This window comes from Myotis nattereri (assembly GCF_964212035.1).
Source record: "Myotis nattereri genome assembly, chromosome: 3".
NCBI classification, from domain to species: domain Eukaryota; kingdom Metazoa; phylum Chordata; class Mammalia; order Chiroptera; family Vespertilionidae; genus Myotis; species Myotis nattereri.
In genome coordinates this window covers 54,184,224-54,306,119 of record NC_138077.1, presented here as the reverse complement: position 1 = coordinate 54,306,119, position 121,896 = coordinate 54,184,224, and the positions used below count along the sequence as shown (strand labels likewise).

General features: G+C 47.8%; 2 protein-coding genes and 1 pseudogene across 9 annotated transcripts; all 3 read right to left on the bottom strand.

The window, feature by feature from the left end:
* Positions 1–17,337: 17,337 nt before the first annotated feature.
* Positions 17,338–65,260, bottom strand: TNK2 (tyrosine kinase non receptor 2; the record flags this gene model as incomplete). 7 transcript variants are annotated; one of them, XM_081085369.1, is made up of 16 exons in its annotated part: positions 17,338–18,101; positions 19,564–19,691; positions 19,847–19,942; positions 20,042–21,396; positions 22,100–22,144; positions 22,711–22,802; positions 23,851–24,045; positions 29,211–29,305; positions 29,390–29,536; positions 29,925–30,051; positions 31,471–31,748; positions 32,212–32,364; positions 33,388–33,558; positions 35,511–35,581; positions 36,599–36,779; positions 64,988–65,260. In XM_081085369.1, the coding sequence occupies 15 exons, from the start codon at positions 36,759–36,761 to the stop codon at positions 18,095–18,097; spliced, it is 3,123 nt and encodes a 1,040-aa protein (XP_080941495.1). The 7 variants fall into 7 exon arrangements, with proteins under 7 accessions (XP_080941495.1, XP_080941494.1, XP_080941496.1 ...); XM_081085368.1 differs by having other exon boundaries at positions 33,388–33,609; positions 64,988–65,113; XM_081085370.1 differs by lacking the exon at positions 19,847–19,942 and having other exon boundaries at positions 33,388–33,609; positions 64,988–65,131.
* LOC308517318 (ubiquitin-ribosomal protein eS31 fusion protein-like) lies at positions 52,728–53,200 on the bottom strand (annotated as a pseudogene). Its single transcript has one exon. The product of its transcript is annotated as a ubiquitin-ribosomal protein eS31 fusion protein-like (transcript).
* A 13,244-nt stretch (positions 65,261–78,504) lies between the features above and the next one.
* TFRC (transferrin receptor) lies at positions 78,505–107,761 on the bottom strand. The gene is made up of 19 exons (XM_081085367.1): positions 107,712–107,761; positions 101,473–101,531; positions 100,471–100,675; positions 99,767–99,965; positions 98,560–98,709; positions 98,313–98,415; positions 96,139–96,252; positions 94,131–94,229; positions 93,122–93,261; positions 91,244–91,407; positions 89,872–89,991; positions 87,928–88,013; positions 87,685–87,748; positions 86,075–86,142; positions 84,908–84,966; positions 84,613–84,694; positions 83,751–83,972; positions 82,306–82,446; positions 78,505–81,498 (listed from the first exon to the last, which is right to left on the bottom strand). The coding sequence occupies exons 2-19, from the start codon at positions 101,506–101,508 to the stop codon at positions 81,256–81,258; spliced, it is 2,295 nt and encodes a 764-aa protein (XP_080941493.1). The 5' UTR covers positions 101,509–101,531; positions 107,712–107,761; the 3' UTR covers positions 78,505–81,255.
* Between the last annotated feature and the right edge of the window lie 14,135 nt (positions 107,762–121,896).

The window sequence follows — 121,896 nt, the reverse complement described above, 5'->3', positions numbered from 1 at the left end:
CCTGCTGAACAAGCCTGCACAACACTTTGCCTTGGCCTCTGGGGTTGCCTGAGACCATGCCATCGCGGGTGTTTCTCCTACTAATCTGTGGACGATGTAGCTGGCCACCACATTCACCCCACCCCACACTCTTCCCGGGGTGGCTTCTTTAGGAAAGTGGAGGGGAAATAGAGATGCTCTTCGCATAATAGTGCACCGAGTTGTGAAGCTGTCAGTGTTGACAAAAGAAAGGTTTGTTGGCCCTCCCCGGTTTGGCTCAGTGGATAGAGCATTGGCCCTCAGACTGAAAGGTTTCGGGTTCAATTCAGGTCAAGGCATGTATCTGGGTTGCAGGCTGGATCCCTGGCCCTGGTCTGGGCATGTGCAGGAGGCAACCAATCTATGTGTCTCTCTCACATCGATGTCTATCTCTCTCTCTTCCCTTCCACTTTCTCTAAAAATCAATGGAAAAATATCCTCAGGTGAGGAGTAACAGGAAGGAAGGAAGGAAGGAAGGAAGGAAGGAAGGAAGGAAGGAAGGAAGGGAAGGAAGGAAGGAAGGAAGGAAGGAAGGAAGGAAGGAAGGAAGGGAGGGAAGGAGGGAGGAAAGGAGGGAGGGAGGGAGGGAGGAAGGAAGGAAGGAAGGAAGGAAGGAAGGAAGGAAGGAAAGAAGGAAGGAAGGGAAGGAGGGAGGAAAGGAGGGAGGGAGGGAGGGAGGGAGGGAGGAAGGAAGGAAGGAAGGAAGGAAGGAAGGAAGGAAGGAAGGAAAGAAGGGAGGGAGAAAAGAAAGGAAGAAAGGAAGGAAGAAAGAAAGAAAGAAAGAAAGAAAGAAAGAAAGAAAGAAAGAAAGGAAGAAAGGAAGGAAGGAAGGAAGGGAAGGAGGGAGGAAAGGAGGGAGGGAGGGAGGAAGGAAGGAAGGAAGGAAGGAAGGAAGGAAGGAAGGAAAGAAGGAAGGAAGGAAGGGAAGGAGGGAGAAAAGGAGGGGGGGAGGAAGGAAGGAAGGAAGGAAGGAAGGAAGGAAGGAAGGAAGGAAAGAAGGGAGGGAGAAAAGAAAGGAAGAAAGGAAGAAAGAAAGAAAGAAAGAAAGAAAGAAAGAAAGGAAGGAAGGAAGGAAGGAAGGAAGGAAGGGAAGGAGGGAGGAAAGGAGGGAGGGAGGGAGGGAGGGAGGGAGGAAGGAAGGAAGGAAGGAAGGAAGGAAGGAAGGAAGGAAGAGAGGAAAAGAAAGGTTTGTTGGTTTTGTGGCTGTGCCTCTCTGCGGCTCAACATGGAGGGCCATCTTCCTACATCCTTTCCCCTCCCAAAGTTTCCTCACCAACTCCAGGACTTGTAAAGGTTGACAGAGCCAAGATCCTGGGCTGATGGAAGGGCCTACAAAACCCAATGTGTGTGTGTGTGTGTGTGTGTGTGTGTGTGTGTGTGTGTCTGTATCTGTGTGTGTCTGTGTATATGTCTGTGTGTGTGTGACTGTGTGTCTGTGTGTGTGCCTGTGTGTATCTGTGTGTACCTGTGTGTGTCTATGTGTCTGTGTCTGTGTGTGTCTATGTGTGTGTGTCTGTGTCTATCTGCGTGTGTCTGCATGTGTCTGTGTGTGTGTGTGCCTCTGTGTGTGTGTCTGTGTGTCTGTGTGTGTATGTCTGTCTGTGTGTGCATATGCCTCTGTCTGTGTCTGCGTGTGTCTGTGTGTGTGTGCATGCCTCTGTGTGTGTGTGTCTGTGTGTATCTGTGTGTCTGTGTGTCTGCGTGTGCATATGCCTTTTGTGTGTGTCTGCGTGTGTCTGTGTGTGTGTGCATGCCTCTGTGTGTGTCTGCGTGTGTCTGTGTGTGTGTGCACGCCTCTGTGCGTGTCTGTGTGTGTGTGTGTAGGGGATCTTTGGGGTCAGTGCAGAAGACCCCCAGTGCCCCCAGCTCCCAAGCAATGACTGAGTGTGGCAGGGATATTGCCCGTTCCTGAGAGACACAGGCTCCAGGATGGCCTTGCTGAACCTCCTGTGACGACCTAGGGGTCCATCACACTCCCTCCCTCCCTCCCTCTCTCCTTCACTGGCTCAGGCTTGTATGGCAGCGAAGGCTCTCCCAGTGTCTCTGGACCCTTCCTTATTTTCTCTCACACAGTCACTTCTCCAAATAAAATCCTTGATGTTTGGTTGCAAGTTGGTGACTGCTTCTTGGAGGGTGTGGACTAACACAATTGGTCTGTGTGTATTCTCTCCACACACCCTCAGCCCCAACCAAACGCAGCTCTCTGAAGAAGGTGCCGAGGCAGGGGGCGAAGGAACATGAAGGGGGTGCCCTCAGTGCTCCTCCTGCCGGCCAGTGATGGGGGATGGGGAGTGGGGAGAACGTGCGCCCCTCCCTCCCATCTTGGCCCCTACCTCCATGTCTTTGTTGGCTCCCACTTACACCTGCCAAACTCAGGTGTCCTTCTAACCCTCACTCAAGGTCAAGTCAGTTCGCGGTGAAGCCGCATGGCACCTGAGCTGGAAATTCGAACACTCTTCCCTCCATCTGCGGCCCAGGTGTGGAGGGTGGGCAGGGCCTGCAGGGACTGACTGGTGCCTCCTGGGCCCTGGCCTGCGGGTCTCCCTGGGGCCTGTTTGTGAGGTGTGGGGTGGACAGCTACTTGGGTGTCACCAGAGGAAGGAGGCCTGGGCTGTGGTTCCATCTGCCCACCAGGCTCTCGGGGCACAGGCAGCTAAGGTGGGCGTTCTCCAGGGAGGCCCAGCAGCCTCAGCCTCAGGTTCCTACAGTCGCCCTGTTGTCCACAAACGGAGTGGGTTTTAAAGGCTTATTCTTTTCTGTATAAACAAACCTGACCACACCCTGGTGACCATAAAACTCGTGATAAGCTACAAACACTCGCGAAACACCTAACTCCTAAATTCCTGGGAGGATTAGATGAATAACTTGCCAAAGTTCCAGGCACAGGGTTTTCTGTGGGGATCGGTGGTTTTCAGCAAGGACGGTAGCGACCTCTAGTGGAAAGTGCGGGGTGTTTTTTTAGTGGTCACTGGCAGGCCACTGCTGTCAGAGGCAGGAACCAGGGATCGCCTACACTGGACAGAGCAATGAAGTACCATGAGGACATGCCCTCTCTTCTACACGGCAAAGTAGGTGTTGGGTTTTTGTTGTTGTTGTTGTTGTTGTTGTTGTTGTTGTTGTTGTTTTTCACAAGTTTAAGACACTGACTTTTCCAGGAACACAGCTACGGGGCAGATTGAGGGAATTTCACAATGTCTTCTGTTTGGCACTTTCCCAAGAGTTGTTCACTGATTTGGAAATCTTATCACGGACAGTACTTCCACTTAGTGGCCAGGTGGTACCCGTGCGTCAGTCCGCATTCGTAACGTCACCTCTGACCCGTGCGTGTCTCTCAGTGAGGCTCTTCTCACGCGCTCAGCGCACACATCCCCTGGGGACCTTCCTAAGGGACGGATTCAAATTCCTGCAGGTCAGAGGTGGGGCCTGAAATCCGCATTTCTCACCAGCCCAGCAGAGGCCGAAGCTGTCAGGTCCTCGTGCACACAGCTGAGCAGCGACATGTACAGAACATGTGTTACTGTGAGTTACACCTCTTATACCCGTCCTTGTATGACAGTTAGGACGAGTTCTCCAGGAACCGGGCTCAGAGGGAGATTTCTGTGCAGGCGGTGAGCTGGGTGTGCTCTTGAAAACACCCTGAGGGGTGGCAAAGGCAGCTCGGAGCAGAGGAAGAGGTTGGGCTGCGAAGCAATCACAGCAGAGGCCTCAGCTTACCCCTTGGGGAGCTCAAGACCTGGGGTGGCCCTAAGGAGATGTCTCCAATTTAAGCAGGGGACCGGCTTCTGCTCTGACCCTAGAGGATTCTGGTCGGGTTTTTTCCCCCGCCCATCCTTTAATTCATTCATTCACTCATTCATTCATTGATTGAATTCTTACTGAGTGCCTGAACCCACTCTGGTCTCTTTCCCTCTGTGGCTGCCCCTCCACCATGTCAGCTTGTACCCGCCCTCCCTGACTCATGTCTGGGAGAGATGTGTGGAGGCTGGGCTCAGCCAGGAGAGCAGGGGTGGGTCCTGAGCAGGAGGCCCTGGTGGTCCTTTCACAGCAGCTGTGTCCTCCCTGGTTGCACTGGCCCCTTCCTGGGGCAGTTCCACCTCTGCCCGGAGTCTGGTCCTCATGCCTCAGATCCAGCCCCAGGGCCCCAAGGAGAGCCAGGCAAGGGCCCAGGTGGGGAAACAGAGTGGCCATTTTCTGTGCAAATGAACACACACGCGTTTTTCTGCACGTTCCTGATGTCCATCCCGGCGCCTGCATTGACCCCTGGGGAGTCAAGACCCAGTAACCCAGGGTAACTCTCTAACGCACCGAAAGCCACAGTTCTTACAATGGTCTGTTTCTACACTGTTTGATTTCCTCTCAGTACAGGACACCCACACACACAGACAGAATTTAGAAAGTTGAAAAACGTTTATAAAAATAAAAGAACTAAAAATCACCCACCACTTCACCACCCACAGTCAAGCACAGCTAACATCAAGATGAGTGAGGTCTGGGTTCTTTTCTCTGCAGATTTTTCCGAGAGAGTGGGAGGGGAGACAGACACATCAACAGGACAGAGACACAGTGATTGGTTTCTCTTACACACACACACACACACACACACACACACACACACACACACACGTCCCGACTGGGGGCAGGGATCCGACCTGCAACCCAGAAACATGCCCTTGACCGGGAATCCAAATGCATTTTCATTAAGACCTTAGCATGTGATCAAGGAACACGTGTTCTAGTAACATTGCTGTCCACCAACCAGGGCTCCACCCCTCCCAGCACCTTCTCCTGCGTCCCTAGCCTCTAGCTTGTCCCCCTTCAAAAGGAGAAATTGCCATTTGTGCCGAGCGCTTTACATTCTTTCCCTCATCGAACCTTTCAACCGCCTTAAAATGTGTTTATCACACCCATTTCACGGAGGAAGGAACGCAGGCTCACACAGTCTAAATAGTTCGCTGGAAGTGGCCAGCGGAGCACCTAGTTCTCTGGGTTCCGAAGCAGTGGGCATTTTCCCTCGGAGATGTTCCAGGCTGGAGAAGAAACTGGAGGAGGATTCAGGACATATCTCCTGGTCCATGTGGAGCAGCGGTTCTCAACCTGTGGGTCGCAACCCCTTTGGGGGTTGAATGACCCTTTCACAGGGGTCGCCTAAGACCATCGGAAAACACATATATCATTACATATTGTTTTTGTGATTAATCACTATGCTTTAATTATGTTCAATTTGTAACAATAAAAATACATCCTGCACATCAGATATTTACGTTACGATTCATAACAGCAGCAAAATTACAGTTATGAAGTAGCAACGAAAATAATTTTATGGTTGGGGGTCACTACAGCATGAGGCACTGTATTAAAGGGTCGCGGCATTACGAAGGTTGAGAACCACTGAGTGGAGGTTGCTGGGCTGGTGTCTGTCTTGTCCTGAGAACAGGCCGAGCCTGAGGCCAGAGGCGTGGCTAAGCATCCCCCAGGCGTAGGTGACTCTGGGGGGCCTGTGCTGGGACACTTCTGAGAGTGCAACCCCCAGTGAACTGGCAACACCCGGGAGCAATGGGCACGAACAGGACTGTGCCCGAGACACTGGGAGGGATGGTCGCCCTGCTCAGTGGAGGCGGGGTGGGTGGGGGGAGGGCTCTCCTAGGGGATTGCCCAGCGTGGCCAGAACACACAGGCTCGTCCCCTTGGGTGAGCTCTGACCACCAGGAGAGGTTCCAAAAAGTCCCCAGGTGCCTGGTGCCCTGGCTGGCGTGGTGAGTGGTGAGAGCGTCAGCCTGCACTGGAGGGTCTCGGGTTCAATTCCCAGTCAAAGCCAGTACCTGGGTTGTAGGTCCGCTCCCCGCTCCCCATCAGGATGTGTGGGGGAGGCAACCAATCGATGTGTCTCTGTCACATCGATGTTTCTCTCTCTGTTCTCTCTCCCCGTCCACTCTAAAAGAGTCCATGGGAAAATATCTTCACGCCCCGGGAGGGGAATTTTTTAAAAAACCACAGAGTTCCCTGGTTCCTTCCGTTGTCCTCTGACTGTCTTCATGGCTGGGCTCCCAGGGCCCAGTTTGGTAGCCACACTGGGTGCTTATGCAGCCGGCAGCTATGTGGGTGCTGGAGTCGCCCAGATCTGAATTTGATTCCTGAATTTTGGGTAAAGTCAGCTGACCTTTCTGACCCTCGGCTTCCTTGTCCATAAAATGGGACCAATAAAATGTAAAGTGTGGGTTAGTATACGAGATAAGGTCTGTGAAAGTATCGACTGCTTAGTCGGTGCTCAATAAAAACAGTGCTAGCTTCTGAGGTGGGGGTTGTGGGTGGGTGGGAGTGGGGTCATCAGGGTGATGTCAGTTAAGTGAGGGGGCCAAGCTTTCTAGACCAGGGTGAAGCCTCAGCGGCCGGTGGCTTTCTCCCACATGGACACCTCAGGAGCACTGCCCTGGGAGCAGATCCCTGTTCTAGCCTGGGGCCTGCGACTGGAGACCTGGGCAGTAAATGGGGGCAGGTGTGTGGGGAAGAAAACCAGAGCCTGAAGCTACACCAAGCCAGCAGTGAATTTTCCTTTTTTCCCTTTTTCGCTGGCATCTCCCAGCCTGAACGCAAAGACAACTGAGTGGATAGAGCACAGACTGAAGGGTCCCAGGTTCGATTCCAGTCAAGAGTACCTGCCTGGGTTGGGGGCTCGATGCCCAGCCCCGGTCGGACAGGGTGCATGTAGGAGGCAACCCGTTGAGGAGTCTCTCTCACATTGATGTTTCTCTCTGTCTCTTCCCCTCCCTTCCACTCTCGCTAAAAATCAATGGGAAAACATCCTCGGGTGAGGATTAACAAAGAAGAGGGAGGAGGAAGTGGGGGGGGGGAGGAGCTCTCTATTTCTGGTCAAAGGAGCAGAAAAGGGGGCTCCTAGGGGTTAAAGTGAGTGGAGCGAATCTAATGTTTGTTGTTGTTTTGTCTGTCCTTCTCCACCCAGTTTCCCGGGCAAACCTACAGCATCAGTGGCAGCAACAGCTGGACAGGCACCTAAAGCGCTAAAGGACAGGGTCTCCTCTCTGATTAGAGAATCTATGGTCCCAAAAGTATGGAGGGGATCCCACTGCTCCTTGCCCTCTCCCCATTCCTGGGAACACGCTTCCAATGATCAGAGCACCGGTGTTTGAGCGTGTTCTGCAAACCACTGGAGGGTAGGCATGGAGTCACAGGACAGCACAGGGAATATAGTCAGTGGTACTGTAATAACTACGCATAGCGTCAGATGGTACTGGACTTATCGGGATGATCACTCAGTAAGTTACAAAAATGTCTAGCTACTATGCTATACACATGAAACTAATATAATAATGCATGTCAGCTGTAATTGAAAATTTAAAAAAATTTTTAAAGTCAAGGAAAGAAAAGAATTAGAGAAGAAAAGTGGGAACCAAAGGAGAATGATTAAGACTATTTGGCATGTGTACTGAATGAACTAAGTTTATGGCTCTATGATAAAGTGAACATAATAAAAAACAAAATAAACAGAACAGAAACATCAAGATGTTAAATAAACAGTGGTTGTATTCAAGTATCTGGCTACAAATGAGCTGAAGATTCTATTTTTCTGTGTTCCAGAAATTCTATCATGAGAATGTCCTTTTGGCAACAAAGAAAAGTGTTTTATTTGCGGGGGGTGGAGGTGGGGGGAAGCCACTCTTTTATTTTGGTGGGAGGACAATAGGTGGAACAATAGCAACCTCCATGGCTGGTAACCCATTTCTATTTTGCTCATGACTATATCTCTGCCTCCTAGTACAGTGCCAGGCACACAATAGGAATACCAGAAATATTTGTGGATGAATAAATGGATGGATGGATGGATGACATATTTGGAAATATTTAATACTTGAAATTTAAAAACACCTAATAGAGAAATAAAGGAATTAAGGTTTATTCCAAACATGAACTATGTAATGGAGACAAAGAAAAAAAAATTGCATAATAGAGGAAGCTGTTAGCCTGTCTTCCCTGTGGATTAGGCTGTGGTTAAATACACAGAGCTCAAAACCCCGGGGCTACAGCAGCCAAACCACTCGTCCAAGACACAGGCCTGATGTTGATTTCTGCACCTCTGCCACCTGCTCTGACCAGCTCTCCCTCCCTCCATGGTCACGAGGAGCTCTGAGGTTCCAACGGGAAGCAAGTAAATGAGAGAAGTGGGCAGCTGCCTGGCCAAGACCTGGGGACTTTCCCTCCAGGCTGTGTCCTTCCAGATGCCAGCCCAACGGGGATGCTCACTGCCCTGAGGGGTCTCCCTGGTTCTGGCAGGGGAGGGAGGGACTGGGGAGGTAGTGACTTACCATCAGAGATAGTACGTGCTACAATAACACAATTTATGTATTCTAAGTACCCAACAGTAGCTGCTCAGTTACACCAGGGCCACTGAGGGTAGGAGAGTGGGAGGGGGCAGGCGGGAGGGAGGGAGGAGGGAGGGAGGAGGGAGGGAGGAAGGGGAATGAAACTGGGGCAGGATAGTAAGAAGCTAGGAAAATTCCTGGGCAAGTGGAATGGGGAAACTGACACGATAATTAAATAAGGCCAAACAATTTAAACAACTGGCAGACAGCCAGTGAATCGCAAGACCTTATCTTCCCCAACCAAAGTCACTGGAGAACAAAGAGCTGATACCTCTCCTCTCTGACCAGAGAACACGTAGCTTAAATCACCATGGTCAGGGAGATAGAGGACCGAGACCCAGTTAATGCCAACTGTGCCAGCCAAACGCAAGGACGGATGAAGTTGGGGGGACACATAACAAGGTGCTTCTCCTCCAAGAACAGGCTGGTAATACCCTGAAAAATGGAACAGCCAGGCTAGAAGGTGCTGGTGTGCCTGGAGGGAGAGCCAGCCCACGTCACGGGCGTGGGGAGAAGAGAAGGCGGAAAGCAGGATTCCTAAAGCCAGTGAGCCAGATGGTGAGGGATGGGGTTCCAGGTCACGGGGCCCAGCAAAAGCGCAGTTACAATGACAAAAACCCAAACAACCCAATTAAAAAACAGGAAACAGACAAATGACCAACAAGATGCTTCACGTCACCAACCATTAGGAAAATGCAGATCAAAACCACAAGATACCACCTCATGCTCAGGAGAATGGCTGCTACTTTAAAAAAAAAAAACACAAAAACCCAAATCTTATGTTATGCATATTTTACCACAATAAAAGAGTTGGAAATAAAAAGTATGACAGGAAGCCATTTTGTAATAGAACAGAATACAGAAATTTAAAAAAAAAAAAAGCCACAATCTCATCACTCAAATTAGTTGAATATTAATGAACTCTCTTAAGGATGAATGGATGGCTGTGTTATTTCCCATTCTGTGGATAAAATAAAGCCTATTTAACCAATCCCCTATTACTGAACTTTTCCCCTCATCAGAGGATATGTTTTTATTGATTTGAGAGAGAGATGAAGAGGGAGAGAGAGAAACATCAATGTGACCGAGAAACATCATGAGTTGCCTTCGACCAGGGATCAAACGCAAAACCTGGGTATGTGCCCTGACCATGAATCAAACCCACAACCCTTCAGTGCACAGGACGATGCCCCCACCAACTGAGCCACATGGGCCAGGGCCTATTACTGAACATTTTGATGGTTTCCAATTGTTTACTATTACAAACACTTTTGTGATTAAATTTCATGTATATTTTTAAGTTTTTCTATTCAGAGCAGGGGGAACATTAGGATGAGTGACAGGTCATCAGAGAAGGTGGGCAGGGAGCACAGCCCCTGCTTGGAGAGGACCAGGGGCTCCAGCGCTTTAGGATAGCGAAGAGCTGCCTTAGTTCAGGTCCCACACACTTGACTGCATCCCCGAATCCGGAAGGAGTCTTCATTTGAGGAAGATTCACGTCAGTAGGTCCAGGATCGGGCCTGGGCTCTGCATTTCTAACAGGTTCGCAGGTGTTGCTGATGCTGTAGGACCTCAGACCACCCTTGAAGGCGCACAGCCCCGGGAGAAAGGGTGAGCACACCGGAGGCTGTGGCGACAGGCCTGCCGCTGTTTCCCTCAGAAATTGGTCCAGTGGTTTGTAAAGCTCCCCCGTGTTTCTACCTCACAAAGGCCAGCAAGGGAAGGGGTTCTGTCCATCTTGTGCTGGAGCCGAGAAGGGAGATGCCAGGGAGAAGCCGTGCATCCCAGGGGCCATCCTGGTGGTGGCAGCAGGAACCAAGTGAGAAACCTCCAAGGGTCAGCTTCAGGGAAGACAGCTGGACCGGAGGGGATTGCCCCCTCTGGAGAGTGTGTGCATCTTTGTTTAACTTTTCATCCATCCTCTTAGGTTGAGGAGTACAAGGACCAGCTTCAACAATTATCCACTCATGGCCATTTCCTCCAACTGTATGAACTATTCTCAACCAATCTTTTCATTCAGAAATGTTTTACAACACATCTGCAAAATGTAAGTCCTCTCTTTAAAAACATACATATTCTGCTTCAATAAGGGAGACAGATCTTTCTGGAAAGCCATGTAGCAACATTTGCTAAGATAATTTGTTACAAAATAAGAATGCTAATAAAAGAATGTGTTAAATAACAGAATTACATTTTATTTCTATCCAATGGAAAATATGCAGCATCTAAATATTTTTTCAGAAGATGAATATTAAGATATAGAAAACTGCTTGTGATATAAAATGTTAAGTAAAAAAAGGTCAGGTTACAAAACAGTACAAGCCCCATGACTACTTTTATAAAACCTTTACATATACAGCATATATGTTCACAGGAACCAAATTGGAATAAAATATTTCAAAATTTCAAGTGGCTTTCTGGGTAGTTTAAATGTTCTCATTGTGCTTTTCCAAATGTTCCAATTCAACAATGAGCAGGTATCCTATCTAATAAAAGAGAAACATGGTAATTAGCCATACCTCCGCTACCCTTCCCATTGGCTAATCAGGGCGACATGCAAATTAACTGCCAGCTAAGATGGCGGCCGGCAGCCAGGCAGCTTGAAGCGAACAGGAGGCTTGCTTGCTTCAGTGACAGAGGACTCCAACGTTCCCCGCCTGCCTTGCCGGCCTCTGAGCTTGCAGTTTGCAACATTGTTACAAATACAGAAGCTAAACAAAACCCCAGAAACCTGCTTTCAGCAAGCCGGGATCTCAGAGCTGGAGTTGAAACAGTGTTTCAATTATAGAACCCAAACAAACCAGATACCTGCTTTCAGCAGCCGAGGCCTAAGAGCTGGAGCCAAGCCTCAGAGCTAAAGCTGGCCCAGAATAAAAAAGAAAAAAAAGAAAAAAAGGAGCGGTTGGGAGCTTCCGTCACCCGCCAGCCTGAAAACGGCCCTCAGCCCCTCACCCAGACTGGCCAAGCACCACAGTGGGGACCCCCACCCTGAAGGGTGTGTGACCAGCTGCAAACAGCCCTCAGCCCCTCACCCAGGCTGGCCAGGCACCCCAGTGGGGACCCCCACCCTGATCCAGGACACCCTTCAGGGCAAACCAGCCGGCCCCCACCTGTGCACCAGGCCTCTATCCTATATAGTAAAAGGGTAATATGCCTCCCAGCACCGAAATCAGCGGAGCCGCGAGGCCTCCTGGCACCGGGATCAGCGTGACAGGGGGCAGTGCCTAAACCCCCTGATTGCCCTGTGGCTCTGTGTGTGACAGGGGGCGGGGCCACAACCTCCCTATCTGCCCTGTTCTGTTCGTGACAGAGGAAGGCGCCCCAACCCCCTGATCAGCCCTGCTCTGTGCCTGATAGGGGGGAAGCTCCCCAACCCTGATTGGCCCTGCTCTGTGTGTGACAGGGTGTGGCGCCCCAACCCCCGCCCCTCCCTCCCATGGGCCCTGCTCTGTGTGTGCTGGGGTAGAGCCATAACCTCCCCATTGGCCCTGCCCTGAGTGTGACAGGGTGCGGCGCCCCAACTCCCTGATCGGCCCTGCTCTGTGCATGACAGGGGGTGGTGCTGCAACCTCCCCATCGACCCTGCCTTGAGTGTGACAGGGGGCGGTGCCCTATCCTGTCCAACTCCCCTATCGGCCCTACCCTGAGCATGACTGAGGATGGCATCGCAACCTCCCGATCCGCCCTGCTCTGTGCATGACAGGGGGCGGCGCCCCAACTCCCCAATCGGCCCTGCTCTGAGCCCAACCAGGGGCTGTACCTAGGGATTGGGCCTGCCCTCTGCCACCCGGGAGCAGCCCTAAGCCAGCAAGTCGTTATCTCCCGAGGGGTCCCAGACTGCGAGAGGGCACAGGCCGGGCTGAGGGACCTCCCCCCCCCCCCCCAGTGCACAAATTTTTGTGCACCAGGCCTCTAGTGACAATAAAAACATTAAAGGAGCCCTAACCGTTTTGCCTCAGTGGATAGAGCATTGGCCTGCAGACTGAAGGGTCCTAGGTTCGATTCCGGTCAAGGGCATGTACCTTGGTTGCAGGCACATCCCCAGTAGGGTGTGTGCAGGAAGCAGCTGATTGATGTTTCTCTCTCATCAATGTTTCTAACTCTCTATCCCTCTCCCTTCCTCTCTGTAAAAATCAATAAAATATATTTTTTAAAAACTCTGAGCCGGGATAAAATGGACACATATGTAATACCCTTTGTAATACTTTAAGCAATAAAAAAATAAAATAAAATAAAATAAATTAAAAAAAAAAAAAACTTTGAGCCGAAACCGGTTTGGCTCAGTGGATAGAGCGTCGGCCTGCAGACTGAAGGGTCCTAGGTTCGATTCCGGTCAAGGGCATGTACCTGGGTTGTGGGCACATCCCCAGTGGGAGATGTGCAGGAGGCGGCTGATCGATGTTTCTCTCTCATCAATGTTTCTAACTCTCTCTCTCCCTTCCTCTCTGTAAAGAATCAATAAAATATATTTAAAAAAAAAAAACTTTGAGAAAAAAAAAGAAAAATAGTGGTGTTGCTTCATGAAGGGCCTTTTCATTGGCAAGTGATTGCACGGGCTCCCTTAGTCTGTAGTACCTCCCAGATAGCCCATGGTTTCTTCCCTAGGTTTAGGGGTTGCCTGCTTCAGAGCCCCAACCTAGTCCCTTTTCCTGGCTTGACTAGTTGGCTTTGGCTTGCCTTCAGATGGTGTTCCTTTCCCTCCCAGCTGCCCTGGGATAGATCCCTTTAAGCACCCATGGGCCTGGGCCAGCAGCTTTTAGACTTAACTGATGTATTGGGCAATGACTTCACACAATCTCATCCCTCCCCTGAGTTAACCTGAGACTGCAAAGTCACATGCGGCCGACAGGTGGCGCTGCTTACACAAAAGCACTCTGCCCCAGGGATCTGAAGCCGATTTCAGGGATCATTAAAATAGTGATTGCTGGAGAGGGCATGCTGACTGGCACAGCATTGCTACATAACAGCATGGGGACAAATTTCCACCTACCACTACTGTTACCATCACAAGGGTAGTCATTTCAATACCAAAAATGTAGGAAGACAAAAATCTCAGAGTAAAGACAGTCCTTGAAATGCAATACGTTTCATTTTCTTAAAAACTCAATTGTGTGGTTCTTATTCTTTTTATTTCACCTCAGGCCTGTGAAAACTTGACCCTAGATCAGCACTGGCCCTGGTCTAGACTCCAGGAACCCCGGCTCTAGCCAAGGATCCCCCAAGTTCAAATTTCTGTAAAAATTAATTTGCTTCAAATTATGAATACCTTCGTGTTCCCAGTGTGCAGTGGGACACACATGCTTTCCTCCACTCGTGGCTGCAGTGGAGCAGCAAGCCTCTTTTAAGCGGAGTCGTCTTTCTTACAAACACATCATTTCTCTACTCATTCTCCTTTGCTGTCTCCTTTTGTCTATAAAGTCAGAAAACTCACCGTTTCACACTAGTGGCTTCATGGTCCAGGCCTGCCTCACTCGCCAGGGTCACATGAAAAACCACCTCTCACCCACAACCAGAACATAAAGGAGGGGTGCTAGCCGTGCTAACCGTCAGCACTGAGCCAGTTTGCACCTCCACAGCGTTGCACCCGCAATTCCCTCCACCTGCAATGTTTCCCTGCCCTCCCACCTGCCTGGCCAATGCCCATTTCCCCCCATCAAGTCAGCACAGTGTCACCTCTTCCGGAGCCACCTCCTCTGCTCCCAAGGCGCCTGACATATAATGACCTGGGGGCACTCCTATTCCTTGTGATGCCAGTCCGCTGGGGCACAAACTGTTCACCTCGTAGCCCCCCTCAGGGCTTGACACAGAGGTGTCCAATGAATCCTTGCTGATTTATTGATCCCCCATGTTGGCAATCCAACCCCAGCCAGCTTTTTTGACATCCTCCCTTGAGATCTTTTCAATAACCCCAGGAAATGCTGGCAAATGCTAGCAGGCTGATTTTTTTTTTTTTAAGATTTTAATTTCTTTTGTTAATGCTCAACCAAGGGTATTTTTTCTATTGATTTTTAGAGTGGAAGGGAGGGGGAAAGAGAGAGAAGCATCAATTGGTTGCCTCCTGCAAGTGCCCTGACCTGGGGCCGGGGATCAAACCTGCCACCAAGGTGCGTGCCCTTGACTGGAATTGAACCTGGGACCCTTTAGTCCTGGGGCTGGCGCTCTAACCACTGAGCAACCGGCTGGGGCTGAGTGAGAAAAACAGGAAATCCTGGGGTCTGGAGAGTGGTGTCTGGCAAGAAAAGTACATTGGGCTTCCTGACCCCCTGAAGGACCCCCAGATGTTTTCTGGAATGTGTTCATCTCTGCCATCATTTACCAAAGAAACCTTCTTTTAGAAAATAGAGTCGAAAACATCCATGATCTATAAAATAGGAATGACTTTGTAGCAAAATAACAAATTGTGGGTTTTTTTTTAAATAAGGGAGGCCCTAGCCAGTTTGCCTCAGTGAATAGAGCAATGGCCTGTGGACTGAAGAGTCCAAGGTGAGATTCTGGTCAAGGGCATATACCTCAGTTGCAGACTCGATTCCCAGCCTTGGTCGGGGCACTTGCAGGAGGCAACCAATTGATGTTTCTCTCTCTGTCTCTTCCCCTCCCTTCCACGCTCTCTAAAAGTCAATCGGAAAATATCCTGGGTGAGGATTAAAAAAAAAAAGGAGTCCCCTAGCTAATTTAGTTCAGTGGATAGAGCATCAGCCCACAGACTGAGGGGTCTTGGAATCGATTCTGGTCAAGAGCATGTACTTTGGTTGCAGATTCGATACCCAGGTTGGAGCAGGCAACCAATCGATATGTCTCTCTCACATCAATGTTTCTCTCTTCCCCCTTCCTTCAACTCTCTTTGATCAATGGAGAAAATGTCCTCGGGTGAGGATTAACAACAACAAAATAATAAGGGGAAATGTGAAAGGACAACCCTGTATACAGAGTTGTGGTCAGTGTATAATGTAAGCTATTGATTGGTAGAGAAAGGCAAGAACACGGAGAAATACAATGTATAATGGTTACCATTTATTAATTACTTACCATGGTCTATGCACTAGGCCAGGGGTGGGCAAACTTTTTGACTCGAGGGCCACAATGGGTTCTTAAACTGGACCGGAGGGCCGGAACAAAAGCATGGATGGAGTGTTTGTGTGAACTAATATAAATTCAAAGTAAACATCATTACATAAAAGGGTATGGTCTTTTTTTTCAATAGTTTTATTCATTTCAAATGGGCCGGATCCGGCCCGCGGGCCGTAGTTTGCCCACGGCTGCACTAGGCTCAATGTTCTCTACCCGTATGACCTCATTTAATCCTCATGACCATTCTAAAAAGCAGGAATTAAACTCCCCCAGGTTACAGGCTCAGAAAGGTTAAGTAACTTTCCCAAGATCAAACAGCTGAGAATGGAACCCAGGTCTAATAGCAATGCCCAAGGGTTATTTAATACTAACTTGTCCCTTTTATATCATATCTGACTACATTTTTAAAATCTCAGTTAAACATAATTTAATTCCTGTCTTGGTGAACAGGGTAGGCAGACCATGTTTGAATCTGAAGGCTCCAGAGCTCCCAAGCTTCAGGGCCCACCACGCAGACCAACCTGGGGCCACAGACACACAACGGAGACCATCCTGAATGGCCTTTGTTTTATTTTTAACAAAGTCGTCATCTCACCTTATGATTTACCTCCCTTCTTAAAATTCAGGAAATAAGGTAAAGCTCAGAGGACTAATTGCTTTGATCTAGTCACTTCCTAAAAACCAATGAGAAACAGGTTAATAATCTAACTTTTCTTAATGGGTCAAGGGTAGTAGTAATGGGTAACTCATAGGAAATATAAACGGTCTAAGTTTTTTTAAATGTTCCTTCATTCATTTGAGAAGTGCAGATTAAAACTATAGAGACGCCATTTTTCACCTGTTGGACTGGCTAAAACCAGAAAGCTCCATAAAAGCTCTCCCACCCCGGTGGCTGACAACTGGAGCCACCCCTTCTACAGAGCAATTCAGCGAGATCCATCATTACTGCACACATCCTCTGACTCAGGAGCCCCATTTCTGGAAACTCATCCTTCAGTCGTAGGTGAAAAATAACCCGCATATGCTATTTATGGCAGCAGTGGTTGCAATTGCAAAGGATTAGAAAAACCAAAATACCCCTTCGTCAAAAGAGGCCTGGTTAAGTAGATTATGGAATATCCATACACACATGCCACCCCAACCAAGGACAGCGACGCTCTTTCAGTGGCCAGGGAACTCTTCAAAATACTTTAAGTGGGGAAAAAAGAAACACACGAGAAACTGATAATCAGATCAGCTTATGGTGGGGGTGGGGAAGTGGGCAGCTGTATATTCTTTAGTACCTTTTGAATTTTGAACCATGTGAAGTATCAGGTGTTCAGAAACACAAAATTACAGCCCTAACTGGTTTGGCTCAGTGGATAGAGCGTCGGTCTGAGGATTCAAGGGTCCCAGGTTCGATCCCGGTCAAGGGCATGTACCTTGGTTGCAGGCACATCCCCAGTGGAGAGTGTGCAGAAGGCAGCTGATCGATGTTTCTCTCTCATCGATGTTTCTAACTCTCTATCCCTCTCCCTTTCTCTCTGTAAAAACTCAATAAAATACATTAAAAAAAAAAATACACACTTCACTTTAAAAAAAAAAAAAAGAAACATAATTCAGCTAATTCAGTTACTGTACTCTCTCCTGCAGTATATCCTGCCTTACAGCAAACACATGGGGACTGTGAGCAGTGGCGACATCAGGTTGGGGGGGTCTGCCCCTGCCAGTTCAGGAAGGGGAGAAACCCTTAAGTCCACCAGCGCTGCACTTCCTTCCTCTGCCCACAGGTGGCGCTCTGAGGCCTGCTGCGCTGGACAGATGGCGGTGGCCTAGGGGGCACCCTGAGGCCTCAGGCTGCTGACCAAGATGCAAAGACACAGGCAGGCACAAGTACTTAACATAAAATAGAAACTAGTTTTATTTCTCTGGAAGAAGCAGGTATCCGTAGCTGGGGCAGCCACTTTGGGGACAGCAGAGGGGAAGAGCTGGGGCAGAGGAAGCTCTAGTATCCCTCCAGGGAAACTACCCCTTTGGTCTCCTTCCAACCCTGGGGCCTTGGGCCCTGGTCCCTGCCAGAGAACTACTGGCACCAATGCTCTGCCTCCTGGGCCACTTCAGGCTATTTCCAGGCACAAGATCCTAAGAGCAGCCAAGTCCCCAAACACTGTCTATGGTGAGGCCATGAATTACATCCTGCTGACACCCCAGAACCCAGGGGCTCTCTGGAGAAGGACCCAGCCGTGTGCTGGTCCACCTTTCAGTGTGGCCAACACATCCTCCCCGCCCAAGGTCAAGCCTGGCTTTCCCCTGGCAGGACTCGGGGACACACTCCAGCGGCAGGCCTACCAGGGTGGATGCAACCAAAGGCATGTCAGCCGCAGGCCTGCTGAGGCCACCCCCATGCTAGCCTTCACGGGCAACTTCTTGCACCTTGGCCTGGGGCACTGTGGGCTGAACCAAAGTTGCTGGGATGGTGCTGGGTGAGGGAGGGACAGGCAAGGCGGGGCTCCCAGCCTCCTGCTGCCTTAGCCTCGCTCTGCCAGTGGGTGTCCGCAGGTTCTCCAGGCCTGGGATGGGCATCTTCCCACCCTTGTCAGATGGACAGGCTCAAGTGATTCCTTCAGGGCAGATCTTCTGGCTCTCCAGACAGCTCAGCGCCTAAAGGAGGAAAAACAACCAGAAAACCCTTCCATCAACGGTGGCCAGTGCAAAGAGTATGTCCAGTGCAGGAGTATGCCCAGTGGGGAGTACACCCAGTGGGGGAATTCGCCCAGTGGGGGAGTACGCCCAGTGGAGGAGTATGCCCAGTGCAGGAGTATGCCCAGTGTGTGAGGGCCTCTCTGTACCAGGCAAATCAGTTGAAAACTGGTAGTTCTAGGCAATAATTCTGGAACTTATCATCCTGGGATGCCCTTTTTCTTTACTTTAAGGAACTAAAAATAAGAGACCAGCAGGATTGTATATTAGAGTATCCAAGGTGACAGGCACAGTAAAGCCTAAATTTATTTGGATGCAAATTAGTAAGAATTTACTAATGGTGTTGTGTGTGCCAGACACTTGCTGTGAAGTGTGATAGATGCATCCCTCATTAATTCTTCTACTCATGTGTGAGGCAGGCAGCGTCATTCAAACACAGACGAGGGCCCTGAGAGATGGGGACACGTGTAAGCTGACGCTATGTGTGAGCGGGCACTAGGCTCCCACCGGGACTGTCTGCTGCCACAGCCCAACCGCTCTGAACCCCACATCCCACCAGCGCCTCCCAGAATGATGCTGGAATTGACCCATTTCACCACTTTGTAACTTGATAAAACTTTCATGTATGTATTTATATTACGTATCACTGTATGTTATTTTTATAACTATTATTCTATTACATATACATATGTTTACATTTTTTTACAGAGAAGTAATGGGCTTTTTTGGTTACACATTCCTTTAAAAAGGCATTCATGCTCTAAATCAGCGGTTCTCAACCTGTGGGTCACGACCCTTTCACAGGGGTCGCCTGAGACCATCGGAAAACACATATATAATTACATATTGTTTTTGTGATTCATCACTATGCTTTAATTATGTTCAATTTGTAACAATGAAAATACATCCTGCATATCAGATATTTACATTACGATTCATAACAGTAGCACAATTACAGTTATGAAGTAGCAACGAAAATAATTTTATGGTTGGAGGTCACCACAACATGAGGAACTGTATTAAAGGGTCGCAGCCTTAGGAAGGTTGAGAACCACTGCTCTAAATGTTACTTTGAACTATGAGGTGCAGAGGTGAGAAATATGTATTTAAATCATTGGGTCCCAAACTGCTGCCCACCCCCACCCTGGAGGTGGCTCGGGGTGCTGTGGGGCAGCTGGGGAAACAAGCCCCAGAAACCAGAGAGGCTCCAACGTCCTCTTTTACTCGTCAGTTCATTCGAACCACGTGGCTAAAGGTCTGAGTAAATGCACTGAGGAGAAACGGCGCTCACCCCGAACTCCCTGCGTCCTGGGATTGGGCCCAACTTCCCTCCCCCCAGCTGGGAGCCCGTGCCTCCTGGCTGTGTGTGGCTGTGGACACCCCTCGGGGAACAGGAGGGTGACAGGGGATGGGGCTCGCTCACTTGTGGTGGGCAGGGCCACAGGAGCCCAGAAGGTGGCAGCCGGCTTGCTCTAGGTTCCAGTCGAACATCTCCAGCACTTTGTGGCACTCACCTCGCGGCCGCAGACCCAACCCGAAAAGCTGCTCCACCTGAGGGCAGAGGGCGGTGCATGGGACACACGGGGCCGAGGGGAACCAGACAGGGTCGGGGCAGCGGAGAACCAGAGGGGGCAGGGAGTGGGAGAGAGCAGCAGAGCCAGGCTTCAGGGTCCCTGAAAATCAGAGTGGGCAGGAGGCGGTGGTACCTTCAGATACTGGGCAGCCCTTTGCACGTTCCAGCTGTGGCTCTGCAGGGCCGCCTGGCACTCCTCTGTGGTCACCCCATGCACCATGGCCTGCAGCTGGGCATACCCACCCACCGGTCAGCACCAGTTGGGCCCATTCCTCTGGGCCCCTCAGACTCCTGCCCCCCTCACCCAATAGCCAAGCCTGATACTCACCATCTGGATCTTCTCTGTTGGCCGTACAGCCTCTGGCCCGTCCCCTGGGCAGCCCCTCTGTGACAGCCAAGCGGTGGCCCTCAGGGCTGGCGGCCGGACCCCTGGATTGCTGTTGTTGGTGGAGAAGTTGGCCTTGGGGTCTGGGGCAGCCTGGGGCATGGGCCGAACAGTGGCAGTGGGGGCGGCAGGGGCTGGAGTGCTGGGTGGGGGCAGCAGGGGCACAGGCAAGGGGGCGGGTTCTTCGGGGCTCTGTGCCTCACGCAGGAAGCGCTGGTAGCGCTCCAGGTAGGGCGGGCGCTCAGGCAGCAGGTAGTAGTGGGTATTGCTGACCTTCTTGCCGTCGCGGACGATGGGCAGGATGCAGGGACCAGCCCGGGGGCCAGGTGCCTGGATCACCTGGGGTGTGGCGTACTTGGGGTCTGAGGCAAAGCTCTGGGTGGTGGGCATGGTCTTCCCAGGTGAACTCGAGAGCCGGGGTGGCAGCGGGGAGCTGCCCCGTGGCACGAGGGGACTGGGGGTCCTTGAACTTTGAGGGGACAGGGGCTCCCGGGGAGGCACCCGGGGAGGGGAGGCAGGTCCAGGCCACCGCCCTGTCTCCTCCTCACCCGACGGGGCTGGAGACAGCTCACCACGTGGGCGCGTGGGCCTCGGGGGGATAGGCACCCGGGGGGGCACCTGGGGCTTGTCCTCGCCCACGGGGCTGGGTGAGAGGACCAGCGAGTTGGCGGGGACCTGCAGCCTCAGCATGCACTCCTGCTGCAGAGCCTGGAAGATCTCTGCGGTCTGGGCCGAGGTGGGCGGCTTGCTGCCGCCCTGGGGTGGGAGGAACAGGTTGTCCTCCAGGGGAGCGAGGAGCCGCGCCTGCTCGGGCACGAAGCCGTAATTCGTCTCACCCTGGCTGGGCCCAGGAGAGACCCCGGCGCCCACCAGGGTGCTGTTGATGGAGCAGACTTCAAAGTCATCCTCGTCTTGGGCCACGTCATCGTAGGCGGGGGGCGGCGGCAGCGGGCGTGCGTCCCAGTCCACCACGGGCGTGGGGTGCAGGGGCCGGGGCAGGGCCCGCGTGGGGCTCTGCGGTGGGGTCTTGTCCAACAAGGAGCAGGCATCCATGGCCAGCTGCGCCAGCGAGGGCGTGCAGGGCCGCGGGGACGGGACCACCAGCTCCTCGCCGAAGTCAATGAGCGTGACCTCAGCGCCGCTGCTGCTGCCGCCGCGGCCGGTCTTGGTGCCGGACACCCGGGCCGAGGGCTTTGTCAGCCACAGCCCCCGGGGCAAGCCCGGCTTCCTCACACCCAGCCTCTTGAAGTCGCTGGACAAGGGGTCTTGGTCCTCGCTCACGGGGTCATAGGTTGGTTCTGCAATGGACGGGAGACCCGGACAGAGGGGCAGTGTCAGGCAGGGGGACAGGGAAGGTGGGGTGTGGGAAGAAAGCCAACCGACTCCCCCGGAAATTGGCCTTCGGCTGCCAGATTCGCAGTGCACAGCAACCCCATTCACACAGGAGGGCAAAGCCTGCCCTGGACGCTGTCAGCCCTCCGCCTGGGCGGGTGAGCCCCTGCCTCCCTCAGCTAGAGCGACACCCACACCCACCTGCCTCTGCTGCCCCTGCATCAACACAAGACCCCAAATGCCCCTGCCCCTGGTTAGTAGCCCCTCTCCCTCCCCGTTACCACACACCATTAGTGCAGGCGGGGGGCTACGGGCAACCTCCCACACTGAGAGCAACAGGAGCTCCGGGCCCACCGTCGTGAAAGCCCAGCCTCTGCAGGTCACACAGGGAGGGAGGCAGGCCAGGCAGGTGGAGAGGCAGAGGTGGGCACCAGGACCGCACGCCTGCTCCAGAAGCCCAGGCTTTTCAGGGAGGGGGCGGGGTGGGAGGGGGGGGAGTTGAAAGGAGAGGCAGGCATGCTGCACGAGGTCAGCAGCCAAAGCTCACAGCACACTCACTCCCCCTCCCACCCAGCCAGCCACAGGGCTCTGTACCTTCCAGGAGAGGAGGAAGGAGAGGAGAGAGGGAGAGGGGGCGGGGGCCAAGGCGCCGAGAGCAGCCCCACTTACTCTTAGTGAAGATGGCAGGCTGAGGTGGGCGAGGTGGAGGCTCTCCTGCAGGAAGGGCCATGCAAAGAGTAGAGGGGGCAGAGCAGGACAGACAGAGGGCAAGGGAGGAAGGCAGAGCCAGACAGAGAGCAGAGGGTGGAGAGAGAGAGAGAGGAGAGAGAGAGAGAGTGAATAGGGGCGAGTGAACGTAGGGACTAAGAGCAATGGGAAGCAATGGGCGGCAGGATGGGGGCTGTTCCGGAGCGACAGGCCCGGGCCCAGGGGGTGGATGAGGCTCCTGGCCAAGATGAAGCCTGTGGGGTGGTTTTGGCTTAGGAGAGGAGAGGGGATTAGAGTGTGTGAGGAAGGCCTGGCCCTAGCATGGCGAGGAGGAGGAGGGTGAAGAGAGCTCAGGCAGCCGATGCAGGGCCGACCAAGGCAGCCCACCTCGGCGGATACAGCTGCCTCCCATCTCCCACCCCACACCCAGCTGGAGCCAGGGACACGACTGTCCCCCTGCTGTGCTGACCCAACCATCACAGAGCCAGGACAGCCGGCTCAGAGGTGGCCTGAGAGGACGGTGCCCTGGGCAGCCAATGAACTAGGGGACGCCAGAGAGTGGGGGCTCTTACTTTTCACCCTTCCCTGGTGCTGGGTGGGGCGGGAGGTGCTCAGTTCCACGCTCAGCAGGTCGGGAGGGTCCATAGGGTTTCCCAGATACAGTCTGTGGGGAGAGCACGGGGTCAGAGGGGGCCGGCGTGGAGTGGTGGCAGCGAGGACACCTCTGGAGGAGATGCTGGGGCTGCCCCCTGGGGTCAGGCGTCCAGGGCCCACCGCGACCAAGCCCTGCAGACATGGGTCTGGGGCACAGGACTCTGACTCCCAGCTGCTCCCTCCTGGAGAGCCGAGCTGTACCCAAGGGAGGGTGTTGTGGAGAGAGCAGGGAAAGGACTCCTGGCTGTCAAATGGCTAGGACTGTCGGGGCTCCAAGAACACCCTACAAGGGCAGAGCTGGCCCGATGCAACCCCCACGGCACCCCAACCCACACCCAGCAGCCACCTGCTGGCACGCTTTCTTCTCTCCTGCCAGGCCCGGAGGCATCCGGCTACACTCCCCGGTCAGGGTGGGCAGGAGACATCCTTCTGCCCCACTGCCAGGGGCGGGGCCACCGCCCTGCTCCCAGCTCACCCTCACCCCTGTGCCGACTGTCAGGATCTGGGACTTAGTCACCGGGGCTGATTAAAGCCTGGAGGAATGGGGCTGGGCTGGCCACGGCACGCCGGGAGCAGGGCAGAGGGCACCCGTCCTCCTTCGGGAGGGTGTCTGTGCTCTCCTGCCCCAACTCTCTCAGGCCCTCGCCTGGCTCTTGTGACGGAGACATACACACCAGTGTAGTGTTCTGGTGTGGGGAGCGTGGAGGTGAAGGGCCTGCCTCGCCACGCCCCAGGGCAGTCCTGTGTCTGAAGTCAGAGGAGCCAGGGCTGCGGAGAGGGGCCTGGAAGTCCCCGGGCAGCAGAGACTGGAGGCCTGGTAGGAGGAGCTTCCCGGGGGAGCCCTGGGGTGGGGCCCCCAGGAAGTGACTAATTCTGCTCCTCTCTGCTTCCCCAGGGGCCCCCCAGGGGCCTCATCCTTCCACTTAAAGGAGACGGAACCCCCCTCCCAGGTAGAGTGAGCAGGCAGGCGAAGCGCCGAACTGCTGCCAACATGAGCTCTGAGGTCTGCCCACAGGAGCTCTCTGTGCCGTGCACCCCGGGGCCGGCCCGGTACTCACTCATCGATCTTGTCAGGGAAGCCCCAGCAGTGGCGGGGGTCGCTGTCGCCATGGCCCGTGTGAATGAAGCTGTTCTGCAGGGGCTGGCTGATGTCCTGGGCTGACAGGCCGGCCACGGAGGTCACCACGTTTCGGGGGAAGGGCCCCACGCACAGCGTCCGTGTGTTCTGCCCGCGCCACCAGTAGTTCTCAGCCCTGCCCGAGAGAGATGACGTGGTAAACACCGGGTGTGGTGGGACGGCCCGAGGAGCAGGACCCTTCCACACCATGCTCTTCCGCGAGGCTATCGAACCCCGCTGGCAGGAGCAGACGGGAAGGCCACGGCCCAGGACCAGGCTGGTCTGCCGTCAGCCCGCCCCCTCCCAGCAGCCCCCCATGACCACACCTGGGGCACAGGGCCTGGCTGTTTGCACAAAGCCTTAAGCTACCTAGGTGGGTCCCGCAGCTCTTCCTAAACTTCACAATAACGAAACAGGTCCAAACAAGTGACACGGCTTGCCTGCTGTTACCGGAAAGATCGCAGAAGACCCAGGATTCAAACCCAGTTGTTAGTCTGTAAAGCCAGGGCCCTTCTCCCAACAGTGTCACCTCACCTGCCTCCTCCCCTGACCAGGCCTGGGCTCTGGTCCTTTTCTTACCACCCGATTTCACGCTCCAGCCCAGTACCAAGAGTTCTGAGCTTCAGGGGTCCAAGGGCGCGCCATGGCCTTAGCACGGGGCGTGAAGCCAAGTGCTCCCACCACAGCCTGTCTCCTACATGCAGCTCTTCACATGTGGAAGCATTTGGGGCAACCCACACTTCACCGCACCCATTTACATGTCGCCAGTGCCTTCCACCAGCTCCCGGCAGGGCTGTGGGGCCTCGCCCTTGCCCCATCCACCTCCTTGGAGGAGCTCTCCTCCTGTCTTAAACCAGGATACAGAAAGGAGCCCAGCCTCCCGGTGTGGCTGGACCACCAGCACCTCACTCTGACCTCAGACACAAAACCTGGCAGGCAGCCTGAGCCTCCTGGCGGGTGGTAGGCGGGGCGGGGGGTGGGGGGTGGGGGGCAGGAAGGCAAAGAGAACAGAGCGCCCTCCTGGACCCTTCAACACCAATAAGCCACAGGCCCTAAGGCCCCCGCCTCTGCTGCTGGGACCACCCCGAGGACGCGGGCAGAATCGGGGCCAAGGCAGAGGTGTGACAGCCGCATGCTGCCGTGGTGGACTCCTGTGGCACCCAGGTGGGTGCTCTCACTGTCAGCCCCCACCCATACCTCACCTGTCCCAGCCAGGAGGGTAAAGGAAGTCTGCTCCAAACTGCAGCCAGACCGGAGGGACTGGAGGCTGGAAGGGGGCGGTGAGGCCTGAGCACCTGGACCCTCCTCTGGGAGGGGATGCGACCCACTGGGGCAGCAGCAGCCCCAAAGTCGATCCCATGAGCATCACAGTCCTCGGGGAGCCGAGAGGTGAGGCGAGGGACAGGAGCCCAGCCTCCTGTAAACAAGGCCACTGACCGGCCCACCCCAGACACAGCCACCCTGTGATTACCACCCTGCCCTCCGGGGGGGAAGGGCAGGAAAGGAAGGAAGGAGAGAGGACAACACCCGGGAAGGAAGGAAGAAAGCCCATCCGAAAATAGCAGGGCCATGCCAAGGAGAAAATGCTCCCCCACCCCAGGGCCGACGGAGGGGGAGGCCGCCTGTGAAGAGGGAGGGAGGCATGTCTGGCATTGGGGACCTGCTGCTGCTCTCCCCAACACTCACTGGCTCCCTAGGTTCTGCGGACCCTCCACGGAACTGTTTTAGACGCCAGCCCCAGGGCAGGACGCTGGACTCTGCTCCATACGCCTCATCAGAGGCCCCCGCTATCCTGGGTGAGCAGCACGGCAGAGGCGGAGGCGGAGATGCCGTGCAGAGGCCGGGGCCGCGGCCTCCCCTCCGTGTGGGCCTGCGCAAAGCCAGACTGGCAGGAGGTCACCCGCTCCGCTTCTTTCCTTTGCCAACAAGCCAAGCTCCTTCCACAGGAGCCTCACGTGGACTCACTTTGGAGAGCACGATGGGACGCCAGCCCACCTCCCCTCATTACAGGGATGGCGAGCTGAGAGCCCCATGCCTGCTGGGCGTCCTGACACCCCTCAAAAACATCCTGTTCCTAGGGGGAAGTCAGAGAGCAGAGTGTGAGTGAGCGTGAGTGTGAGAGTGTGAGTGTGTGTGTGAAAGAGGCCCCTTGGGAATTGCACCCCAAGCACAACGGCCGACAAGACTCAAATGTACCTCCTGAGACAGCCAATGAGTTGGCCAATGCTGCGTCCCCTGAGGCTCAGTGGGGCTGAGGTACCAAGCCCAGTGCTCCCCACCAGCCTGCTCTGGCCACACCCTCCCTTCCCCTTCCACCAACAGGCGAGTCTCCATGGCAACAAGAGGACCAGGCCCACCATGCCATCAGTCACTGCTGCGAAGACAGACACAGAGGGGGAGTCCCTAGGGGAGTGAGAGGGCCCAGTACCTCCAGCAAGAATGTTCTACTTCCTGCTTCCTGCCAGTGTCCTGGGACAGGCAAAATACGACACAGCACCTCGGAAACCCAGGTCTGGCTGCAGTGGCCCCAGCCCCATCGGGAACCAGTCTCTGAAACCCCAGCCCCGGTCCCAGTCCTGGCCTAAGGTGATCCAGAAATGGCTGACAGATGTTGGTTACGCATTCAAACCCACCCAGCCCACTTCCCTCTAGTGTCCCAGGAGCTCTGGGCTCGAGGAACAACACAGGCCTTGCCCCCCGCTGCCCCACATTCTAAAGGCATCGGAGGCTCCAGGGTCCAGGCAGGCCAGGACCTCAGGACTGCAAAGCCTTGTCCCTGTTTTCAGTTCTGTAAACACAGAAGAGAGAAGTGCTCCCAGCCATCCCAGCCTCCAAGTAAGAACCCCGGAGACGAACAGGCACCGTCCGCCCATTCTAGACCGAGCCCCACAAGCGCGGCTCACACAGCATCGAGGGGCTCTCTGCCTACTGCCCGGTACCCCGAGAAGCACTGAACTACATACAGAATCAGCCAGAGCGAGGACAAGGGGGTCCCAGACTCCGGACTAGGAGACCAATACTGGAGATAGCTTCCGGCAGACCAACTGGAGACGACAGCAGAGGGCAGATATGGAGAGAGCTGAGAGCCAGGCTGAGAGAAGACAGAAACAGCCAGCAACCCACATGTACAAGCACAGACCCGAAGCGACACCCAGGAGCAGAGAGCCCACCCACCGGACACACGGACGGAGACAGAGCCAGCCCCACAGAAATCCGGGCCCTGGAAGACAGGGGGCAGAGCTGAAGCTCTGGTACCACTGACCTACGGACTCCCGCCCCTCACCTCCCACTCCAAGAAGCTCCAGGGACCAAGGGCAGGCGCTGTGGTCCACGTCGCTGGTGCCCTGGAGGAGCCCGGCGAGCCCACACTGGCAGGCAGCAGGCAGTCTGTGACAGAAGGCAGGGCAGGGCATGCCCACAGCAGCCTCCTGGGAGGAGCGGTCCCCCCTCCCCCCTCCTCCCCTTTCCTCCTCCCTTCTTTGCTCCGGAGGTGACCCGGGGTGCCAGCTCCAGAGACACACGCCTTAGAAACACAAGGCGCTTCTGAGTCACCCGAGGAACACGGGGCCCGGCACCCAGAACCCCCACGAGAGCAGGGCCGGGGCGAGCGAGGGCCTGGGCCCTCCTCTGTGAGGGCTGCGACCCCCTGGGGCGGCAGCTGCCCCAAATGGTGTGTGCAGGGCACAGAGGGGCCGGGTCCTGGGGTCCTGGAGGTGGGGATGGCTGTAGCCCAGACTCCTGGCTTGCGAGCTGCCATGCACCTCCAGAGGGGCCCTCGCCCTAATCTTCCTATTTCCAGAAAGTTCCCCAAAAGGCCAGGCCTGCAGTCCCTCTCCTGGCCCCTCCGCTCCAAACCACAGCCTACGTTCCTTCCTGCCCCTCAGGCCTCTATCCTAGAAGCTCTCTGCTTTCATCCACCGCCACCAACACGCTGGTTTTAATTCTTCTTCCCAGATACTGTGCCCAAAGGCGAGGGGAGCCTGGCCGAGGGATGAGGTGCTGGGCCACGGCAGGTGCAGCCATGCTCCTCCACAACCAGCCTGGTCCCAGCACCGGCTCCATCGCTGACTCAGCCCAGAGGTTCTGCCCTGTCACCAGCCCCCACGTGGCACAAGGTTTAACCAAAGGCCCCGGCCCCCCAAGCCTGAGGCCCAGGTGGAAAGGGCTCTGTGGGGAAACAGCCTCTGCCCCCGTCCCTGCCTGCTTCCGAATCAGAGGAGCCGAGGCACAGGGCATTTCCCCTCCCTCCCTCCCTTCCGGCCCTCCATGCCCACCACCTACTCCAAAGGCACCTCCAGCTTGCCCTGCCCCAACCAGTTCCTCAGACACCCCGAGGCTCAGATAACAGAGGACAGGACGGGGTGAGCGGTGGGTGGGGCTCCAAGGCAGGCGCCTGCGGGGGCTGCTGGTCGGAGATGTGACTCAGAAGATGCTGCCCATAGGCAGACAGACACGCTGCCAGGAGTGAAGGGCACGGGAGGCTCAGGAACAGAGGCCCTGAGAGGGGAGCCTGAGGACGGGGGCCAGGGTGAGGGGCCCAGCAGGACGGAGGGGAGCCCTGGGAGGCAGCAGTGGGGCTCAGAGGGAGGGTGGAGGCTGCCAGGATGGGCGTGGGGCTGCCCTGGGGTTCTGAAATGCACCCAGCTGTGTAGTTAAGAGTCCTTATCGGGCCCCACCTGGGTGGCTCAGTTGGCCGGAGCATGGTCCCATACACGAAGAAGGCTGTGGGTTTCACTTCGGTCATGGCACACCCCTAATTTGTAGATTTGATCCCCAGTCAGGGCAGGCGTGGGAGGCAACTGTTCGATGTCTTCCTCTCACATCGATGTTTCTCTCTCTCTCCATTCCTCTCTCTCCAAAATCAATGAACATATTCCTCAGGTGAGAATTAAAAAAAAAAAAGAGTCCTGACCCTGGGAGGAGGTGGGAAGGGAAGGGGAGGACGAGAGGAGGAATGATTAGGAGTTCCAGCGTCTCCAGGTGTGGCCCCGAGGCCTGGCTGCCTCGCCACCATGGCAGTTTGGCCCTGACCCACACAGCCAGGGCTGGAGCCAAGTGGGAGAAGGGCGACGGAGGCGGACTTCGCAGGGAAATCCCTCTGAGGGTGCCCCTGCAGACCTAACCCCAGCACTCAGATGCAGACCCAGCCCTGTCCGCCCTGCCATTGCGCAGCTCAAGCCCACCACAGCCTGCGTACTGCCAAGAGCACCTTGGAGGCAGGACCTTGGAGAACCTCTTGGCCAGCAGGCCCTCCACCCTGCACCCTTCAAGGCAGTGCAGGTGCAGCCGCAGGCTCCCTACCTCCCCTCGATGACGGTGATGACATCGTTCATCTGGATGTGCAGCTTGTCTGGTTCCTCAAAGTCCTGGAGGGCCCGCATGTCAGTGGGCTGGGCCTGAGGGTAGAGACAGGTCACTCCCCACTCTGGGGCTGACCCCTGCGAGGATACCCCAGGACCCGTGGGCAGACATGCCCTTACCTCCAGCAGGAAGTCCCTCAGGGCCACAAAGGTGGGTCTGTCCTCTGGTTTGTGAGCCCAGCACTGGACCATGACGTTGTAGATGTCTTGGGGGCAGTCCTCGGGCCGGGGAAGACGCTCCCCTTCCTTGTCAATCTTATGCAGGATCTGGAGAGCGGGTGCAGTTTGAGTACAAGCAGAGCACCCAGCTTTTCACTTCCCACCCTCCCTCCGTCCCATGGAACAACTGGCGCTTTGGGCGGCCATGCCCGCACCCCAGAGAAGAGGCCTGTTTCTTCTGGGGGCAGAGTCTATCCCCGGGCCCCTGAACAGGTGGCTGTGGCAAGGACTAAGAATGGGAGCAAGCCCCACCTGCTTCTTTCCTGACCTCTGGGGGCCCTTGTCTTTGCTCCGCTTTCTGAGAGGACACACAGACATGGAGCCTGGGGGACAGGACTCCAGCAGGTAAAAGCCAGTTCCAACAGGGCCAGGTTGGGAGCCAGGAATCAAATCAACCCCCTCCCACCCTGCAGGCAGCACATCCCCAGCCCCTCACCTGACTGCCATTAAGGCCAATCCAGGGCTCCTGGCCATAGGTGAACATCTCCCACAACGTTACCCCGAACATCCAGGTGTCGCTGGCATGGGAGAAGGTGCGTGTCTTCAGGCTCTCGGGGGCACACCTGGCAAAGGCAGGGGTCAAACAGAGGCCTCTCCGAGCATCCCCGCCCACACCAGCCCCAGTGGACATAATGCTCACTCAACAAACATGTTGCTGCCCCATGTTCTGGGCTCAACAGCAGGTACTAGGGACGTATGAAGGGGAAGGGCAGCGCGTCTGAACTATGGGATACACAGACTTGCAGAAAATGGTGAATGCTCAGGTTTTTACACACATGCGGCCTGCAGTGGGAAGAGGGTGAAGCTGCCAGGTCAGGAAAGCAGGGAAAGGAAGACGGTCAGAGGCTCTAGGAGGGGCAGAGGGAGGGGACAGAGCTCCGGCTGTTTTATAATTGTGGTGGGAGGATGACAACTTCCAGATTTGGGGCAGGATGCTAGCATCTGGGTCATTTCAGCAGGAAGGTGTGGGTGGGAAATTTGGATAGGGCCTGGGGAAGAACAAAAACGGGTGAAAACAGTCACACCAGCACACGCCAATATCCGCACACGCTCTCTGGGATGCCCTCTGGGTGAGGAGGACAAGCACCACTGCAGCGAGGCTGGCAAAGGGGAATTCCAGCGGCGCTGAGGCGCAGCGGGAGGAGGAAGCCACTCTGGATGAAGACTCAAAGGACCTCTCATGGGACTGGAGAGCTGGCCCTGCCACTCAAAGGGGGTGGGGCCAGAGAAGGTCACTCTCAGCCTCCTAGTCCTCATCTGTGAAATGGGAATAATAATAATCCGCTCACTTCACAGAGCTGTTCCAAGGGGGCTGCATAAACATAGGTGACCTTACAATTACCACCCAAACCAGGATGCTTGGGTATGAAAGGGGTGCTATCAACTCCTCCAGGACAACAGGCACAGCCCAGGATGCATGATCCCCTAGTATAAGGTCAGTTACTAAGCAGGGTGACTGTACATCCTGGATTAGAAGGTTTTCTGGCCAGCTGAACCAGACCGACTCCTCCCGCCTCAAAGCAGGGAGACCAAGCTCCTGTGGGTGCCTTCGACACCGGAAGACGACGCTGCTCTCAGCACAGGACTGGCTCACTCAGGGGCCAGGCAGGGCCAAGGACCACCTTGTGTGCAGGTGAACATCCCTGCTCAGTCGACAAAGTCTAGCCTGGCCCGGCCCTGCCTTCCACTAGCTCTACCTGGAGCATGCTTACCAGCCAGTCTTTACCTGGCTAACTTCTGGTATTTTAGGAGTGTAATACTGAGTCCTCCCGAAAGCCCCTTTCCCTGTGTGTTCCCGTGCCGGGCACATGAAAATTCCTGAATGAATGAGTGAATGAATGGGCACACAAGGACACCCCGGCCCAGAGGAGACCAGGCTGCTGTGGGCATAAAGGATCCAGGTACTCCGAGCCTCGGTGTGCAGGGACCAGGGTGGGGTGGGGGGGTCCGGGCTCTGTGAGCTGGCAGCACTGGCCCCTCACCAGGCAAAGGGCACCTTGCGATGCTCCTGCATGACGTAGTGGTCGTCATTCTGGGGGAGTGCTCGCATCAGCCCGAAGTCCCCGATCTTGACCAGGTCGCGGGTGGCCAGCAGCAGATTGCGGGCAGCCAGGTCACGGTGAATAAAGCGCTTGGACTCCAGGTAGCCCATGCCCTCGGCCACCTGCACAGCATAGCGGCTCAGAGTACCCAAAAGGAAGTGGCCCTGGTGCTTGCGAAGCCGGTCCAGCAACGATCCCAGAGGCGCCAGCTCCGTCACCTGAGGCCACAGAGAAGGTGGGAGGAGTAAGTGTGGCTGAGCCCTGCCCCCCCTCAGCATCCTGCCAGAGCCATGCTCCATGCTCCTTCCTGGCCTGGCCTCTGCGGGCCTCTAGGAGTCCTACAGCTCTGGGCAATGTGGGAAACTGAGGCCCAGAGAAGCAACCCGAAGAGGCTCATGTTAGAAATTCCAAAGATTACACTCTAGGACCAGCTCCTCCCATAGGTGTTACTCTGCCAATGAATACAAGCAAAACCCAGAGGTGGGCATGGGCTCCGAAGGACATGGTCAGTCCCAGGCTAGGGGCCCCTGTGAGCCCCTTTGCCACATCAGGTGGGGGACCAAAGTGGGATCTGGGGGGACCTCTGACCTTTGTCAGGATGGGAGTAACCACAGCACAGGCAGGAGAAGGGGCGGACCTGGGGCCCGGAGACCACAGCCAACGCCCACGCACAGCACTCACCATCTTCATGGGTGGCGTGAGCACCACACCATAGAGGCGAATGAGGTTTCGGTGGTCAAGCGAATGCATGGCGTTGACTTCCCGGATGAAGTCGTCCATGGCCTCTGGCTGGCTCAGCACATCAGGCTTCAGGCACTTCACAGCCACACTCACCTGCCCAGAGTGGAGATTGCACGGAGTCAGGACAGGCCCCAGCCCCCAGCGCCCAACACTCTGAGCCAACCTGCTCCTCCCTCCAACTAAGCTCAAACATCCTAGCTTCAGATCTGCTCATCTGGGTGGGTGAGCATGTCACAGGTGCCCTGGCCTGGCTGGGGAAGGGCAGCTGGCTGACCCCCAGAGCCATTGGCTGGGCCTTCCTTTCCTGAGGGAATGCCCAGATTAAATAGCAACCATTTGGTAAAGATGACCAGTGTGATGATAGGATAGTAAAATGTGATAAAATGTTATAAAACATTAAAAATGGTTTGGTGTAGGAGAAAAATGCTTTAAATCTAATCCCAAACCACTAATCTATGGTGACAGAAGTCAGAACAGTGGCCTTCCCAAGAGGTAGGAGACACTCAGCGCAGAAGGGAGGAGGCCCTGATGGCGGGAAATGCCCATACCATGGCCTGGGTGTGGTTGCCTGCGTCTGTGCACAGGTGAACACTCACTGAGCTGGACACTCAGGAGCTAACCTTTATTATATACATGCTATGGATGCCTCTGGGAGGAAATTTCAAATAAAATACCAAGAGAGCTAACCGGTTTGGCTCAGTGGATAGAGCGTCGGCCTGCGGACTGAAAGGTCCCAGGTTCGATTCTGGTCAAGGGCATGTACCTTGGTTGCGGGCACATCCCCAGTAGGGGGTGTGTAGGAGGCAGCTGATCGATGTTTCTAACTCTCTATCCCTCTCCCTTCCTCTCAGTAAAAAAATCAATAAAATATATTTCAAAAAATAAATAAAATACCAAGAGAAAGGGCAAGAATTTAGAAGTTGTATTTAAAATTTGTATCTTAACTAAATTCAACAAAATACCTGAGGGGGGTGGGCAAGAACTCTGCAACCTGTCCCCTACCCCCTTCACATCCTAGCCAAGGGGACAGAGCCACTCTGAGGGCAGAGTGGGGTCTCTGCCGGTCTCCTGGGAGCCTGTCCCCTTGCTACACCCCACAGGACCCGGGCAACTCACCGTCTTCCCCGAGGGGGCGTCCCACTCGCCCCTGCGCACCACGCCAAAGGAGCCGTCTCCGAGCTTCTCGAAGAGATGCAGGTCCTTCTCCCCAATGAGGCAGGTGAGGCTCTGCAGGGGCCCCTCCCCTGCGGGGCCACCAGGGGTGGGCGAGGTCTTCGGGAAGGCGCTCTGAGAGTGATGAGGGGGGAACTCAGCCTCCAGCCGCTTTCCACTGAACACCTGTTTGAAGGCAGCCAGAGGCCAGATGGAACCCTGAGGCCACAGTCCTGCCCCAGCGGGCCCTCACGTAGCCTCCAGATAGGTCCTGGCTTTGCCAAACTGCCTGGGGGGGGGGGGGCAGCCTGGCTGGAGGTCCAAGCCCCCTCCTGACCACACCCCCAAGACAGGAACCCAGAGCTTCAGTGTGGCCTCAGGGTGTGTGTGTGGCAGAAATGGACTGACAGGCATGTAGCTGTGGCTACTGTGGCCCCACACCCAGCTGGGGGATCCGGGGCAGCCCAAAGCTACGCTAGGCACCACCTTCTACCCCGTCCATCCCTTTCTGCACCCCCTCCCCAGAAGAGACTCCAGGCCCTAACCGGAGCAGATGGGCAGGAGCCTAAGGGCCTGCCACAAACACCTCTCTGTCCATTTTTAGCCTTGGCCCCTTCTCTGGGCTGCCCATTTGGTGCTGTCTGTCTCCACCCTCCCCGGGGAGCCGGCTGCCCTTCTTCCTGCCAGAGCAGAGGATAATTTGAGCCTGAGGTTAGCTTGTGAGTGTGTGGGGGGTGCAGATGAAGCAAGGCCTTGCTGGGGAAGGGCCTGGGAAGACAGCTGGGTTTCTGGAGGGCCGCCGAGAGCTGAGGGCTGAGAAAGAAGGGAGACGAGAGAGAAAGAACTCTGCAGCCTGAGCTGGACAGGGAAGGGGACAAAAGTCAGGGGACAGGAGGAAAGAGGCCCTGAGGTCAGGGCTGGCCTGTCAGTTGGATCTGGCCACCCCTACAAAGCCTTGGCTTCAGGCTGCAGAGCCTACCCAGCCGGGCCCCTGCCCCCAAAGCTGGCAGAGTCTTATCTGTACAGACAGTCTCCAATCTGAGGGCCTCTTCTGGCTGCTGCTCTGTCCTTCCTCCCAGTAACTGGAATCCCTGACGCTTGCAAACAATGTTCAGCTGACAGGACCCTGCACACAGCCGGTGAGGTGAGGTGAGCCGGCCAAGTGTGGCAGCACCGTCTGACTGAAGACAAGCCTCACGCCTCAAGTCTGGAGAGGTTCAAGGACCGGCCCGGGAACCTCCTGCGAGTCCGTGGTAGATCCAAGACCCCGGAAACCTGGCACACTGCACAGCCTTTCCCTCCTGCCTTCACCGCCTCAACATGCTCATTCTTCCCTAAAACCTGGGCAAGGGACCAGGACAGTGTCCCCAGAAAAGGCCACAGGATCCCAAGAGACAGCCCCTTTGCCAGATCGCAGCCAGGAAATCTCTGCTGTCCAATCCAGTCCAACTGTGCTGCCCTGCCTGTCCCCCACCCCAGCCCGGAGGCCAGAAGTGGGGAGGGAAGGCCCTGGCTGTTTCATTTCCTCCCGCATTGTCTTCCAGACAATGGGCAAAGCTCCACTGAGTCAGACCAGGGACTCACCACTCCACAGACCCAAATTAGGACAAAGGAGAGGGAAAGAGGGGAGCCTGTGGGGAAAGAAGCTGTCAGCAAGGCCAGATGACCAGAGGAACCCTCCACAGCCTGAGGAGGGGGGAGAGGAGGGAAGCAAAGCAAAGATGTGCTGGGTCCAGACAGTCCGCACTACCCCAGGCTTGACACCAGCCCCAAAACTCAGACAGAGCAAGGGCTCAAGTTACGGTGTACTTATCAACCAGTGCCTGCTGCAGGCCCGGCACCATCGCAGAGCGGGAGCGGATGTGAAGCCATGGCTGTACACAGGCTACTCACGTGCCGTCTCTAGCGGAGACAGACACTTAGCCAGGCAGCTCCACAAGTGCGCTGCCCGATAAGATCCTGGAGGAGGGAGGTCTGTACAAAGTGTGAGATTATACTGCCCAGGAATGGGGGGAGTTTCCTAGGACGGACATCAGAGTGGGGCCCCACGAGGCTGCTCCAGCCCGTCTCACTCCTCAGCCACCTACCTTGCTCATCCAGGACTTGCGCTTGCACATGGCCTTTCTCCTCTTCACAGCCTCCCACAGCCGCCGCTGGCCTGCAGGGGGGACAGGAGCCCAATGCTATTAAGGCTCACGCCCCCCCGAGAGGCTGCTGCCCACTGCAGGCTCCCTCTGTCTCCCGTGGTGAGTCCACCACTAGATACTGCCCAGCACAAATGAAACCAAGGAAACAAACCATCCCAACCAACCAGGGGCTGCAATTATTAGATGATCCTGCATTCCATTTCTAGGCAGTGGTTCTTGAATTGGATGGAGGTATTTAACCACCAACACTAAACAGTAGTTCTCTGTTCCCAATTTCCAAGAGCAAAGGAAATCAAGGTAATAGAATTTTCCCAATTTTGAGTTTTTCTCCCATAAAATTTTATTATCTTACTGACACCAGACACCAACTATCCAAGCCAAAAGTAGCAGAAGTCAATGTCTAATTCAGCACACTATTACTTATTGAGCTGCTTTAGGTTGAACGCACAAATAAGTTTCTATGTCCTATAAGGAACACCATGAGTTCTATATGCGGCAACCACTACTTTTAGGATCAATCCATCCTGATTGACCAGATCTTTCTGAGAGAGACAGAGAAAGAAAGACAGATCAAGAGAAAATCAGCAAACCATCTGAGGGTTTTTATCTTCTCTTCACACAAATCTCTGGATACTGAACCCTGGTGTTCAAACTGGTGAATAGGACAAGACTCAATTCTACAGGTACAGGTATAAAGGAAGAGAAGGTGGAAGAAATACATCCTGCAAATGTCTGAACAAACCAGAGGGCGGTAGTTAGTTCTGAGTAGCCAGAGCTTCAAGTGAGACTCCTCGAAGTCCCATTCACCTTTACAAGTGCAAACTGTTCTCACGCACTGACTGTGTGCGGCATCTACTGAGGCCCCTCCACCCCACCCGGGGGCTCTTGGACAGGCAGGGAGGGTTCTCAGCTATGCCACTCCATGCAATATAGGGGGGAGGGCTCCTCCATGTGCTTGGCGATCCTGAGGACAGAGGAGGCAAATGGTCAGTGGGGAAACGACGAGCAAGGCCCACGTCCCCACCTACCAGGACGGCCCATGCCAATCTTCTCCAGGTCCTCATTCTTGACATACTCAAAGTGGGACAGGCGGGTGACATTGAGGTCGTCGCGGAGCCGCAGGAAGTACTGTTGCAGCTGCACCTCGGACAGCAGCTCCAGCAGCCAGCCCGTACCCTCTTCTGGCTGCATGCTGCTGCTCCCCAGCCTCTGTGGGGAAGAAAGAGTGAATCAGGGCCCGGCCGATGTGGCTCAGTGGTTGAGCATCGACCTATGAACCAGGGGGACATGGTTCGATTCCCTGTCAGGGCACATGCCTGGATTGCAGACTCGATCCCCAGGGTGGGGTGTGCAGGCGGCAGCCAATCAATGATTCTCATCATGGATGTTTCTCTCTCTCTCCCTCTCCCTTCTTCTCTGAAATCAATAAAAATATTTTTTTAAAGACAGCCATAAAAAAATGAATATATTAAAATAAATAATTTTTTAAAATATTATTGTTGTTGTTTTAAAAAAAAGAATGAATCCAGGACCTAGGGATACAGGGAGGTAAAAGGGGACCCTGCCCGAGTGCGCTGGGCTCACCCACATCCTACTATGCTGCTTCCAGGACGGATTAAAATCACCTTCTTGCTCCTCAAAACAGCTGCACAGAATAGCAGAAACCCACCTGCCCCCTTTCTTGCCAGCAACAAGGGTAGGATTAGGACAGTTGGGAGGCAGCCCAGGCGCTGGAGTCAGGGTCTTACTCACAAAATCTGTGGCTTGCCCTAGCTGGTTTGGCTCATGGATAGAGCGTTGGCCTGCAGACTAAAGGGTCCCAGGTTCGATTCCGGCCAAGGGCACATGCCCAGGTTGTGGACTCGATCCCCAGTAGGGGGTGTGCAGGAGGCAGCCAATCAATGATTCTCTCTCATCATTGATGTTTCTATCTGTCTCTCCCTCTCTCTTCCTCTCTGAAATCAATAAATTAAAAAATTTAAAAAAAAAAAGTCTGTGGCTCGGTGACCTGAGATCAACCTCTGTGATCTCCCTGTCTGCTCAAATTCCCTTGGGGTCACAAACCCTTTGAGAATTTGATGAAAATGATTTGGTCTCCAGGGGAAATAACACAGTCTTAATCATAAAGTTTCACTCAAAAAATTGGAGGTTATAGGGTCCCCTGAGACACCTCCATGGGTTGGTACTCCAGACCTGAGGGACCCCACAGAAAGGACTCCGGGCTAGATGAGTCCTCCCAATGCTTGATATAGCAGAGCCTCTCTCCCCAACCCAAGGCCCTCCCCACAAGTGCCTCCAGGACCATGAGTGGGAGACAGGTGGGGGCTTTCAGATCCAGCTCAAAGAGGCAGCATTGCTCAGCTCCTGTCAATGGCTATCACAATAGACTGAGGCCCAGTGTTACCAAAATTTGCAATTTTTTCAAGAAATACTAGCTATCTATATGTGAAATCTATAATAATAAAAGCATAATATGCTAATTAGACCGGATGTCCTTCCTGACGTCCTTCCAGGCAAAGTCGGGCTGCGAGGGAAGCCCGGGTCCCTGGTGCCTGCCTGTGGCCAGAGGGAAGCTGGTGCCGGCAGCCAGGGGAAGGAAGGCCTACTCTTGCACGAATTTCGTGCATCAGGTCTCTAGTCTTGCCATAATTTTTTTTTAAAGGTAATATAAGCACATGGTAAAATATTCAAAAGGCACACAGGAGCCATAAAGTCTCATTCCCTCCTCTACTGCACAGCCACCTAGCTTCCCTCCCCAAAGCCAGATGCCATCAATAACTTTGCAGATCTTTCCAGATTTTGTTTTGTTTTTTAAAGAGGAGCTTTCTTCTAAAGCTTTTAATTCATTTATTTTTTTAATCCTCACCCAAGGATATTTTTTCCATTGATTTTTCTAGAGAGTGGAAGGGAGGGAAGTGGGAGAGACAGACAGAGAAAGAAAGACATCCATTGGTTGCCTCCCGTTCACACCCCAACCTGCCCCACCGAGGGCCAGGGATCAAACCTGCATCCCAGGTATGTGTCCTTGAATGGTAATTGAATCTGTGACCCTTCGGTCCAAGGGCCAACACTCTAACCACTGAGCCAAACCAGCCAGGGCTTCCAGAGTTTGTGTCCCCCCGCCACACACACACACACACACACACACAAATACTGTTCCTACATCATTCTGTTCCTTGTTTTCACTTAACATTATCTTTCTCCTCTGACTTTGTTGTTGTTGTTAATCCTCACCAGAGGATATTTTCCATTGATTTTCAGAGAGTAGAAGGAAGGAGGAGAGACAGAGAGAGAGAAACATCGATGTGAGAGACACACATCAATTGGTTGCCTCCCGCATGCGCCTCGACCAGGGCCAGGGATCAAGCCTGCAACCGAGGTATGTGCCCTTGACTGGAATCAAACCCAGGACCCTGCAGTCCACAGGCCGACGCTCTATCCACAGAGCCAAACTGGCCAGGTATCTCCTGACTTTTTAACTATGTCAACTAATTCAAGTTTTTCTCTCTCTCTCTCTCTCTCTCTCACACACACACACACACACACACACACTCTCACATGACATTCTCTATGTTGGCCAAACAACACGTGTTTGCAGGCCACCATCAGCCAAAGCCCTGCAGTGAGTGACCTCTGACCTACACTTTCTTGGGCCCAGAGAAAGAGGCCAGTGGCACCCTCAAAACCAAGCAACCTGACCCACCAGACACCAAGCCCATCCCGGTCCAAGTAAGACACCTCAGAGCTGAGAGCTTGGCCAGGCCAGCCCCGGGCCCATGTTCAATCCCAGAGGTATTTAACAGTGAGGAAACGGGCAAGGGGCAAGAGGTCAGCTGCCCGCGACCCCATCCTCCCCAACTCAGAGGTTGCCTTGTCCCTCGGCTCTCCTCACGGGTCACAGTGAAAAGCAGGCTCTCGGAGCCGCTCACAGCCTGGGCCCAGCACGAGCCTCCTGCCCCCACAGTTCCCAGAGGTGCTGCCAACCCAATGCCAGGAGTTCAGACTTTCCCAGGCAGCTAGGGCGGTACAGAGAGTGACAAATGGGAACCAGAGGACCTCAGTTCAAACCCCGGGTGGCTCTCCTGCCAAGGTGGCTGGGCCACGGGGGGTTTCCAAACTTTAAGCCGTAACCCTTTACCCAGAAGGTTCTCACAAAGGCTGGACCGCCCCCTAGAGGACGTTTCTGGTTGTCACAATGTTGGGGGGCCACTGGTGGTCTTTAGGGGAGACAAGAATGTGAGTTACCCTGTAATGCGCAGGAGAGCTTCACACACTGTCCCAAATCCCATACAACTTCATTCACGGAGGTGAAAAATTTGTAATCATCTGACTCTAGAGTCGAATTCCATTTCACATTTGAACAAAAAATTATTTTTGCAGTCTTGATACATACTGAATTTTTCTGGAATGGAACTAGCGTACTGCGTTAACTGAGGGAAAACTGGCCTTTGTTTTGTTCAGAACTTAGCAAAAGTTGTTCACTATTCAAAAAAAAATGTCACTGAAGGCAACCCATCCTCGTTCTTTCAAAACACCCCTCTCCGTCAGCACTTGTGGATGGTGCTTCGTGGTGGTGCTACAGGAGGTCTGAGCGCCGGCTTCATTCTGTCAGAGTGTACTGACATAGAATGCATGAAGTGGTGTCATTACTTTTAATTCTTTTCTAGTACAGGTGGCATTACATCTGCTGACTGACTGAACATAACATACACAGTAAGCATGTTATATTTCTATTAATTTTAAGAATAACAATAAAAGTAACTAACACTTCAACTACTTCACTATATGCTCGGCACAGTGCCAAGCATTTAGCAGTATTAACTCATCCTCAGAAAACCATCTGTTATAAACAAGGGGTGTGGGCCTAAGAGGGAGGGACACCACTGCCTTCCAGAAGAAAACCCCAAAGGTGCACTGTGACATCACTGCCCTCGGAAAGTCTCCGTGGCCCGGGCCGGTGGGGCGGGGCCAGCTTTTTCACGGGCAACCCCTCCCCAACATGGCTCAGCCTCCAGATGGGGCTTGCCACCAGGGCAAGCGGTCTGAAGGTCCTCTCCTCTTCTTCCCCAGTGCCCCAATTCCAGGGCTCCAGGGTCCCCATGCCCACCCTCCTCTGGGACAGGAGGCAGCTCAAAGCCATGCTCTGGTGTTCAGGGCTAGGGAAGACCCAGAGGTCCCTCCCCTGAAGAGCACAGTCCAACCTGTTCCTCTCCCCTGAAATACCAGCTGACAAATCTCCCGACTCAGCTGGACACTCTCCTCCCTGCTCCCCGAGCCCAGGCAACAGGGCTGCTCTGCATAGGGGCGTGTGTGGGAAGCCTGAGAACACTGGGATCCCAGTGAGCAGATAGCAGGCAGAGTCCCAGTCTTGTCTCTACCACCAAGCCCAGGATGACCCTGGACAAGTCCCCTCCTCACCCCTACCCGCCCCTCCAGCCCAAGTTTCTTTGTGAAGCGCAGAGCACGGCTGCAGCTGTCCCCCATGTGCCTGGGCCCCAGCGGAGCCCAGAGCCCGCACACCTATGTCTGACATGTGTAGCTCTAGAGGCGGCATGCACATTTCCCAAGTACACTCTTCTAACACTCGCCAACAAGAATGCAGCACCAGAGGGGAGAAGCCACTCAGCCCAGACCCCCGGCCAAACCCTCACTGAAGGGGTCCCTCAGCCTTTCCCAGTCCTGCTCTCTGCCCCTCAGTGAAGTGCTGGCTCTGAGGAGCTGATCCAGTCTCCAGCCAGTCCACCTGGCCCCAGCCCCCCACTCACTGTGTATAGTCTTCGCCGCAATCTGGCCAGGAGAGGAAAGGAGAGCTCCAGGCCAGGGAACCGACGAGCTGCTGGCATCTCCACGGAGCTGGACCCCTGACTGGGTCCCTTGGACTTTGGCTTGAGAAGTGGGGGTGCAGGGACCTCAGCTTCTAAATTTCAGGTCCTGCCCAGAAGGGAAGCTGGCCAGAGGTCTGCCCTAGGAGCTCCCAAAATCCCACACCAGGGTTGGGATGTAGGGCAGAAGAAGAGGGTAGGTCCCCTTCTCTGCTGCACAGCTGTTTCCACACTGGCTAGTCTGCCAGGGAGCAGGTTGGCTCTTCTCTGGACTGCCTGCAGCCTGAGTCCTCTCTGTCCTGTTTCTCTGTCTTCTCTCCAGAGCAGTGGTCACAGCTCCAGCCCTACTCCCTGGCTCCCCCTCCCGACTGCCCTCCCTCCCTCCCTCCCTCCCTCCCTCCCTCCCTCCCTCCCTCCTCCCTCCCTCCCTCCCCAGCTGAGCAGCTCTGACACTGGCTGAAAAAGGACCTTTCTGAATCACTGCCAAGAAGGCGGCGGGAATGGGGGGACTCTTCCTTCCAGCCACCCGCACTGGCCCCCCTGCCTCCCCATACACAAGGCCCCCTGTCTCTGGCTTCCACCCCAGCCCCCATAGTTGCAGACAACTCCTGGGATTTTAGGGTGGGGGCTATGTGAATCAAGCAGCGATGTACAAAGAATGGTTGCAGACTCCCATATGGGCTTATCTGGGGCCTGGGAGCTGGTACATAGCCTGAGTTAGGGGCTAGGACCCCAGAGTCATTCCTGGATCCTGCAGGCAGACCCTTTGGAGACCCTCCCCCATCTCCCAGTCCCAGCCTTGGCTGGGCGTCTCCTGGCTCAGGCCCTAATGTGGCCCTGTTACCCTGGTGCCCGACGGAAATAGGAGGCCGGCAGCCTGCCAGAGCGGGGCAGTCCAGCCAAGATCGAGGGGGGGTGGAGGGGGTAAGGAATCTCCACCTCCTCCCCTGGGGTTGCCTTGTCTGCTGCCCACAACACCCAGAGTACCTCCTCCCCAGACCAGCTGGCCAAGATCCAAAGCCCCCTCAAAACAAACAAATAGGCTCCTAGACCTGGCTGGGATTACCCCCACCCCAAGCTGTAGCATTCAAGGCTGTATGATGTCTCTTGTATAGCACCCATACACACAGACAACAGCCCCAGCTAAAGGGAACTAGAGACACTCCGTCAAGCCCCCATGGGCCCCCCATGTTCCTGGAGCTGACAAATGATCCCTCTGCCCCTCCTCAAGAGAGCCAGCTGCTCTTACACCCCCCTCACCACAGCCCCCTGACACACCTGACAGCTGCAGGAAGTCCTCGCCGGCTCCCTCAGCACCCCCACCCCATCCCCCCACCATGCCCAGGGAGCCCCTGTTTCTTTCACACTGCTCTCTTGTCCCGATCCAGCTGGCGACCAGCACTGAGAGCCCCAGCTGGCTAGTGGGGCAGGCAGCTTGGGTGAGAGTTTGGGGGAGTCAGCATCCCAGGCTCTCTTTCCAAGGCCTCTCTCAGTGTTTGGAGAGGAGGTACCCAAAGGAACAGCCATTTCCTGGCCTGAGCCCCGATGGGGGGGGGGGAGTGTGGGGGGGAGGGGGAGAAGGTGAACACACCCCAGCAATCAGTCCTTCTTCCCCATCCCCCTGTCATCCACCCCCAAAGCTTGTGGAGCCAGCCAGGTGCAGCCTCCCCTCTGTCCAAGTGAATCACCTGTCTGAGGCCGGGGTCACAGATAATGGACAAGACCAGGCAGAGGTCACACTGGAGCGGACTCTTCCCCAAACCCTGGCAGGAAATGTCCACAGCTCAGAAAGGAACGCCCACGGCCTACCTCCCACCAGCACCACTCTGAAGGAGACAATGTAAGCAGGATCACTCCCTCCGCTCCCAGGCGGGGCTGCTGCGTTAGAGTGGCCGGATGAAAAACCCCAGGCACCCCCCGAAAGATGCGCCCCAAATGCACCAGAACCCCGTGCCTGGCTCTCCCTCGGACACAAGGTAAGAACAAGCCTCAGCAGCTTGCTCGGCAATCCAGCTGTGAGAAGCGGTGAGAAAGGAAAAGCCTGGCCAGGGGTCTGAGCTCAGGCAGGTCTGGGACCCCTTGCTCCCACCGTCTGGCCCGCCTTTGTCCTGTCAGCTATTGCCCTCTGCCGGCCAAGAGAGGAAGTGCTGGATCTCCAGGGAGAAGGAGCAGTGGTCCCATAAATATGGATGCTGACCTTACTTTCTAAAGCAAACGGGGACATTTGGCTTGATGCGCATATGTGAACGGAATGTCCACGGGAAGGTCCAGGGCACAGGGATGCAGTGCCCGAAAACCACTAAACCCAAAAGCAAGCCCAAAGGGCAGCTGAATTGGGACCAGAGACACTGAGGCCAATGTCCGCACCAGTAATTCATCACCACTGATTCACCCCACCCCTAACTCCCCACAGCAACGCCAATGCTTCACCCAGCCTCCCGGGAGCGTAGACACCCCCTCACTCCTGGCTGCAGTGCGCAGGGCCGGGCCCTCCGCTCACCAGCAGATGATGGGGGCGAGGGCCCGGGCACCTGACTACCCCCCAGGTTTCCCCCATTACCTGCAGGACCTCCTCGCCCCGAGTCAGGCGCTGATATGCAGATCTCTCCCCCATGGAACCCAAACTGCCCGCGTTAAGGCCAGGAGGGGAGCAGCGCCCTCCCGCAGCCCCCGCCCCGCCAGCGGCACCGGCGGCGTCACTGCCCTGCGTCCTGCGGGGCCGGGCCTGAGCATCCTCTAGTATGGAGCCCAGGAGAAGGGCAGGGCCGCTAAAGCACATCAGCGGGGGGGGGGGGGGGGGGGGGGCGCTCTGGTCCTGGCCCCCACCCCGCACGCACGCCACGGCCTCCTTTCCACCCCCACCCGCTGGCAAGAGCCCCCGCGGTTGCTGTCTCTCCCGCTCCGGCCGCGGCAGGCCCCTCCCCCAATCCTGTCCGGTCTGCACCAACCAGCCGCTGCCTCTCCGCAGGGCCACAGCCCGATCCCCAGAGACCCATGGCTCCCCTCGGCCCCTTGGTCTCCGGGATCCCAGGGCTCCACAGCCACCAGGCTTGGCTCTGGAGATTCAGGGTCCCCATATTCCATGATGGGGGGGAGGGGTCCATCCAAGAAGCATACAGAAGAGAAGCAGCCCCTGTCCTGAACCAACCTGGGACCCCTGCCTCTAAACATGGGGCCTGAAGCCTATCCCTCCATCTGTGCAGCTTCCACTGAGCTCCAGGAACGAGCCCACCTGCCGGCTCCCGGCGGCTCCTCTTCACTCCGCTCCACCCTCTCTTCCAGCCGCAAACCTGCCGGGCCCAGCACCGTGGGAGCCACACCTCCTCCGGCACCGCTCCAGCCCCCACCCCGCTACGCCTCTTCGTAGCCGGGCCTTGACCCCCAGATCGCCCGGGCTGTGCGCGCGGGAGGGCAGGGCAGAGCGCTGGGGCTGACCTCTCCGGCCTCGAAGAGCGCCCCGCGTGCCCACACTGCCTGCCGGAGGAGCTGCTCCGATACCTGCCCACCACGAACTGTCACCCAGCATCCAGGTGAGGCCACAGCTGGCAGAGGACGCCCCATTGCAGAGGCTTCTCCTCCCCGCCAGCCCCCAGGGCTCCGAGGCGAACGCACACCCTCTCATTTTGCTGGCATCTGAAGCATCCACTGACTCCACAGTAACAGGTATTTACGGCTGAGCTCAGGGAACTTCACCCCTTTTAGGGTTGGGGCCGAGGAGGAGAGAGATGCTGAGACACCCGGCCACACACTCAACCTCCAGAGTGAGGCGAGATCCCAGGCGGGCACTAGGTGAGTTTTCCATAAGACTCCCCCTCCTCACAAGCTCGGTGGCAACCCTAAGTATGCCCCTGCCAGGCAGCTCCTCTGCGTCTTACTGCAGCTACGACAGAAACTAGTTTTGGGAGTAGCTGCAAGAACCCCGAGTCAGATGGCTGTGGAGAAAGAGGCTGAAAATGCCAGGCCCGTTCTTTCTACTCCTGGTTGGGTGAAGGGTCTGATCCAAACCATTCTGCCCTCCTGCTTTTCTCTCCCTTCCTCCTCCCCTGTAAGCCCCCTGCCGTCTTGTCATAAAGATAGCCACAGATCCAATCTGCCTCTAGGATTTGGGGAATCCCGCCCACTCGCACACCTCTCTGGTCTGTAACTTGCCCCCATATTTCTAAAAGGGAGCCGGGAGTAGCCTGGAATCTGCTGTTGACACCCCCACCCCCACCCCCACCCCCCCACCCCCCAGCCTCTCCAAAAGCATCAGTGAAGTGACAAATCCATACTGAGGAGCAGACGTGCCATGTAATTTCCGGCCAAGAGGATTTTTCCAAAACAATCTACCGTATTCTCGGGAATATATGCCAATCCCACCTCCAAGCCAGCCCTCTGCCACCTCTGCCCTCCCTCTTCTCCAAGCCCTAGAGGAAAAACAACATATTGGGTAATGCTGGTAGCTCCTCTCTCAGCCAGAGGATTATCTTGCCTTACATGTCAGTCCCACCAAGCCCAGGCAGCTTCAACTCACCCTCTGTGAGCAGGGCCCAAGCTTCTGGATCAAGGCCAGGCTGGTTCCCTCAGGTCCTCATCCCAGAGGGAACTGCATTAGGCAACCCCACACCTTCAGGTCAGCCCAGGTCTGACATCATACTGGTTTGAGGAGGAGGCTGGCCAGGGGCCAAAGGAGAGAAGGGGATGATTCAGATACATACCATGGCTGTTCACACCCTCTCCATCTCCAGGACACAGCGGCCCACTCCCTCCCAGGGGAGCTTGGCATCTGAGAGCCTGAGGACTGGCAAGGCTGAGGCATACTTGGCAGCAGTGCTGGGCCCGCAGGCCCTGAGTCCAGCCCTAGAGCCTCTTCGCCCTTCTCGTTAACTGTTGGTGTTTCCTAAGACTTTTGAACTCTCCCTTCTCGATGGATGTTCTGTTCGTGGATCATCACCTCTCCTCCTAGAACTCCAATTACCACCAAGAGCTATCTGTCTCTGTTCCCGAGTTCCTGAAGCTCTAGACCAGTGATGGAGAACCCTTTGAGCTCGGCGTGTCAGCATTTTGAAAAACCCTAACTTAACTCTGGTGCCTTGTCACATATAGAAATTTTTTGATATCTGCAACCATAGTAAAACAAAGATTTATATTTTTGATATTTATTTTATATATTTAAATGCCATTTAACAAAGAAAAATCAACCAAAAAAATGAGTTCGCGTGTCACCTCTAACACGCGTGTCATAGGTTCGCCATCACTGCTCTAGACCCACATTTCTACACATTACAGGACAGCCCCACCAGGAGGCCGCGTAGGTAGGTACCACAAGTTCTGCATGTCCAGACTGAGCTCATCATTAACCATTTAAACCTAGCTCATGGGTGCCCCTGTATCCTGATTGAAAATCACAAGCCAACACCAGCACCCAAGCTAGAAACCTCACTCCTGGCCCCCACAGCCATCCTACCTTCCCTAGGCAGGCCACAAAATCTTGTTTCTGCCTCTTTATGATTCCTCCCATCAATACCACTGGGATCTAGGATCAAAATGCAGGCAGGCCTGGGCTGAAATCCTGGCTCCGTCACTTTCTAGTTGGGCAACTTTTGGACAAATGACTTACCCTCTAAGCCTCAATTTCCTCATCTGTAAAATGGGGATAAATAATACCTCCTTTATAGAGTGTAGATTCAATGAGATCATGAATGGCATACTTAGCACAGCACCTGGCACACAGTTGCCTATTGTTACTATTGTCATCTCAGCACAGATCTGAAGTCCCTTCCCTGCTTAAAGCTTTCTGTAGCTCCTCACTGAACCAAATATAAGGCCCTTCAGGATCCACTCCTTGTCTATTTGTCCAACTCCATCTCTTACCATTTCCCTTCAAATGTCTCCATGTTTTCAAATCCAGTAAAGCAAGCACCTTCATGGAAAGAGGGGCTGCCAAACTCATTACAGCCCCTCCTGTCCCAGGCCCACTAAGCTACTCTGCGCCCACAAAGCCACTTCAGCCCCAGGGACAACATGGCTGGTCACTCAGGCAGAAGGGGAGTCTTGCACTGGCCTTCCCTTCTCAGGAATGCCTTCTCAATGGAGGAGAGAGAAAGGGACAGGGAAGAGAGGAAGAGAGGGGGGAAGCGGGAAAGAGGGAGGGGGGGACCCGAAGGGGAAAGGGGAGTGACAGGGAGGAAAGGCAGGGCACAGAAGCAGAGGCAGATACATCAGACAGAGCGGCCCTCCTATGCCTCATCTCCTTAGACCACAATGGAAAAAGAGGTGTAAGGATCTTCAGAGAGGAAAGGATCTGACTAAACATCATGACACAGACCAACACTGAATTCAACACCTCCCCACATGTACCAACTTGGCCTTGAAAGTATTTTGTAACTGTTTCATGCTCCACCAGCTAGAGACTGGCGTGCCAATCCTGACACTCCGAGACAGGACACTGAGAGCCCTAATGCATTCCTGAAGCACTCCTCTCCCCGCAACACAAACACCACTCAAGAGACAGGGTAAATTCCTGCAGCTGCCTGGGTCTTATGCACACCATGCCAATCCTCTGGCCCAGACACCAGCATGGCACCAAGGCCCGGCAGTGTCTCAGAGCAAGGGAAGGATGCAGTTCCAGCAGCCCGGCACTCCCAGAGCTCTTCCAGGGCTGGGCAGAGGACGCCCAGCTAGTCACCAGCATTCTGGCTCAGGCCTCACCCCACCCCCACCCCTGGGGAGAGCCTAGAGCTGAAGTGGCCTATTGTTGGGCCCTGGAGGTGGGGTGGGGAAAGCCAGAGCTGTGTATTGTAAATCATTTACTCTGCTAGGGGGACTGCTCATCCCCATGTTACAACAGAACCCCAGGAGCTAGGTCCATCCAGTGCAGAGCAGGCTGCCGGGCCCAGGAGACGAAGGGTCTGAACCTGGGAGAGAAATGTCAGGGACTTCAAGATATTTAAGATACCATAAATCCCACCATATCCTGCCCACCCATTTTAGCAATAGAGAAACCAAGACCCTAAGTTGGAAGGGACTTGCCGGGTCCAAGGCACTTAAGAACCTGTCATAGGGAATGAATCTCCAGGAGCTGGGGGAGGTCAACAATTCAGAGTGATGGTAATTCTCTTCTGACCATGGAGGAGGAGCAGCCCTGCCAAGATCAGGGACTAGTAAAGGCCAGGGGCCCAGAGAGGAAACCCTGACTCATTAGGAGACAGCACACAGAGGAAAGGCAGAGATAAGAAGAACCCAGTGTTCTCATACCCGCTGAGGCCCTTGGCTTCAGGTTCCTCCAGAGGTAGACCCAAGAGTTCTCAGTGGCAGCCCCCCACAGCTGAGATCTCTCTTCCTGGAACTTCAGGTATCTATGGGTTCCCAGCCAGCCTTTCCTGCCTCTGCCCTTCCTACCAGTCTCTGTGTGGTCTCCACTTCCTGGCCTTGGTTATCAGGGTTCTCTCCAGCTAGTCTTCAGTTGGTTATTCAGGATGTATAACTGCTTAAAGGAGAGACCAAGCCAAACCTCTCACCCTACACCCCTCCTCAGTCACTCATATACCTACTATGTTTTCACCTCGGCCTAGGATTTGGGGGAAGTATAACGGAGAAGTCACAGTCTGGACTCTCAAGAAAACCCAGGTTATGTGCAGGTTCTTTACTAAAAGCTTTATTTCCATTGGCCGATTTAAACCCCCACCCCTTACTACATTATTCCCATTTTACAGATAAAAAAACTAGCTCTGAAGAGGTGGCCATGATCACCCAGAAAGTAAGAAATGAAGCCAGAATTCTGTACACTACATTGCTTGGCTCAAGGATGCAGGCCCATGGTGGATAGAGCTGGGTCTTATTCATTAAATGCACGCTGGATACTGAATGAATTCATGGATTCTCTAAGGTTAAAGAGGGGAATAAACGTTCTAAGACAGCGGTTCTCAACCTGTGGGTCGCGACCCCTTTGGCAGTCGAACGACCCTTTCACAGGGGTCGCCTAAGACCATCCTGCATATCAGATATTTACATTACGATTCATAACAGTAGCAACATTACAGTTATGAAGTAGCAACAAAAATAATTTTATGGTTGGGTCACAACATGAGGAACTGTATTTAAAGGGCCAGAAGGTTGAGAACCACTGTAGAGAAGACTGTAGATTGCAAACATGCACATAATTTCACTCCTTCCCAAAACTCTACCAATATTACAATTTAAAAAGGAGAAATTTTTGAAAGGCAGAAGTCCCCAAGGATAAGAACAGTAGAGACAACCCACAACAAAACTTTGGAAGCTGGAAAGCAGATGGGCCTGTGACAGTTGAGAGGATGTGTTCTAATAAAACTACTGAGTAAACCAACAAAGGAGAAGACACAAGATACAGGAAACAGAAGACCCTAACACAGAAGGGCTGGGAAGGAAATGCCCAGGATGCTGGAGAGAGATCCCAAGAGGACAGCTAAGCATCATGATAGAAAGCAACCAGTCCATGCTGCTCCAGGACACAAGGCCCTGAAACCTCTTCAGAAAGATGGCTCTGATAGAATACCGAATGGAAAATACCATCTTGATAAATTTAGACAGTGACTGGAGAGTTCGACTCATTGAAAGATACATAGAAAATTAAGCAAACAGAAAAACCAACTCCAGGGAGAGCAAAAAGTGGTGCAGGAAAGGGAAAGTCATTATAGTTTATTATACCATAACAATGTAAACTCGGACAGTAGAGTGAAGTGCTGGGGTCCAACCCCAGCAGGTCCAGGGGTCCCCAAAGGTGTGGACGGAGTCGGCGAAGAAGGAGTGACACGGAGACAGCGTTCAGTTGATCAGCAGCCTAGCCAGGATCTCCAGCCAAGTTCTGGTCTGGATCTCCAGCGAAGTTCTGTTTAGGATCTCCAGCCAGGTTCTGTGTCCATGGTCTCTTGCTAGGTTCTCCAGCCAGGTTCTCCAGGTTCTCTAGCCAGGTTCTGTAGCCATGTTCCCTCGCTAGGTTCTCCAGCCAGGTTCAGTCACCAGGTTCTAGTCAGGTTCTCTTGCCAATTTCTGTAGTCAGGTTCAGTCCAGGATCTTTTGCCATGTTCTCTCGCTAGGTTCTGTCTCTAGGTTCTGAGGCCAGTTTCTGTCCAGGATCTTTTGCCATGTTCTCTCCAGCGAAATTCTTCTGTCTCTAGAGAACGTTCTGTGTAGGTTCTGTGCCTAGGTTCTGTCTCTCTCTCTTTCTCTTGCTGTCTTGTTACATCTGTATTTATACCAGTTGATTCAATCCTATCAATCTCTATTACAAAGGTTAGGGCGTTTCTTATCTCCATTCCAGGGAGTAAAGATTATGTAGCTTAAGCATGATTGTTCATAGTTAAAGTGATTAATTACCCGCCTGGCACTTAATTAAGAGGTTTTATTCCCTCCCTAACTTCAGGGGAAAATCCCTACCTGGGGAAACAACCTTTCTCAGAGAGGAGACATTGGTTAAAACACATAGTGCCAAGGTGAGCAAACATATTAAGAACAGTATGCCATATATGCCAGGTCCTTTGAAACAGCAAGGATGGACCGGCTCCCGGCAGTGAAGGGAAAAAAAACGAGATATACCTAGAGTGGATGGACTGAAAGATGGAAAACATTAAAAGGTGGAAAGGTGGGAATGAGGGAATTAAAGTCAAATCCTCATCTTGGACCAAGATGGAATAATAAAGATCAGATTTAATTTCCTGACTGAAATAACAATAACAGAGAAATAGATAAAATATACAAAATGGTTTTAAAGATATCAGATCTCAGGAAACAAAAGACAGTGATACCCATGAGACAGGAAACAAAGGACCTCAGCCCTGCAGTTGGGTTTCCCAACTACAGCCCAGGGAAGGGAGCCAGTCAGACTCCAAAAGACTCCCTGAGTTGTGGCGATGGAGCTGAGTGTGGGGATACTCATGCGGCCAGAGTTCATAGAGCAGATCATCTGAAAAGAGAGGGCACCATAAAGGTCTCTGAAGGGCCCCCTCAAATATTCAGCTGAGTTCTGATCATCACATGAATGTACAGAAACTACCCAAGGCTGGGAGGAAAAACACTCAAAAGGATAGAAGTAACAGTGCCTGGTACACACAAGTCTGGGAAAAGTGCCTATTCCTAACAGGTTGGAAAAGCTAGGCATTGAGTAAAATATACAAACGGGTCTTGCCTCAGCAGTGGGGAATTATTAACCCTAGACTGAGCACAGCTCTGATCCCACTTAACAAATCTTAAAAACAAGACCCAAGAGGATCACACTACTTCCAAATCACTTAACTATATCCCTGAACAAAGCTCAAGAATATTTAATACACAGCAATCAACAAGAACATTCACACCGTCTGGCAACCAATAAAAAATTACTAGGCACACAAAAACCTATAATCCATAATAAGGAAAAAAGGCAATCAATCAAAACCAACCCAAAACTGACACACATTAGAATTAGTAGACAAAGACATGAAAACAATTATTATAACCATATTTTAAAAAAGACTATAATTGAACTTCTAGAATAAGAACTACACATTATGAGATGAAAATATAAACTGAATGGAATCAGAGGCAGATTAGACACTGCAGAAGAAAAACTTGAAGACAAAGTACTAGAAATTCCAAAATAAAACAGAGGAAAAAAGAGATTCCTTTTTAAATGAACAAAGCATCCATGGACAGTGGGACAATGTCAAGTGGCCTAACGTACATATAATTAGAGTGCTTAACGAAAGGAGACAGAAAATTGGGAACAGAAAAAATATTTAAAGGACTTATGGATGAAATTTTCCAAATTTGATGAAAACTAAGCCCTCGGACTCAAGAAGTTCAGTAAACTCCCAGTACAAGGCACATGAAGGAAACTACACAAACACATATCATAATCAAACTGCTCAAAATCAATGATAAAGTGAAAATCTTAAAAAGTAGCTGGGGAAGGCAAGGGAGAAACGTAGCATAAAGAGAAAGAAAGATAGCCCTAACCGGTTTGGCTTAGTGGACAGAGCGTCAGCCTGCGGACTGAAGGGTCCCAGGTTCAATTCCGGTCAAGGGCATGTACCTTGGTTGCAGGCACATCCCCAGTAGAGGGTGTGCAGGAGGCAGCTGATTGATGTTTCTCTCTTATCGATGTTTCTAACTCTCTATCCCTCTCCCTTCCTCTCTGTAAAAAAATCAATAAAGTATATATTTTAAAAAAGAGAGAGAAAGAAAGATAAAGATGACAGCACATTTCTTGCAGAAACAATAGAAATGAGAAGACAATGGTACAACATCATTAAAGTACTGAAAGAAAAAATTAACTAGAATTCTATTTCAATGGAAATTTTTTGTTGTTGTTAGTTCATGTCTTTTATTAACCCATATACAATTACTTGTCTCCTGGCTTGTTGAAGCAATAGTTCAGACAACTTTTGCCACAATGTCTGTCAAAGTGGCTGGCCATAAAAACTCCAGCATTCATCTAAACAGCACTCCCAACGAAAGCAACTGATTTTGCCATTCTCATCCACTTGGTAGTACTTCAGGACAGCCAGCTTAACCTTTTTTCTCTTATGTTCATTCTTCTGGGGAGTGGTATTTAAGACTTCCTCTTCCTTGTCTTAGCACGACTACGAAGTTTCAACACAAGATGAAGAGTTGAAGAGTAGACTCCTTTGGAATGTTGTAGTCAGACAAAGGATATCCATCTTCCAGTTGCTTGCCAGCAAAGATCAGTCTTTGCTGATCAGGAGGAATTCCTTCATTATTCTGGATCTTGGCCTTTACCTTTTTTATTGTGTCCAAGGATTCAACCTCGAGAGTGATGTTCTCCCCAATAAGGGTTTTCATGAAAATCTGCATCTTGGCCTTGATTCCACCGCAGATGGCAGATCAGAAAGGCAAAATATATTTTTAAAATAAAGGCTAAATAAACTTTTTAAACATATAAAAGCGGAAAGAATTGAGCATCAGCAGACAAACCTACACTACAGTAAATGTTAAGGTCCTTCAGATAAAGGAAAATAATACCATATAGAAATATGGATCTCTGCAAAGAAATGAGCAGCATTGGAAATAGCAACTACATGGGTAAATAGTTAAGATATTTTTCTTATTGTTTAATTACTTCAAAAGATAAACTGACTGTTCAAACAAAAATAATATCAATGTAGTATGGTGTCTATAACATGTATTATTTTTAACAATAACAGCACAAAGAAAGGAGAGAAATAAAAATATACTACTAGAACCAAGATGGCGGCATAGGTTAACGCCGGAGTTTGCTGCCTTGAACAACTACTTCAAAAGTGAAACTAAAAGACGGAACGTTACATCACCCAGAACCACAGGAACGCTGGCTGAGTGGAAGTCCTACAACTAGGAAGAAAGGGAAACGCATACGGACACTCAGAGGAGGCGCAGTGCTGAAGTCAAATTCTGAGGTGCGGAGTGCTAGGAGCGGGCTGTCGGCGGAGGGCGCGGTTGGCGTTTTCAATCGGGAGGGAGTCGCAGACTCTGAGCTCCAGATACAGGCGAGTCTTCAGGGACCCAGACTCAAACGGGAGAAGCGGGACTGTCTGGCTTCGGTCAGAGCGAGTGCAGCTTTCTCTCCGAGGTTTGCAGCGGTTGCTGGGACTCAGAGAGGCAGAGCCCCTGGGGACAGGACTGAGAGCCGCCATAACTGCTCTCTCCGGCCCACCCTGTTGATCCTGTGCGACCCTCCCCGCCCAAGCTCTGCACAGAGGCATTTGCCGGATAGCCTCAGGCAAAGGCTATATTAGCACCTCCCTAGAGGACAGAAGTTCTCTCACTGCAGACACAGCTGATTCGCACAGCCACTTGGCCTGGAGGTCAAACCCTCCCTGGCATTAGCTACAACAATCAAGGCTTAACTACAAGACTGTGCACAAAGACCACTAGGGGGTGCACCAAGAAAGCATAACAAAATGCGGAGACAAAGAAACAGGACAAAATTGTCAATGGAAGATATAGAGTTCAGAACCACACTTTTAAGGTCTTTCAGGAACTGTTTAGAAGCCGCCGATAAACTTAATGAGATCTACAAGGAAACTAATGAGATCCTCGATGTTATGTTGGGGAACCAACTAGAAATTAAGCATACACGGACTGAAATAACGAATATTATACAGACTCCGACAGCAGACCAGAGGAGCACAAGAATCAAGTCAATGATTTGAAATGCGAGGAAGCAAAAAACACCCAACCAGAGGGGCGGAATGAAAAAAGAATCCAAAAATGTGAGGATAGTGTAAGGAGCCTCTGGGACAGCTTCAAGCGTACCAACATCAGAATTATAGGGGTGCCAGAAGATGAGAGAGAGCAAGATATTGAAAACCTATTTGAAGAAATAATGACAGAAAACTTCCCCCACCTGGTGAAAGAAATAGACTTACAGGTCCAAGAAGCGCGGAGAACCCCAAACAAAAGGAATCCAAAGAGGACCACACCAAGACACATCATAATTAAAATGCCAAGAACAAAAGATAAAGAGAGAATCTTAAAAACAGCAAGAGAAAGAAACTCAGTTACTTACAAGGGAATACCCATACGACTGTCAGCTGATTTCTCAACAGAAACTTTGCAGGCCAGAAGGGAGTGGCAAGAAATATTCAAAGTGATGAATACCAAGAACCTACAACCAAGATTACTTTATCCAGCAAAGCTATCATTCAGAAGTGAAGGTCAGATAAAGAGCTTCACAGATAAGGAAAAGCTAAAGGAGTTCATCACCACCAAACCAGGATTGTATGAAATGCTGAAAGGTATCCTTTAAGAAGAGGAAGAGGAAGAAAAAAGTAAAGATACAAATTATGAACAACAAATATGCATCTATCAACAAGTGAATCTAAGGATCAAGTGAATAAATAATCTGATGAACATAATGAACTGGTGATTATAATAGAATCAGGGACACAGAAAGGGAATGGACTGACTATTCTTGGGGGGGAAAGGGGTGTGGGAGATGCGGGAAGAGACTGGACAAAAATCGTGCACCTATGGATGAGGACAGTGGGTGGGGAGTGAGGGCAGAGGGTGGGGCGGGAACTGGGAGGAGGGGAGTTATGGGGGGGAAAAAAGAGGAACAAATGTAATAATCTGAACAATAAAGATTTAATTAAAATAAATAAATAAATAATAATAAAAAAATAATAAAAATAAAAAATATACTACTAATATCACTTGGAGGCAGACTATAATAAGTTAAAAATGTATATTATAAATCCTGTAGACATTACAAAAAAACTATCCTCATAAACATAGGTGCAAAAATTCTTAACAAATATGTACTTAGCAAACAGAATTCAACAATATATATAAAGAATAACACATCGTGACCATGTGGAGTTTGTCTCAGGAATGTAAGGTTGTTATAACATTTAAAAATCTATCAATGTAATTCAACATTTTAGAAACCTAAAATAGATCATTTTGATAAACACACAAAAAAGCATTTGACAAAATCCAACATCCTTTCCTATTAAAAAATCTCAGGAATAGAAGTGAGCTCCTTCACCTGATCAAGGTCATATATGAAAAACCGACAGCTGACATCATGAGTAATTGGGAAAGACTGAATGCTTTTCCCTGAAGATCAGGACCAGGAAATCTAATGTTCTATTCAACATAATACTAGAGGATATAATTAGGCATAAAGATTACAAAGGAAGAAGTAAAACTGTCTTTATTAGCAGATGACATCACAGTCTATATATAAAATCCAATGGAAGCTACAAGAAAGCTACTAGAATAAGTCAGGTTAGCAAGCTGGCAGGATTCAATATTAATATACAAAAATCAATTGTATTCATATATACTAGCAACAAACAATTGGAAACCAAAATTTAAAAAGTAACACCATCTTATAGCAGCATTACTGACAACCAAAAGTTAAGAAGCAACCATCTATGAATGAATCAACAAAATATAGAATATTCATATGATAGATTATTATTCAACCTTAAAAAAGAAGGAAATTCTGATACATGCTACAACATAGATGAACCTTGAATACATTATGGTAAGCGAAAAAAGGTTAAATACTGAATAGAGAGTCACTGTTTTGGAGTGTGTTTGTTTGAGAGAGAGGAAGGGAGAGGGAGAGATAGAAACATGGATGTTTCTATCCATCATCAGCTGCCTCCCGCACATTCCACACTCGGGAATGAGCCTGTAACCCGGGCATGTGCCCTGACCAAGAATCAAACCAGTGACCTCTTGGTTCATGGGTCGATGCTCAACCACTGAGCCATAACAGCCAGGGGGAGAGTCAGTGTTTAATAGGTACAGAGTTTCAGTTTTACAAGATGAAAAATATTAAGAAGATGGATGGTGATGTTTGTACAACAATATGAATTTACCTAACAACACTGAACTGTACACTTAGAAATGGTTAAAATAGTATATTTTATGTAATGTATATCTATAATAATAAAAGCATAATATGCAAATTAGACTGGACGTCCTTCCGGATGTCCTTCCAGGATGAAGCTGGGGCTGCAGCCATGGCTGGGAGGGAAGGATCCAGGCAGCTGCGGCTGTGAAGGCCTACTCTTGCATGAATTTCATGCATCGGTCCTCTAGTTTTACCATAATTAAGCTAAATAAAAAATTTAAAAATAAAAAATCAAACACCATAAAAAAGTACCATTTACAATGGCACCAAAAATATGTTAATACTCACGGATATATTTGACAAAAGATGTGAAAGATGTATACATTGTAGACTATATACCATTGGTGAAATTCTTAAAAAATCTAAATAAATACAGAGACCTATGGTATTCATGGGTCAGAAAGTTCAATGCTGCTAAGATGTCAATTCTTCCCAAATTAACCTATAGATTCAATACAACCCCAATAAAAATCCCAGTAGGTTTTGTTTTTGTTTTGTTTTGTAGAAATTAATAAATTGATTCTGAAATGCATATGGAAATGCTAAGAACCTAAACAACTAAAGCAATTTTGAAAAAGAAGGACAATGTTCAAGATCTTACCCTGATATCAACACTTACTATAAATCTACAGTGATCAAGATAATGGGATAAAGATAGACCAACAGATCAATGGAACAAAACAGAGCCCAGAATTAGATCTACACATATACAGATTTTTAAAAAAATATTTTTTTTACTGATTTCAGAGAGGAAAGGAGAGGGAGAGAGAGATAGAAACATCAATGAGAATCACTGATCCGCTACCTCCTACATGGCCCCTACTGGGGATTGAGCCCATAACCCCGCATGTGCCCTGACTGGGAATCAAACCATGACTTCCTGGTTCACAGGTTGATGCTCAACTGCTAAGCCACACTGGTCAGGCCAGACAACTGATTTTTGACAAAGGTGCAAAGGCAACTCCATAAAGAGACAAGTCTTTTCAAGAAATGGTGCTGGAAGAACTGGATCTCCACACATAAGAAACTGAATTTCAATTCATACCTTACACCATATACAATAATTAACCCCAAATGGAGCAGAGACCGAAATGTAAAACCCATAACCATAAAACTTGTAGAAGAAAACATAACAGCAAACCACAATGCTTTGGGTTAGGCCAGCCGTGGGCAAACTACGGCCCGCGGGCCGGATCCAGCCCGTTTGAAATGAATAAAACTAAAAAAAAAAGACCGTACCCTTTTATGTAATGATGTTTACTTTGAATTTATATTAGTTCACACAAACACTCCATCCATGCTTTTGTTCTGGCCCTCCGGTCCAGTTTAAGAACCCATTGTGGCCCTCGAGTCAAAAAGTTTACCCACCCCTGGGTTAGGCAAAGATTTCTTCTTCATCACACTAAAAGCACAATCCATAAAAACCAAACAAACAAGTTCATAAATTAGAATTCATTAAAATTTAAAACTTCTGCTCTTCAAAAGACACTATTAAGAGAATTAAAATGTAAGCCAGAGATTGGAAGAAAATATTTGCAAATCACATATCCAATAAAAAGGCTTGTATTCAGAATGTTTATACATTTGAGTTCTCAAAACTCAATATGGAAAAAAAAATCCATACAATTAAAAAATGGGCACACAATTTGAAGACATATCACTAAAGATATAAAGATGATGAATAAGAGCATGAAAAGATGTTCAATGACATTAGTCATTAGGAAAATGCAAATTAAAACCACAATGAGATACAACTACAGACCTATTAGAATGTCTCAAATTAGAGACCAAGTGTTGACAAAGAAGTGGACAAACTAGAACTTTCACACACAACCGGTGGGTATGTAAAATGGTACAACCACTTTGACAACAGTCTGGCAGTTCTACCATATGATCCAACCATTCTAGTCCTAAGGATGTACCCAAGAGAAATAAAAAGCACTGGTCCATAAAAAAACTTCAACAAATGCTCGTAGTTTTATTTGTACAGGAAAACCTCGATCCTCAATATAACAGATTAATTTGGGCGAGGGGGTGCCTGTTAAACTGAAAGTCCATCTATATATATAAAAGCCTAAGTGACTGTCCGACCGTCCAACCGGTAGCTAAGATGCACATTGACCACCAGGGGGCAGATGCTCAATGCAGGAGCTGCCTAGCTGCAGTGACTTGGCAGCTGCGGTTCTTGGGTGAAGTACCTTGAACCAAGAAGAGGGAGCCTGATTCCAGGGTTCATCACCTAAGAACCACCCTCTCCCAATCTGGGACCCCTCAGGTGATGTCGGAGAGCCAGTTTTGGCCCGATCCCTGCAGGCCAGGCCAAGAAACCCCACCTGTCGGAGGGACCCCGCTCACTTCACAGACGCCCTTCGAGCCCAAGCACCACCCCAGGTGCGGCTGGCAGGGGAGGGACCGAGGGAGGTTGGCTCCAGGGTGTGTCCAGCCCATCTTGCCCAGTCCCACCCCACCAGCCACCTTCTAATTAATTTCCTTTCAATGTGCACAAATCCGTGTACCATGCCTCTAATCTATATATATAAAAGGCTAAGTGACTGACCATCCATCCGTCTGACCAAGTGACTGGTACATGTGACACGCGCTGGCAATCTGTATATATATAAAAGCCTAAGTGACCATCTGACCATTTGACTGTCTGACCAGTAGCTATGACATGCAATGACCACCAGGAGGCAGATGCTCCAACCAGCAGCTATGACGTGCAATGACCAACAGGAGGCAGACACTCAATGCAGAAGCTGCCAAGCTGCGGTGACTTGGCAGCTGCAGTTCTTGGGTGATGCACCCAGAACTAGAGAGGAGGGAGCCCGATTTCAGGATTTGTCACCCGAGAACCACCCTCTCACAATCTGGGACTCCTCAGGGGATGTCAGAGAGCCGGTTTCGGCCCAATCCTCACAGCCCAGGCCGAGGGACCCCACTGGTGCATGAATCGTGCACAGGGCCTCTAGTCCTATATAATAAAGGGTTGATATGCAAATTGATGGTCATGCCATCGCACAAGATGGCCACCCCCATGTGGTCACAAGATGGCTGGCAGGGGAGGGCAGTTGTGGGCGATCAGGCCGGCAGGGGAGGGCAGTTGGGGGCAACCAGGCTGGCAGGGGAGGGCAGTTGTGGGCAATCAGGCCAGCAGGGAAGGGCAGTTGGATGTGACCAGGCCTACAGGGAAGGGCAGTTAGGGGCAAATGGGCCAACAGGGGAAGGGGGGTTGGGGGAGATTGGGCTGGCAGGAGAGGGCAGTTGGGAGCAATCGGACTGACAGGGGAGCAGTTAGGCGTCAATCAGGCTGGAAGGAGAGTGGTTAGGGGGTGATCAGGCAGGCAGACAGGCGAGCGGTTGGGAGGTCTTGAACACTGTCCCACAGGGATCAGGCCTAAACTGGCAGTCAGACATACCCCAAGGGATCCCAGGTTTGAGAGGGTGCAGGCTGGGCTGAGGGACAATCCCTCCCCCCCCCCCCCGTGCATGAATTTTGTGCACTGGGCCTCTAGTTATATAATAAAGTAGGTTTTCGGAATGCATATGTTAAAAAATTGACAAATTAGTTTACCAGTTTTTACTTATGTAGACATGTTTGTGTAATTAAGTATGTATGAAAAGTAATTTTAAATGTATATTGAATAGGTCCAGTAAATATGTGCATTCACCAGTCACCACGAGTAAACAAATGCACATGGCTGGGGAGTGGCTTAGTGCACATCTGAACATAGGGTGGCCATCTGAATATTTGGTGGCTGGCAGCCATTAATATTGCTGCAGAGCCCGCTGTGTGGCTCAGAAGTTGAGCATTGACCTAAGAACCAGAAGGTCACAGTTCGATTTCTGGTCAAGGGCACATGCCTGGGTTGTGGGCTCAATCCCCAAAGGGGGCTGTGTAGGAGGCAGCCAATCAATGATTATCTCTCATCATTGATGTTTCTATCTCTCTCCCTCTGCCTTCCTCTCTGAAATCAATAAAAATGTTTAAAAAACAACAAAAAATATTATTTAAAAAAACTGCTGCAGAACCCTGGCCATTGTGGCTCAGTTGTTAGAGCATTGGCCCATACATGGAAGGATCATGGGTTCAATTCCCAGCAAAGGCACATACTTGGGTTGCAGGTTGGATCCCCAGACCCAGTTGGGGCACGTGCAGGAGGCAACCAATCAACGTGTCTCTCTCACATCAATGTTTCTTTCTCTTTTTCTCTTTCTCTCTCCCCTTTTCTCTAAAAAACATTAATGGAAAAAATATCCTTGGGTGAGGATTAACAAGAAAAAAAAAGAAAACTGCTGCAGAAAGTCACGCCATGTGACAACAGAACCAATAATGGCATGAAATGCTGTGTAATCATGTGCTAATCATTCACTGAACACTTTATGAGCAGTGACTCTTAGACTTAAATATGTAGATGATAGTTGTAGATATGTAATATTTATGTCGGCAAAATCACACTAGCGTTTTTCCAACATATGGCCTATTCCCTAAAATTTGTTAAAAACAATGAATGTTAATAACAAAAAAACCCAAATTATAAGCAAATCTTAGTTAAAAGCATTCTTAAATTAACAGGATGTTAATTTTCACATGATATATGGACCAGAAATTTTGTCCATTAAATAGAGGTCCACAAAATCGAGGGTTTACTGTAATAACCAAAAACTGAAAACAGCGCTAGCCAGTGTGGCTCAGTGGATAGAGCGTCGGCCTGGGGACTGAAGGACCACAGGTTCAATTCCGGTCAAGGGTATATGCCCGGGTTGCGGACTCGATTCCCAGTAGGGGGCATGCAGGAGGCAGTCAATCAATGATTCTCTCTCATCATTGATGTTTCTCTCTCTCTTCCTCTCCCTCTCCTTTCCTCTCTGAAATCAATAAAAATATATTTTTTTTAAAAACCTGAAAACAACCCATTGATATGAGAATGAATAAACAGACTGTGGTGTATACATACAATGGAATACTACTCAGCAATGAAAAGGAATGTGCTATTGATATTCAAAACAATGCTGGAAGCCAGTTCCAGCATGTCAGCAGGGCTGAATCATCTGGAGATGGCGAGGGCATTTCCCCAAACCTGAAAAGGATGCATCAAATTGATTGCTTGCTGCCAGACAGCTCAGGGCATCTCAATCTACGTGTTATTGCCTCCTACTGGCCAAACACCTGAACAGCCGTAGGCAATTCCCCAATCTGACAATGGACTGTGTATAGGAAACCCAACCCTTTGATGTGTTTACCTACCTCATCTTAGGACAATTTGTGTTAATAAAAAGCAAGGGGTCCTGAGATGAGGAGAACTTAGTTCCTTTAGCTAAGTCTTCTCTGACTCCCTAATGGCTTTCAAAATTATGTTTCCTCTCTGGACTCTTATTTAATTTACGCACAGCGCCTTCTCCAGATTGCTGAACCCTTCTTGATGCCGGATCAAGACCACCGGCATTAAAACAACATGAATGAATCTCAAAATAATCATAGTGAGTGAAAAAAAAAAAAAACATGCTGTATGGTTCCAGTTACATAAAATTCTAGGTAATGCCAACTAATGTATAGTGACAGAAAGCAAACCAGTCTGTTACCTGGGGAAGGGGGATGGCAAAGGAGGTGTGGGATGGAAGGATTACAAAACTTTTGGGAGTTTGGGAATAATGGGTATGCTCATTATCCTGACTGTGGTGTGGCTTCACAGATACAAACATATATTAAAACATTAAATTATGTTTTAAATATTTCCACTTATCTTATACTAGAGGCCCGGTGCACAAATTCGTGCATGGGTGGGGTCCAGCCTGCCCCGATCTGGGCGATGGGGCCAGGCCGGCAGGGGGGAGGGGCCACGAGGGGTTGGCCGGCCCCGCCCCCTTGTCAAACTCCCGGTTGAACTCCCAGTCCAATGGGACAATTTGCATATTAGCTTTTTACTATATAGGATCATTACACCTCAATAAAACTACTACTAAAAACAAACAAAAAAGCACTTCATGTTCCAGAATACAGCATAGAGCAGGGGGATAATTGTGGGCTTTGGGGCTGGAGTAAAAGGTCTGGAAGCACTGGCCCCTCCTCCCCAACATCTGCCAACCAGAGCTCCCGGGGAGGGGGCACCAGACTGACAAAGCAGGGACTGAGCCCTCAGCACTCAAGACACTGTGGGAAGCTAGCATGCTCAGTGGTTGAGCACTGACCTATGGACCAGGAGGTCACCGTTCAATTTGGTCAGGGCATATGCCCAGGTTTCGGACTCTATCCCCAGTGTGGGGTGTGCAGGAGGCAGCCAATCAATGATTCTCTCTCATTATTGATGTTTCTATTTTTCTCTCCTCCCTTCCTCTCTAAAATCAATAAAAAAAAAAAAATTTTTTTAAAAAGACTGGGGAAAAGCATGGCCCACCACACAGGAAAAGGAAATCGAAACCCAAAGGTGTTATCTTGCCCCAGGAGGTGATATAGCTCATACGTAATCTAAACCCAGATCTGGCAAAGCCTTCCTCTTCATCTTCATCTACCACAAATTCAAAAAAGGGGACTTGAAATAAGTGAAGATGTGTGCTTGTGTGTATGTTTAGAACAACTTTTGTTATTGTTGTTAATCCTCACCCGAGGATGTTTTCCCATCGATTTAGAGAGAGAGGGAGGGAGGTGGGGGGAGAGAGGGAGGGAGAAAGAGGGAAACATCGATGTGAGAAAGACACACAGATTGATTGCCTCCCACAGAGAGAGAGAAATATCGATGTGAGAAAGACACATACTGGTAGATAGATTGCCTCCCACCGGAGACCCGACCAGGGCCAGGGATCCAGCCTACAATCCAGGTACATGCCCTTGACAGGAATCAAACCCGGGACACTTCAGTCTGCGGGCAGACACTCTATCCACTGAGCCAAACCAGCTAGGGCTAGAACAGACAATTTTATGCACTGAAGCCAGAGAGACAGAACAAGTCTGGCTATCCCAGAAGAGCCAGGCACCCTGGACACAGCACCTGAAGTTCAGGTACGTAAGTATTTGGGGTGGCAGTGAGACAGGCAGGCGTGGGATGAAGCTGACAGACAAGTTTGGGTTTGATTGAGGAGCAGGCTAACCGGCTCCTCCAGCACAGTCCCAGGGGCTGCCTACCTAGGAAGTCACCACCACTCCCCAGTCCCAACAATTTCTACCCTGTCTGCTTCAGACAGGAGCCTGGGGGCCATGTGACTTAGAGCCACACCTCGGGCTGGGGCAGAGATTGGTCCCAGCTAAAGGCCCTGCAGCAAGCTGCAATTCTGCACACCATCTCCCAGTCTCCAAGGTCTAGAGAAGCAAAAACCAGACTGTACCAGGTAAGAGGTGAGCAGCCCTAGGAGAATGAAGCCCATATGCTGGCCAACCAAGCCCCAGGGGCAGGAATGAGAAGGCCTGACACCCGGGGCCATGAAGGAATCAACACAGTCAAATCTAGCCCCGACCGCTGCAAACCCCACCTCTAGGCTGGCCTAGGAGCTGGCTTCAGCTGGTACCGAACCCATGATGCCACAGCTGACCATCTGCCCACCTCCACAGGCGAGGGCTGAGGTCTGGGCCACAAAGGATGCCCAGAGTCCAATGCTGTAGGTATCCTGTCCTCTCCCACCCCTTTCAGGCTGGGGTCCTCCAGGAGACGGACAGCCTACCCAGTAGCTCTCCACCCTCCTGCCCACTATCCATCCTTGGCCCTGGGCCCTCCACATTAATCAGCTGTGACAAGAAGGTGTGGCGGGAGCAGGTCAGGCTCGTGCCCAAGTCACGGGCTGCCACACAAGATAAGGTCCTGTTAACACAATGCTGCCCTCTTCCCTTTTTTCGGAATGTGTTGTAAGGACTTGAGGCAACAACCCATGCTGATTGCACCATCCCAGCTCCGGCATGGAGGCACCCCCATCTCCAAAGGCAGACAGGTGGAGGGATGGCGGCCTCCTCTGCAAGCTCAGCCCGTGGCTACCCCTCTCTTCCTCCTGCCCAGGCCTGGCAGCCACCCAGTCTCACCTCCAGTCTAGACTCTAAGGAAATGCCCCATCACTCTAGTTGGCATGCAGGGTACTGGGGGGGCGGGGTTCGGCCTCTCTGTGGAAAGCTGCACCGTCTTCCTCCCTCCCCAGGTTTAAGCACGGGGCAGTGAACAAGGGCGGTTTGGAGAGCACCCTCCCCCGGGGTGACCGCAGCCTCCCGGCTTCCAAACACCCCAATTCCGGCGGAGAGCAGAAATGGGCTTCCTTACCTCCTGCTGCCTCTCCGCAGACACTGCTTTGATGATGTCCGGGCTGGGGTGGCAGGAGAGGATCCAGCAGGGCACAGCCTGCTCTCAGGCAGTCGCTTCCAACGCTCCCAGGTTCACAGCGCTCTTCTGCTCCCCACTCCTCAAACCCCTACATCCTGTGCTCCCTCCAGCCCTGGAGCGATCCTGGCACCGGGCAGCCCGCCTGTGGCTTACCACCTCCTCCTCCGCCGGCGCCTCCGGGTCCGGGGCCCCTCAGGGAGCCCCTCTCCCCCCTGCGACCCCTTCCCGTCCAGGAATGTTTCCTGGACAGCCCGCACCACCTGTCCCTCCTGCACCCCCGGAAGCCAATTTGCTTCCTGCACCCCCAAGCGCCCCTCTCCCTCGGGGCCCTGGGGCCCCACAGGCCGTGCCCTCCCCACCAGCTCGGGTCTCTCTCTGCGAGTCCGGGTCTCTCCTAGAACCACCGCCTCCCGTCTGAGGTGCCCGCAGCTCTCCCAGTCCTGCCCGCCCTGCTCCCCCGAACTTTCAAGCCCCTTCCCGCGCTCCCAGGAGCGGTCCCCAAATTCGGACAGCTGCAGCAGCCAGCGTGGGCTCCCCTCCCCCCGCTCCTGCACCCCGGAAAGGGCCTCCCCGCGCTCCTGCACTGCGGGGCTGCCTTCCCCCTTCTCCTGGTGCTGCTTGCGGGCCCCCAGCCCCACCTCTTGCACCCCAGGCCAGCTCACAGAGCTCGTCCACTGCGGCGGGCGCCTCCAGTCCGCGCCGTCCGGCGTCCCCCACGCCACCCCCAGGCTGGGCTCCCGGCCGCGGCCGCCCCGCTCCTGCACCCCCGCGCCCACGCCGCCCTCCTCCTGCACCGCCGGACCCACGCCCCCCTGCTCCTCCACGCCGAGCTTCAACCCGCGGAGCTGCTGCGGCCCCCAGCTGAGCACTCCGACCCGCTGCGGCTGCTGCTCGGGCAGCGCGGGGCTCAGTCCGCCCCGCTCCTCCTCCGCGCCCTGCTGGGGGTCCCCCGCCCGCGCCGCCCAGCGCACTCGCTTGCCCCCCAGAGGCCGCGCGGTCCCGCCTCTCCAGATGGTGCTGCCCTGGGCGCTCGTTCACACCGCCCCCCGCCCGCCCCGCTCCTTCCGCCCCGTCCCCCGGGAGGGGGCTGCGGAGTCGCGTCCCTCCGACTGCGCGGTCGACCCCACGTCCCCGGCACGCCTCCCGCCCTCCCCTCGGGCGTCGACGTCCGCCCAATGGGCACCGAGCCCTGCGCCGGCCCCCGCAGGTGCTGCGGCCCCGCGCGCCGGCCCGCGAGCCAGGAGCGCCCGCCCTCCCGCCAGAGTCCCCGGAGCCCGCCTGCGCCTGCGCTGCCCAAGGCGGGGCGGGGGCGGGGCCCAGCACGCCCTCTTAAAGGGCCAGGTTCCGCTCGCTCCTCCCCCTACCCTCCCTCTCCCCTTTCTTCGCTTCACGCCTCCTTCCTCCTTCAGGCCATGCTTGCGTCTTCCAGTGATGCCAGAAAAGGAAGGCGAGGTGAAGCATGAGGTCAGGCGTTAACACCGGGAAGGTGTAGTCAACCACACCCAATGGAGGAGCACTGACATAGGAGTCTTGGATTCGAAGCAGCAGTTCAGGTGTGCTGATTTACCATGTGACCGTGTAAAAAGTCACTTCCGTCTGGCCTCGGTTGCTTCGTTTCTAAAATGAGGAGGATGGATTGGAAAGTTTTCAGGGGCATAGTCTAATGAGTGGTTGATTGCAGAGAAAGGTTCTAGTGCAGGGGTGGGCAACCCCTGGCACGCGTGCCAAACATGGCACGCCAGGAACTTTTGCTGGCACGCGAAACCCTCTCTTAGAATCTTCCATTTACAATTTTTTTCTTAATATTGACTTTTTTATTTTTCAGATAAATTCAGTGTAGGTGCATCCTAGATAAATAAATACTTTTACATAACAAGTTATCTTAAAGACCATAGGCGTGGATTGAGGAGAGAGGGGAAGAGCAATTTCTATGCCTCCGCCTTAACTCTCCCTGCCTTCCTAGATTCGACCAGTGTTTTGGTTTCATCCACATACACTTGTGAATCTTTGTTCTCAGTGATGAATTTTGTTAAGTCTCGTAATAGGAGTAGCCTGACAGATGAAAGTAGTAGCTCGTGCATATCTCTGAAGCTCACGAAATGTAAACCTGATGTAAAATCTCTGTCATCAGTGATGCAGCAGCAAAAGTCCCACTGATAATATCAAACGGAGTCATAGTTTTCTGTCGGACTATCAGTGTACATGTATACATTAAAAAATAAATGTATTTTTCATCATCATATACTGTGTTTTTGTTGCTCAAATGAATTTTATTATTTCTTCAAGGTTCTCCACATACATACACCTTAAGAGATATCAAGTAGGCGTAACATGTTCTCAAAAAATGAGGGTTGGCACGCAGAAGAATTTTGAGTCAGAGATTTTGCTGGTTTTGGCACGCACTCACAAAAAGGTTGCCCACCCCTGTTCTAGTCCTAACAGATAAAATGGAGCCCTGAGGCCTAGGAACCTAGGCCAATCTCCCATCCCTTTTCCCAACAGAGGGCGGAGGGTGCTTGAAGGGTATTTCAGGAAGGGAGCACTCTCTTGGGCATGTGACACTTTCTGCTGAGAACACAGGCAGAAAGAGCCCCAGGCAAAAAAGGGGGCCCTCCTCCTGTCCGGCTGCTTCTAGGGGTACCCATGAGGCCGAAAGTGGGAAAGAATTATAAATTTATTAGGTCATCTGTAAACCAGATGGGCTGAGCCCTAAAATGGCACCAGCACCCAGGGATGGGGAGTCAGAGAATCTAAAGGACTCTCGACGGGCAGTTTGCGCGGGGCATTCTCTGGGCCTCTATGGCCCTCTTCTCCCTGTACCCACAAAGGAGGAGAAAACTTAGAGCGCCTCCTCCCAGTGGTAGTGCAGCCTAAAGACCAGTTCCTAGCCCAACTGGAGGCAGCCTTGGGATGTGGAGTTTAGAACCCAGTTGGCCGTTCTACTGACTGTACCTCATTATACAATAGTATAATAATAAAATAACCCCAGGAAGAAGTGTCCCCCAAATCGGACATCAGAGAGCTGTGTGAGGGTGGTTCTTTCTGCACTCCCATTGTCTGGCATTGGGCCCAAGGGCCCTGGCCAGAGGACAGCAGGGCAATGAGAAGGGGATGGGTTCCAGACACCCATGGGGGCAGGGGGAGGAGGGGAGGATTTGTGTCCAGACACCTCTGATGGGGGACCAGATGGGGTGGATTTGAATCATTGCTTCTTACCCTGTGAGGTGGGCAGCCCAGCTTTCTACTAAATCACTTCATAGCAGTGTGTGTAACAGCTGCCCTTCCCCATGGAGCCGGGGCTGTTGAGCAGGAGGCTAAAGCACCCTACCTGGGCCAAGAGAGGGTCTAGGACAGACAGGACTCCTGACCCCACCTATGGGCACAGCTAGGCTAAAGTCTTCCCCCTTGTGGCCTGGCCTCAGGAAAAAATCTCAGCGGGAGGGACGCGGAGGAGGTATCCTCTCCCCAACCTTCCTCACACTAACCTCAGTAATGACAATTGCTAAAGTGTTTGGACCCTTCCTATTGGTAAGGTCCTGTCCTTGGCATTTATTTACAGCCAACCCCCACCACAACCCAGGGAGGTACACATTATCATCCCCATTTTACAGATGGCAGAACTGAGGCTCTACATAACTAAGTACTGTAACTTGCTCAGGGCCATACAGCTGGTTATAGGGAAACCAGGATTCAAATCCAATTTTCTGACTCACAAGTCTGCTCTGAGGCACAACAAAGCAATGCCAGACCCAGGAGCTTCATTTTGGGAAGCACTGGTTTTGACTAGACTTTTAGGGGTCAATAGATGCAAACAACTGATTGGGAGCAAGCTTCTCTGCCAGTAAATCAAGCTCCAAATCAAACAAAGCAAGGGATCAAAGCACCTGCATCCTGGTAGATCCTGTTTGGTGATTCACTGGGGGAGCACAGGTCCCCATTCTCCCACCTCTCCACCCGTTGCCCTCAAGAGCCAGATCCATGCCTCGAACATCCTTAGTGTAGGGTTTTCTGTTGCTTTAGGAAAAGAGGCCTCCTGCTCCCTTCCCCCATCCTGCCTAGTCCTAACCCCCCGGACTGTCCTCACCTACCACCATGTTGAACGCGAACTTTGCTGGGAGTTGTCTCTGAGGCTGTCATCTCTGCACTGTTCTGTGACTCCCGTACTAGGAGCCAGGGAGACACCTAGGGAGACTGCTCTGCCCCCCGGGGAGCTGACAGCATAATGGAGGAGAGAAGACAGCTTAGAAGCCCAAGGCTCAGCAGATACAGGAGGTGCTGTAGGCATAACTCCAACCCTCTAACATGCCTGTGCTAATTACCTCCCAGATTTGGAGCTTAAGGAGAGCTGCCCACAGCAGTGACTCTGCAGAGAAAAAGGGCTTGTCAGGTCTAGTTCAAAGTGGAGGCTCGTGATGGCGCCCTTAAGAATCTCCTCTGAGAGATGATTACACTGCGGGCAAGGCAAGGAGGGCAGTTCAGGGGTGGTGATGCCGCCTGACTCATACCTGCAAGCAGGTGCTCCGCCAAGAGTGGTGGAGGCTGCTGAGGTCTTGGGCTGAAGGTTTTTTTTGTTCTGGTTTGTTTTCTAAAATAGAACCATGTTTTTTAAATGACTGTTGCAACGTATTAGTAGGAGATGAACTGAATTTAGTGAGGTTTGACTGGCTTATTTTTTCATGGGAGAGGACACTAATGGAATAGAAAATACCAGAATGTAATTTTTTTGAACTTTTTGTTGAAGTATATATATCCAGAGACGTGCAAAAAACTTGCACATTTTACAAAGTGAATATGCCCGGCACCCAAATCAAGAAACAGAACCAGCTTTCTGGGAGTTCCCCACAATGGCAATTTTTATTTTATTTTAAATATATTTTATTTATTTTTTACAGAGAGGAAGGGAGAGGGATAGAGGGCCAGAAACATCGATCAGCTGCCTCTTGCACAGCCCCTACTGGGGATGTGCCCGCAACCAAGGTGCATGCCCTTGACTGGAATCGAACCTGGGACCCTTCAGTCTGCAGGCTGACGCTCTATCCGCTGAGCCAAACCGGGTAGGGCAATTTTTAAAAGAAATTTTTATTATATTCATCTTCTAGCATGCCCTTTGCGGGGGAGGAACAAACTTTCCTCTACCCCCAAAGTTCTTCTGGCTGGCCTAATAATAAAATAAACAGGAGACAGATTAGCAAGAGAAAATAACCAAATTTAGTATATACATATGTCTGGGAACCCACATGCATGAGTCAGCGACCTCACATGCACGAGAGGCTCAGAGATAGAAAGGGGGATTGAGGTATATTAGACATCCTGAGCCGGGGATGAGGGCAAGCACCGGAAGATAAAATTTCTCCTGACCCTGAAGATAAAATTGGCTTTCCCTCAAAGTACTCTACATATAACTGAGGTACAGCTTGAGGTGGCTCATTCTGAACCCTCGCACTTTCATATTCATGATTTTTAAATGTCCAACAACCTTCTCTGCTCCCTCCCCTGCCCCCACAGACAGAATGTAAACCACGACAGGGATTTTTGTCTGGGAACAGACTGACACAGGCACCTAGAACAATGCCTAGCAGGAAGTAGGTGCCAACAATATCTGTTGAACGAGAGTGCATTTCAGGTAGTAAAGGTATTGTTTTGTGACATGTTTGTTTCATTGTGTATACACACGTGCACTTTACATGGAAAATGAAATCTATTTCTTTCTGTAGGTCACAGCCAATAACTTCTGAAAGCCACTGCTCCAGCTTGAGAAACTCGCAGAGGCTGCAATTCAGGCCAGAGCAATGGGCAGAGGTGAAGCAGAACGATATGCTAATGAGATCCATGCTTCTCAAACTTCAGTGTGGGACCGAATAACCCATTGAGATGCAGATTCTGATTATGCTGAGACTTCTGATTTCCATCTACACTTTGAGTAGCAAGCCCTTGGACCCAGAGATTCTCGATAATGCTGCACGTAAGAATCACATGAGACAATCTTAAAAACACGGATGCCCAGGCTCCACCCCGGAACAATTACATTGGAATCCCTGGGGTGGGGCTCAGCATCCAGTTTTTAAAAGTTCCCCAGGTGATCTCCATGTACAACTAGAAATGGCAAGTCCTTGCTTCTCTAGTGTCTCCCAATGCCTGAGGCAGGAGAGAAGTGAGGCGTTGAATCAGGACTGATATCCAAGCAGACAATCTGATTTGACCAAGGGCAAAAGATTTCTTAGTCAGGCAGGGACCGTTTGCCTCTTAGTGGAAGTAAAGGGAAGGGCATCTGAAGGAATTCTTGGGCATGAGGCTGTTTGCTAACCCAGGCCATGTTTTCCCAGGACCAAGAACAAACAGTGCCTTCACCCTATCCAGCAAGTCAGAACTCCCCCGATCTGCTTTGGGGACCAGGCTCACATGCCCCCAAGCAATTCAGACAGTTTCAAAACCTTACTAGGGCAGCTGCTCCTACGTGTCTGCCCCGCCCCCCCAGTTTGAGATAAAGGGCCAACTGAGCCAAGAGATTACAAACCCTGGAGCAGCATGGACTATTCAGAAAGGAGTGCCTTAGTCCTGGGTTCTGGCGCCCCCTGGCAGACACCTAGAGTTGAAGTTGGTAACCAATAGATAGGTAGGTATTCATCTATCCTGAGTCCAGTCAGTGTTGGGCAAATCATATAAGCCATGGGCCAATATGCAAAATCCAGAAACTGCTTGGGGGTGGGAGAGAGACAAGATAGCATATGAAGAACTGGCTCTTTTTATTCACCTACTCCTTTACATCCCTGAAATTGGGCTTCCCCTGAACTCACTGTATTAAGTTTGGAAATGAGAAGCACTCAGGGCTTACCATTAAATGGTGAGGTATTTTTTTCACTTTTGTACTTCCTTGCTATTCCTCTCTCCTTCCTGAGTATTTTATTATTTTGAGGCTATTTTATTTTTTTTTTAAGTTTTTCTATTTTTATATATTCTTATTGATTTTAGAGAGGAAGGGAGAGGAAGAGAGAGAAACATCAATGATGAGAGAGAATCATTGATTGGCTGCCTCCTGCACACCCCTACTGGGGATCGAGCCCGAAACCTGGGCATGTGCCCTTGATCAGAATCGAACCTGGGACCCTTGAGTCCACAGGCCAACACTCTCCACTGAGCCAAACAGGCCAGGGCTATTTTAAATGGAATTGTTAATTTCCTATCAGATTGATCTTTGCTAGTGCATAGCAAGCAGTACAACTGATTTTTTGTGTGTTGATTTTGTATCTTGTACCTTTCCTAAATTCTTTGTTTTTATGTATAAATTCTTTAGTTTTCTACATGTAAGATCATGTCATCTGTGACCAGATACCTTTTGTCAATCCTCACCCGAGGATATTTTTCCATTGATTTTTTTAGAGAGAGTGGAAAGGAGAGGGAGAGACAGAGAGAGTCACATCGATTGGTTGCCTCTGACCCCATCCTGACTAGGGCCGGGGATCAAGCCTGCAACCCGGGCTTCCCTCCAGGGGTACATGCCCTTGATCAGAATCGAACCCAGGACCCTTCTGTCTGTGGCCAACGCTCTATCCAAACCAGCTAGGGCTACTTCCTTTTCAATTTGGGTGCCTTTTGCTTCTTTTTCTTGCCTAATTGATCTGTCTAGAACTTGCAGCACTACATTGAATAGAAGTGACAAAAGTGAGCATCCTTTTCTTGTTCCTGATCTTAGATCAAAAGCTTCCATCTTTCACCATTGCATATGATATTAGCTGTGTGTTCGTTTTTCATATATGGCCTTTAGGACTATATTGGGGAACTTCCCTTCTATTCTTAATTTATTGAGTATTTTTTAATCATAAATGGGTATTGGATTTTTTTTCAAATACATTTTTCTGCATTAATCGAGGTAATCATGTGTGTTTTTCTAATAATGTAGTATGTTATATTGACTGGTCTTCATATATTAAACTCTTCTTGTATTCCAGGAATAAGTCCCACTTGGTCATATTGTATAATTCTTTTAATATGCTGCTGAATTCAGTTTGCTAGTATTTTCTTAAGGATTTTCCATCAATATTCATAAAGTATATTGGCCTGTGGTTTTCTTTTCTTATACTATCTTTGACTTTAGTACCAGGATAATGCTGACCTCATAGAATGAGTTAGAAAGTGTTCTCTCCTTTTTACTTTTTTGAAGAGTTTGAAAAAAGATGGTGTTAATTCTTCTTTAAATGTTTGGTAGACGTCACCAATGAAGCTATCTGTCTCTTTAGGGACATTATCATTTATTCTATATCGTTCTCCTGATACCCTTTAGTTCTAAACTCCACATCCCAAGGCTGCCTCCAGTTGGGCTAGGAACTGGGTCTTTAGGCTGCACTATCACTGGGAGGAGGGAAGCCCGGGTCCCGGGTGCTGGAGGGAAGCCAGTGCTGGCAGCTGGGGGAAGGCAGGCCTACTCTTGCATGAATTTTCATGCATCGGGCCTCTAGTATGCTATAAGATCTTTGGTTAATCTCTTCCTGCCCCCCTACCCTTCTTCCCTCTGAGATTCATCAGTCTGTTCCATGTTTCTATGCCTCTCATTCTATTTTATTCATCAGTTTATTTTGTTCATTAGATTTCTTGTTCATTTATTTTTTTCTTAAAGAATAGCATTTAACATTTCATGTAATACTGGTTTGGTGGTAATGAACTTCTTTAGCTTTTTCTTGTCTGCGAGGCTCTTTAAGTGACCTTCAATTCTGAATGATAGCTTTGCTGGGTAGAGTAATCTTGGTTGTAGGTCCTTGCTATTCATCACTTTGAGTATTTCTTGCCACTCCCTTCTGGCCTGCATAGTTTCTGTTGAGAAATCAGCTGACAGTCATATGAGTGCTCCCATGTGAGTAACTAACTGCTTTTCTCTTGCTGCTTTTGAGATTGTCTCTTTGCCTTTAACCCTTGGCATTTTAATTATGATGTGTCTTGGCTTGGGGCTTTTTGGGTTCCTCTTGTTTGGGACTCTCTGTGCTTCCTGAACTTGTAAGTCTATTTCTTTCACCAGGTAGGGGAAAATTTCTGTCATTATTCTTCAAATAGGTTTTCAATATCTTGTTCTCTCTCTTCTCCTTCTGGCACCTTCATAATGTGAATGTTGGAACACTTGAAGTTGTCCCAGAGGCTCCTTACATTATCTTCATATTTTTGGATTCTTTTTTCTTTTTGCTCTTCTGATTGGGTATTGTTGTTTTGCTTCCTTGTATTCCAAATCATTGATTTGATTTCTGGAATCCTCTACTCTACTGTTGAATCCCTGTAAATGATTCTTTATTTCAGTTAGTGTATGCTTAATTCCTGACTCATCTTTTTTCATGTCTTTGAGATTCTCACTAAGATCCTTGAAAGTCTCACTAAGGCCCTTGAAGCTCTCGTTAAGTCCCTTGAAGCTCTCATTAAGATCCTTGAGTAACTTTATAACCATCGTTTTGAACTCTATGCAGTAGTTTGCTTGCTTCCATTTCTTTCATTAATAATATGTTTCTTTGTCTCTGCATTGTGGCTGCTTCCCTGTATCTGTTTCTGTATTTTAGGTAGAGCTGTTGTCTCCTGGAATTGGTAGAGTGGCCTTATGTATTAGGTGTCCTGTAGGGCCCAGTGGTTCAGTCTCCCGAGTCACCTAAGCTGAGCACTCTAGGTGCACCCCTGTGTGGGCTGTGTGCACAGTTTTGTTGTAGTTGAGCTTTGATTGCTGTTGGCGTCACTGGGAGAAATTGACCTCCAGGCCATTTGGCTCTGAGAACCAGCTGTGTCTACAATGGAAGAGCTGCTGTGCAGGAGACACCCTTATGGGGCAGGACTTGCTTCAGTTGGGGCTTTGGTGCTCACTGAGTCTGCCCCTTGAGTGTGTCACTTGTGGATGTGAAGAGTTATACTCTGGTATGGTCTGAGGCTGTCCACTGGGTGCACTGGCTCTGGGACCTCCCAGGAGGTGCAAATTCAGCTACTGCCTGGGGCCACCGAGGCAGGAGCTACAGAGAGATCTGCAGAGCTAGGAAGTGCCCAGGCAAAGCCCAACTGTGAAGTAGGCAGGGTGGTGGGCCTTTTATTGATAGGTTTGGGGCATGATGACTCCAGCTGCTGCTTAAGATATTTTAGCACAGTCTGAAGCCTGAAACAGGACAGACCATTGATATGGAAAAGCAGCTGCAAACAGCTTGGGTGAGGCTGCAAATTGGATGGGGCAGGGTCTCAGGGAGTCACCTGGGCAGAGCACACAGTGTGGGCCAAGCTGATGGAAACTCAGCTATGGCTGCTAGTCAGTTCTACAACAGGGGAGGTCCCGGCACATGAACAACAACTCCTGTGAACACCCCTGTCTGGGAGAATGCTGCCCCTGAGTTCCTGCCCCAATGCCAGATAGTCCAGTTCCTTCTATGTTCCTGGATTCCCCCAAAGCCACCATCCAGCCTTGGAGCTCAGAGAAAGCGGGATCATATAAGTTCATGCGCAGGCCCTTTAAGAGGAACACCTGGGACTCCAGCAGCCACTGTGTCACTCAGCCAGGATCCCAGCTGGTTTTTATAGCAGTTATGGGGACTTCTCTTCCCAGCTCTGGAATCCTGGTCTAGGAGTCAGGTGTGGGACGGGGACCCCCCTGCTTCTCACAGAAGTCTTTGGAGATATCCCTCCAGATTAAAAAACGCCACACATGGGTGTCAGACCAGCCCAGTCCACTCCTCTGCCCCTCCTCCAGCCTCAATGTACTTTCTTCTTCTCTATTTGTAGGACTTCCATTCAGCCAGATTTTAGGTGGTTCTGAATGATGGTTGTTCTGTATTTCAGTTGTAATTTTGATGTGGTTGTGGGAGGTGGCGAGTACCAGTGTTTACCCACATTGCCATCTTTGGCAATGAGATTTTTGGCAATGACTTTATTTTTTTAATATATTTTATTGATTTTTTACAGAGAGGGAGAGGGATAGACAGTTGGAAACATCGATGAGAGAGAAACATCAATCAGCTGCCTCCTGCACACCCACTACTGGGGATGTGCCCGCAACCAAGGTACATGCCCTTGACCGGAATCGAACCTGGGACCTTTCAGTCTGCAGGCCAACGCTCTGCCCACTGAGCCAAACCGGTTATGGTGGCAATGACTTTATTTTTAAAAAATTAATCTCAGAGAGGAAGGGAGAAAGAGGGAGAGAGAGGGAAAGACGAGAGAGAGAGAGAGAGAGAGAGAGAGAGAGAGAGAGAGAGAGAGAGAGAGAGAGAGAGAAACATCAATGATGAGAATCATTGATCAGCTGCCTCCTGCACACCCCACACTGGGGATCAAGCCCACAACCCGGGCATGTGCCCTGACCGGGAATCAAACCATGACCTCCTGGTTCATAGGTTGTTGCTCAAGTACTGAGCTATGCCATCTGGGCTTGGCAATGACTTTTTAGATACAACAGCAGAGGCACAAACCATGAAAGAAAGAATTGATGTTAGGCTTCATTAAATGAAAAACTGCTCTGCAAAAGACAGTCAAGAAAATGAGAAGATAAATCACAAATTGGAAGATGCATATCTGATAATGGACTGTTAACCAAATATGCAAAGAACTCTTAAAACTCAATAAGAATAAGACCCACTCAATTTGCCCTAGCCGTTTGGTTCAGTGGTTAGAGCATTGGCCCATGGACTGAAGGGGTCGCAGGTTCGATTCCAGTCACGTATCTAAGTTGCAGGTTTGATCCCTGGCCCCAGTCAGGACATGTGTGGGAGGCAACCAATTTATGTCTCTTTCACACAGATGTTTCTGTCTCTCCCCCTCCTGTCCACTCTCTCTGTAAAAACAAACAAAAACTATGGAAAAAATATCTTGGAATGAGGGTTAACAAAAAGAGGGCAAAAGATTTTGATACCTCAGCAAAGATACTTGCATATAAGTACATGAAAATATGATCAACATTACATTATCAGGGAAATGTAAATTAAAACAAGATTCTATGAAGCTATTAGAATGGCCAAAATCCAAAAGTGACACCACCAAATGCTGGCAAGGAACTTAAATATATATATTATTGATTTCAGAGAGGGAGAGGGAGATAGAAATATCAATGATGAAAGAGAACCACACTCCCACTGTGGATTGAACCATGACTTGTTTCATAGATTGACACTCAACCACTGAGCCATACCAGCCAGTCAGGTAAGGAACTTTCATTCATTGCTAGTAGGGTTGCAAAATGTCACAGCCACTTTGGGAGTGTTTGGCAGTTTCTCATAAAACTAAACATACTCTTAAGTATATGATTTAGCCACTGCATTTCCTGGTATTTACCCAAATGAACTAAAAATTTATGCCTACATAAAAAACCTGTATGCTTATAGTAGCATTATTCATAGTTGCCAAGAATTTGGAAGCAAAGATGTCCTTCAATAGGTAAATGGATAAACTATGTTACAAGACAATATTTATTCAGCACTAAAAAGAAGAGCTATCGCTCAGCTGGTGTGGCTCAGTACTTGAGCAACAACCTTATGAACCAGGAGGTCACGGTTTGATCCCAGTCGGGGCACATGCCCAAGTTGTGGGCTCGATCCCCAGTGTGGGGTGTGCAGGAGGCAGCCGGTCAATGATTCTCTCATCATTGATGTTTCTTCTCTCTGAAATCAAAATGTATTTGAGGGGGGGAAAGTTTAAAAATAAAAAGAAATATCAAGCTATGAAAACCTGAGGAACCATAAATATACATTACTATGAAAGCCCATCTGAAAAGGCTACAGACTATATGAACCCAACTCCGTTATGGGAAAGGTAAGACAGTCAAAAGATCAGTGTCTAACTAGGGCAGTGGTTCTCAACCTTCCTGATGCCGCGACCCTTTCATACAGTTCCTCATGTTGTGGTGACCCCCAATTTCATTGTTACAAATTGAACATAATTAAAGCACAGTGACTAATCACAAAAACAATATGTAATGATATATGTGTTTTCCAATGGTCTCAGGCGACCCCTATGAAAGGGTCGTTCAACCCCCAAAGGGGTCGCGATCCACAGGTTGAGAACCGCTGAACTAGGAGTTAAGAGGGAGGACAAAGAGGCAAGGCACAGAGAACTTTCAGGACAGTAAAACTATAGTGTAATGGTGAATACATGTCATTATACATTTGTCCAAACTCACACAATGTATACCAAAAGTGAATCTTAATGTAATCTATGGTCTTTCGGCAATGAGGATGTGTGTCATTGTAGGTTCACTGATTGTAACAAATGTACTACTCTGGTGGGAGAAGTTGACAGTGGGGGAAGCTAAGGGGTGGGGTGCAGGAAGGGAATACAGTGGGGCCTTGACTTACGAGTGTCCCCCTGAACCTGTCTCCATGGCCCCCTTTCCTCTGACTTCCCAGTGAGCTCAAGCTGCCTGACCACTGTCTGTCTCTCCACACGCCTGCCCCCCGGCAAATCTGCTCCTTGTTTGGAATATGTCAATAAACCCCACTTCTTAAAAAAGAAAAGACAACTCAGTGTTCAAGCATTTTATTAAACAAGATAAGGAATATCCACATCGTTGCACATATCAGCTTGTATACAATTATAATGGCATATCACTTGTTCACAAGGATATAGCTGAGCAGTAGGTTGAGAGGTTTAATTAAGCCATCTTTACCCAAGTAAAATTTCAAGAACATTCAAAGAGGAAACACAGTAAAGGTTATGCAAGTTCTAGAATAGTGAATCATCACACAGTTCACTCCTTTTATCCTTTAGCCTTGAAATGTACATATCTATCACCAGAAAAAAATATGAAGACCTGCAGGTGTCACTAGTCAAATATACATTTCATTCAGGAATAGTAAGCCTTTTACTACCTCTTTGATTGGTAATAACTCAACCTTAACCATAGAGTTTTTAAAAGCAATTTACTGCTGTAAAATGTATGCCCATTATTTATCTGTATTATTCCTTGAAGTCACTGAGCTTTATTAAAGTATGATAAAGCATGATACTCAAACCAGGAATCCCAGCAATGACCTTTTCACTTAGCTACACGAAATATTATTCCAGATGAAACACTGTAAAGAGTAAACAGACTCAGTAGTGAAATAATTCAGCGAGGCTGTGATAATCTAGATCTATTATTAACCTGGGTAAGTGACACCAAGTTTAAAGAACCTTAAGAGACCCTATGGATTTTTTCTTAGGTAACAATATTGAACTGCCCAGATAACAAACAGCTGATTACATGTTTGAGTAGAAAACAGTCTTTACTGATGTAGCCTCAAACTTATTTGTTCACATCTACATTTAACTTATGACCACCATGTACTAATAGGTAGGTAGGTAGGCAGGCATGATCAAAGATCCTTTTGCAAGCTGGCTCCCCACACCCTTCACTCCCCCCTCCCCTCCAGACCTATGCAAATTTCCCCTGCTTTAAGCTAAAAGGTCAGTTCTGGATTCAAGCTTGAATGAACTAAGGTTATAGGAAATAACATGCATATAGGGGATAAAGTTAAATTCATTTGTCAATAGCAAACATTATAAATGTGTGCTACTATTCCACTAAACAGAAGACCCAGAGAAACCACAAATGTAACATAACACCACATCAGGTTTAAAAAACCTTTGAATCAACAAAAAGAATCTTGAAGGAAGTAGTTTTATTTTACCATGGTTGAATTTACCCACCAAATGTTTAATGACCACAAAATGTTCTGCAACTAAAACTAAAAGATAGAGAATTATAGGGAGCTAGAAATATATGTTAGATACTAACGATCTTCAAGCTTTTAAGATGTCATTGCATGAAGAAAATTATGGGAAACACTGTTCCCGATAATTACGTACACCCTTAGTGTAACATATGGAGATCACTGTCTCCGATATAGACACTGTGGTAGGCAAAAACTACCTTGTTCTTTATGCATTATGGAAGACACTGCTCCCGATAATGTGAGTTAGGTTTGTGACAAAGGTACTGGAAATTTTGCAAATTTTGAATTAAAGTTACAGCTTGGATAAATGGAGCTGTAAAATTTTGCTTATGAGTACTACCACAGCCTTTAAGTGCAATTAATTTATAACTTGGTCACAACTCAGTACTTTAGGGAAACTACCATTTTTATCTACTTGGCTAAATAGAAGTCTAACTTGATTAGCAATCCCTAATTAAATTTAAGTCTCTAATATTTAGCTGTAAATTTTTATTTGAGGCTGTTTTCTAAAACCCTGTTTTCTAAAACAAGTATTGACCATTATAAATGCAAAACTTCCAGTATCTGTTGGGTTTTATTAGCAGATGCTGCTTTTATTTAAAAAAAACAAAACAAAAACGACAGTATAACTGTCATAATTATGGAAGGCACTGCTTCCGATAATTATCTTCTATAAAAAAAACCACCATTTATAGTGAACTCTGTCACTGATAAATAAACAATAAATATCTTGAGCCAAAATGATAGGAAGCTTTCCAAAAAATTAACACTTTGACCAAAATTTGGCAGTGTGTTCTTTAAAGTCTGACACTGAGCTTGAAATTAAACACCTAAAACTGGTTCTCTTTCAAAATATCTTGGAAAAAAACAAACAAAAAACAAACTAAACAAGGCTTATGCGGGAAGGGACAGAAGGAAAGAAAATATACTAGGTCTTTGGCTTCTGGTCTCCTCTCTTTGTAAATGATCTTGAGGTTAACACATTAAGGCCTTGCTCCTGCGATAAACAGTTGAACCTTATTTTATCCAGCTAAAGGACCTCATTAGCAAGAAAACAAGTCCCATCTCTTTTGAAAGTTAACTGTCTCATCCAGGGATGAGGAAACCAGCTAAATCCTTAAAGGCAAAGATCTCACTTGGAGGCTAAGGTCTTACAAGCTGGTATCTGCTATTTGGCATCAAACGAAATACCATGTTTAACCTTCAGCAGACACCACCTTCCTCCTCCCACTCAAGAGACATCAGTGTTCATGCCCTTAGGATTTAGAGCAATAGTTCATGTAACTGGTTCTGACTTTTTTATAACTGTAACAGAAAAGAGGCAGTTACCATTACAAAGCAATTAAAATTCTAGAGAAAAACATTCTGTCATGAACACTTTTAAGTGGTTATTCACCTTAACAGGTACCTACCCTGTATTAAAAGCTGCCGCCTAAAGACATCTAGTAGTACCGAGATGAATGGGTAGAACTTTAACAATATTAGGTTTTGTAGCCCTACTGAAAATTTAGCACAACCAGCACAAGCCACAGGTACCCTAAGTTAAGGGTATCACATTTAAAACTCATTGTCAATGTCCCAAATGTCACCAGAGATGGCATTTGCAGCTTCCTGAATAGTCCAAGTTGCTAAAGCCAGCTGGTTTCTGAACAGTGTTTCATTAAAAGCACTGCGATCTTTCCGACGCAGTTTTATGTGCTCCAGTAAAGCTGGGAGAGTGTGAGAGCCAGAGCCCCAGAAGATGTGTCGGAAAGGAGCATCTTTTGGAGATACATAGGGTGAGAGGAGGTGATATTCCACCTAAAAAACAAAACATACAAGAGCGCTGACAGTATTGACTTTGGTTGTGAAGAAAGAATCTGATACAGTAAAACCACAGTCACTATCCCACTTCCAAATGTTCAATTTCCCTTAATTTAAGAATACTGAGAACCAGGCTATTAATCTGTTAAAATTGTAAAACTAAATGTCAACTCCTTTGTAAAAGTGAACTCTAATTGTTTTTCTTTGTTGTTGCTGGAGCACAACATCTGGAAGATTTACAAGTTTCTGCTGTAAAAGAATTTTCTGCTTCTTCCCAGCAGCCTGAAGCCTGGATTAGACAACAGAAATGTAGAGAAATGACAGCTAAATCACTAATGATCTCTTCTTTAAACATGTGTTTAGCCCGGCCAGTGGGGTTCAGTGGTGGGCATCGACCTATGAACCATGCGGTCATGGTTAGATTCCCAGTCACAGGGCACATGCCTGGGTTGCAAGCTTGATCCCTGGTGTGGCGTATGCAGGAGGCAGCCGATCAATGGTTCTCTCCCTCTCTCTCCCTCTCTCCCCTCCCTCCCTTCCTCCCCCTATCCCTTCCTTTCTGAAATCAATAAAATATATTAAACAATAAAAATGTTTCTAAATCTTAAAAAAGTCAACACTAGGTTAAATGTTTCTTGTATTCCCAAGTTTGGTATGTTGATTTAGACCTTGTAAGAGTTAAAATCTGTGAATTCTAAAGCAGCAAAGGATTCTAAGCTTCTGAAGTTATACTTTTTAGAAATGGAAGGTTTACCAACTAAATTTAACATATTTTAGTTCTTCCTTTTCTAAGCGGTTACTTACTCTCATGATGCGGTCATTGATTTCCCTCATGACAAGCCTGTCTGCTGTATCTGAATTCTTATAATCTGTTGTTAGTTTGGAAGTAGCACGATAAAAGTCTCCACGAGCAGAATATAACCACTGTAGACTCAGACCCATCTCCTGCAGCAAAAGACATTCCATTGACTATTAGATATTACATTCCTAAGGATGTTATTCTATGCCTTTTCTAATTTAGGTGTAGCAACTGAGATTCTGATAAAGGGGGTGAACTCACAGACAAGTGCAAGATCCAGAGAAAGCTAGATTAAAGCACTTGTGCAGGAGGTTCCAAGCACTGTAAACTATAGCAATACGCTCATATTTAAGCCCAGCATATAGTGTAAGTGTCACACTTGGTCTCAAAAGAAAACCATACTAAAAAAATTTAACATAATCTACTTAGTCCAAGTATGTACCCTATGTAGTACATTGTTCCCAGTTCAAGGGGGAATACATGAAGCATTTTGGTTCAACAAACTTCAGAATCTAGTTATTCCCATCTGGTTAAGTCCCATTTTCTGATCAGCTACAATGTGTTTCAAGAAAGCCATAGTAAGTCCTTGCCACGTGGCTCAGTTGGTTACAGTGTTGTCCCAATATGCCAAGGTTGCTGGTCGATCCCCGATCAGGGCACATACAAGAGTCAACCAATGAATGCATAAAGAAGTGGAACAGCCCTGACCGGTTTGGCTCAGTGGATAGAGCGTCCGCCTGCGGACTGAAGGGTCCCAGGTTCGATTCCAGTCAAGGGCATGTACCTGGGTTGCGGGCACATCCCCAGTGGGAGATGTGCAGGAGGCAGCTGATCGATGTTTCTTTCTCATCGATGTTTCTAACTCTCTATCTCTCTCCCTTCCTCTCTGTAAAAAATCAATAAAATATACTTAAAAAAAAAAAAAAAAAAAGAAGTGGAACAAAAATTGATGTTCCTTTCTCAATCAATTTTTAAAAATTAAAATAAAAGGAAAGCCGTAAGATTTGGTTATCAGTTGGAAACCACTTTTGATTTTATCAAGTTTGAATACTACGCAGAATGAACACTAAATAAGACTGTAACTAACTACTGGCTATGTTCTCTCTCCATCACGTCATCTCCAAAAAGCATATATCTAAACTCACAGGTTCAAAGTCATAGGTTGACACCTTTAGTCTCTGAGTCCTAGCTCTTTATGGATTGCTTGGAATACATGAACAATAGAAAACATAGTTCTAGATTCTGAAATACCTGCCATGGTCTATTCTAGATCTATAACCTCCCAACTTCTCTTTCAAATGAGTTATGGATTCTAAGCAAAATTACACCTCAGTTCACTTTAAAATGTATTTCGGTTACCAACTAAGTCCCTCCCCAGGAACAGTTAAACATCATTCTTCAAACTGCTTAATACTGCAGCATGAAGAACCAGATTTTAATTAGGGCTCACCTTTACGTCTGTTTTGAATTGGTTCATATCCCTCACAAATGAAAGCATTTTCTCGTTATACATGTCATAGTTCAGGTTCAATTCAGCATTATGGGTAAGTTTAATCATGAGCTGACCAGCAACTTCTGCTGCTGCACGTGCCATTTTGTTCAACTCGGGGACTTCCTGATTCAGTACCTCGTAGGTATCCTGGGTAGTACCTAAGTAAGGATAATCTGAGGCCTGGAAGACAAAGTGAGGTTAATGTACTCAGGCAGGTTCTAGAAGAGTAGGCGCCTCACATTCCAGTTACACCATCAAGGTAATAGTAACTATAATTCTTCCTTTGCTTCTAACATGTTCCTAACCCCGATTTTTCTTATACACTACTTTAAAAAAATACTTTTTGCTACTTTCTTTTAACCTAACCTACTCCAAGAATGACTACTTTCCTCTAGGCTCCATAGAATCCATGTTCTATTACATCAGATACCTAGAACAGATTTTTAGCCAATTTTATTCAGGTTATATCCTTGTTATCTTCTCTCTGGTAAGTCTGACCCATTTTAATGAGGAAAGAGGAGAGCATATGTGAAATGTACTTTCAATATCAAGTGTTATTACTCTTAGATGAAATCTTCTAAATCCCCATTGTCCAATAAGTAGGCTCTTATTAATGGATATTACTTAATTGAAGTTTTAGCAAATAAAATCAAATGCTATTAAGCTGAGAACAATTCTATTGTAAAACTGATCATAAGGTAGCATACAATAACTGCATGTGTATAATTTCTTAAAACATTGTAAGCACTCTAGGAAACTTGGTTTCAAATTTGATGAAAGAAGATCCAAGATACAACACTTCAGAGTTTTTCAGACTTACCCCACAAAAACAGAAAGAAACAGCTGGGATTCCAGAATACGCAAGGAAAGGGAAAGCAGCATCATCAAGAGAAAACTTCTCCCTGCAAGGAAAGAATGTGTTTTTTAGAAAGTTTTCCAAAGAACAGGCTATGCTACCATGTAACCTCACTCCCAGCTGCCCCAAAAGTCTTAAAAGGACTCTCTCTAGGTATAGGTAAGCTCACTGCAAAGTTACCCAGATCTCTACCTAACACAGTAGGTGCTACTGCACGATTGTTTTTCTATCAGTTGTTTATCCACTTGTCTCAACTTACACTTTGTTCATCCAGTTGCTATCCCGATACAGTGGCAACCCAGTAGCTGGATGTTTCACCTGTTAAATAAGAAATTAAGTTATCATTAAAATGAACCTTTCTGAAATATGTTTCTCTTTTATAAACATTTATTAAAAGACACTACATTTTTATTATATCTCCTTGAAAAAAATTTTAGGACAAAACAATCTCAAATTTTTGAAGTTATTCTTACTAAGTTTGTACTGCTAGTGCCGTTAGTTAAGGTGAGAAAAAAAATACATGCTTTCTTACTTAACATTCTAAAGGCGGTTTAAACAATTTTAAAAAGCCCTCTCCTAGCCTTCATGGTATGTCTATCTCATTTCTTCTAGCACGTTTCATACTACTGCCAGCCTAACCTGCAAACACATTACTGCCTTATTAGAGATCCTATTGTAATCCCTCATTTCCCATGGAATCAAGGTCAAGTTCCCTGACCCTTGGTTCCCCTCCAACTTTAATCAACCCAATATATAACCACTAATGGTGTTAGGCAAATTTGGTTCCTTACTCATTCAAAACTATGGTCATTCACATGTCTGTCTCTATTCAATGAATATTTTACCTGACCTTCTGACTTAAGTCTTAGGGATAGTTTAAGTCCATTTAACACCTTCCTTAACATTCTGACTCTATAGACCTAGACCAGCGATGGCGAACCTATGTCACCTCTGACACGCGAACTCATATTTTTGGTTGATTTTTCTTTGTTAAATGGCATTTAAATATATAAAATACATATCAAAAATATAAATCTTTGTTTTACTATGGTTGCAAATATCAAAAAATTTCTATATGTGACACGGCACCAGAGTTAAGTTAGGGTTTTTCAAAATGCTGACACGCCGAGCTCAAAAGGTTCGCCATCACTGCTATAGACAACCTCCGTGGGTACCTACGGTACAGCTTAGGCCTCGTGGAACTCTGCTACATATTCCTAAACAGACTACATATTGTTTGTGATCAGAGCCCTTCATATACCACCTCCCATGGTTCAATAGGCTGGGGAAAAGTAAGCCAAGAGCGTGACTGAAATAACGCTGCTATAAATTTATTCTAAGTTACTTTAGCTATCAATATTTTTCACCTCATGTGAATTAGGCAAAAAATTAAGTTATATATTTTCGTAATTAGGTATATACTTACATCTTGCATCATTTCCTCAATGAGTGAATACAACAATGGGCTGGCAGAAACCTTGAAGCTGCTGGTACCTGCAAAAGAGATTATTCTTACATTGCGCCTTCTCTAGTCAAGCAATTTTTACTCTGCTACTTCAACAACTAAAAGTACTTGCAAATAGGAAGACAGGAGGATAATAACCAAGATGAGTGGCATATATAACTATCCTCTTAATGAAGTAGATAAAAGTTCTTTAGTGACCACTAACCTTAATTTGACTCAACCGAATCTCTTACTGCCTGAGTTTGCCTACTTTAATGTTAATGATTTGGTTTTTTTGGTTCATCCATGTTAAGGCATTCATCTGCTAATTGTAAGTAAGCTTGCTATATTTATTCTGTTGTGCAGGTAAAATTGCAATAGTGATAAATCTAGTAAGATTTCGTTAACTCCCTCCTTTTTTGTCCCAATGGAGACACATTTTACTCTTCTCAGTTCATCCACTGGCTACACCTGCATTTTTAATAACATTCAAACTCTTTTCATTGGTATCTCCATCTATGATGCCACAACGTAGTAATATGTGAACTAGTCTCTAGAAGTGCCATTCTACATGACATGATTTAGTTCCTTCTGGTCTAAAACACTGTCCAGACTATTGGTTCTCAAACGTTAGTGCAAGCATATCAAACTAGCAGCCCGCATGCGGCCCACAACGAATATTTTTGCAGCCCAGCCAATATAATGGTCTGTAAGAAACAAATTTCGTAATTGAATTTTTACAATATCCTGTCATGCATAATTATTAATAATGAACTACAACGTTCGCTAATGACTGATTACTATAATCGTGTTGCATTCACTTCCCTTATGCGCCTTATGCACAGGCATACCATTTCTCTCCACTAAAACTAGCAGCAAATATTTTAGCAGCCGATTGCCACAGCATTAGTCTTGTACTGACTTGTTTGGTGTGCACAACGGGAAGTATTTCACTTCGGAGAACAAGAAAAATAGGTTTATTTGTGTTATGTTTATTAATTTGTGCAGTTATTCAGTGTCTGATAAGTTAATGTTCAAGAAAAAATATTTTTATTAAAATGTTCTATTATTTTATGTTAACGATTACTCATTTATTTCAGCCCTTTGTATTCAGCACATCTCTATTGAAATTAGCCTACGTTTCTATGAAAATTGAAGCTTTTGTATTTCTGCAGTCCGCATAAGCTTGAACCTTGTTTATTTGGGCCGTGTTAGCCTTTGAGTTTGACATGCTTGCTTTAGTGCATCAGAATCACTTGGAGTGCTTGCTAAACCAGCTTGCTGGACCTATGCTCCAATTTCTGACTCAAAAGTCTGAGATAGGGCCTGAAATTTCTTCATTTCTAACAGTTCCCAGGTGATCCTGGTGCTGCTGCTGTGGGGACCACACTGAGAAACACTGCTCTGGACAAGGCTATCTGCACCCATTTTAACTTAATGGACAATTAAGAGAAAGCTAAGTGAATCTTTTGATCTGGAAATGGCCAATGTAAATTGTAAAAAGTAGTAAGTGCTGCTTTAGAAAGCTTTCTTCTACTGTTTTATAATTAGTTTATCTAAATTCATGACTAGCTAATGAAAAGGATACTCACCAAGAACAGCTTTATCCAGATTAATGTAAGTGAAAGCCTTTATATGCAAGCTGGAAAGGTATCCCTAGAAGAGAAGGAAAAATACTCATGTATCAATCTAATTATCACATAAAGTAACCATTATTAGGAACTTCTTTTTAAATTTGGATTCTATTGGAACTGAATATTCTATTGAGAGCCTGGTTTCTGGAAGACAAGTTAAGGCAACACAAGTTTGGGTGCCATTCTGGGTGTCGTTAATACCTCCAGCCATTCAGTGGCACCCACAGCTCCGAAGTCACCAGCGCTCCAGCTGGCAAAGACAATGCTTCTTCTGGGTTTAAACCCGCCTGAAAGACAACAAAAGGTTAGCTTCATCTTGGGAAAAAGTATAGGCAGACCAGTGATTTAAAGATAAAATAAAAAACAGCAGATTAAAAAATTCTTTTCCTGCCCTAACCGGTTTGGCTCAGTGGATAGAGCGTCGGCCTGCGGACTGAAGGGTCCCAGGTTCGAAGGGTCCCCGGTTCGATTCCGGTCAAGGGCATGCACCTTGGTTGCGGGCACATCCCCAGCAGGGGGTGTGTAGGAGGCAGCTGATCGATGTTTCTCTCGTCGATGTTTGTAACTCTCTATCCCTCTCCCTTCCCCGCTGTAAAAAAATCAATAAAATATATTAAAAAATAAAAATTTTCCTTTTGATGCCCCAGGTGAAAACAAATTTTGAAAGTGATCTACATGATCGATCACATTATAAGGAAATAATAAATGGTGAATCACTATGTTGCACACTAAAGCTAATGTAACATTGTATGTCAACTAACAATTTGCTTAAAAGTATGTAACTTAAAAATTGCTTAAAAAACAGTTGTTATGAAATAAAATAAAAATTCACACATTTATGGTATAGGGAAGAGTTTTCAGAGAAACGACATTGGTGGCAGTTCCTTTGGGGGCTATATGCACCACTGCCCTCCATCCCTTCCCTTTCCCTGAGTATATATTTTTCGAAATGTTAAGCATTGCAACTTACCGTGATCCAAAGATTCAATAATGTGGTGAAGGTTTGCATGTGTGTGTGGGTAGGTATAGAGGAGTGGCAAATACCATGGGAGAAAGGCTTCAAAGTGAGCCTTTATGTATTATGTTTGCAATATACAAATATTTTCTCATACTCATAAATATATCAAATCATACAAAATTTTACAATCCTATATAATAAAGGGTAATATGCAAATTGACTGAACGGTGGAAAGACCAGTTGCTATGATATGCACTGACCACCAGGGGGCAGACGCTCCACGCAGGAGCTGCCCCCTGGTGGTCAGTGTGCCACAAGCCTGGCTGACAGATGCTGAGCACAGTGGCCTGCCTCCTCAGCAGTTGGACAACCCTGAGGGCTCCTGGACTGTAAAAGGCAGGCTAGGCTGAGGGACCTTCTCCCTCTGCACCTCCCCCACCCAGTGCACAAATGTCGTGCACCAGGCCTCTAATAAAACTATAAAACATTAGTACACAGGTATGTCACTGCTTGCTTTCAAATAGATTCCTTAGGGGCCATGTTAGATTTGCCATATCATTCTGGGTATGTCGAACTCAGAATTAGGGCCAAATGTAACACTTTTCAGTATCTCAAAAGAAATGGATGGGTCCTGGCTGGGTAGCTCAATTGGTTAGAGCTGTTGTTCCAGTAAACCAAGGTCTCGGGTTCAATCACCAGTCAGGGCACATACAAGAATCAACCAATGAATGCGTAAGTGGGACAACTAATTGATGCTTCTCTCTCCCTTCCTCTAAAATTAATCAATAAATAAAAAATTTTTAAAAATGGATGATTCCCAGTATAATGAAGACACTGCATGGAAAGCTGTTTCAAAGTCAAAGCAGGGATATAATGTATAGCATAGAGAATATAGTCAATGATATTGTAATAACTGTATAGTAACAGATGGTTACTAAACCTATCATGGTAATCATTTCATAAGGCATATAAAATGTCAATGCACTATGTGGAACACCTGAAATCAATTTGTATGTTAACTATATTTTAAAAAGTCAAAGGAAAATATAACAAAAGAAAATCTGCTTTATACTAAAGAACTCAGGGTTTAGAAGGAGTGACAAAGGTAAAAGTGAGCAAAGGATACTATAACATTTAAAACTATATGCAGCGCATAGATATTCAAGTTCTCAAAATGTGCACTCTACCTTTAAAGACCAAATCAGAGAATATCTGGGCAAGTTCCAATAGAAGGGCTGTTCCCACACTGGATTTTGCAGCTCCAGGACCCCAGGCATCCCTCTGGGCCCCGACTACAATATAACGACCTTGAAAAAAAAAATACAATGAGCTCTTAAATTGTTTTCTGAGTCTAGAATAAGCACACTCATAGAAGGGTAAAAATGAAGTATATGCGCCGAAACCGGTTTGGCTCAGTGGATAGAGCATCGGCCTGCGGACTGAAAGGTCCCAGGTTCGATTCCGGTCAAGGGCATGTACCTGGGTTGCGGGCACATCCCCAGTAGGAGATGTGCAGGAGGCAGCTGATCGATGTTTCTCTCTCATCGATGTTTCTAACTCTCTATCTCTCTCCCTTCCTCTCTGTAAAAAATCAATAAAATATATTAAAAAAAAAATGAAGTATATGCATAAGGGTACGAGAGCCTTAGGACTTTGGGATTAAAAATTCATGACAATACTAATATTTTTCCTTATTAATATTGGTCCTCTTTTTTTTACATTACCAATTAAGTTTACTCATCAACTATGTATTTGTGCTCACCTATCCTATATAATAAAAGGCTAATATGCAAATCGACCGAACGGGGGAATGGCTGGTTGCTATGACGTGCACTGACCACCAGGGCTCAGACGCTCAATGCAGGAGCTGCCTCCTGGTGGTCAATGTGCTCCCACAGGGGGAGTTCCGCTCAGTCAGAAGCTGGGCTCACGGTTGGTGAGCACAGTGGTGGTGGCAGGAGATTCTCTGCCTCCGCATCAGTTGGACATCCCCCAAGGGCTTCCAGACTGCAAGATGGCACAGGCTGGGCTGAGGGACGAATTTCGTGCACTGGGCCTCTAGTTGTTTAATAAGCAACCGAAATCCAAGGATTTTCAATACCCAATGATATGACTGTTTGAATGCATTTAAATAGATAGATGACCTATTACCAGTATCAGCAAATTATAGCCCACATGTTGATTCATTATGCATTGTCTATAGCTGTTTTCATGATATAATACCAGAGTTAAATATTTGCTTCAGAGACTGTATGGCCTGCAAAATGTTTATTATCTGTCCCCGTAAGTAGAAATTAGCTTACTGCTGGTCTACTCAATAATTAAAAGCAATTTTTAAGTCATAATGGTCAATTTTTGACAAGTTATTTTCCTGGGGCTTAATTTAGCTCCAAGGAAACTGACACCTAAATGATTCACTTTAAGACATGTAAGACTTAGCTTAAGCCATGCCAGCCTTCCCTCACTCCCTCCTCTGGCTACATGCTTAACAGGGATAAAACCAGAAATACATACATAGAGCAACAGACACAGTTAGACAGAGAAATCAGGGGTCTTTACCTGGTTCTTCAAAGCCTTTAATAACACCGAAGACATTAAAAATTCTTATCTCTTTCAGCACATTGTTCACAGTGAGTTTCACATTCCTATTCTGTGTGGTTACCAGCTTACATGAAGAATCTGTTTTCCAAGAAGAAGGACAGTCTCCTTCCATATTTTTAGAACTAAAAAACAGAAATCAGCATTCTGAGTTACTGCTACTTTCCCCAAGTTTACAAAACCAGTCCTTACATCCAGTAGAGTTCTAGGTTAAGAGGTCATATAAAAGAACATACAAAATTTACTCCCTAGTGGCTATTTGTTTCTTATTCTGATCTGTAGACAACCATGAGTTACTTCCTGTTTAAGCACAATGTTCTTACCTTCTTCTGATGTGTGCCTTTCTGCCAGAGAATAGTTATAGTTTACATTTAAAATAGATACCAAGATGGACTCAGATGGACTTTTTCTTATATAAAGTACATTAATATATTCCCATGTTTGCCCTAGCCGGTCTGGCTCAGTGGATAGAGCATCGACTTGTGGACTGAAGGGTCCCGGGTTCGATTCCAGTCAAGGGCACATGCCCGGGTTGTGGGCTTGATCCCCAGTAGGGGGCATGCAGAAGTCAGTTGATCAATGATTCTCTCTCATCGATGTTTCTATCTCCCTCTCCCTTCCTCTCTGAAATCAATAATATATATATGACTTATTCCCTAACCAGTTTGGCTCAGTGGATAGAGCATCAGCCTGTGGACTGAAGGGTCCCAGGTTCGATTCTGGTCAAGGGCATGTACCTGGGGTGCGGGCACATCCCCAGTAAGAGGTGTACAGGAGGCAGCTGATAGATGTTTCTCTCTCATCAATGTTTCTAACTATCTCTCTCCCTTCCGCTCTGTAAAAAATCAATTAAAAAAGTGACTTAAAGGAAAAGACCTTTAAAAATTATATATATATATATGTGTATATATATGTATATGTATGTATGTATGTATGTGTGTGTATGTGTATGTGTGTGTGTGTGTATATATATATATCTCCACATTTACTGACTCCACTAACACGGGTAGTATGTACAGAGGCTTATCTCAGTTATAAAAGAATATTCTCAGAGAAAGATAAGTATCACATGATCTCACTCTTATGTGGAATCTAATGAACAACATAGATCCAAAGACACAGAAGCACCAAACAAACTGTCAGACCTCAGAGGTAAGGTAGGGAGGGTGGGCGAGTGGGAAGAGATTAACCAATGAACTTGTGTGCATATATGCACAACCCAAGAACACAGACAATAGTGGTGAAGGCCTGGGTAGTGGATGGGGGCATGCACCAAGAGTTCACCAGTTTGACTGCTGGTCTGGGCAAATGCCCAGGTTTCAGGGTCGATCCCCAGTAGCGGGTGTGCAGGAAGCAGCTGATCGATGTTTTTCTCTCAGCAGTGTTTCTAGCTCTCTCCCTATCCTTTTCCTCTCCCTAAAAACCAACAAAAACATTTAAAAAAAGAAAGAAAAGAAAATCCAGAACTAATGAGTATTATAGCTCAACATAAATTCCAAGGGATCTTCTCCAATAACTGAATGGGTTGCCACAGGCAACAAAATGTTTAATCACAGGAAGCATTCAAGCACGGCTATGCCAGGAATACTACACAAGGTATTCACTGAGTGAATTGAACAAGGACTCCTTGAGTTTATAAATCCAAGGTCTATCATTAATATCACTTTATGTTGGAAAATTTCATTTTTTATCTATACCAAATTAATAGCTATCCATCCCCAAAATGTTCCAAATGTGGAAAACAACAGCCAATTGTTTTAAGACTTTATCAAATCAACAGATTATTCTCCTTAATCATAAAGTCTCACCCTGCAAGGCAGTTTTCAAATAAGAACTTACTCGAACAGTTTCTCTGCAGCAGCTCTGGAAATGGTTTGGACAGGGATATTAGGCAATCCTGATGACTGAGACGGTGGAAACTGAGTATGATTGAAAGAAGGGAATCCTGGCGTATAAGGGTCACCTGTTCCCAGATGAGCCTAGTAAAACAGAAGAGCAATCACTTCTATCAGGTACTTGTTCAAGAAATTTCCTTGTAAGATTCAGATTGAGTATGAGGCTATAGCCCAAGCTTAGTTTAGCACCTTAAAGTCTGTAAGTCTGAGTGGCGCTATGATACGTGACTCTTGCTTTTGATGGCATATGCCAAATTCAATTCAAGACACTACAATTGTCTCCTCATATCAGTGGGAAATATATTCCAAGACCCTAGTGGATGCCTGAAACTGTGGATGAGTACTGAACCCTACATATACTTTATTGCTTCCTCTTTGGCATATTCAAACTGCTAGCATCCCACATCTTTCTTGAACATAACCACTGTGATAACATGCCAGTCAATCTGATAACTGAGATGGCTACTTAGTGACTAATGGGCAGGTAGTGTGTGTAAAGTTGATACATTGGATAAAGGGATGATTCCAATCGCAGGCTGGACAGAGTGGGATAACTCAAAAAAAATTCTTTTAATTTTATTTTATGTTTAAAGTATTACAAATAGTAGTACATGTCTCCTTTTCAAAATTTCATTATGCTTCTCAGGAAAGCACACAATTTAAAACTTAGGAATTATTTCTGGAACTTTCCATGTAATATTCTTAGATCACAATTGACAGTGGATAACTGAAAGCAAAACCGTGGATACTAGGGGACTAGATTATACTGATCAAGTACTTTTAGCAATACGTAGCAACTAGGTTTCAATGTCATATAATTTATCTTCTTGCTTACTGCTAAAACTCTCCCAGACAAAAGTACTTAAGGAAGGCACAGTTTTATTTTTACTAATGTAAGTGAAATCTAGCAATAATTTAGAGAACCCAAAAACTCATTTGCTCAAAGAACTCACATGTCCAAACAATGGAAGCTCTGCATCAACAATGGGAAATTTAGTATGGTCCATGTAGATCAAAACACCAATTGCATTTAAACTTTCAGCATTTGCAACCTACAAAACAAAACACAAAGCTCAGAATATGAAGAACTAATCATATAAATTTAAAATACATACTAGACTTTATGCTGACAAAGGGTTACAGAGGATAACACCTATGCTCCCAATATTCAAAATAGCTTATGTTTAGGAAAAATGTCTTAATATTCACTAAGAGTTTATTAGAGAAATAATAAAAACCCATCCAAGATATTTACTGTCTTAATATGTTCCATTCTAATTGCTTGTGTAGATGTGACTTTTAATTTTCCTTTTTCTAAAAGCTAGTTATAACTGAATTCTATATATATCCTATCTAATAAAAGAGAAACATGGTAATTAGCCGTACCTCTGCTACCCTTCCCATTGGCTAATCAGGGCAATATGCAAATTAACTGCCAGCCAAGATGGCGGCCGGCAGCCAGGCAGCTTAAAGCAAACAGGAGGCTTGCTTGCTTCAGTGATGGAGGACTCCAACATTCCCCGCCTGCCGCTGCCGGCCTCTGAGCTTGCAGTTTGAAACAATGTTACAAACATAGAAGCTAAACAAAACCCCAGAAACCTGCTTTCAGCCAGCCGGGATCTCAGAGCTGGAGTTGAAACAGTGTTTCAATTATAGAACCCAAACAAACCAGATACCTGCTTTCAGCAGCTGAGGCCTAAGAGCTGGAGCCAAGCCTCAGAGCTAAAGCTGGCCCAGAATTAAAAAAAAGAAAAAAAGGAGCGTTGGGAGCTTCAGTCACCCGCCAGCCTGAAAACGGCCCTCAGCCCCTCACCCAGGCTGGCCAGGCACCCCAGTGGGGACCCCCACCCTGATCCAGGACACCCTTCAGGGCAAACCAGCCGGCCCCCACCCATGCACCAGGCCTCTATCCTATATAGTAAAAGGGTAATATGCCTCCCAGCTCCGGGATCAGCGGAGCCGCGAGGCCTCCCGGCACTGGGATCAGCATGACAGGGGGCAGTGCCCAAACCCCCTGATCGCCCTGAGGCTCTATGTGTGACAGGGGGCGGGGCCACAACCTCCCTATCCGCCCTGCTCTGTTCGTGACAGGGGAAGGTACCCCAACCCCCTGTTCAGCCCTGCTCTGTGCCTGATAGGGGGGAGCTCCCCAACGCCCTGATCACCCTGCGGCTCTGGGTGTGACAGGGTGCGGCGCCCCAATCCCCTGATCGGCCCTACTCTGTGTGTGACAGGGTGCAGCGCCCCAACCCCCCCCCCGCCCCCCCACGGGCCCTGCTGTGTGTGTGACAGGGTAGAGCCATAACCTCCCCATTGGCCCTGCCCTGAGTGTGACAGGGTGCGGCGCCCCAACCCCCTGATCCACCCTGCTCTGTGTGACAGGGGGTGGTGCCCCAACTCCCCAATCTGCCCTGCTCTGAGCCCGACCAGGGGCTGCACCTAAGGATTGGGCCTGCCCTCTGCCACCCGGGAGCAGGCCTAAGCCAGCAGGTCGTTATCTCTCAAGGGGTCCCAGACTGAGAGAGGACACAGGCCGGGCTGAGGTACCCCCCTCCCCTGCCGAGTGCACAAATTTTTGTGCACCAGGCCTCTAGTATGTGTGTGTGTGTGTATATATATATATATATATATATATATATATATATATATATATACACATATATATACACACACACACACACACAAAACTGTTATATAGGTACAATTTAAACTGCTTTTACTGAAGCATTTTTTATAGGTTCATTTTCACTAAAAGACAATGGCTACAAAATAATCCAAGCAGATATGCCACAGTTTTGAAGTATCCTATTGACTTTAGATAATTGGTATTCAATAAGTACTTTAATAAATTTACATTTTCAGGTATGAGCATTTAAGATCACTTGTTTTCAGAACATAATAAAATTAACAATAGCATTTAACTGAGGAAGGTTATGACAACAATGTATAATTCATACTTACCTTTTCAGCAAATGTGATTTTCCCTGCTCTAACAAGCACTAAAGAGCCATTCACAGAAGTGCTTAAAGCCTCAAAGTCTTGTTTAGTGCCAAAATTGGCATGGACCAATTTACCCTAAAATAAAGACATTAGATTTAATGAGCGTTATGGTATTAGAACAGCCATAGAGTCTAAAGCAGAATGGTTTTACAGATCAAACTCAAGACAGGGTAAAAAAGGGCCAGGGTAGTCAGGGTTGCCTGGCCACACTGTGGCTCACTGGTTGAGCATCGACCCATGAACCAGGAGGTCATGATTCGATTCCTGGTCAGGGCACATACCCGGGTTGCGGGCAAGATCCCCAGAAGGAGGCAGCCAGATCAATGATTCTCTGCCATCAATGATGTTTCTATCTCTCTCTCCCTTCCTTTTTTGAAATCAATAAAAACCTATTTTTTAAAAAAAAAGTAGTCAGGGTTATCAGGAATGAAGTCAACATTTCTGGCCTCCTACATTCATGTCTTTCATTATCCCACACTGTCTTTAATCTACATTGATATAGTTAGATTAAGTTAAGAACATTTAATCTATTTTATGTTGCTTCAGACATCTTGGGGGAAGAGAAAGGATAACAAGATATGTTAAAGAGAGACATATACCAATATAAATATTGTAGGCTAGCCATGGCAGCACCAATTACATAACGGTCTCATACTTGAACCCCAGACAATTGAAAACATACATACTCCCTAACTGAAAGCTGATAATAAATTTGTCTAAGAATGGTCTATTATAACAAAGTGACTTGCATAGATCAATATTTAGATGTTTATATAAGCTGTTATCACAATGTTCCTAAACTCTACTAATCCAGTTCAGATAAACTGACATTAATAACCAAATATCTAAATAGAGAAAGCTTGCAGGGGAACTAAAATCCTCAATGTTTTTTAGCAGAACAATCTACCCACCTCCAAACCCCTAACTTGTAGGTAACGACACAGCACAGGTTAAGCAGGAAGAAAGAAGAACAATAAAACTTCATCTGGCTTAAAAGGCATCCACTAGAAAGGCCCCTGACATACACATACGTGGTTTTTTAACCTGAAAAACCTATATAGAACTATTCTATCCAGATGTTTTTTAAATTTCTGTAATAGTTGGGCCACATTTGCCTAAATTTCATAATATCAAGAATTAAAGAATCAAGCTATCAAGCTAAGATTGGTTGCAGCCAAGATGGTATTGATCTGTCCCCACATAAGGGGGAATCTGATATATGCAAATAACATACTACCATGTGTCAGGCACTGTCCAAAGCTCTAGGACACAATAATAAATGAAACCAACTCCTAGCTCTTTATATTCCAATGTAGAATCAAATGAATGTCAGGTGCCACAAGGACCATGAAGAAAAATAAAGCAAGGTAAGAGGAAGTGATTAAAGGAAGGACATTTTTGATAAGGTAATCAAGAAAGACTTCCCTAGGGAGGTAATCTTCTATATCTATAAAAGGCTAATATGCTAAGTGTCGACCGTTTGACCAGTAGCTATGATGCGCACTGGCCACCAGGGGGCAGCTCAACACACAGGCATGGAACAGACTGATGAATCTCAGAGGGAAGAGGGGAAGGCGGAAAGAGATTAACCAAAGATCTTATATGCATACTAGAGGCCCGGTGCACAGATTCATGCACCAGTGGGGTCCCTTGGCCTGGCCTGCGGGGATTGGGCTGAAACCGGCAGTCCGACATCCCCCGAGGGGTCCTGGATTGTGAGAGGGCACAGGCCAGGCTGAGGGACCCCATCGGTGCACAAATCTGTGCACTAGGCCTCTGGTATTAGATAAGAGACTTGCACAAAGTGAGGAAACAAGCATGCAGATATTTAGGGAAGAGTGGTCCTGGCAAAGGAAAAGGCAAGTTTTATAAAGGCCTTGAGGTGAGAGTGTGCTTGAATTTGAGTGTTTGAGGAATAGCAGGGAGATTAAGAGTGGTCAGAGCAGAGTGAAGAGAAGGGAGCAGTAGGATTACTTGGAGCCTTGCCAACTAAGATGAAGATTTAGGGTTTCATTTTAACCAGTTACATTTTACAAGTAAATTTATACTATAACTCCTAAGAATAGTCAAGACAATGAGCTTGTGAGCTATTCAACAGACAGAAAAGAAGTCATGCACTATTTTGTCTTACTTACAGTAACCGTCGTAGCCTTACTATATGCCACATAACCCTCAGGATTCTCCACGAGGTATGGCCCGCCATTGTTCATAGCAATTATGGTCACTGAATTTGGATCACTGTTAAAAAGATTATATTAAAATGAAGCTAAGACCACCATTGGGAAAAAAATTAAATGGCTTTAATACACTCAGTCTTTGCTATATTGATCATAACTAAAAGTAGCTGCTTCTATAAAATAAGTTTACCATCTTTCAACATACCTGCTTTTGACCTGAATCTTAACAAAATGTTCATTATGCCAGGCTTTGCTGAATTGAAGTTTACGGAATTTATCTTCAATATAAAAAGCAAGGTTTGTATCTTTTTGAGATCCAGCCTCACGAGGGACGTAAGAATTTTCATTCAGCTGCCTGGAGGAAAAATGTCACTGTTAAAATGTATATTATATCAAATATCAAGCAAATTATTTTTTAATTGAGAGAACATTGGTTAATAAGAGTACATAAGTTTCAGGTATAGACCATTATTTTCACCTACTTTAAAGTACTGTGAATCCCCTGGAAGCAAAACTCCTTATTCTGATCTGCCATGGCTATTTGTAAATATACACGGCATATTAATTATTTGATCTTTTTCTTTTAGTAGACAATATTCTCATATGCCTGATGTACAGTATACACAAAAGTATTCATCAGATGTGATAAAAATGCCAATATTTCTAATTTAAGACTAAAAGAACTATTGTACCATTGGAAACTATAAGAAGCTAGTATAGCTAGAAAAAGGTAAAATATAAATTTGTTCTTTACAGAGTTAGATATGTGTGTAAGGAAGAACTTAAAAATCTAAGGATTGCCCTTTTGTGGCTCAGCTGGTTGAGCGTGGACCGCACCAAAACTTGCCGGTTGATTCCCTATCAGGGCACCTACCCAGGTTGTGAGCTAGATCCCCCGTAGGGGGGGTGCAAGAGGCAGCCAATTGATGCTTTTATCTCTATATATAATCAATTTTTAAAAATCTAAGGACAGGAAGAAACAACACTTCTTAAGACATGGATTAATGAGTGAGAACCAGAAGAAATCAAGGAATACTAGAGACATGTCAATTAGTCTCGATCTAGAGGATAAAGATGACTTGGCGAGAGTAGCAGAGCATGATCTAAAAAAGGGGTTAGTACCAACAATAAATTTTAAAAATGGGTTAGGATGGAAAATCAGAGCAAAAAAGTCTGACAGCAAGCAACAAAGCAGCAGATAACAAAGATTAAGGACCTGTGAATTCTTTTTAAGAAAAAGGAGAGTCCCCACAAAAGTTCTACTTTTTTCCCTATCATAGTTTGAATCTTTACTGACTCCTTTACCCTCTAACAAAACACGGGAAGCCTCCCCTGCTCTAAAAAGCCTTTCCTCCAGACCAATCACCTTTGTTTAGATATTCAGGTCCAACTTGTGAAGTCACTGAACTCACCTGATTGTCTTGGTGAAGTCTGCCGTATTCAGTTTCTCTGACAACATTGCTTTGAGGTCTGACCAAAATAAGTGGGGAGATACTTCAGGCAAGTCCTCTTCAGTTTCCTCTTCAGTGTCTATCGCTGCAGACTCTGTTTGCTCACATTCAGTTTTTGGCTCTACACGTTTACAATAGCCCAAATAGCCGATCAGAAATCCTAGGGATGAAAAAGTACAGAGCTGAATTCACAGGATTTTATTTATAATCTATTCCTATAGGGGTTAAAATATTTTCAGCTTGGTCTTCAAAATGCTGGTTTTAATCAAATTTAAAGCAGTTATAAAGGAATCAATGTATGTTTTATATATTTTAAACCATTTAATCTAATAAATTATATAACTTTATTTTAAACAGTTACTTTTTCAAAGCATGGGTGACTTTTCTTCCTAGTAGCCTTCCTTGAATCCTTAGGCCAAGCTTCTATGCTACAAATATCCTGGGCCTATTTCTAGTCTAACACTTGCACATTACACTGAAATGATTCATGTGCCTTTCTCCCACCAGGCTAAACTCAAAGACAGGTTTAGAATCTTAATTATTGTATTTCTACTACCTTGCACAACGGCACATAAGAAGGTACAATATAAATGTTTGCTGAGCTGAATTAACAACTTCCTAGAATTGGTGACAAGGAACATTTAAGGTTTAAATGGCACTCTTACCGATCAAGAAAAAGATGACGACAGCAATAGTCCCACAGCAGATTAATCCATTAAGCCTTTTCCGTTTTGCGTGAGCACGATTACCCCTCACGTTATTGTCAATATCGTCTTCGTCTGCAGCTAGTTTCATCTCCACACGACTGTTATCGCCATCTACTTGCCGTGTAAGACTAAACCGGCTATATGACAACGGCTCTCCACCAAACTGAGATTTTTTAAAAAATAAAGAAAGCATTAAGAAGGGAGTAGGGACATTAACAGAAAAGTTTGGTTGGGTAATATACTTATTATTGGGCCATTACTATGACTTGCGATATATTCTTAAGGAAAAAGAAGTCCCTGCCCTAGCTGATTTGGCTCATGGGATAGTCGGCCTGTGAACTGAAGGGTCCTGGGCCCCATTCCAGCCAAAGCCATGTACCTGGGTTGCAGGCTCAATCCTGACCTGTTCGGGGTGTGTGGGGGAGGCAACCAATCGTGTTCAAGAAGCAATCAATTTGTATGTCTCTCTCACATCGACGTCTCTCTCTCCTCCCTTTCACTCTCTCTAAAAATCAATGGAAAAAATATCCTGGGGTGAGGATTAACAATAACAAAGGCAGTTCCCTTTTCAAACCAATATTCTTCTGTGTTCCCAGTTCTGTCAATGGCAGGTTATGGCAGAACATATACTGACTGGCCTTCATCTCCTTCAGCCTTTTCATTCAGGGTTGGTTATGCAAATACATGTTGATCTGTGCTTTTAGTTCTTCTGATCTACTTGGCAGTTCCCCTCCACAATGCCCCAAATAACCTGAAAGACCCGACAAGATTTTCTATAATTCTATTCAAGACTAAATATATTCTTCTTTTGTGGGATGAGTTATGATCACCATTTCAAATGTAAATGAATACCTGATAATAGCTTTGGATATTATTTCATGCTTACTTGCTGAAAGTCATTACTGCATACTTCATATTCTTACAAACTGTTGAGAGAAATATAAACTTAAAATATCTTACCAAGTTGGAGAATGTTGATCTGGCTTGATCCATCATTCTGAGCTGCCACACAGAAGAGCCTAGTAATAAAACAATTATCATAATGAGATAGATGCATTGCATCAAAATAATAAAAGCTTTTATTACCACAGTAGATTATGTATCAAAGTTACTTTTAAAACATTTTTTATTTTATATTTTAATTCTTAATTTTTAAATTTTATTATTTAATCCTCACCCGAGGATATTTTTCCATTGATTTTTAGAGAGGGTGGGAGAGAGGGAAAGACAGAAATATCAACGTGAGAGAAACACATCTATTGGTTCCTGAACACGCCCGACCAGGCAGAAGCCTGCAACCTAGGAACATGCCCTTGATCAGAATAGAACCCAGGACCATTCAGTCCATAGGCCAATGCACTATCCACTGAGCAAAACTGACTAGGGCTTAATTTTTATTCTTTAAAATAGATTTGTAGATTTCAGAAAGGAAGGGAGGAGCGAGACAGAAACATCAGTGATGAGAGAGAATCATTGATCGGCTGCCTCCTGCACCCCCCCTATTAAGGATCGAGCCCACAACCCAGGCATGTGCCCTGACCAGGAATCGAACCATGACCTCCTGGTTTCATAATCGACGTTCAATCACTGAGTCATGCCAAACGGGCTCAAGTTTACTTTTAAATATTATCACCTTTCTAGAAAGGGCTTCTCACCAAGATATTTAGTTTACATGACAACTAAGTTTATTGAAATCTTTGCTTAGATCTCAAACTGAGGTGCGGTGAGTAGACAGGCTCAAGGACATTATTGGGAGAAATAAGACATTTCAGTATAAATTATATACTGGAACAGTATTGCATCAGTTAGATTTGGGGAATGTGATAATGGTATTGCGTTTTTGGAGAACGCCTTGTGCTTAGGAGAATAATGGTTAAAAATTTAAGGATGAGATATTGTAATGTCTGTAACTTTCATTTAAAAAGTATACAAGAAATAAAGCAAATGTGGAAACTGTTAATGACTGATGAGTCCAGGTAAAGGGTGTATGGATATGCATATTACTGTTATTTCAATTTTTCTTGTAAATCTTTTCAAAATTAAAAACGTGGGGAAAACTAGTTAGAGCAGGGGTCCTCAGACTTTTTAAACAGGGGCCAGTTCACTGTCCCTCAGACGGTTGGAGGGCCGGACCATAGTTAAAAAAAACTATGAACAAATTCCTGTGCACACTGCACATATCTTATTTCGAAGTAAAAAAACAAAACGGGAACAAATACAATATTTGTATTTGCAGGTGGCCCGCGGGCCGTAGTTTGAGGACCCCTGAGTTAGACTGTCATCCATGGTATGTAGATTTATGTAACAGAATTTAGTCGAAGGCACAAATACAAAAGAAACAGACTGGCACCTGAAACAAAAAAATACAACAAAGCTTCTTCAATAGAAAAAGAGAGAAAACCTGATCCTTCTGATGAAAAGAACAGTTCCTATAAATGACACGATAGATCTTTGATGCAAAAAGAATACACAAAAGGAAAAACATAGAGTATGCTATTTTCTAGATGAAGAGCCAAATTATCTGAGAGGTTAAGTGACGTTCAATGTGTTACTGGGTTTTAGAAATTGTGTTCTCATTTCTAAAAATATTAAGAAACTAATCTTAACAAGACATTATATAAACTGGAATTAGAAAAGCCTCCTATCAAAACCTATTAACATATTTTATTTAATTCCGTAGCTTTGAAGACCAAAGCCAATAACCAATAAATAGATCATATTCTTAGAAGCACAAACTCTTGCCCCATCTGGTACAAAATGCTTATCACTATCGCTACACCAGAACTGCCCTAACCCAATCACTAGAGCCAGAACTAGAAGGCCCCACCCTGAACCAATTTTAATCATCCTTTTCTAGGAAAAAGCAGCTTACTTTAATGCTCATCTGAATCAGCCATTCCTCAAGGTTTCTAGTTTTAAATTAATTTTAACACTAAAGTGACAACATATTTAAAAATGATCTAAATAAAGGATTTAAATAAATGATAAGATTGAGTGATTGCAAGTCTACATTAATAAAACATCTAAGTATGGTTTTGTATGATTAAAATCGAAGCACATTTTTTACTGAGAAAACAGATATTCCTATTTCAATTCCCAGGTATAAAATTAAGACTATAACATAAAAGAAATCAAGTTAGAGGAAAAAACTGTGACCTAGGCAATTCCTATTTTAACATATTTGTGAAGAATATAATGCTATGATATCCACAAAAGTTACTCCTGAAATTTTATACAGAGAATTTGAATCATTCTTTTAAAATTACCTCACACACCAATCTGTTTCAAAAAATAAAATAAAATAAAACTACCTCACACACAATAAAGCCTTCTATTTAAAAGAACCCTTTAATGAATTTTCTTCCAACTGAAATCATTAATTTAAATGTTCTAAAAGCATGAGAAAAACTTTCCAGGCTAGTTGCAATAACACTATCCTATCTATAAACACACCCAGCAACTCTTATTTGGCTTATTTCAAGATATCACCACCAATGCTGATAATCTATTACAAGAAACAAACCAGCCCTAAACAGTTTGGCTCAGTAGCCAGAGAGCTGGCCCAAGGACTGAACGGTTCCGGGTTCGATTCCAGTCAAGGGCATGCACGTACCTCCGTTTCAAGCTCGATCCCTAGCACTGGTTGGGGCTTGTATGGGAGGCAATCAATTGATGTGTCTCTCTCACACTGTTGCCTCTCTCTGTCTCTCCCCCTCCCTTCCACTCTCTCTAAAAATCAATGGAAAAATATCCTTGGGTGAGGATTAATAAAAAGAAACAAACCAAACATTGCCTTGATTTTTAGTCATATGAGCACCCGGTATATCTTTGGTGTTCTTCACAGTAATGGAAAACTACTCAGTTGCTCACATTAATAATGATAATTAAGGGAAGCAAAACAGACCCCCTGTGTTTCTGAACATGAAATGGAGGAGGATCTGAAATGTTTTCAACTGAGCCATGGAATGGAAGACAGGAGACAGGCAAAGGTAGTAGACTACAGCCTCAAACTTCTTTAAAACTCAAATATTATTCCCACTTCCTATAAATGTGGCATTAATTTCTATTTAATTTTTTAAATATAGTAATTATCTTGAGGTTTTGAGACACTCCGGGGTGTCTCAAAACCAGGAGGGCAGGAGATCAGGAACTAAAATATACTTTCACCTATTTATAAACACTCAAAGCTGCTACTCCATTTTACCTGAAATAAAAACAAGACACTTGTTATCACTGAAAAACTACCTTCAGTTTAGGAAAGAGGCCAGTTCCAAAGTCCTCGGAGCTCAGATAAAGCGAGGTTCCTTTTGCCTGCTTGGGGCTGTTCTAGAGGCCTTCACCACCCAATACTTCACGGCCCTATACTTTCTCCAGAATGAAAAGGAAGCCAGTCCTGCCCTTACCCACTAACATTCTTCCCCTGTTCTTGAAACCCTACTCAAGGGCCATCTGTGAAGCCTCTTCTGATTGCTGTGCCTATCCTAAATACTTGACATGGAATTACATGGTAACGAGATTCTATTTCTTAACACAGGGGCATGCTTAATGTATGAAGTTCATTTTTCACATCATTTGGGAATGATAAGAATGCAATGAAAACCTGATACCTAGAATCTTTTCCTACCCGTCACTATTCTGTTTCATCCTGAAATCACTGAGCAAAGCTTGGGTAGTAGGGAGATTTTTAAAAGTAGAAAACTTTAAAGCTTACATGGGTAAGGCTCCAAGACCTTAAGCAATTGATTACAGATACCCATTTCGCAAAATATTGCCAGTGAAAATGAGACTACATGAACTTACAGAACTTTTGCAAGGCCCTCGGACCTCATACTTGAATATACACAAAATGACTCATGAAGAGAAGGTCAAGCTTTCCTAGCTTTAAGAGTCTAAATTGAAAAGGCAGCGGAGGAAATCAAAGAAAACAAGCAGCATCTTTATTACCATTCAGCTTTCTGAAAAAAGACTGCCCAGTTGGAAGGTCAGGACCACTTGAAGTCATTGCGGTTTACCTGAGTAGTGGTCAGGGAAAGCATACAGAAGGCAAACACACAAGAAGAGTTCCAAAAGACCTCAGAGGACTTTAAAAAAAATTTTTTTTTTGAGAGAGAGAGAGAAGAGAAACATAGACTAGTTGCCTCCTACACAGAGCCTCAATCCGGGATCAAACCTGCAACCTGGGTATGTGCTCTGACCGGCAATTGAACCCGCCACCTTTGGGTGAATGGCAGGATGCTCCAACTACATCAGCCAGGACAAGATCATTTTTAACTAACTAGCTTTCATTGTTGTCTAATTCAAATTCAGCTGTGAGCCTTGCTTCATTTTTAATAAGTACATGTACATTATCAGAGGCAATAAATGCCTCCCCTTAGGGCACAATTAGCACTCTTCCCTATCCAACACTCTTCAGCACAGACTAGAAGCACGCCATTGCCCGACAAAGAACATTCCATCAAAGACAAATTATTGTAGTTAATCCTCACCTGAGGATTTTTTCTATTGGTTTTCACTGAGTGGAAGGGAGAGAGAAATATCTATTGGTTACCTCCTGCACCCGCCCAAGGACCCTGGATCCCAGGTGTGTGCCCTGGGACCCGAAACCCTTTGATGTGTGTGCCGACACTCTTGGCCAGGTTCAAAGACGGATTAAAGGGTGCCTTGCTATTAATAGACTTGGAAAATTTTCTATCAAGGACAGAAATGTTTTAATTCTGGATTTTCTTGTCAAGCGTACTGAGTTTATTATAATCCAAAACTGAGGGGTGTGTGTGGCTGGGGGGACAGGGGGGGACGGGGGAGGTCAGCAGGGCCAGCCAAGCACTAGCGCGCCTACGTTTTCACAGTAAAAAATCAGCTTTCGTAAATCACTTAAAATATCTGTCAAAGGTCAAACTCCCCAGCTCAGAAACAACTGCATCAGCATCTCGTATTCCAAACTCATATTTAAGCACAGAATAGAGATATCAGGTATCTAAATAACCTCGGTAACAGGACAACTATTTCCTACTGCAGTCCTGTCAACCCCCTCCCTCCCCACCCCACCCCTCCCCCCGCCAAGAAAACGGGATAAAATAGCAATCGAGTTCTCGGAGGCTCCCAAGGCCACCGCAGGGGGCAGAGGTAAATCGTGAGCCCAAAAGAGCCAAGCCACAAAGCGCTATCCTCCCAGCGACCACCTCGGAGAGCCGCCGACCAGAAACGGCGACACAATGGACCTTGGACCCCCTCGCCGGTTGTGCAAATCGATTCCAATGCAGATAACTTCGGCTAAGCCTCCTCTAGCCCACAGCTTTCACAAGGTACACGTTTCGTTCCCAGGGTCTCCCATTTCAGAGCGAGGCGAGCCAAGCCAAGCCGGTCGGGTGTTCAGCCGGCTTGTGTATGGCGGGGGGGGGGGGGGGGGGGGCGCGGAATGAGAACCCACACGCCAGCCCAACTGCAGCGAGCGGCAAGAAAGATCGGGTTCTGCCCGGGAGCTCAAGTGCACAGCTCCCAGAAACCCCGATCTAAACGCCCGGGACAAACCAGTAACCGAATCCGGGGCAGCTGGGTTCCTTCCAGCAGGGAGACCAGGTTCCGGGGCGAGCGCCAAGGCGGCGGCGAAGGGCCGCCGGCTCAAGGTCATCCCCGCACCCCGACAGCCATTCCCCGGGGACACTTCCGAGAGCGGCCACGTGCTCGCGGCGGAGCGGGCCAACCCTGCGGCGGCGCGGCTCGCCGGGCGCGGGGCGGACCCCCGGCTTCCGAGCCCGCGGCGCAGGGATGTCCCACGAAGACCTGCATCTGTTGGGGGTCCTGCGAGTGAGAACCGGGGACCGTGTGGCCGGAGGGGCCGCAAGCAGCATGGCGGGGCGCGGAGTGACAGTTGGGAGCCCTCCAGCTTGCCCTCAGCGCCCCAACAGGGAAACCGCGCGGCTCTCGGCGCCTGAGACGAGCAGGGAGCGGAGAAGAAGGCCAGGGCAGCCCCTCGCCGCCCCGGCGCACCTGCCGCCTGCTCCTCGCGCGGTGGCGGCCTCCTCCCCATTCGCACGCGGGCCCCGCTCCATCCCGCCCGCCCGCGCCCTGGAGGCGCCGCAGCCTCCCCGCGTCCCCCGCGGAGATTGGACAGCGCCGAGCGGGGCCGCTCCGCAGATCGCCCGGACCGGCCCCGCAGAAGCCCCGGGTCGTAGGAGTCCGAGCAGCGGCGCGTCACTCACCCCGGAGCCCCCTCCGCCCGCAGTTGACCGCACCTCGCCGACAGAAGCTGACTGACACCCTCCGAGCAGGCGGCGGTCCCACCGCTATTTATAGTCTCGCCCCGCCTCCTGCGACCCCCCGCGGGCTTGCGTCACTTCCTGCCGCACGTACACCTCAAAGAGGCGTTCTGCAAACGGATCGCCCCCGGCAAAGCACGCACAGGACCTGGGCCCGCCCCCGCAGCGAGCGAGAGGCGGGGCGGGGTGGGGGAAAAGGCGCCAATTCTTCAGGTGCGGGCGGGGCGGGGCGGGGCGCGGGGAGGGCCTGAATGGCACGCCGCCTGCGGCCGCAAGTCGCTCTCCTGGGGATCGGCCCGCCCGCAACTCTACAACCCGATCCTTCAGTCTAACCTTGACGGAGCACCAGACCTTGCAATGCAAGGTCAGATGGTGTGAACGTTCACTCCTAAATGTTGGCTTCTTACACCGAAATAAGTCCTTTAAAGCATATGTCCTTGATGGACTATTAGGTGGCCACTAAAGCCATACTGTGGAGATATATTTTGCAGTCTCAGGATACTTAGGCTAAGCAAAGAGGAAAAATAATTAAAAGCAAAATGCAAATTTGTACTTAGGATGTGGAAAAGCTACTCCTGAACCAGGACTGGCCGTGCTTCTCTTAATGTTTAATGCGTGAGGAAATGGACGGGAAATAGAAAAAAGAGATTAGAATGATAGAATTGTAGATGAGCTTTCATGTTCATTGCCAGTGTTACTATAGGATTCTGCAGTGCATAATAAATAAAACTGAATTCTTGTCACTTTATTAAACACTTTCCAAACATTCACACCCTCTCCCTGCCTCTTTGTAACCTACAGTCCAGTGAGGGAGATTAGACAAGTGTACAAAGGGAAGAAATGACCGGGGCTATAAAAGGGTTCGAGATAAAGCCCTTTCAAGAGCCCTTGCAGAGTATTATGCTAAACGAAATAAGTCAATTAGAGAAAGACAAGTATCACAGGCTCTCACTCATATGTGGAATCTAGTGAACAAAATAAACTGATGAGCAAAATAGATTCAGAGACACAGAAGCATGAACACACTGTAGAATCTCAGAGGGAAGGCGGGGGAGGGTGGGTGGGAAAAGATCAACCAAAGAACTTGTAGGCATATATGCTTAACCCGTGGACACAGACAATAGGGTGTCTGAGGCCTGGGGTGAGGGGTGGAGGTGAGCTAGAAGAGATCAATGGGGGGGGGGGGGCGGGGGGTTAAAGCGGGCATATGTAATACTTTCAACAATAAAGATTCAATTGAAAAAATGATAAGAGCTCTGAGGAATGTAGAACAATCAATCCTTTAAAATGCAAATTAATTTCTGCTCCTGCTCTTCCCTTTATGAGGCGCTATAATAGAGAAAATACTCGGGGTTCTACCCACAACCTTTCCTTTTACCACCCCCCCCTTCCTTAAAATCTCTCCCAATGAAGAACTATTTTAAAATCTTGTAAGTAGGAGTATCTCTTTCTGCACCTTAGTGGATCTACACAGGACAAAGTTTAAATGAAGAATAGGATGCATATGAATTAGCTGTGGAAGGGCCGCCTTGAAATTCAGACAATAAGCCTGTTGAGTCCCCTCTCCCTTTCCTAGACTGGTGGGATCTTAAAATACAAAAACAATGCTAGTATTCTGGTGAAAATCTTACAGCCATGTTGGGGGGAAAAGGGCTTAGGAGATGGAGGTCAGGACAGAACCTATGAAAACCCAAATTTTAAAAATGACTACAATGAGCCCCGCCGGCCTGGCTCAGTGTTTGAGCATGGACCTAAGAACCTGGAGGTCACGGTTCAATTCCTGGTCAGGGCGCATGCCCTGGTTGTGGGCTCGATCCCCAATTGGGGGTGTGCAGGAAGCAGCCAATCAATGATTCTCCGTCATCATTGATGTTTCTATCTCTGTCTCCCTCTCCCTTCTTCTCTGAAATCAATAAAAAAAATATTTTTTAAAATACTACAATGAAACAATAAAGAGGAAGAACATCACCTTAAAGGTGTGTCAATTATATTTTTATTTTCATGCTTTTATTAGTAATAGACACTAAGCAACCAAATTCCCTTTACTATCCCTTTCCCCCTCAATTTCAAGTTAGATGAAAATAAATTTGTCTTGCTTTGTTGCTGAATCTATACATACTGAGAAGTAATTTTGCTTTGTCTGGCAGTCCATACAAATGTTCCATTACACGGAAAAGAGAGAGAGGGAGAGAGAGAGAGAGAGAGAATGGTTTGCACGTCTCCCCAACTAGAGGGTAAATAGCTTAAATCACCCTACTCAGGGAGATAAATAGCAGAAATCCAATTAGGGCCATTTGCCAACCACACCCAAAGACAGATGAAGGAAATAAGTCTCATTTTTGCACATCAACATAAAAACTGACCAATATTCGATTGAGATCCTCCCCTAAGACCTCCCCTGGACCCCCAGCCTTTAAACCCCTCAAAACACATGTCCCAGGGCTCCCTCTCCCCCCCAGGAGCACGCCTGTGCCTTTCCCTCTCCCCTCTACTCCGCCCACGGCATGCATTTCCTAAACTCTAAGGGACCCCATGAGGCTTAGAGGCTTACAACCAGGGCAGCAATAGGCATCTGCAGCTCATCTTGGGCAAACCCCCTGAACCTGTCCCCAAGGCCCTCTTTTTTTCTGACTTCTTAGTGAGCCAAAGCAGCCTAGCTTAGGCTCATTTCCTCACCTGGTTCCTCCCCTGTCATCCTAGGTCAGGGGTGGGCAACCCCTGGCACCCGTGCCAAACATGGCACGCCAGTAACTTTTGCTGCCACGCGAAACCCTCTCTTATAATCTTCCATTTACAATTTTTTCTTAATATCGACTTTTATTTTTCAGATAAATTCAGTGTAGGTGCATCCTAGATAAATAAATAATTTTACATAACAAGTTATCTTAAAGACCATAGACATGGATTGATGAGAGAGGGGAAGAGCAATTTCTATACCTCTGCCTTAACTCTCCCTGCCTTCCTAGATCCGACCAGTGTTTTGGTTTCATCCACATACACTTGTGAATCTTTGTTCTCAGTGATGAATTTTGTTAAGTCTCGTAATAGGAGTAGCCTGACAGATGAAAGTAGTAGCTCGTGCATATCTCTGAAGCTCACAAAATATAAACCTGATGTAAAATCTCTGTCATCAGTGATGCAGCAGCAAAAGTCCCACTGATAATATCAAACGGAGTCATAGTTTTCTGTCGGACTATCAATGTACATGTATACATTAAAAAATAAATGTATTTTTCATCATCATATACTGTGTTTTTGTCGCTCGAATGAATTTTATTATTTCTTCAAGGTTCTTCACATACGTACACCTTAAGAGATATCAAGTAGTAGCCAAAGCCGGTTTGGCTCAGCGGATAGAGCGTCGGCCTGCGGACTGAAGGGTCCCAGGTTCGATTCCGGTCAAGGGCATGTACCTGGGTTGCGGGCACTTCCCCAGTGGGGGATGTGCAGGAGGCAGCTGATCGATGTTTCTCTCTCATCGATGTTTCTAACTCTTTATCTCTCTCCCTTCCTCTCTGTAAAAAATCAATAAAATATATTAAAAAAAAAAAAAAGAGATATCAAGTAGGCGTAACATGTTCTCAAAAAATTAGGGTTGGCATGCAGAAGAATTTTGAGTCAGAGATTTTGCTGGTTTTGGCACGCACTCACAAAAAGGTTGCCCACCCCTGTCCTAGGCCCTTCCTTGCTTCACCATCCCCAGCTTTAATAAACGTCCTCTACTAGTAAAATTCATTTGGACTTGTGTTGTGAAATTTGTCTTGCACAAAGTCAAGAACCCACACACTACCAGCTGATCTTAGGCAGACCCACCTAAGAGCCAGGTTTCTTCTGTGGTAACATCTGTTTTCAAAGGAAATCTGAAGAAAAAAAGGCAAAAAGGGAGTTGTGTGTGTGTGTGTGGGGGGGGCAGATGGGGGGGGGCGGTTAAGATCAGCATTTGTTTCGCAGTGAGCCAATATGGAGGCAGTGCTCACCCCCAGCACCAAGAGAGGCCCCCGCCTGCTCCTTCCCAGGGAAGGACACTTGCCGGGAGCCGGTCCATCCTTGCTGTTTCAAGGGACCTGGCACATATGGCATACTGTTCTTAATATGTTTGCTCACCTTCTTGGCACTGTGTGTTTTAACCAAGGTCACCTCTCTGAAAAAGGTTGTTTCCCCAGGTAGGGATTTTCCCCTGAAGTTAGGGAGGGAATAAAACCCCTTAACTAAGTGCCAGGTGGGTAATTAATCACTTTAACTAGGAACAATCATGCTTAAGCTACATAATCTTTACTCCCTGGAATGGAGATAAGAAACGCCCTAACCTTTGGAATAGAGATTGATAGGATTGGAATCAACTGGAATAAATACAGATGTAACAAGACAACAGGACACAGAACCTAGACTCAGAACCTAGACACAGAACCTAGACTCAGAACCTAGACACAGAACCTACACAGAACCTAGACACAGAACCTACACAGAACCTAGAGACAGAAGAACTTCGCTGGAGAGAACATGGCAAAAGATCCTGGACTGAACCTGACTACAGAAATTGGCAAGAGAACCTGACTAGAACCTGGTGACTGAACCTGGCTGGAGAACCTGGACAGAACCTGGCTGGAGAACCTGGAGAACCTGGCTGGAGAACCTAGCAAGAGAACATGGACACAGAACCTGGCTGGAGATCCTAACCAGAACTTCGCTGGAGATCCTGACCAGAACTTGGCTAGAGATCCTGGCTAGGCTGCTGATCAACTGAACGCTGTCTCCGTGTCATTCCTTCTTCGCCGACTCCGTCCACACCTTTGGGGACCCCTGGACCTGCTGGGGTTGGACCCCAGCAGACACTCACATCCCGCATCAAGCCACCATCGCTCTGAACTGTGTCTGTGAGCATCTTTGCTTTACCTCGACTTATGTTGTACATCGTTAGCAGGATGTGTTCTAAAGTATTGGAAAAGCCTATGAGAGCTCATCAAGGTGTTATACTTAGCATCAATCTGGATGTAATTAAGTGTATTTGGTGTGACTTAGTAGGTTATTTTGGGAGGCTGAAATGCCCCCAATTTTTTCTATATAAATGCATGGTAATTGGGTCTTCATTTACACCGTCTCAGCTTACATATGAGAAAGGTTTCATAGGAATGCTCCACTCTTGGATAGCGGCAGTGGAGGTGGGGTGGGGAACCTGTGTAGGATTGAGGTTGATGAAGAGGAAGACACAAGGTGTTCCATCTGACAAACTCACCTTTCCCTGGAATGTGATTACTAAACCCACCGGTCCCTGAAATGGCGATGACTTACTGACCTTTCCCTGGAATGTGATTACTAAACCCACCTGTCCCTAGAATGGCCATGACTTACTGGAAATGTGATATGGCCCCGACCCAGAAGGAACACCCTGCATAGACATATACATCGACTAACCAACCAGCTCTCGCCAAGTACCCCAAGCCCTCGTGCCTTCTTCATTCTCCTTAAAAAGAGTTCTAACCCGCTGCACGGGCTGCTGCTCTCCCTTCGCGAGACAGCCCGGCAGGTCTTTGCCCTAATAAAGCCTGTGTCACCTGGTTTTCGGCCTCCGACTGATCTTTCACAGTCTAGCAGAAAGGTTTGCCTGAAGACTGAAGGGAGAACGATCCCGTGGTGTATGTTTAAAATTCTCCCCTACCTGGCAGCTTCTTTGGAGGAATTACGGGTGGAACAGAGTGTGTGGGAGTCAGCTGCAAAACCCTCCCTTCCTCTCTTTTTTCTTCACCTGGAGATGAAAGCAAGTCTTGCTACTTGGGAGGAATCACAGGAAAAAAAACCAACCAACCAGAGAAGCCACTAATGTAGTGAAATCAGCCTAGAAGTCAGCAACTGGTCCCAGTGCTGTCACCAATTGTGCTGCAGAACCACGGGCTTCATGGCCCCGTGCCTCAGTTTCCCCATTGGCTACATGGAGGTAACATCGCTTTTTTTCCTTCACCAGTGATTGCCGGAGGGAGGAGGGGTAGAGGGAGGCTGAAGAAGGTAAAGGGAGCCTAAATAGTGATGGAAGGAGAGTTGACTTGGGGTGGTAAACACATGATACAATATACAGATGATGAATTGTAAAAAAAAAAAAAAAAAAAAAAAAGGTAGGAAAGCTCTTAAAGGACAGCATTATACTGTGGACGAAAGGGGCCACATGCTGACCTGACAAGCTCAGGGGAGGCCTGCATGGCAGTCTAGCAGACTCGGAGACCTAAAGTCACCACAAAGGATGGTCTGAAATTAAACTAACTAAAGCAGTTATGGTGGGCAGTTACGTCCTAGGCCGGTATCTTCACTGATAAGGTCAACTTTTACCTTAACTGAGCCTATCTGTCTTTTTGCATCTATGATAACATAACTTTAAAATGTCTGGGTAACTTGTAACTTCCCTCTTTCTGGAGCCCTTGAGGCACAACCCAATGTGCTGGGGGCCAGGACAGATGCCACATATTCCTTCCTTATCATGTTAATTGTTCCTGCACGCACCTAAGTATGTGTCCATCATTTTACTTTTTATCCAATCCCAGGGGTTTCTTCCACTTTGCTTATCCCACCTCCTTAATCTATCACCAATGAATTTCATGTAACCCACCTACGTCCCTCCTTCGATTGCAATGTATAAATACATGTGTAACCCCCCCATTCTCTGGAGCATTATCTCAATTCGTTGAGGTTCTGCTTCCCAGTATATGTTGACAGTTTGGCTCAAATAAACTCACAAAAATTCTTTACAGGTTTCAATGTTTGCTTGTTTGTTTTTTACGTTAACAATTCAAGTATAAGTTGCTGCTAGTTCAGAGCCCAAGCCAAGTGAGTAAATGCAGCTCTGAGGGGGGGAAAGCCTGGAAACTGAGAAGTTCTAAGCAACTAGCAACAACCTTATTGCTCAAGAGCAGGAAAGTTGTCTTTAATGGTTTTTGAATGCCCCAATTGCAGAAGAAAAAAAAAAAAAGGCTCAGTGATTGATAATGGCCAAGAAGAAAAGATAATTAATTGCCATCATTATTAACATTTAGTATTGAGTAGTGTGCCAGGCAAAAACATAGGAGACAAACCTGTACCCCTGAAAAGGCAAACAAGGTCACTGGGGAAACAGAATTTATATTTACAGGACAAATAACAGGGATGCAAATGTTAAATACAAGCAAAAATAAAAGCAAGTCAGGGTCTGTGACAGCCAGATGCCCAGATCTGAGAAGAGAGGTGCGGCTTTGGTATGCTTGCCAAGGCACACTCGGAGTTCTCTAAATCTTGTTCCAAATTATATGCCCATTTATTTATTTTTTAAAATATATTTTTATTGATTTCAGAAAGGAAGGAAGGGGGAGAGAGAGAGAGATAGAAACATCCATGATGAGAGAGAATTACGGATCGGCTGCCTCCTGCAAGTACCCCCCTTTGGGGATCGAGTCCACAATCCAGGGATGTGCCTTTGACCGGGATGGAACCTGGGACCTTGCAGTTCGCAGGCCGATGCTCTATCCACGGAGCCAAACCGGCTAAGGCTTATATGCCCACTTAGATTCTAGCTCATCTTCATGCTTACCTGTTTTTTATATAATCTACTTTTTAATGTAAAAGTACAATTGAGTGTAAACACATTCTCCTCTCTAACTCAGTCACAGGTACAAGAAGGAACTTTTGCTGCTTGTCCCATTAGGTCAAAGCCCAAACATATACCTCTTACCTTAGTTACAGACCAGGAACGTAGCTGGGGAAAAAAGGGGGAATGGGGCAGGGGGAAGGCATTATAAACCCAAACCTACAAGATGATGCAAGTTGGAAGTGGGAGGTTTTTAGTTTTTAGACAAAGGCATTAAATTTAGTACTTTTTTGCCCTAGCCAGTTTGGCTCAGTGGATAGAGCATCAGCCTGTGGACTGAAGAGTCCCGGGTTCGATTCTGGCCAAAGGCATGTGCCTTGGTTGTGGGCTCAGTCCCCAGTAGGGAGTGTGCAGGAGGCAGCTGATCAATGATTCTGTCATCATTGATGTTTCTATCTCTCTCTCCCTCTCCCTTCCTCTGAAATAAATAAAAATATATTTTAAAAAAATTTAGTACTTTGTCCCTTACATTTAAAACTTTAATCAGTTTATGTTATGTACATTTCATCACATTTTAAAAAAACACACACATTAATCTGTCACCTCAGTAATAAAGGATCCGAAACCATTTGCTCTTTCTGGGGTCCTATCTGTGGTCTAAATGTTAAATGGGGTCTCTTAGGTCAGCATTTCCCAAACATTTTTAACTGCACGCCATGGTAAAATGTCCATTTTATTTCACAATTCAGTATACACGTGCATGTGTATGTGTATGTGTGTGTGTGTTTACATGATATTAAAACAAAAGTTTCATGAAATAATACCCTGGCTGTGTGCAAAGCAGTCTGGAATTCTCTAATTTCTAAAATGCTGATTTCAACCTAGTAAGCTTGATTTCTCACTGCATTGTGACCTGTATTTGAAAAGCACAGTCCTAGTTCATGCTTCTCAGAGCACGAATCGTTTTAGCGAAGGGGACAAATGACTTGCTCAAAGTTAAATTTCAACTCCTGAGGTTTCTCCCTGTTACTTTGTCCACTGTTTCAACTTTGTACCACCCTACCCTTCAGCAAATGTTGATTGAGCTTTTATGAGTTGGGAGGCAGAGTTAGAAAACAGATAAAACCTTTTCCGATGCTTTCAAATGCTGGCCTGCCCTGTGCTCAATCATAGCAGAACTCTGCCCGCCATACAGGAGGTCCTCATAGCAGCCACTGCAGAAACCACTCTGACCTGCATTCAGCTCTGACTACAGTTCCCATGGACAAGCTGTGCCCATTTTCTTAACCTTGGAACCCCAAGCCTAGGGCGACCACTTTAAGACTAGAATCATAAAATAAAAATGTGGAGCTCTGCACATTGGAACAGGATGTACTCCAGAGGATGGAGGTGGACTGTCAACTCATATATTTGAGGTTGGTACTATTTTCCATTTTATTTTGCATTTTTTCCCCTTAAAAATGTACTTGGAAACCTTCAGTTTCCTGTCCTAATACTGTGAACTAAGTTAATTTTTGTTTCCCTTGTGCGAAAAGGAAGCTCACATGGAGAACATGGAACAGGAGCAACATCCAGGTTAATATGGGGGAGTTTGCCCCTACTTTATAGCAAGTGGCAAAGGTTCCTTAGGGCAAGGTAAGAGAATAATTAATTTTTACATTAATTATGATGATACATACGCCAACGAGTATAGTGGCCTAGTTAGAGTTTTGAATAGCATATGAGGTTCTATTTAGTCCCATCTGGGCAAAATAGAATTAGTTTCATAATAGAACTTGGGAGAAACTTTAACTCATATACTATCTCTGGCCTGTAATAAATGTGCAATAAACATATGTTGAGTTCACTGAACAAAATCCCACTACTTCACCCCATTAAGTGATTATCCAGCTTCTCCTTAGCCTTACGAAGAGGGCAAATCTATCACTTCCCAAAGCAAAGAGCCTTGGATAGCTCCCACTGTTAGAAAGGTCTTACTTGTATTAATCTGAATTCTCTCTCCCTCTGCTTTCTATACATTGGTTATTGCTCAAAGACTGCTCTTAGGTCCACAGCTATTTTCTATTCTTCAGGCTAAATATCCTAAATATCCTTAGGAGGGCCACCACAGGGCACGATGCCACACCTCCCCACCCACTGGTCACTTTCGGAAGCATCGTTCTACCAATCCAGTTGGAGCAGGGCCACCAATTCTTCTGTTCTAAGTCTACAGCCTTTATGAATCCTATGTGTTTGCTACCACATTCACTACCTTAACAGCTACTGCACATTGTCAACTCATGTTAAGCTTTCAGCAGGGTTCAATGGGAACAGAGTGGCCTTTGGAGCAGAAAGACCTGGGTTCAAAATCTAGTTTTACCATTTACTTGCCAATTGTACAAATTTTCCATATTTCTCTCCTTTCTGTGGATAATGTGATGTCCACATATTGTTGTTGTCTGATATACAGTATGTTGACTGTCTGTCCTAATTTATCACCAGTCTAGACATAATGGAAAAGAGCCTAGTCTATTTGGCTGGGAACATCTTGCCATTATAGTTGAATGACAAGAGCTAAAATTTATTGAGCATCTACTGTGTGCTGTAATCCTTTACAGTATTGGCTCATGTAATCCTCACAAAAATTCTTAAAAATAAGAATTAATATTATCCCAATTTTCCAGGTGTGAAAACTGGCATTATAAGGAGCTATTGCCCCAGGTTGTGTGGCTAATAAGCGGTGACAACCACAATTCAAACCTAGGCAATCTAGCTTCTGAGCCCCGCCCTAAACAATGCCACTATCCTGCCTCTTTACAAATCTAACCATGACACAGACTGTCCGCATAGACAGCTCGACAGACTTCTCCCCAAGGCAGACGTTTTATTAAAGAGGTTCAGGGACCATCCAAGTGGGATTGGAGAAGATTCAGTAGTTGGATTTATATTCATGTTGAGGGAGAAACCTCAGATAATTATAAAAATAAGACTTTGTCATATAACTGGCTCTCCAGAAATCTATATATATTTGACAGAATTACAGTGCATTCATACTGTCTGTACCAGAAAGCTGATTTTTTTTAAAGTCTCTGACTGTATCTACCTATCTTTGATAAGGAGAGTTATTGAATTAAAAGAATTCTATTAACTTTGTTTCCAAAACATCGAAGAATCAGTTTGGTTTTTCTTATTTCTGCCTTCCTCCTTTTGACATCTGTAGCTGGCAACTCTTTTGCTTATATCTGAGTTTCCCTTCCTCTATGGTGTAAATTTGGCATCTTAAGCTAGTAAACTATGTGCCATATGGCCAAACACTATCCACGTTGAGGACTTTTTATTTAAAAAAGGCTAAAGAAGAGGACTTTGAAAGAACTTTGTGAAGTGCTGGGTGGCTGCTGACGTACATGGAGAAAATGAACAAATGTATAAAGAAAAAACTTGCAAACAGATAATTAAATCTAAATCCCAAGTCAGCAGGTCCTATGGTCAGGAAAAATACCATGTCGACAGAAACTTTTTGGTTTCTTCAGCTTAATATACCCAAGACAAATTTTCTCTTGATTTGGAAAATGATATTGCCAAAAATTTTATTTCTTCTACATGGAAATGTGGTCAAGGGGGTAACTTTTTGGTGGTTACATCTGTGAGGGCTGGCCCGCCTCCCCCGGTTCATCTCAGTTCCTAAAGGGCAGGGAAAGCCACATTCCAGAGCTGGGGTTCCCAGGTGTCAGTCTACCAACCTTCACCAGGCCCCTGAGCTGCCCAGGTACTCGGTGCTTGTACTGTGTCATCTTATTTCACCTCCCAACAATTCTGTGAAATAGGTACCATACCAATGAATGAATGGAAGTGCAAAAATACAAAATAATTGTCTCCAAGTGGTACAGCTTTTAAAGGCACAGCCTACCGTCATATCTATTCAATCTTTTGTCTTAAAGCCACCTTTCACTACATCTCAGGTATTAAAATATTGAAATACTGTCTAGCAGGCAGATGGTTGAAACTCTGTGCTCAAAATAGAATGACTTGTTGCCAGGATGCATCCTGGTATTATAACCATAAATAACCAACTTAGGAAGGTTTGAGTCCAGTTTTTAATAGAATCTAGTGCCACAGGCACAAATATGAAGACAAAGTCATTAGGTGCCATGTGCCTGGAATAACTATCTTCCAGAAATGCTTTCAGGAAGTAACCTATGTTACAGTGACATTGGAATTTGCTTAACTGATGAGATGAAGGTCTATACCCCTCAACCAGGAATTCAAAAGCAGCCAGTTTAAAATGCAGTCACGATAAACCATCTCCAAACATCATAAGGTGACTGCTTCTGAGACAGGGTTTAAACAGGGAAGCATTTGAAGAGACCCACTGGCTTCTGTAGTCAAGTCAAACCCAGAACTTTGGATAGGCAAGGACAGCAAGACTGGGAAACAGGAGGCCGTCCTGCTGAGCCCAGCGTGCCCGCACCCCCAGCTCATCTCAGACGGAAGAGCCAAGTCTGCTGTTGACTTTGTTAAAGGACAGGCAGGGTTCCCGCAGGTGTTGAGATGAATCATACTGAAGTGGATTCTGAGATCCACATGGAGTCTAGACACTAGCCCAAGGCTTCTTAAACTTTAATGTACAGCACTGAGTCTTCTGGGCGTCTGTTAAAATACAGATTCTGACTCAGATGGTCCATGACTCTGCATTTCTAAAAAGGCCCCTGGTGATGCCCAGGCTGCTGGTCTTCAGAGCACACTTGAGTAAAATTTAGAAGAGAAGTTTCTACCAGCTGTTTCTCCGGCTCTCCCCACAAAGAGGGCACGCTAGTATGAAGGTGGTTTCTGCTTGGCAGCTATTTTTATGCAGCTGTAACGGCCTGTTATTCTACAAATTTTTCAGGGGACAAGGGCAATTCCTGGGGCTATCACATCTTAAGTGAAACAGCCCTTAAGATGATCCATCTCCTTTGCCAAACAACCCACTCATCCTAATTATTTTTGTTGTTGTTAATCTTCGCCTGAGGAAAATTTTCCATTGATTTTAGACAGAGTGGTGGAAGGGAGGGGGAGAGACACATTAACTGGTTGCCTCCCATAGGTGGCCTGACGGGTCCAGGGATCCAGCCTGCAACTGAGGTACGTGACCTTGCCCGGAATTGAACCCAAGACCCTTTAGTCCAAAGGCCAACACTCTATCCACCGAGCCGAACCAGCTAGGGCTCATCCTAATTCTTGAAAAGATTTTGCTTCCTGAGAAGACACTAGACTTGGCCTAGAGAGCAATAAACAGGCCTTATGAATCAGTGTTTTGTGCCTTTGGATAGCAGATTGCCTAATAACTCTGGATGAACTGATAAAATTGAGTTTCTGAAACTGAAATAGAGGAACAGCCTAGACCTATTTGTGACCTTCACCAAGTCCCTGGGAAGACCAGCTGAACAGCCAGTCCCTGGACACTCTGGAAACCTCTCCTCCGGACGGGGCTGGAACAAGGGTAGGGTTTTCCAAAAAACAATCAACCCCCACAAGCAAATAAGAGGAACTAAAAGGAAACAAATGCTAAATCACTACTCTCCGCACCACCCCCCCCCACACACACACACACCCACTCACACTCACAAGATATAAAACAAACACATGACAGAATGTGCATTTAGGAAGCTAATTTTGGAGTCTCGTTAAAGGTCAGCTTGTGTGGGCACCAGCCTTGACCTGTGCCTTCTGCACCTCTCTGAGTTGGAAAAGAGAGGTGGCTTCCGGGAAGGGACACTCATACTTGGAACTGCGGGGGGTCGGTGCTGGCTCAGTGCAGGTGGTATTGGCCTTTACCCTGGAATGGGCTCTTAAGACTCTTTCCTGCCCAGGGTAGTGCTGGCCTGATGTGTCCCTCCCCTAGAGAATGAGACCCAGGTGAGGATGGCACTGAGCTACACAGCCCCGATTTCTCCCCTAAGGCTCTGTCCCTCTGCTCCGAGCCCACAGACACCACCCCAGCCTGTCTGGATCTCTGTGTGGTTAGCTCCTGGAGGGCCAGCCCTTGCTCTGATCCATTTCTCTTGGTTAACTTAACACACTCACTGGGCTGGATCCTGAATGGCCCTAAACCAGCATCCTGCCTGAGGAGCGGGGGTACCTGTTCGGTGCTTGTCTACATGGCATCAGCTCCCTCTGCCAGAGAGACGGCATTACCTTGACCTGAGCCTGCTTTGGGGCCATGTGTCAAGTCCCTGTCTGAGGGCTACCTCTGATTTCCCACATGTTCACATAATAAGAAGACTGAGTCTGTGAATGAATGAGCCTTTATGGGTCTTTTCACCTTGTTCCCGGGGTTATTTGTCAAAAGTTTACATGGAATCTATTGTGTCAGGCACTGCGTTGAACCCTGGGGATAAAGAGCTGCCTTAGAAGACTTCTCTTGGGTTCTTACTGATGACGTATCTGTCTTCCAGAAGCCTGCCATTCCACTTCGACAGCATCAAAAGCCTTTGAAACATTAAGATAAGCATCCTTGTTTCATATTTAGATATCACTTAAAACAGACAAATGGTTAGCACAAGGCGTGCATAGAAGTGCTCCAAGAATTTCTATAAAAACCAGCTAGGCAATAGATATGCAAAT

Excerpts from the sequence above, each read along its gene's own strand:
- TFRC (XM_081085367.1), bottom strand. The coding sequence starts at position 101,508 with ATGATGGATCAAGCCAGATCAACATTCTCCAACTTG. Across the intron at positions 91,408-93,121 it reads GCTGCAGAGAAACTGTTCGA|TTCTAAAAATATGGAAGGAG; the intron begins GTAAGTTCTTAT and ends TCTGTTTTTTAG. Across the intron at positions 83,973-84,612 it reads TTTCTTTCTGTTTTTGTGGG|GCCTCAGATTATCCTTACTT; the intron begins GTAAGTCTGAAA and ends TTTGTCTTCCAG.